Raw genomic sequence first — 132,124 nt, 5'->3', positions numbered from 1 at the left:
GCCTGCAAAGACTTTTTCCTGTCAGAATCATACAATTGTAGAGTTGGGGGGACAATAATCTAGTCCAGGCACCCCCAAACTCGACTTTCCAGATGTTTCGGGACTGCATTTCCCATCATCCCTGACCACTGGTCCTGTTAGGTAGGGATGATGGGAGTTGTAGTCCCAAAACATCTGGAGGGCCGGGTTTGGGGATGCCTGATCTAGTCCAACCACATGCAATGCAGGACCCTGCCCCCCAAAGTATGGGGCTCGAACCCAGGACTCTGAGATTAGGAGAGCTGCTGTCAGTGTGGGCAATGGTGAACTAGGCAGAGCAACGGGGTGACTTGGTATAATGTCCCTTCCTATGTTCCTAACCTTTTCAGCCCAATCCAGTGCTGGTTTATGCAGACTGTACTGTTAAATGGGCCTTATTCTGAAGTAAGTGTGTGTAGAATTGCATCCGAACAGCCTAATCCTAGGAGCTGAGCCGCTCCTAAACTCATTGAAATAAATGAGTTTAGGGAACCTTAGCTACTCTGGATGTTGTTTGATATTAATGCTGTTTGTCTTTATTTCAGCACCTGGTTTTTCACTGCCTTTTCCTGAAGCTTTGTTGTGCATTTGCTCAAACTTGCACCTTATTGGTGGTTTTCCTGGGGGGGACCTCTGCCCCTTTCCCTTAGTTGTTGCTAAAGGTGATCCTTGTATTAATTGATAGAGCAGTTAATTATTGGTCTATAACCCAGAGCCCTAAGGTCCACTAACCAATAAGTAAGAAGCACACCATAAAAAGTTCTGAGCAATGTATAAGCATATACATGAAAAATAACCAATATTTTTAAACAAACAAACAAACAAACAAACAGGCAGATAAACAAACCTGCTCTTCAGATAGATATCAGTGTGGTATGGGGTAGAAGCCCATCATGTTGCAGCTAATTTTCAGATTAACCCTTCAAAACTATTTTTAAACAAATCTCAGAGACCATGTGTTCTACACAGAAGAAGCATGGCCAGCTGAAATTATGCTGCAGATTTGTGCAGTTCCTTGAGAATGCAGGCCAGTGTGACAGCAACCCAGAACAGAGACCAGAATAAGCTCCTCTGTTACACAATTACCTTTTGTGCCAAGTGAAATGGATAAAGGAAGGAAAACAATGTAGCATGGATACAATAATTATTTATTTGTACGCCATGCAGATATATTTCCTACAAAACACACACCCTGTTCAGTGTAGCTACTTACAGGGGCAAACCTTTGAGTTTCCAAAGTCTGATAAATAGAACAGCATTTAGTTTGCAATTCTGAATTTTGACAGAGAGTGTCCACGATACCCAGAAGCCAATGTTTAGGGACAAAATTCACCTGGCGCCCATCATTAGTTCCTTCTAACCCTGTGCCCATTCGTAGCACAGATGGAAATTTCTGCTGGCTCAGAGCCACCATCTCTGTACTTAACAGGAACAGCGTTGGCATGGTTATCCAAACCATATTGTTCTTACTCAAGGCTTCTTCCTGCCTGCTTTTGCTCAAGCACTAGAGCACCAAAACAAAACCTTGGGAAAACAACCATACAGAAGCCTTCTTTGTTTTCAGATCATTGGGGCCTTCAGACCTTTATCAGCTCAATAGCTAATGGCAGCATCAAGGCAACTTGTTTTCACAATGTTTTAGGAGCTTGCCATTTGGGAATTGGTGACCTACAAATCAAAATGAGTTTAAGATTGTTCCCTTTTACACTGCACACAAAATCTCTTCCACCTGTTAAGAGGCTTGTCACTCTTAGATGCCTTAAAGACCAAGCAAGTTTAACTCTATAACATCCTTAGTCATTTGTCATGTTTGGCAAATTATCTACAAGATGAGCAATATTGCTGGCAGCCTTGGATGATTGTTGGTTAAGATGGCACTGGATGTAAAGCTGAGGTCTGATCTTTATCTGGAAGAAAGGGCGGAGGGACTCCAGGTGCTTGAAATAAGATTTTAGTTTTCTCTATTTTGGAACAAAATTAATCCTTCATTTTTAGCAGCATTTCTCAAATGCAAGTAATGTAGAACACAGCTGCCCAAAAATGTTCCCCCAAGTAAGGATTTATTCCTAAACATGTTTAGTCTGGAATAAATCTTATTTCAAGCACGTGGAGCCCTCCATGCCTCCTGCTGTTGGTGCTTTCCCGATTTTGTGGTTGGTTATCCCAAAGGCAGCCCTATTCAGGGAGGTTTTTAGTGTGCAATGTTGTATTGCGCTTTTACTATTTTTGTCTGGGAGACACTCAGAGTGTCTGGAGCAACCCAGTCAGATGGGCAGCATATAAATAATGAATTATTGTGATTATGATTGTCAAAATATCCATTTAGCCACACAGTCACCTTCCACTACTTTTCAGGGATAGGGTAGATCATCTTTGATGTGGCACACTCCTTTCAACATAGACAGAATGGATAAAGTAATTTTTGAGCCAGCCTGCCTGCCCCTGTAGGTGCAGCTTCCTATTAGAGTAGGGGCTGCAAAATGCACTTGTATGCTCAAAGAATCACCTCAAGGGAAGCGGTGCCTGTAAATATGGCCTGCCACATTTTGCAGGTGGAATTCAGGCAAGTTCTGGTTGCACAAATAAAGTGGATTTGGTGCACTTGCATAATAACAGTCCACCTCTGGATTTGTGTGTGTGTCCACCCGTGCATATGTGGCAAGAAAAGGGACAGGAAAACCCACAGGAAAGTGTGTGATAATGATTGCAAATAAATTATAGAGTATCATATCAACTAAACAAATAGTCTTGAGGAGTTCCAACTGCCGGATGAACTCAAAGTCACCCACTTTATAGGATTGTTAGAAGGATGCACAAAGTACAAACTGTAAGACACTTTGCATTTGAAAGTATTAGAAGTAGAATAGAAATAATACTGTGGTTGTGAGAGAACACAGGGTACTAGGCAAGGTCTGGAGCTGATGTGATACAACGTCAAGTTTAATTATTGTAAGCCTTGTAGTTCGTTACTTAGTCTACAAAAAGGTTCAGGGGCTAGGAGGAGCTTAGAATCTCCTGCCCCCCAAATTGTTCTGCTTCATAATTTAATGGGACATAGCTGTTGCATTTCATGTGATTTCAAGACTTCTGTTCTAGTGAATCTCTGTTTCAGTTAAACGCTAGCTCACTCAATGACTTGTGGGCAGATACCTCGAACTGAATTAACCTAAGCTTCTGCTAAAAAATCCATTACGGCTTTTCCATCAGACTGTTCCTCCTACCGGCAGAATGCAGTCTGTAAACATGTGTGGCTCTGTTAAAAAGTCAGCCTCTCATTGGTAGAACTACTCCAGGCCTCCACTAAGCTACACATCTGAGCTGTCAGTTACTTTTACAGTGTGCACTAGATTTTGGCGCCACAGCTGGAAGTGAGGTTTTTGTTCCATAACAAAAACATGAGCCTGAATGGCAGTGTGCAGAGGAGAGGAAGGCAGACGCTTGGAGAGAGCCTGAGTGCTGTCAGGGGAGCGTTTGGGTTTTCAGAGAGAGCATTCGGATTAATTTACCATAGTATGTTTTGTTTGTATTCTCAGTCATTAAATGTGTTAGGGTAAAAGGGCAAAATAATGAGGGTTAGTGATGCACAGTCTTATAACTAGTTCTGTAACCCCATGAGGAAACAGAAATCCATCATGTTGATTTCTAGCATATAGCACCTTAGGAAGGTGATGAAAACAAGATCTTGTTCATGATTAAAAATGCAGTCCTGTGCATGTGTGCTTAAATCCCACTGAGGTTGGTGAGACTTCCTCCCTAGTGTGTTTAGGGTTGCAACCTAAGGCTATGCACTTATGGTATTTGGGAGTCCTGTTGAAATCATTGAGAACTGTTTGTTAGTAAGCACCTGCACAGGTTTGAATTGTAGGTGCCAATTCACACGACTGTTCTTATTCATTCATTTATTTATCTGGGTGAAATCAATACAATTTGTCCTTTGTGTGTGTGTGTGTGAATTGGACTGGTTTTGTTCACTTTGATGCAATTGTGCAGAGCTGCAACATAATACATTCTGGTTCAGCTATTTTTACCAGTCTGTGTTAGGAATTGTTGCCACAGGGTTTAAAAAAATACATTCCAAGCAATAATGTGTACAGTACTTAAACCCTGACAATAATACTTTATTAGACCCCTTTTCTGTACCCCACTTTTAGTCCTGCTAGATTACACCTGCTTTTCTACCTTGCTGTGCATACACAACTCACAGAGAGAAGTGGAAGCAATTGTCAGAATTGGGATGTGTTGCCACAGTGTGATTGTGGGTGCTATTTCTCCCTATGAGCCTTACTCCAGTTTGCTAAATAGTAACTGAGGGTAGATGAAAACAAGACAGTTGTGTTGCTGCTGATTTGGCTACTTTTTGTTTCCTTTGGTCTCTTGTTTTTAACTAGTTGTCACCCACTGAATGAAAGGCTCCTAAACTGGAAGCTACAATTTCTAAACAAGCTTTTGAGCTATGGCAATTTGCTTGTTTATTATTTGTTTCATAAAATTTATATACCATTTGATTCTTTCTTGGTCTTGTTGTGGACACAATGGGAAATATTTTTATTCCACTAGGTATTTGGGAAGGGAATTTTTTTATAATTGTTTTATAAACATTTGTGGGAACATTTGTGTCGAAAGGCAATACTGAAATAAATAAACAGACCCATGCAGTTGTGAGCAGTGCATTCAATACTTGAAGAATACCTGAGCTGGTTTGGACATCATGATAACCATGATTCATCATGACATGTCATAAACCATGGTTGCTGTGGTGAGAAGTAGCCACAACAAGTGTCAAGCTTGTGTACTCCCTTAGCCTTTTCTTGCAGCATGGCTGCAAAGAGGAGAGCAGATAAATTGTAGCTGTATTTAGACTGTTCCAGACAATATGTGGTTAATTTTAACCCTGGTTTATTTGAAACAAGCCATCTTCAAAACATTCTTTATGAAGCCAGCTCATTTCAACAAACCATAGTTAAGATTAACAGTTTGGGGTCTGAATGACACACTAAACTGCAGCTGATATGAAGCAGAAACTTTGGATATCAGCCACAAATAGGAGAAGGGGAAAGGAAGTGTGCAAGTCTGATGTTTGTTCCTGTCACAATACACTATTGTTCCTTCCTATCACAGTAAACTGACCACAGGCCACAGTCAGCAGCTTTGCAGGTCTCAATGGGCCACTAGGTTCCTTATATAATCCCACATGTCACTTCATCACTTAATTAAATACTGTACAACCCCATCCTCTAACCTTTTAAAATGGCAATGCAGAGCTGCAGCAGAACTTTAGCCAGCAGTTTACAAGTTGCCTTTATAGCATAAGGAACAAATGTTCTGTCTTCAGAGTACCTGGTTTGAATCAAGCCTCCTTCAGCCTTCCAGAAACTTAGAATGGTATTCTGCTTTAAAATCATCGAATTTTTCCAACAAATAAGGCATGGGTCACTCTTACTTTAATATTAATTCTGCTGACAAACCTATGACAGATTCCATCTCACTTCTGTAAATGCATAGGGGCAGGGTTGTTAAACATCCCTGTTTGAATTTCTGTGAGATTTCCCAGGGAATGGCTTGTCTGTCCACCTTAAGGCCCATTTTGTGGGAGAGGATGGGTTCCTAATATATTCTTCCAATTTAAATGGGAGAGGGAGAGTATCATAAGTTCTAATTTAGGTCAGTTAGCACAAAACCCATCACTTTGATTGGTTTAAGAGATGCACTTTCTACAGGGATTCTGCTGTTTTATTCTACGGTGAAGACACTAGTTTTTCCAACTGGCATCTATTCACTCTGGAACACTGGGAGCTCACTGGCATGCATCCACGTAGCTGTAACTTTTTGAATACAGCAAATTCTTTATTGTGATTCATAGAGAGCAGCTCTCTGGATGCCTTTTAATCTCAGCCTGGTCATGGAGATTAGTTGATTTGAGCAGTGCCAACTTACTAAGTATAGCTGCTCCACTCAACTCAGAAGTTATTTGTGAAATCAATGCATCCAGCATTCTTTATTTGGCTCCCACTCCCTTAAAAAAAAAAAGAAGTACTGTTTTGGTCAGTGTTAGGATTTTAGTGGCTACGCCACTCTTAGTATTGTTACAGATCTGGGGTAACAGAATTTGCAGGTGAAAGGGAAGCCAATAGCTGCTAGAGCTAGTGAATGTTAAGGGGTTGAATTTAGCTGATTTTTGGAGTATTGAAGGGAAGATGCTAGGCCAGTGGAGAAATACAGGCTAAGCCAGGCATCCCCAAACTTCGGGCCTCCAGATGTTTTGAACTACAATTCCCATCATCCCTGACCACTGGTCCTCTTAGCTAGGGATCATGGGAGTTGTAGGCCAAAACATCTGGAGGGCCGCGGTTTGGGGATGCCTGGGCTAAGCTGCCTTTCCAGGAGAGGGTCTCATCTGGGATAGCATGACAAAAAGTGTTGACGGCCCATCACACAAGAATCCTGGGGTCTGTGCCAATGGAGGTTGCCAAGTTTACACTGACCAATGACGGTAGGTTACAGGAAAAATTATATTTATTATCATTTCGGTCAGACCAGTTCTAGCCCACGTACAATATAAAGGAAGTCACAAAACAAGATAGGGATACATTTGAATTTGCAATTAGGTATAACAGGGACAGTACAGATATAGCAACAGTTAAAAATATATATAAATTAAAATTTAAAATGATCATTTAAGGCCTTAATGACAGCACAGCTTGTTCCCTAAGTTTTATGGCAATCACACAGAATTTGGCTACCCTTAACGTGATCTCAGGATCCTTGTCCTTTACCAGGGATTTTAGACATTGAAGTTCGGATTCATTTGGAGATTTTTGCATAGCAGGGGTAATAAATACCGAGCGTATATCCCCGTAGAAACGGCAGCATAACAAGGCATGAGAGACAGTTTCTATCTCCATCAAGCCGCAGGGGCAGAATCATTCCGTGTATGGTTTACCCTCAAATCTGCCCTGCAATAAGGCAGATGTCAGCGCGTTGAATCTAGCAAGGGTAAATGACCGTTACAGGAAAATTGTCCCCTTTTAAAAACTAGGCTTGGAATAGTGGGGAGAAGGAGGGGTGAGGACAGAAGAGGAGGAGTTGCTTGGCAAGGGGGTTTCTGGGAAGCAGGAAGTGGGGAAAGCTGCATGCAGCGGGTGGAAGGGCAGACACCATGAGGGTTGGCTGGAGACAAACCAGGGCCGAGGCACTTAGAAAACCTCTGAATGCAATGCTGGGCTGCTGTGAAGGAGATGCGAATGCTGTGAACTTTGCACTCCCTCCATCTGCACCCAGGTTGTAAATACGTGTTCATAAACCATATTTCTTAAGGATATGCATCATATGGGGAAATGATTTTGCATAGTACAAACCATTGCATTATATTTCCTCACTGCAGCAATTTTGCTGTGTAGTTTCCATGCTTCCTCCCCGTCCCATAGTGAAACTGTTATAATCGGGGGGAAGTTCAAACATAGCTCAAACTCATACCTGCATGTACATAACTCAGTTTGAACTCAGTGGATTACAGTGAAGTTGATGATTGGCAGCTCAATGGATCAGCTGATTTCACTGAAGAGCACTGTTTTTTGAGGTGCTTGGAAACTTCTGCGAATGGGACTATTACTGTGGGTTGCTTAGAGGAAATTCCTGACCAGAGTCAAGGTCTTGACGCAGGAGCATTAATATCCTGGAATATTCTGGTCTGTCAGGTAGAACAATGTTGTGCAGATATCAAGCTTGTCGGACCTGCTTGCTTTTTTTAGTAGAACCCCAAGATTTACCAACCACTGTCTGATAGATACAGTGATCTGAGCACATGCTGAATCTAGGAATTTGTTTTTAGGACCAGAATTCAACTGAGCTCATGGTCCTTTCTCTCTCTCTCTCTCTCTCTCTCTCTCTCTCTCTCTCTCTCTCTCTCTCTCTCTCTCTCTCTGTGATGGCAAAATTCTTTTTGTTGCTGCAGTTGAAAGAACCAGGAGGCAGAAACCCTAGCTAATCTATTGCAAGCCACACAAAAAATGTACTTGTAGTGCCAAGAAACTTATCTGAACTTTGTGATGCACTTCTCCAACCAACCAGTGTTTACAAAAGTGCATATATTAGGGGAAAGTGTGCATAAAATGAATATATTATTGCACGTTTATCAAAACAGTTTAAAACCCCAGTTTATTAGGAGAAATCTGCATTAAATGCTGATAAATGTTCATGAGATGATTGTAAATTGCTGCAGAAATTTGGAGAGATAGATTTTAGATCAGGGGGGAAAGAAATGGAGAGAACACAGATTGACAGATCCTTCTATCTCTAGTTAGGAACAACATTCTCTATAGCTTGATCTGGCTCTGAATTAAAATACCAGATTTGGTCAAGGTACTTTGTTTATAAATGTGAACGTTCATAAAAGTTGTTGAAAGTTGCACAGAGGAAACCTCACTGCTTTGGTAATTTAGAGGCAGATGCACAGACATTACTGTTTTAGTAGGTTTCCATAATGGACCTGCTGGAAGTGTGACATGTGGAGGGGTTCTGAGATGACTTTAGTGGGGAAGCTTGTCTGATCAGATTTAAAACAACTGCTTAAACAGAAAGGCGTCTTAAAATGCTTGCTATTTTGGGAGAAAACATGCAACTAACTTCTTAAGATGTAGCATTCATATATATATATATATATATATATATATATATATATATATATATAATACAAACACAGGTTAGTTCACTTGTTATTTACAGAAATTAAATACAGTACCGGTAATGAAAATCTTCCATTTTAAAAGCCCCAGGGGAAACTAGGATATCTGCTTAATAATGCAGAAACATTTCTCAAGTGTTTGAAGCTAACGTTGGGCACACAGACATGCAAGTTATCTGTTGTTGTCTCCTCTGTCTAAAGTTTAATGTAGAGAAGAATTCAGAGTTCCATGGCTGGCAATGCAAATCAGAATTGACCATTTCCATTTTTGTTTTCCTTTCCAAGTAGAACTGAAGTAATATATTGATTTATTTGTCCTAGTGTTGTGACTTTGCTGAACTGTTGTACTTGATGTTCTAAATGTAGATGTCTTACACGGATGCCATGCTTACCTATACATATAATAAAGATACAAGATTGCCATCGCAGTGTAGTTTGTATGGCCACCAACAGATGGTACTAGTTATGCAAACTACAGCATGATGACCGTTAGGAGGAGGAGGTAGTGACAATAAAGCACCACTGAAGAAGAGGCTAGGAGGAGGAGGCCAAATGGCATGGCAGAAACGGCAACAGTGGATCCCTAAACTGGCCAGAGCAGCTTCTGGCTTCCTTCCTACTCCTCACACTCCTTCTGCTTGGCTGTGGCAGCAGCAGCAACACATGCAAGATGAAGAGTCAGTCTGAGTTAAGTGGCAGCGGCAGAAGCATAGCTGCCAAGTTATCCCTTTTTTAAGGGATTTTCCCTTATGCTGAATAGGCTTCCTCGCGAGAAAAGGGAAAACTTGGCAGCTATGGGCAGAAGTGGGAGAGGTTATATGCAAGGATGGCACGGGGTGTGTGGATAAAGGAGTTAAGGGAAGTTGTGGGAGGGGAAGAGGCATGCACCTGTATGTGTGAATGCTAGTTTTAGTCATCTGGTGAAGGGAAGCAAAGGGAGAGAAAGGGAAGGTCCCGTGTGTTTGTGTGATCACTGGGCTGGGAGCGCAGAAGGGTTGTGGGTTGTGGGGGCAAAGGAAGGATTGGGGTTGGTGAGTGGAACTTTATCCTGGATCTGTATAGAACCACTTCTTGCACTCACCATATAAGATAAAGCCGTTCCACTCCCCACCCCTTGTTCTAGCAGCAACAACATAGACATCTTTACCATAAATGAATAAAAAGGTAAAGGGACCCCTGACCATTAGGTTCAGTCGCGGATGACTCTGGGGTTGCACCGCTCATCTCACTTTACTGGCCAAGGGAGCTGGCGTACAGCTTCCGGGTCATGTAGCCAGCATGACTAAGCTGTTTCTGGCGAACCAGAGCAGCACATGGAAACGCCGTTTACCTTTCCGCTGTAGCGGTACCTATTTATCTACTTGCACTTTGACGTGCTTCCAAACTGCTAGGTTGGCAGGAACAGGGACTGAGCAACGGGAGCTCACCCCGTTGCGGTGATTCGAACCGCCGACCTTCTGAACAGCAAGCCCTAGGCTCTGTGGTTTAACCCACAGCACTACTTGCATCCATACATTTATTCACCATAAATGAATAGGGGGGCGGGATCCAAACAATCCATACCCATTTAGTACAGTGTATTTCTGAGGATCAAAAGTGACATATGAAGCAACCCTTAGGTGTCAAGGTTTTATTCAGAGGGAGATGTTCTCTTCAAAAATCTCCAGAACCTTCAAACACAAACACTCCCCATTCTGCTTAATGCAGAGGAAGAGGCTGGGCCCCTTGCCCAGCTCCTTTCACCGAGCAAGCTCAAAGAATTTGCTGCTGTTCCCTTTTTCACAAAGTGCCAAGTGAATTCGTAAAAAAGGGAATAAAAGTTTAAAGCTCTGCCTGTACAATAAAACTTTTATTTGGAAGAACCAAACAGATGGCAGGCACTTTGGCACAATATGAATGGACACAATACAGGGCTCTTGATGGCAGGGTTGTTGCTGGCTCAGACTCTGGAGAAAGCTCCTTGGAGGAGGATGGCCCAGGGCCCATGCAGAACCCTGCTTTCACTGGAGACATGGTGAAAAATGCATGAGCTTGGGGGCAGCCCGAAGAGCCCCAACTTGGGGATTTTTGCCTAAGCACTGCAATGACCCCACCCCAAGTCCTTTCTTGGTCCCCAATTCTCCCCACCCTCCCCCTTGGGTTTCAGGAGCCCAAAGCTGAAAGACACAGTCGGAACACCTCTTCGGTTCCCAGACAGCTCTATTGGTAGGGATCTACATGGGAGTGGAGTAATTCTCAGCTTTAGAACAGTTACCCAGGAGAAGACCAGGTATGGGCAGTGACTGTGTAAGCCCCCTGTCTCTTCTTTTGGAGTTGGACTTTATATAGAAAGGGAAACTGCTGGAATAAAGGAGATCATGGAGATGCATAACCAACTTCCTACAGCCCCAGCAAGCATGGCCAATGGTCAGATATGATGGGAGTATGTGTATATATAAAGACACAATACTGTGGAATGTTGTGTCCATTTTTAACGATGAATATTTCATTCATGATTGTATAAGAATGTGATTGTACAAGAATGCATCTGAGAAACAGTGCCTATAATCACAATATACTTGCTGTTTATGGGCACAGTTGTAATTCTATGTAATCAAGTCAAGCATGTATCATAGACATAATTGATAGACAACACTTGATTTTAGGATTTGGTAAAGTAGACAATGAAACTTTCATAATGTGCATTGGCTTTTGGGAGCAACTATTGTTGATTGGTGTTGGAAATCATTTTAAATCTACGTTATAGGGAAAGGGCTACGCTGACTTTAGTTTGCACCAATGTAATAAGAAATGGAGTCTTGTCTAAAATCCTACACAAAATTAACAAAATGGGAAGTCACTCTTAAAATGTATCCGTGCCATGACATCTGAAGGCAGCCCTGTTTAGGGAAACTTTTAACATTTGATGAATCATTGTATTTTAATATTCTGCTGGAAGCCACCCAGATGGGTGGGGTATAAATATATTATTATTATTATTATTATTATTATTATTATTATTATTATTACCCTGGCCATATCATCATCACCATCATTTATTACTGATGCCCACCATCAGACACATTTGGATTTTAGCCAGCAGAAGACCAAGCTGGTTTTACAGCCTGTGAAGTTTTATTTTGCTAGGCAGATTACTGGGCTGATCTTTAATGATCAAGCACCATCTTTATTTTAGTTCACTTTTTGTCACTTTCTGTTCTGAAATGACTTTCCTCTGGGTGTCTTGTGTGCCATTTAAGAGGGGGCAAATAGCTTTGCCGCATTAAGTCTGTAATCCTATGCTAGGGTTGCCCTATTTCAAAAAGTGACACAAAAGTTGCCAAAGTTGTTGAGAATTGCATGGGATTGCAGTGCATGTAATACAGTATGTGCTTCCTGGTAACTGGCTCCCCACTCCTATGAAATGATAAACTTGAGCAGCCACCCCAGGTAGCTCCTATCTTTCCCCTTATTATAAGAAGCAAGCTGAAAGTTCTTCCCTGCAAAAGAAGATCACGCTATCTTCTCTCTGCCATATACTGTAGGTACTGGCGTGGGGGTGGGGTGGGGAAAAGGCCCAATGGGATGCATTGTCCTCCTAAAATACATATGCTCAAGGCATTACAGTGCAGTTCAGCCCAGATATACTTGCATCAATCAGCTGAGCTTAGGAACATAAGAGCCGTGCTGAATTAGGCCAAAAGGCAATCTAGTCCAGCATCCTATTGTCACAGGATGCCTGTAGGAAGCAAGGAGGACCTGAGTGCAGTAATGAATCCCAGCAACTTGTGTTCAGAGGCACAATGGAGGGGCAACATCCATTGTGATTAGCAGTCACTGATAGTCTTTATTCTCCATGGATTTGGGGCCGTCACTATGGCTTATGGGAGTGAATTCCATAGTTTAACTATGCACTGTGTGAGGAAGTACTTTCTTTTTTTTTGGCTATCCTGAATTTTCCAACATTCAGTTTCATTGGATGGCCCAGAGTTCTAATACTACATTGAATTGCATTTTCCAGTTTACTCTCCATTCACCCAGTTCAGAGAGATCTTTTTGGAGCTCCTTACATTCCCGTTTTTTTGCTATACCTACCCTGAACAATTCAGCATCATCAGCAAACTTTGTTACCTCACTGCTTACCTTTTGTTTTCAAATTAAGAGCCTAACACTTCTTGCTTTTATTAGTGTAGATGAAATATTAAACCAGGCACCCCCAAACTTCGGCCCTCCAGATGTTTTGGACTACAATTCCCATCTACCCCCAACCACTGGTCCTGTTAACTAGGAATGATGGGAGTTGTAGGCCAAAACATCTGGAGGGCTGCAGTTCGGGGATGCCTGTATTAAACTTATAAATAAACATACTCATGAAAATGTATTTATGAATCCTCTTATTCATGTTATATAAAAAGGCGTCTAAAGAATTGTGAAAACTCCTAGCACACCAAGAAAAAGATGCATGCATCCCCTTAAGCATTTTTTATTGTACTTTATTCCACACTATTAAGTGGGTTTTAAATAGAGTTTCCATAGTGGGGTTTTGGATATGTGTTTCATCTCTGTACAAAACCTTTATGCCTTTAAACACTATTTACATAGATCTCTAACAATCCACAATCCTAGGGCTTTTTTTCAGCTGGAACTCAGTTCTGGCACCTCTCAGGTAGGCGCTATTGCCATTATAAGAGAACAAGACATTCACGGTGAGTTCCGGCGCCTCTTTTTCTGGAAAAATAGCACTGCATATGCCATGATCTGCCTTTTGAAATGGGAACACACAAAGACCTTTTACAAAGTAAGAAAACGAAGGGATTTATCCACTGATACAACAGGGCAAGGGTACTGCAGTACATAAATAAAGTCATATATCTCTCTCTCACTGAACTGTATTTCTTAAGCCACACTTTCTTGTATGTTCCAATGCAGTTATACAGAAGTTTGTCCATATTTACAGTCAATAAACATAATTTCCTACTGTGCTTTCAGCAGCCAAATGTTAAATTGGCTAGGAATACTAAATGAACAATATTAGGAAAACAGAATTGCTAAGTTACATCAGACTGTACATACAATTACAAGAAATATTTAAGGGAACTTCATTGCATTTATCCACTGGTATAACTGTACCTTAGTCATGATGATGAATTATTTTAAAAGTAGAACAAGACCTAGAATTATTCCAAGCTGCAATTTGTGGTGTATAATTTCTGAAAATGAAACTACTTTACTGCCTGCTTGCTCAGTGTATAAAACTCTATAGATTATAAAACCATAACCAGACAGGCTGTGAAAAAAGCCTCACCTATTGTATAAGAAATTGCTACAGCAGTAAAAATGATTAATGATTTCTATTCACAGCAGCTGAGATTTAGCACTTAGACCCCATTACAGTCAGTGATGCAAGTGGGCAATTGTTTGCAATCCCAAAAGCTCGGCTGTAAAAAACCACTTCTTGGACTGTAAACCATTGTCCACCATTCATTTGAATGGAAGAAGCTGATAGTGCATGCATTCCTTTGGACATGCATTTCTATCCCATCCATCATAATGAAGGGTAGACTGCTCATCCAGCAGCTCCTTGTGTATCAACATGCACAAAGAACTGTAGACAAGACTGAGTTCATTGACCAGTTCAGGAGATTGCTGGAAAATTATTATTAATAAAACTGGTTACGAACTCTAAAGAATCACCTGTGGATGTAGATGCATAACACAATTTAAAATACATACACAATTTTTAAAAACTGTACAGGATCTGTTCCGGAGCCCAGTACGCAACATGAGCAGTGCGCAACATGAAGCTCTGCTTCTGAACATGATGTCATTTGTTGCGTCTGTGCATGCATGAACCGCCAAACCCGGAAGTAACCCGTTCCGGTACTTCTGGGTTCGGCACGTACGTATCCCGTGTCGCACGCAACCTGCAGCATTCGTAACAAGAGGTATGAGTGTACCTTATGTGGCATAGCACCTTTCAAAAGCAAAGAGCAGACAATTATTTCCATGCTATCTCTCTGTAAGATATTATTAAATGGAAATGTGTGCGCACACAGAAGACTTCTTGATGACTGCTAACATGATGAGCTCCTTGAGTGATTAACTTAACATTAACTTTGTATGTAGCAACAAGTTAACCCTTCTGTATTTTTGCTAAGATATATGTGGTACTTCTTATGAGACTATAAATGTTAATTATACATATATATGCTAATTATGCCCTCCAAGTGTCCCTATTTTCCAGGGACAGTCCCAAGTTTACAGAAGCTGTCCCAGTTTCTGATTTGATCCTAGAATGTCTCAATTTTCCATAGGACATCCCTATTTTCATCAGATAAATAAAGAGGGTATGGTAGGATGTCCCTAATTTCAACGGAGAAATGTTGGAGAATATGGAGTTACGCAACCCTCAAGCCAAGGAGTAAGTAACTATACAATCTTTAGAAAACATCTGAAGGCAACCCTGTATAGTTTTATTATGTTTTTATCTATGTTGCAAGTCTCCCAGAGCAGTTGGGACAACCCAGTCAGATGGGTGGGGTATAAATAATAAAATTATTATTATGGAATAGGATGTCTCTATTATCATCAAATAAATGTTGGCGGGTATGAGAGTCAAACTGTTCATTCACCTAGCCTGGCACTCGCGGTGGCTCTCCCAGGTGTCAAGTCTTGCCCATTCATGCTGGAAGATACAACTTTAACTTTAAAAAGAGCTCTTTCAGAAATGTTTCTGTAGAGCAGGGGTGGCCACCTCCCAAGAGACTCTGATCTACTCACAGAGTTAAAAACTGGGAGTGATCTACCTCCTTTTGGGGGGTTCAGGTCAAAGCTGTTGAGTTTTTTTAAGGGAAGCCCTGTTTTGGGGGGTTTAGGTCAAACTTGCTGAGCTTCTTTTAGGAGGGAGGGAGGCCCATTTTTGTTTAGGGCTTCAGGTCATAGTTCAGTTTTTTCTAGGGAGGAAAATTTTGGGTGAGCTTTTTTTAGGGGTGCCAGTGATTTAGCAGTGATCTACCACAGACACCCAGTGATCTACCGGTAGATCACAATCTACCTGTTGGACGTGCCTGCTGTAGAGGATCAAATTCCTGATATGTTGCGGAAAATGCAGCAAGTACTACATATACTGCTAAAGCTGCCTTTTTTGCATGCAGCTGGCAAAGCTAAAATGGGCTCAATTCAGAGCATCGAATGGAACTGAGTAGATTTAAGTCCTTGCAAAAACTTTCACACAGATATAGCTTGTGTGTGTGTGTGTGCGCGCGCCTATGTGTGCCTATTCAAAGGTTAATTAGGTGGCTTGTTTTATCTTTCTCTTATACCAAAACATTACCCCACACAATTAATACAAACACAGAATGACACATTGGCAATATACCACTCAACATCAGGTGGAGAGAGATACAGTAGTCTGTTTTCAACACAAAACATCTGCCTCGATTGGTTCAAGTCAGTCATTCCAGCCTGTTGAGTCCGTCTTGAGCAGATGGGATTCCAAGCTTAAGCAAAGTAGAAATTTCTAGAGGAAACAAACTGTTCCTTCTAGAAACATTAGCTTCCAGCAATGAAGTAGTTTTTCAGAATATTTCATTAAGCACCTTAGAAAAATTAAAAAGAAAGCACCGCGTATACTTTTGATGAAGAGAAACTGTCCAGGAAACCAGAAGACTTCGTAGAAGGTGGATTTCTAAAGGCACAGTGTTTTATGTCCTGAGCAACACGATGGCTGAAACACACCTACTTGCCACCGGAGAAGAGCTAGCCTTAACAAAAGAGAAGTTTGAATCCTGGAACCTGGTATTACAATTCCCACAGCATACCAACAGTATGACAATCCCCACGGGACGGATCTTCTCCACTGTCAGCTTTTTTGCACATACCTTACTAGGGCTCCCAGGAAAATATTTTCCAATCATTCACAAACAAAGATTCCTATATTCTATATAGATAAACAGGCATATCTATCTGGAATGCCACAGTAATTGGTTGAGTGATGCTGCTAATACCAGGCATTGGTATTCAAATAAGTTTTACTCAGGGTGAACCCATAGAAATTAGGGGACCTAATTTAGGGCTTACCCACACTTACCTTCCTCTGCCCTTTCCCCTGCAATTTCCAGGCACAGTCCATGCTTTAAAGCTTCACATGAGTGCTCTGTTTCCCCCCACCCCAGGGCTTTCCCTAGGCAAACCTGCTCTCTAATGCTGAATCAGAGCAAATAGCAATCCACAGAAAACCCAAATTGCTGCTTGTGGCACTACAGCTTAAAAGAGCAGGTTTCAACAGGGAAAGCTCTGGAACGAATGCTCAGCCTGGATAGCGCAGTTGGTTAGAGCACAGTGCTGATAACGGCAGGGTTGCAGGTTTGAACCCTACATGGGACAGCTGCATATTCCTGCATTGCAGGGGGTTGGACTAGATGATCCTCAGGGTCCCTTCCAACTCTACAGGTCTATTATTATATGAAATGCAGAGCTTTAAAGTGTGCCTGGAAAGAGTAGGGCAAAAAGTAAGTGTGCATAAGTCATGTTGCTTAATTTCATTGGGTCTCCTCTGAGTAAAACTTCGCTGAATACCATCCTAAGAGCTTGTGTGCTTGTACTTCCAAGTTTTGTTTAAAGACTGGTACTGTATAAATATTATGATTGCCAGATGAAACAGCCTCCACATAAGAGGTAATTTAAACAATAGCAATGACATGTAGTGTTGGCTTGGACACAGATCACCACCAAAGCAGAGAAAGTCCACTTAATGGTATGCCACAGTAGCTGATACTGTATACCAGTATGAAAACTCTTTACTCCATGGGGACAATTACTGCTGCTGCATAAAGCATTTGAAATGGCCTCTACTTGAGTGGGTACCCATTTCATATGGCAACAACTTGTGATAGCAGGTTAATGCAGCTAAGCTATCACATGGCAATTGATGTTATCATTGTTGTTGTTTAGTCGTTTCGTCGTGTCCGACTCTTCATGACCCCATGGACCATAGCACGCCAAGCACGCCTGTCTTCCACTGCTTCCCGCAGTTTGGTCAAACTCATGTTCGTAGCTTCATCATTAGTGCTTACACAAAAACTTGAATGGGTACTAAGGATAAGGCTGCAAGTCAGCTACAAGGCATCTTCTGGAAATTTGAACCAGATGTCTAAAACAATCCAAATAATGGATATGCATTTTTCTTAAAAAAAAATCTTTCCAAGTGCCTGGAAACACTAATTACTTAGGGCTATTTCACCCACTTGCAGCTGTCTAAAGCAAGTCCACCACACGCTCCTGATAGTTTGGAGATGTGCGACACTCCTTCATGTTTTACAACATAGCACCACAAATACTATTCTAAATGCAACAATACATTTGCAGCTACTCCTTTTGCTAACTGAGTGAATCAAGTGAACAAAGCATTAGGGAGGATGCTGTATGTATACAAAAGTTAAGCGTAGTGGTAAGGTAATAGAGAGGGGATGGTAGAAAGAGGATCAGCAAGCGAGACATGCAACATTTGGGAAGTTGACCTCTATTTGTTTATACAAAGCACGTTTTCTCACCGATACGTCACACATTGTATTTTTCCAACATAGATCTTGTGGGGAAAAGCATCCAGCAGCATCAACACATGTGAAAAACAAATGACTCTCAACAGCCTGTGCAAAAGAAAATACTTGGTGCCATGTGCTCTGGTTACTACTTCAAAACTTTCCAGGCTTGCCTGAATATAAAGAAGTTGGCTTCTGCTTTAAATTGGTTTAGCGAGTGTTAATGTTGTCCAGAGTGATTCTGAGAATAATGGAAACTGTAAATTAGTGAGAGTAATCTTGAATCTGTAAGGATTATTATTTTTCCTTGTGTGCATTAACATTCATCTTAATTAAACAACTTAATGTTTACAGTTTGCTTCAAACTTTAGTACTGTACAGTATACTGAGTACTCTGAAGTCACCACTGAACCTGCTCACTAATTAACTCCATGTCTAATGTTTTGCTTACCCCCTTTCATTTGTTAAAAAATGATGTTTCTTAAGATTGCATCTAGTACCTTTCTATGTGGGATGCACACTTGATGCAAATGTTTCCACCTATTTGGGGAAGTAATGCAATACAGTACGTTTCAAAAGCAAAGTGATTGTGAGTGAAAGGTACCGGTAGGATGTGTATGTGTATTAAATCCTTAACTTTAAAGCATTATAGTTGTATCTTCATTAAGAAAATGTAGGTTCTAAATGCAAATAAACCATAGTTTACTTTTACAGGGGATGAGAAATGGATTCTACAAGTTTTATTCAATCACTGTGGGAATAGATCACTTGTGAATGACAGCACCATACTATACTATAGTCCAGGGACACTCCCCCCTGCCCAGCTAGCATGGAAAATGATTAGGGATGATGGGATTTTCCAGTCCATCACCAACTAAAGAGCCACATGCTGTCTGCTGTAGTCCACAACACAGCAAACAAAAGTGCAAACCACCTTCCAACAATATTTAACTGTAGTTCCTCAAAACGTGATGTGCAGATTTCCCAAATACCACCTCCTTGCCCTCCCCTAGCATTTTCCCACCTCTGCAGAGCAAGACAAAAGCTGAAGCATAAGATTAAGGTCAGGCTTCCTTGTTGACTTGCAGTGACAAAAGTCTCCATGGTTGCATTAAGCATGTTACTGCAAATTAGCTGTTTGGAAGCTGGCACGTATACACAGTGAAACAATACGATGCATGCCAAGCACCACAAATGGTGCACGTGTGAAAATATCCTAAGAGAATTTACAACTTGTCCTCTCCCCCCCCCCAAAAAAAAATAGATGACAAAATACTCTTTTAAAGAAAATTAAAACCTTGTGTGTGTTTGTGTGTGCATATAACACAGGCATGGACACACACACATATGGCAAGTGGTAAACATTAAACTCTTTTTACCAAATGCTAGCTCTCTCTATGGAAGCCTTTCCAATACCATCAGCTTTGATTATATCTATACTTTATGGTGGTGACCAGTACCTACAAGAGCAGTCAAGTGCTATCACATATCTTGGCAAAACATTCTAAGGGTTGTGTTTTTAGTTTAGTTTTTGTTTTTTAAAAAACTCTTTTCTTCCACCTCGCCTTTCTCTGTTCTTCAGAAGGAGCAATATCCCTTGCTTTTCCCCCCCATAGTGAGGTTACATCTAGAAGGTGATTTCCATGTGTAAAGCAGACAATAGCATATCAAACATTTCAGGCAGAGCTTTCATTTCACTTGACATGAAATACTTTTTTGTTTTCAATGGAGATAATTTTGTATGCTAAGCTGTCAATCAAGCTTGTAAGTGATAAAATGTTGACTGTGAATCCACCTTGGGTCTTCTGAAATACAGCCAGTCATCAGTTCCCAGAGTCTTGCGTCTTACATAGTTAAAGCCTAGTGATGTCCTTGGTCTGTTGCAAATCCCCAATACTCTCGTAGTCATTCTCTTGTAGGAGGATTGATTGGCTGTTGTTCAGTACCAAAACATTTCTATCTTCCTCACGGTTTATAGTCTGAATCGCTTCATAGTCTGGCTCTAATTCCCCATTTAGTCTGTCTGTTGACTGAGGCATGGTGGTAAGGTTTGGGGTATTTTCCAAGTCTTTCACACTGGCATAAAGACCACTGCAAATAGATGGTGACTTCTGAGGTACAATTTCAGGAATGCAGGTGTATGTAGACTCCAGTGCTCTGGTGGCCTGCCCTGGTTTATTCACAGAAGAGTACATTGCTGAAATCTAGAGGAGGGTGGGAAAGGGGAAGAATTAAATACATGAAAATAGCAAATCTATTGTTCATACTATGGCTTCATTATTCACTGAGAAATATGCTGCGGCATATAGGCTGAATCAGTCATAAACATTTATGGCACAATAAACCACGGTTTGCTGGATTGAGGATGAGCACCATCCTCCAAGTTTTGATACCATGGTTTGAAGTCAAGAGATTAAACCAGTTTCCTGGTAAAGTGGGTAGACTCTCTTTCGTTGGAGGTTTGTAAACAGAGGCTGGATGGCCATCTGTCAGGGGTGCTGTAGTTGTGATTCCTGCATTACCGGGGGGGGGGCTGGATTAGATGTCCCTTGGGGTCCTTTCCAACTTTACAATTCTATGATTCTGTATCAGGGCTGCCAGAGGCGAGCCCCTCTTATAGAGAATGCCTTGCTTCACTATAAAACACAGGAAAGGCTACAGCTTTCAGATTTCCATATGCGCCCAACAAAAATAATCCTTTGCACTGGAGGCGGGGGGGGGGCATCTTTTACTGCACAGATTTGTCCACCATTCTCAGACCTTCTTAATGGTGCAGCAGTTATGCAGAATTATTAGATTTCATGCAAAAAGAAACTCACCTCGTCATCTGTAAGGGATGGGTCTTCTTCTCGAGATTTGTAGGACAGTGAGCTAAGCCTCTGAAAGAGACAGAAAAATAAGCTTTATTAGCAGATAGCTGTGATAGGCACCCTGCCTCTAGGAATTAGTACATAGTAAATGGTCATTTTCATACTCATGCATTTCAACATTAGCTAAAACCCACACTGCAGTTTCAGAGATAAACAGCCTTAAGGTAAGTAGAGCTTTTAGATGCAGCAAAACGTTTGTTATGAGCTTGAGTGGCATAAGGAGGGGTGAATGAGCAGCAACATTATAGACTCCAGTTCTACTGGATTTTTAAAAAACTTTGACTGAAAAATGACTATGTCAGCAGAAGTCCATGTATGTACACAATTAAACTGAAGCTGATTGGCTGATCAGAAGATTTTCCTTTGGATTTTTCAATGCATCACACCTGCATTCCATAACTGGATAATTATTATTATTATTATTTTAAGTTTTAGAAAGATTGGTAGGTTCGGTTCAGTTACTGGGGCCTACAAGGCAACACATAAAAAACTCTGAAGAAATAATTAGTTGTTTACTGCAACAGCTAATTTATCTCACCATAATTTACCACAGTTTTCTTTAGGATTTTTACCTTGTGCAGCATAAAAATAAAACCAGCTGTTCAAAAAAGGCCTTAAAATATGTTGTCACTTAAAAGCTATTATAAATGTTCAGTTAAAACTTTGAGGATGGGACAACATAATTTAAATTTCAGTACTGTATGTCAGGCAACATACGATACTCAAAACTGGCAAATTTGGAAAAACAACAACCAAGGGCATTTTTACATAAAGAGAGTTATTACCTACCACATCTTATATCCCTCATGGGATATATATTCCAGGGATGGGGAAGAGCTGGTAGGTCAGAGCCCAAATTAATTCCCCCAACCCTGTGGATGAACTTTGACTGGGGTGTGTGAGCACTCATCTGGGAATCACCTGACAGCAGATTGTTGATAGCTGTCAAAGTTCAAAGAAAGTAATCTCATTTGAATGCACACCTTCACTGCCAATCAGCTGACAGGCACCCAGAATGTGCAGCTTCAAAAGTGCTGTGTAACTGCCATTCAGAGGTTACAGGAAGCCTCTTTGAAGTCAGTTTCAAGGAAGTGGTTTTTTGAACAACATCTGAAAGGAACACAGGCTGATAGACCTGAGAGAAGATTTGTAAGATGGAAAAATAAACAATCTATTTAATTTGAAATGGGGTCATAAAATGCAGCTGGGCTTTTCTGGGTGGAAGTGGAGAAAAACCTTTGGTTTTTCTCAAAATCAGAATGAAGTCAGGGCTTTCTTGGATCAGAGATTTGGAGGCCAGGATTGTTGTTGTGCTTTTATTCTACTTTTTGTGTTGATTTTGCTTTCAGACAAGATGATTTGGAACGTTTTATAACATGAGACAGATTCATTAACAATAGGTCGGCAGATAATGCATCGGATGTAGCAGATGCTGATGAAAAATAACCATTGACATTTTAGCAAAAACATTTAGGAATGGTTGTTTTCATACCAGCAAAATAACCACAAAATGCATACAGTCACCTACATTACAGCACTATTTCACTCTTGTGTACAGTACATGCATGAACATCCATGCATGCACACAAACACAATATTGAAGCAAAGTTACAGTAAATGCCAGACGTTTATTGAATGGTCCTGTTTGCTGGCAATTCTGATTAGAAGGTCAGCAGGAAACACCTTAAAAACTCCTATGACTCCTATGACTAATGAACATATTTCACCCTTATTTCCATTATTTATTAATATAGGACAGCATGTCCTATGACAAACACATAGACATCAGGAGCATAGCTGCCAAGTTATCCCTTTTTTAAAGGGATTTTCCCTTATGCTGAATAGGCTTCCTCGCGAGAAAAGGGAAAACTTGGCAGCTATGATCAGGAGCAGGTCTCAATGCAGTGGCATGCTCTTCTGCAAATGATTAAGCAACGTAAGGTATACCTTGTCAGGTTCACTAGGCCCTTCTACCACCTCTTCCTCCTCCTTGGCTCCTTTCTCCTGCTCATTCTCATTCTCATCAAGGAGTTTTGCTGGCACTGGAGGCGGAGCTTCATCTTCCAGGTCTGGAGTGTTGCTGAGAGGACTCTCCGAATTAACACTCTGGCGGCTTTTTTTATTCCTGTCCACGGAGGCATACTCAGCTGATTCAACTTTACGATCGGTAACATGATCGAGGTTCCCGTTAACCATTGCTGCAGCTTTGGGCTTGCTGTCGCAGCTCTTCTCTGTGGCAGCTGTTGCTGCCAGCTCCTTTATCTCCTTCACAGTCTCATACAAACAGTCCTCAACTATATTTTCTTGGGAGGAGCTGTCTTTCAACACTTCGTAGGGGCCCTCCATACCTAGACCCTGATCATTTTCTGTATTTCTTGTAGACAGAATAGTTTCCATGGCATTGTTAGGAGGAATTCTGGGTAGCTCCCTGCTTTGATGACATTTTAAGGATCTTCCCTGACTGTCCTGTTGATCCAGCAGGTCAGTAGCAGAGGTTTGCACTTCTTCATAAGGCTGGATGCAAGCAGTTGTGCTATCTTCTGAGAGAACTAAGTGTGTGTGGGGGGGGAGAAATATACATAATATGAGCAACATGAGCTTTTAATGTAAGTGCAGAATATAACATCCATTGTAGAAACCAGAAGGGGCACACCTGAAAAAAAGAATATCCTGTTCTAGGGAAAGATTTATCCATCAAGGTCCTCAGATACGGTACACTGGATTATGTGTGCTAAGAAGCAGTGTCTGGTGCTCACTGGGGCTGGTAGGGTGGAAGGGAAGGAGACTAACAGGACCTGGAATCAACTGATTCTAGTTGTTGTTTATTAGATTTATATACTGCCTTTCATGTAAAGATCTCAGGGCAGTTCACAAGATAAAAATACAAGATAAAAGCACAAATACATAGTTACAACAGAAACAACAAAACAATACCTCCCACAAACACATTTAAAAGGCTGTAGAATATTAATCAGCCCAAGGCCTGGTTAAAAAGGAATGTTTTTGTCTGGTGCCTAAAGGTGTATAATGAAGGCACCAGACGAACCTCCCTGGGGAGAGCATTCCACAAATGGGGAGCCCCTGCAGAAAAGGCCCCTTGTCGTGTTGCCACCCTCTAAACCAGGCATCCCCAAACTTTGGACTACAATTCCCATCATCCCTGACCACTGGTCCTCTTAGCTAGGGATCATGGGAGTTGTAGGCCAAAACATCTGGAGGGCCGCAGTTTGGGGATGCCTGCTCTAAACCTCTCGCAGAGGAGGCACATGAAGAAGGGCCTCAAATGATGATAGTAAGGTCTGGGTTGGTTCATATGGGGAGAGGTGGTCCTTGAGGTACTGTGGTCCTGAGCCATTTAAGGCTTTATAGGATAAAACCAGCACTTTGAATTGGGCTCAGAAACTAACTGGCAGCCAGTGCAAGTCAGGCCAGGATTGGTATAATATACTCAAACTGTCTTGCCCCAGTGAGCAACCTGGCTGCCAAATTCTGCACCAGCTGCACTCCATCTTGCTCCCTGCTGAGTTCCAGAAGTACAAAGCTAAGATCTGGCTATACATTAGAAGGGAGGCAGATGGGGACTGGCTGAGAGCAGACTAAAGTTGGTGGGGTAGTGCCCTATTTGCCCTAATGGGCCTGCCTCCACTGGTGCTTAACCTGTGATATCCTTCAGTCTAGTAAGTCAAGCAAAGATGAAATCAACAACTATATAGGATCCTCTCTTACTCCTACCTACAACAAAGTAAGCCCCTTTAATGGGGATTATGCACAGAAAGTTTGATCTCTTTGAAGCATGTATTAGATAATGTCTTGATTAACTAAAGGTGGTGATTTTCTCGTCAAAAAGAACCCTCAGGAAAGAGAGGAGGCAAGGCTGGAGAACACCCATTCCTAGACATCTTAATTGTCTTTAGACTTTGCAATTTAGATACAGCATCACTTGGCAAGAAATGTGCATAAAATTGTCAGAAGACAATGGTTTATTACTTAAATAAGGGAACCTTTTGTATTCAGATATTATAGAATTCAAAGTTATTGTGACTTCTATGCAACTACCATCACCTAGTTGGCCATGCTACTGCAATTAACAAGTGTACCACTTGTACATTTGGGAATTGTAGCTCTATGAGGGGAATAGGGGTCTCAACTTGCTTAACCAACTACAGTTCCCAGGATTATTTGAGAGAAGCCATGATTGTTTAAAGTGGTATGATACTACTTTAAATGTATAGTGCAAAAGTAACCTCAAATCAGTGGTGACTTTGTTTTCTCAAGGTGATTTTATTCTCTTAGGCATATATTTAATGTTTTAATTTCTGCTGTTACTTCTGTTTTTATTTGCTGTTTGGACTGAACTTTGTTGTTAATGTATTATTATTATTTAGTTGCCTTGTATTGTTTTGTGAACTGCCTTGGCGGGAAGGACGTGTATTTGAGAGCTGAGGAACGAGCCCTTGAAATGAATACAAATCACTGTGAAGAAATAGTCACACAATCACATCACTTGTTGCGTCACAAGCTGAAAGTAGCAATGAAGCTTCCTACCCCAATATCCTGAGAATATGCACCGAGAATAGTTATCTAAGCTGGGGATACCCACACATGTAGGCTTCCACAAAATCTGAAACTCTTGATTGTACAGATCTCATGGAAGCCTACATAGACATCCATTTCAACTTGTAGACATAAGGGGTTGTGTGCTGTGTGAGTTCAGTGGTGCGCTCGGTTGCTCAGCTCCACTGTCCCTTTCAATTTGTGGTGCTCATTCACATGATTAATTACTGGTGCAGAGGGAGAATCTCCTTCTACGAGATATCTTCAATGGCATAGAAGTGTTGAGTTTCCAGCAATGGTTGTGGAACCTGAGAAGACACCAAGTAACTAAAAAGAGTTACCAGTGTGCAGATCTTTCTGAAAAAGCAAACTCTTGGCAGGCCTTGTGCATGCCACTGTCTCACTGTCTGATACCTGTTCCTCCTTTCTTTCAAACTATTATGTATCTTTAAAATCTAACAGTTAGAGGGAGGTCGCTCCAATATACCAGGTTGTGAAAGACACACAGAATACGAATGTATTTATTTTGAGTTTCTAGTTTATAAAAGCTTACAGCATTATTTTTATAAAAAAAAGTTAGACTCATTTCAAATGTTTAGCCAAGCAGGAAGACTCACTCACTTTTCAATTACCTTCACAATGATTGAACTGAATCATTAAGGATTTTTATAGCTATCTAGTTTACCAAGAATATAAATGTGTTAATTTTACCTCAGGATAGCACTGCAATTATAATTTAGTAGTATCTTTCAGAGACTGAAATGTAAGAGCACTTGTGTAAGCTGGTGCATTTCTTATCTTAAAACATATGACCTAGAGGTACTAATTTTAAAAGCTTATGATAAATTACTACAATTCATAGCTGCCAAGTTCTCTCTTTTTTAAAGGGAAATTCCCTTATACTGAATAGGCTTCCTCGCGAGAAAAGGGAAAACTTGGCAGCTATGCTACAATTGCCAATGAAATGTATTCAGGTTATGCAAACAAATAGATGTCTCCCTGAATATTGTTTTCCCATACCCAATCACAACACAATAACCAACAAAATCCCTATCTTTTTAAGCATAGTTGATTCGCTTATTTATTTCAACTATCTGTTAATCTCTCTTGGCTAATTCACATATTCATGTTCCTTGCTTGGTAATGGAAGCACCAAGTGATAACCTAAATAACAGACTGAACAACACAGATAGAACTTTTATGTTACCTCCACATCATCTCACACTAAGCATGGTGCCCGTTTGCTGTTGTGAGTGCTGTGAAATCAAATAAATGATAAATCAGTTCTTACCATCACCATTACTGAGTCCTCCATTTTGTTCACTGCTGGCAAGTGGATCTGTAGCCAGACTTGTGACAGAGTGGCTAAATGCCTCCTTATCTGAAGGCTGCAAAGCAAAATGAATGGATTAGCATATCATTTGAACCAGCTATGGGAAGAATTATTGTTGAGCAATTACTGTTATGGATCACTGTTAAAACACTGTTTATGGAAGACAATCTTACTCGCCTTCAAATGATCGCCAAAGAAGAAGACTGTTATGGAATAAGTTCTAATTTTCAGGATTTGCCTATGCCTTCTATATTTTTTTAAACACCTTGCTTTCAGAAAGGCTACCCAGACATCTAATTTAGTTACCTACATTTCTTTGTAATGGTTGTGGTTTTAGGTATATTTGTTTTTAATTGGTTTGTGGATTTTAGCAGTGTTTTATTTACAATTTTATTTATACACTGCTTGGAGATTTCTTTGATCAAGAGGTTTATAAATCTTCTTTGGTAAGTACCGTATTGGCCCGAATATAAGCCACACCCGCAAATAAGATGCACCTTTAAAAATCAGGCTTATTTGCAGGTGCAGCCCGCCTCCTGGCACTATGGCATTCCCAGCACTACCTCCCCAAGCTGGCACCAGGGGAGGCTTGGGAGCAGAGGGCAGGCTGCATGCCGTTGCCCTGTGCTCCCGGGCTGCTTCCTGCGGGGGAGGAAGCTGTGTCGCTTTGCCACACTTCAACTTTTCATGGCCCGAATTTAGAAAAAAAGTGTGGCTTATATTCAGGCCAATACGGTGAATAAGGTTTATATATGCACAGGGCCGTCTTAAGCTGGTCGGGCGCCCTGGCGCGCAGATCGCTCCGGTGCCCCCGCCCCGCCCTGTTTCTTCCCACAGCTGGTGGGCGGGTGTAGTGTGGTTTCCGCGCGGCTCTGCCGAGTCAATGGGCAAGCCACCCCTGTATATGCAGTAACACTAAACTATTGTTTGTTCAAACAATGATCAGCAAATGAATGGATTATTAGTCTTAAGGTTCACTGTTATTTTAGCTAACAGTACCCTATGTTAGTCTTCCTCTTACTGTATATGTTATGAACTACAGAAAAAGCACTTTCAATAGTAAGTGACTGATTCATTTTTACCACATTCATCAGATTCTCATGGTCCCCATTCTGGTGTTTGGGTCTCTTCTCCCTTTAATGTAAACAAAGATTTAGGTACATAGTTAAAATAAAATAACAGTTCTCAACATCCATTTGTAAGTTTAAACATCAAACAATAACGTTGGTAATGACTACTTGCTGGCCCCAATCCAACTAACATCTTCCTGAAATCAACTGGACATGTATATAAATACCAAAGGAAGTTGCTGCAAACATACAGGGCACAAAACTTCCCTTCCATGAGAGTTTCAGACGCAAGATATTTACATTTCACCACCCTTCTGAACTCAGCAGCAAATCCCACATCAACTGTAGCTGCACTTCTAAAAATTTATTTCGCTGAAAGCAGACTAATTATGCCATTTAAAATCCACGATGCTGCCCATGCAATACACAATATGATTCATGTACACAGTAACTAATTTGCTCCCTGAAGCTTTACTGACAAAGCATCTGCTTTTAATGTCACCCATTATTATATCAATAGCATCAGTGTAACTTTTCTAGGAAGGAAGGGATTTAGTTTAATTGCACTTCTCAGCAAGTACCTGCTCCACAAATATCCTGACACCAAATCCAGCCTAACAACATGCTAAATTATTAAAGTATGATTGCCAGATAATGTCTGGCATTAGAATTTGCATAGCTTGTTAGAAATACCCAGCAGACCGATTCTTACAAAAAATGTCTTTAGTTTTCATCCTCTTGGAAGTGTCTTAGAGACTGCAGGGATTGAGCATGCAAATGAGGGCAGGAGTGTTATCAATCACAAACTTTGGTAAGCAATCTTCGGGGTTATTTTAGTCAGTTCCAATTCAACAGCAGCTTCAGAGTCTCTCCCCACTCTTGCTATTTTATGTAAACAACAAGGGTAAGGGCAAAGCTATTTATTTTAATGGATATTTCTAGTCGAACATAGCCTCTGTTGTTTGAATAATCAGCAATGCAAAGTGGGCGGCCATAATTAATATGCATGATGCACTATATGCTGGTCTCATTAACAGGCAAAATTGATTGATATTAATTCTGGTTCAAATTCAAACGTACAGCAAAACAGAACTTTGTCTCTTGGACTTGTTCATGAAAACATAATCATTCCTTGATTTTAAGACACTCATTTTAGACCCTCAGCACCCAATATTACACACAAGCACGTTTTATGAAATTATAATCGCAATCTTTATTTGGTGTGGTTGCTGCCTGATGCCACCTCAAGCTGGGGTTTCCATCCTTTTTGGGGGGGGAGGCACGTTTTGAATTCTGAGTGTGTGCTGAAACATCCAGTCACAAAACAGCTGCTATTGGGGGCAGAAGGAGGATGGCAGAACACAAAATAGCTGCCATGGGGTTTGTGGCGTAACACAAAATTAGACAGCCACCCCTGACAATCTTGCACTTACCACGGGAAGTTAGCTATGTTCCGCTGGTGCTGATTTTGTGGCAGTCACACACTATTGATTTTACACACACACACACACACACACACACACACACACACACACACACACACACACTGTCACTGTCTAAGGGGTCCAACAACACAGTTCCTGTTCATGCCTTTACTGTACCCTGACATTGTATCCAGAGCAAGACCTTACCTATCACAGCTAGAGCATAGGAAGAGCAGAAAACTGAAGACCAGGAGCATTGTCATGGCTGCCAGGCTTCCCCATATGATGATGTGAAGCAGCCCTGTACTTAAGAAGCTATCACCAGGCCCCATGATACAGAAGTGGGGGGTGCTTTTGGATGGAGGGCAGCTAGTCCTCACAAGATTTTGGCATTTGCGCTGGTAAGAGTTATTCTTTCTGTGGAGCAAAATGGGGGAGAGACAAAGTTCGGTTTAAAGGCTGGGCTGTGTTCAAACTGTATATTTAAAGCACGTTTATAGCACATTACTTTCCCCAAAGAATCATGTAAACCGTTGTTTATCCCTCACAGAGCTACAGTTCCCAGAATCATTATCAAATTACATTTCCTAGGGGGGAAATCATGTGTTTTACATATGTGGTGTGACCGGAGTTACAATTTTAATTCTGCTTTTTTATATTTTCAGAACTACTAACATTTCAGCTACGTTAACCGTCCTGAGGTAATCAGAGGCACCATTATGAAGCTAATGGAAAAATGGGAGAGTTTGTTTGAGGTTACACAGGTGTGGGATTGGACTGGCAGCTTTCTTGACCACAATTTCTCCTCACCAATGTGCCTGGAATGATGCTGTATCACAACATGGCACCTGATGAGTTCATGGCAGAGTCAATAAGCAAAACTAGTCACTTCCTGATTAGTAGCTATGTCTTTTAGCCCACTATACTACCCCAGCTCTCTAGCAAGGGAGAATGTCTGCATGCGAACAAGTTTAGAGAGGGAAATGATGGTATTTCATAGCAATGAATCCAGACTAAATTTGTTGCACTTAAGCTCCAGTGGGAACTAAGCCACCACACCAAGTTTTTCATGTGGATTTCAGTGGGACCCTAGTGCAGCTAACTGGACAGTGCAATCCTATGCATATCTACTAAAAAGTAAGCCCCAGTAATTTCAGTGGGACTTATTTGTGTGGCAATGTCCCTCCTTCCCGTGTAATAAAGACTCATGACACAGTGATTAAGATTTAATTGGGTGGTTAAGGCCACAACTTTATTGATTATGCATGTTGAGCGGAATTGGCTTAGGCGTTGGAACCTAACAGAATATATCCGACTCCAACCCGTGTGTTGGAGTCCGTGAGAAGTTAACCACCAGTAAGGAGCCCAGTGATGTACATGGCAACTCCAGGCTCAGGACCAAGCCTCACCCCCGGAATCCTTTAACGGAATTACTTCTCCAAATTTTGGGCAGTTGATGACGTAACCTGCCCCTCCTCCATCTAATTGTTATGCAAATTTCCAACGCCTAACCGCCTAACATAAGTTGTGACGACTTGCTACGAGGTAGGCGAAAAACCCATCATGGCTAGCCCAGTATGGGAAAAGTCCTACCAGGCCCCTGACTAACCAGGCAACCAACTCTCGTCCATAGCAGCGTTCCCTAACCTCTTTTTAAGGGGTGGGTGGGCGGGTGAATTGTTCGCTCCGGCGAACAGGGTAAAAAGAGGCAGAGTTCCCGCCTGTGGGGCGCTTTAAACTGTGTGGCCCCGCCCCGTCCGTCCTTATTGGACAGCCCGGGGGTGACGCAGGCGGGAACCCTCCATCGCGTAGGGGCTGAACTCGCAGCCCCTACGCGATGGTACAGTCGGGAAGCCCACAACCCCACCTCCATCGCAGGCGCGGAAGTGGCTTTCTAGGCATGTTGTAGAGGACTCATAGCTGCCAAGTTATCCCTTTTTTTAAGGGATTTTCCCTTATGCTGAATAGGCTTCCTCGCGAGAAAAGGGAAAACTTGGCAGCTATGAGAGGACTGCAACCACAGTCTGGATCCCCCCCCCCAATAGGGAAGAGGGAAACCAATAGGATTATGGGGCTTGAATCCAACAGTAGTTCTACTTATAGGAGGCCCATTGAAATTAATGGGTATGACCAACTTAGACCCATTAATTTCAGTGCATTTAATCTGGGGAGGACTTAGTTGGCTACAACCCTAGAACTGGAAATAAATACATTTTAACAACTGGATAAAAACAAGAAAGGGAAAAGTTGTAAGTATAACACCAATGAAGATGAATTGACACACCTATTTGTCTACTAATTTGCATTAATTGTCTATGCAACAGCCAATTTTTAAAAGTTCAGATGTCCCAGTTTGATAGTCAAACACAGAAATACTCATTTTAAAAAGTCAAATTGTACTGTATTTATCCAGCAAAGGAGCTTTAAAAGCAGATGTTCAGGCTGGGTGCTGAACCACACCATGGAAAAATGAGATATACCCATTTGAAATAGCTGCATGTTAGCCAGGGGCATCTGTGGTGATCCTGAAAAGCTTGGCAGCATTTTCATACAACCGGTAGTGAAACAAATGTTCTGTTCTGTTTTTTAAAAATACAATACCTGTTTCAGGTCAGTTAAAGTTCAAGAGTGCCGGCACAATATGATCTCACTCAAAGCTTTTAGGAATATGACAAAAGTAACTGAGACTACTACTCAAGTTTACAATACTACACAAGTGATTAGTTTGTCCGAAATCACTATATATTGCCTGGATTTGCCTTCATTTGCCACATGTGTGAAGGGATTCTCTAATGCACTTAAAGTAGCAGAAGGAATGTGTTGCTGTCTCCATCCCAAGGTCTTGTGGTTACCTGAGCCCCAACACCTGTGCATTGAGCAATAACATGGATGACTTCAAAAGAGACAAATTCAAGGAGGATAAAAGCTATCAGTGGCTACCAGCCACAATGGCTAAATTGTACCTTCACTGTCGGAAACAGCATGTCTCTGAATTTCAGGTGCTGTGAATCACAAGTTTGGTTGGCTACTCTAAGAACATGTTGCTGAACTGGAAAGGCCTTTTGCAGGCTCTTACATTCTTCATATGGCAGAGAGTAACCTTACGACCTACACCTCAATGAGCAGTTCTGCTCCTGTGGAAGCAGGCTCTCCCCTTGCAGATGTCCATTCCGAATGCATGCATACTGGGGGAGGGGGGGACGGACAAAGATGGCTCAGAAGTTCTGAATAACCAAGGGAACTGAAAATTCTCCGTTTTTGCTATTGAAAAAAACAAGCCTCGTGGAATAAATATTAATTTGCACCATGCTCTACCTATTTGAAATTAACTGATCTGAAATTCATGAAGAAACAGGGATAATAATAATAATAATAATTTTTTAATTTATACTTTCCAATTTGAAAACCGGGCTCAGGGCGGCAAACAGCAAATATGAAACATTAATTAAAAGCAACTTTAAAAACAGCTTAAAAACAGCATAAAATATAACATAAGTATAGCATCCATGTCAATAAAATTCAGGGTCTTTTTTTTGGGGGGGGGGAACCCAGTTTAGTAAACGTCAAGTAATCGCTAGGTCTAACTGGCCAAATTTGGTCCTGCTAGGGCCAGCAAGGAGACCAGGGAAGAGTTTAAATGTGGGGGGTCCCAAGAGGGTTTCTTCATAGAAAAAGGAAAGGGAAAAGGGAATTCAAAATGAAGGCCAGGCAGAATAGCTCTGTCTTACAGGCCCTGCGGAAGGGGATCAAGTCCTGCAGGGCCCTAGTCTTGTGGGACAGAGCATTCCACCAGGTCAGAGCCATCACTGAAAAAGCCCTGGCCCTGGTGGAGGATAATCTGGCTACTTTAAGGCCCGGGACCCTTAAGCTATTATTATTCATGGACCTTAGGGTCCTCTGCGGGACATACCAGGAGAGGCGGTCCCGTGTTTGATTTAGAGTGAGCTTCACTCCTAAGTAATTATTCTGAGCTCAAGCATACAGAATTTTCTACTCTCATAGGTAACAAAAGTTTTTAATAGTTCAGAAGCTTGTTAAATTTTAAAACTAGAACTGTGAGCTTAAAGAACAATTCTGTTGTGACATTGGAGCAGTTATGTGCTTGTTCAACTCCTGGGCACAAGGTGGCAGCATTAAACCACTGTTCCCTGGGAGTGCTCCAAAGCAATCACATTTTTGTAGACTCACATTGCAATGTAACACAAGCCACTTTTTGCACCTCTGATTAACATTTCACAGATATTTTAGTACTATTTAATTGTGGCCTTTTGCACAGAGTTCTGCATGTGATATTAACAAGCACATATTTGTGTCTCTAATGCAACTTGTGCACGCGTGAAAATGTGTGAAAATGCCAGAGGTTAGTAACGCTTAACCTAGTTGACTTACAGTGAGACTGAAAGAGTCCTAGTCCTGCACTTCTACACAGGAAGGGGTGTTTGGTATTGTCTTATAAAACCAATATTATCTACATTTTAGTGGATTATTGTCCATATCTGATGCTTTATCCCCACCCCCTGCATTTGTCATACCGTATAAGTGGATGGATTATGATAAGATGGTTAATTTGAAGATTCTGGACCTGCAGTTTTTTTTACACCCATGTTTACTTCTCTAAAACTTCATTTCACTACCAGTAACTACCCTACAGGAATGTATTGACAACTTTTAAAGCTATCCAGTCTGCTCACAAATGCATATTGTTGCATGCCACCCTAATCAACAAGCAGTGCAAGATTCCAGAGGTTCCAGGCACTTACCCAGGATTCCTTTTGGAATGAGGCATAGCAGAGACTGTGGTAACTTCATGATATATGGCTTATTTACACATACATACATCCTGAGCCTACAATGGAGGGCCTCACAGCATTAGCACCTAAAAAGGGTATTGTTTCTCTCATATCTACATTTTCTCTCATATCTACAGCCTTGGATTCAAACAGAAATTGCTCTCAAATGTTTTACAGTCGTACCTTGGCTCCTGAATGCCTTGGGAGCCAAATGTTCCGGCTCCTGAACGATCGAAAACTGGAAGTGAGTGTTCCGATTTCCGAAGGTTCTTTTGGAAGCCGAACGTCTGACAGCTTCTGATTGGCTGCAGGAGCTTCCTGAATCCAGTCAGAAGCTGCGTTTCAGAAGTCAAACGGACTTCCGGAATGGATTCTGTTCGACTTCTGAGGTACGATTGTACTTCTAAGTCGCATCAATTCCCCACTATCTGGCATTATCAGTTGAGGAAGAGGGGCTCCGTCTGGTACTGAGTTCTTTAATCCCCCATCACCTCACCAAGGCTATTTTTTGGAATTAGAAAGCTTGATTAGCTGTTAACACTTCCTGGATCCAGGGAATGGAGAAGGCTGGCACCCCCTCCTCAAACACATAAAAATATAGAGAGAGATTGCTTGCATATTAATTGCCACAGCAAAGTTTTAGAGCCATGATAAAAATCCTAAATATCACGAGAAGGCATTTAATACATTGAACACTATTTAGCTTGCACTTTTCACATGCAAGTAAATAAATAAATACACAAGCTTACAGAGAGATCTAGAACAGACATCCCCAAACTGCGGCCCTCCAGATGTTTTGGCCTACAAATCCCATGATCCCTAGCTAACAGGACCAGTGGTCGGGGAAGATGGGAACTGTAGTCCAACACATCTGGAGGGCCGAAGTTTGGGGGTGCCAAGGTGGATCTCAGTGTCCGGGCTGAACAATGGTGGCTGTGTGAGTCTTGGGTATCTGATTTTAACTCACTCCTGATACTCTACAAGGGAAAGGAAATGTCCTGTCCCCCCCGGCCAGAAGTAGTGTTTAGAACTTTAGAGCTTGTCAAAAGGTCATCTTGAGAATGTGAATTTATCTTAAGGAACGGAATTTTGCTGGCTGTTTTGCTTCTTATTATTTTGGACTAACTTAACAAAAATACTTGACTCCAGTGGAAGCTGCGAAGTCATAAGAATTCCACACTTGCATCTTTCAAAGCTAGTGTCATTCTTATTATCTGATCTTGAGAGAAGCTTGCTCTCACCACTGTTTCTGCCCTGTCAAAATATGAAAAAACTGTACTGAAAAAGGATAATGTTTTTTTTAATATGTGTCAGGAAAATCCATACAAAGGAAGGACTCCACCATAAAGCCACAGATAAGAACAAGAGATGTGCTAAAACAGGATCAGTCAGTCCAAAAGATTATTGCAAAAAGAGTGCATGAGATAATCAGAGATGCAGATGCGCTCAAGCTGTCAAAGCTCAGTTTTAACACCTTTTCTGTTTATTAGGGTGTTGCTGTTATTTCTAATCCAATTTACAATGTTCAGTGAACATGTGTGAACTGTAGCTACAAAGATGTTATAAATCCCATCTTTTTCATCACCCCCTTGCTTGATACCAAGGTAAATGAGGCGCGTATGCATAGCCAATTACATTGAATATGGGTATGTGAACACATATGCACACAGACATATACTTTTCAAAAGCAAACAGGCTGGTAGGTTACCATCCTTTCATTTTTACCTTTTTCAAGGAACACACAATCAGAGAGCTGCTTTTTATTTCTTTTTGAATATGTAATTGGGTCTCCAGGAAAAATAAAGATGATCATTAATAGTCATTTAAATATGAAGAAATGGTGCCCTTTTCTTATTTAGCCTCTTTAGTTATTTTATCATCCAACAATCTGTTTCAGACAAGGAATTTCCTCTTGTTACCTCAAATTCCTAAATTATCCCTTTGACCTCTGCAACCTGGTACATATTCTTGTCATTCCATTGGATTTGCTCTCCCCTCTTGAAGATTTCTGGCAGCTAAGCTCAGAGCTCTTTCCTGTGCCCATTTGTCACGGATGAACTTTGTTCCACCTTTGACAGTGTCCATCAGTCCCTTCTCATGCTTTTGGAGAATTGTTTGATTTCTTCCCCATTCTCCTCCCTTTCCTCTTGCTTCTCTAGGTGCTGTTTGGCAGAGCTTCTGGTCCTTGTTGCACCCCTAGAGCTTTCTTTTTAGGACTTCCCCTCCATATCCCTCTGCTTCTCCTTCAGGGCAGCTGCTTTCTTGTCTACACTGAAAATCCAGTCTCATGACTGCCAGGCATCCTCTTCTGCACTGGAAGTACAAAATGTCCTCATCAGATTCCAATAGTCCTGAGAGAGCACATCAAATGTCGCCCATTTTACCACCACCTCCTTATAGCTCAACTGAAAACGCCAACCTTTGCCCCTCAAATATCCTTCCACTGTTGCATTGCCTGACAGACCCACTGGGGATGGTGCAAGATTTGCTGCCACTGCTTTTTCTCCAAACCCTGCCTCTGTGTACTGACCTCACCCTCATTTGCTTTTGCCCCCGCCCCCCAATACAGAAGTGTCTCAAGTCCTGGGTCTCCAAACTGACAGTTCCCCATTCTGAGGAAAGACCCTGGGAAATGCAGGGTCTCTAAAGAGTGAGATGTTCTGGGAGAGATTTCAGCCACCCTACCCAGACAGAATATATATAAAGTTGCACAGATCGTAACCTGTGTTTTATTACATACATTGCTTAAAGAGAGTTTTCTGATGAAGTTGTCTACGGCTTTTTTGCCAAATAAAAAGAAACCTATTGTGACCATATTTCTTTTTTATAAAGCATTTTATTGAATTTTCCAAATAAACACATTTAAAACAATAAACAAAACAAACAAACATTCAAAAACAAATAACACACACAACTATCTTTTTAACAATTCTTCCCAAATTTCTCCTTCTCAATGCTCTGCCGAGCTTGATTTCCCTCCCTCCCCTCATTTGGTTTTCTATTCAGCTCTTATCTCGCAGTTCCTTTATTCCATCCATTTAAAATCAATTCGTAGGATTTATTTCAGTCCTGCAAGTGTCTTTAAACTTCTACAGTTCTTTTCCCTATAGTCCACAAATTTACTCCAGTCTTTTTGGCACCCTGTTTCCCCCTGGTTCCGGATCCTGCTAGTCATTCTCGCTAGTTCCGCACAGTCTATCATTTTTGTCTGCCACTCTTCAATCGTCGGTAAAATTGTGACCGTATTTCAACACAGAAAAGAAAGCCCAAGGGTCCATGCCAAGTCTCCTGTGCTCCGAAAACTAGACCTTATGTTTCACCCCGAGCTCATCATGACTTCAAAACTATTGACCTGCAAAGTTGTAGACAGAAAAATCCAAACTGCTTGCTGCCCCTGCTGAGGCTCTCTGAAGCAGCCGAGCTACCACCCCATTTGCAGCCCGCCCACCCACAAAGGTGGTTGCAGAAATTTGGAGGCAGGCAGAGTGGGCCCAATCCCTGGAACAGCTGCAGTTTAAATAAGGAAATAAATAATTGAGCCCCACTCAGGCCTGAGGATGGCTGTGAGAGCACCTCAGGACCCAGAGGATCATTGGCCAGCTCAGCCCCACCCTTGGAGCAACCTAATTTGGGAACTTTCATCAGGCTCTGCTGGCAGGTATGCCCCGTTTGGTGGGTGGAAGGGGGAGGTCTGCATCCCAGCAGAGGGGTGCAAGTGTTACTCTGACAGCAGCCAAGAGGAGGCTGCAAAGCGAGTGGAGGGATGTGCCCACACAATCCAACCCCCTCACGGCCTGGCATAAGGCGAGCTTGGATTGCAGCCTTGAGTTAACCACGCTTCAGATGGAAATTAAATGGAACAGTAGTTGAAATCGCACAGCACCTATCTTGCATGCCAAGGGAACCTAAAAATTGATAGCAGAGGCATCGTGGAAGTGTTCATGAATAGTAATAAGGTGATGCGTTGTTTCCTATGGGCTTCACTAACTACTTAATTAATGTCTATAGTGTGGTACTTAGGGAATGCAGCCTTCCTAATAAATGACCACAGCATACATTATTGCCTAATTATGGTATATCATTCTCTCTCTCTCTCTCTCTCTCTCTCTCTCTCTCTCTCTCACACACACACACACACACTGATGTAATTACAGTGCTTATGCATTAAGAGCTTACTGATGCAATCCCTGCCTCCCCTAGCTCCAAAATCTCAATGGTTTCCTGGATATAATATACAGCCATGATCACTTACACTTAAAGAATTCAATTGTTTAGACCTCCGCCAGGATTAGAAAAGGGTGATCCGAGCTTGGAATATGTGAGCTTTGGCATCTGCCTGTCAAGAGAGAGAGAGAGAGAGAGAAGATACACACACACACACACACACACACACACACACACACACACAATAATTTTAACATTGCATATGTCACGTACTTTGTCTGAATTTGCGTGCAATGACTTTTGACGTACTATATTTGTTGGTTTTTCAGTTTGATTTTAATGGAGTGGTGTAATTCCAAAATGTATCTGCAAGATGGAGGAGAAGGTTCTGGATTCGGAGGAAGAAAATGTACTGTGGGATTTGATTCTGGAAATTTTTTTGGAAATGAAAGAGGAGATGCTCAACCCTAATGGAAAAACATTAATTTTGGAGGAGAAGACTGCTGAACCAACAGAACTGAACTTCAAATCAGGAGATTTAATCTGTGAAAAATATAAGGAAGAAGAAGAAAAGGAGGAAGAAGAAGAAGAAGGGAAGAAAATCACTGTTCCACCGGTGGGAGGGGAGGAACAGTGAATGGACTTGATTTGAAAGCCCCCCCCCCAAAGGGAAAATCAGAAAGGTTGCCGTCCCAGTGAGAGGGGGAGGGAAGGATGTAGGTTGGGGACAGAAAGAAAAGGAGATTGAAGATAAAATGTTGGGAATGCAGCAGTGGGAGAAGTGGGCAGAGCAAGGGTTGTATTGGGACAGAGTAGGAGTGGGGTGAAGGTGGGATATTGATTTAATTTTTATTGAATGGGTAAAGACGGTCTGAACTTGGAAAGTTTTAAGGAGCTAGCTGAAATTTCTGGAGATACCGATTCCAAAGGAAGGGGGGATGAATTAGTTTAAAGACGGGATTATAGAAGAAGATATAGAAAAGGATGTATGGATATTTTTGGGTAGTGAATAATGGTTTTGAAATTGTATAAAAGTTAAGAGAATTATGATAATATAGGAGAGGAATTAAAAGGTTTTTTGTAAGGATAAATGTGTAAGAATTAAGAATCAAGGTTAAAATATGAGAAATGATGTTAAATTAAGATTTGGAAATTGCAAAATCTAGATAGCAAAATAGGAGCTCAAAAGGGTGATGCGAGGAAGTCCGTAGAGTTAAGATATAAGAATGGAGAATGTGTTTTTGTATTTTATTTTTTTCTTCGTTCTTTTTTTCTTTTTTTTTCTTTTCTTTTTGAAAAATCAATAAAAATTATATATATTTTTTAAAAATGTATCTGCACGTGGTATATGGTGAAATTTCAATTAAAATGGTTTCAAACAACAAGAAGAAAAGAAACAAGCTGAGGATTGATTGCCAAGCAAAAAGGTAAACTATATTCTGGAGTCCGGCAACCAAACCAGTCATAAAAACAGAAAGAATTTGGAAGCATTTCTTTTTACCCTTACATTTACTTATTTTTTTGACACATGGTGTAAGGCCAGTGCCACTTAGGCAGGGAAAATGCACCCTGATAGCTTTTTAGCTTGATGTATGTGTGGAGAAGCAATAAAAAGCCCAGAAATTAAAGCTCTCTTCATGAAATGCATTTTTCAGTTGTGACACCATAAATTGGTGACAGTTGACAGTTCCAGGAGAGGCAGAGCTAATTCAATTTTAAAAATGTTGTTTGCAGAAGCACTTTGACTGTACATAATTTTGCCTTGCTAATTAAAGCAGTTGAAAAGGCTTTTAATGTGTCAGTTCTCCAGCCCTTGCTGTCCTTAACAATCTTTTTCACTTCATCTATGACACCACCAGAAGATTCTTGACTACAGATGCCATCCATTCTCAAGATTGCATCTGTTTCTCTGACCAATTTCCCCATTCTCCCTTGGGACATCTCATGCTACTAGGCACAGCATAGTCTTGGGCAGTTTCCAGGCGTCTTAGAAGAATAACAGAATTGTAGAGTTGGAAGGGACCCTGAGGGTCATTTAGTCCAACCCCCTGCAATGCAGGAATCTCGGCTAAAGCATCCATGACAGATGGCCATGCAACCACTGCTTAAAAACCTCCAAGGAAGGAGAGCCCACAACCTCTAGATGGAGTCCTTTCCACTGTCGAACAGCTCTTACTGTTATAAAGTTCTTCCTGATGTTTAGTCGGAATCTCCTTTCTTGTACTCTCCTCCAGCTGAGGAGAAAACACGCTCATTCACTCTTCCATGTGACAGCCCTTGAGATATTTGAAGATGGATATCATATCTTCTTTCAGACTCCTCTTTTCTAGGCTAAACATACCCTGCTCCTTCAACTGCTCCTCATAAGGTTTGGTTTCCAGACCCTTTATCATCTTAGTTGCCCTCCTATGCACACATTCCATCTTGTCAACATGCTTCTTAAGTTGTTGTGCCAAGAATTGGACATAGTATTCCAGATGTGGTCTAGTCAAGGCAGAAGAGATTGGTACTATTACTATTACTGATCTGGACACTATACTTCTGTTGATGCAGCCTAGAATAGCATTGGCATTTTTTGCTGCTGCATCACACTGTTGACTCATGTTAAACTAAGACCCCTAGATCCTTTTCACATGTACTACTTGTAAATCAGGTGTCCTCCGTCTTATATCTGTGCATCTAGTTCTTCCTGCCTAAGTGTAGAACCTTACATTTGTCCCTATTTAAACTCATTTTGTTAGTTTGGGCAGAATTCTCCAATCTGTTAAGGTCCTCTTGAATCCCGATTCTGTCTTTAGTGCCATTAGCTACCCCTCCCACTTTGGTGTCTTCTGCAAATTTGATGAGCACCCCCTCAATTCCTTCATCAAAGTCATTTATAAAGATATTGAACAACAACATCTGAATTACAAACAGATGGAATTTAAAGAAACAAGAGACTCGGAAATTGCATTTAATCCCTCCATATGTTGCTGGACTACGGCTTCATTCATCCATGATAGTTGGCCAGAATGGCTGGGTGTGAGCATTCTAATATGTAGAAAAACAAACAACTAAAGATTTCAATTCTTATTAACTCAGCACAGCTGAAAGCAGCAGTTTACAATCACTTCAGGTATTATTCCAGATGCATTTTGAAACACATTGCTTTCCGCTAGGATATGCATGCCACGGGTACATTATGACTTGCTTTTCTTCTGGAACACCCATTTATAATGCCTGCCTTCCTATACTAGCCTGCCTTCCTCCTGCATAAGCAGAAATATAAAATCACACATTCTGCCCAAGGCATTGAAGCAATGAGAGCTATCCCATGGCCCCGGGAGAACCATTTTAAATTAGTAGGTTTCCTTTCCCTTTAATCTGGCAGGATAAATATAAGATCTAATAATCTGCTACTAATATTGGAAATTTTCACAGCTAAAGCATCACTCCTTCCAAACATAACTGGGTTACTTTTCTTAATAATTATGAAGAGGGGACATGGAGAGACTTTTCATAACATTTTACATGGCAAGTTAGTTTCCAAATCTGATAAACCCAAAATAGCAGCCACACACATATCCTGTCATACTTTCTTAGAAGCTGATCGAATCTTACATGGAACTGCACTTAAGACTTCTGTTTGGATAAGGTCTCCTGATAAGTATGCACATCACCAAGTAATATATCATTTGCTAGCTCACAGTCAGACTCAGATGGCCCAAGATTAGAAGGGTCTGGGATTTTGCAATCACAAAATTAGCCCCACAGAATTTGAGGGAGGAAAAGGGAATAAGCATGAACAAATGTTATAAACACTCAAGACACGACAGCCCCCTGACTTGGGTAGCTTCAGCCAGTTAATACTCCAGTTTCAAACTCATCATGGCTAAGGCCCTCAGTTCTTTTCTGCTCAGATTGGCTAAATTTCTACATATCCCAACTTTTCAAGTAAGCTAGCCAAAAATAAGCGCTGCATTTTTATATATATATAAAAACAAGGAAGGAAAACATAGAGCTAGAAAAATGGCAGGTGTTCCTTCAGAACAGGATGAGCAGGGTTCTGCAAGGCACTATTAGCAATCCTGTCCTCACCCATAGTTAGGTGCCCTGGAAGATGCTGGTTTACACAGAATGCATAAAGAACTACTTGGCACAGTGGCTGTTCTACCTCCACTATACCAGTTGCTGAATCATAGGTGGGCATAGTGCTGCTTAGCTCATGTCCTGCTTGCAGACTTCCCAAGTGTGTCTGATTGGCTACTGTGGAAACAGAATGCTGGATGAGATGAGCCATTGGCTTGATTCAGCAGGCTGTTCTTATCATGGTCTGACCTCCTCATGTTAACCTTTTCTCAGTATGGTTGAGAAGCTCTACCAAGCTTGGTCCTTTTAGACCATAGCTGCCAAGTTATCCCTTTTTTAAAGGGATTTTCCCTTATGCTGAATAGGCTTCCTCGCGAGAAAAGGGAAAACTTGGCAGCTATGCTTTAGACTAGCTCAGGGAGTGCACAGCTTGTATTATACAGATCTCTTTCGGTGTTGCCGAAATATCCAATATTTTGACAAAAGTTAGAGGACACCCTCCCAAGTGTACCGCAACTCGCATAACCTGCTAGCAGAAGATCCTGCCCAAAGTTTGAGATGCAACAGCAAACTTACAGAAATTTGGCTCATCTTTATTAAAAAATGTGCATGCAAGGCTTGGAATCCATACTGACACTATATAGCTGGAACACTACTTGTCATTTTGGAAGTGACACTTCCAACATCATCTTGACAGTTAAAATATCCTTCTGTCTGCTGTGATTAGTTTCAAAGCCATTTTACTTTATGGTACTTGCAAGGTACCTTTATGGTACATTTGCTTCTCTTGAAGCACCGTATTTTAATTGGATGGCAAGCTGGCTCCACTGTAGTGACTTTAGCTATCTAAAGCAGTCCAGCAACCTGAACTGTATGTCAAAGATGCTCAGGACTGAATCACTAGTTGCTTCTGCTGATGCCTGGAGACGTGACTTGTTCGCAGTGTTTTAATTATGGATGTTTCTGTTTTAATCTTCGTGTAACTGGCTTTTATATTTTGTTAACCCACTTAGAAGCCTCTTGTGCCATTAAGTGGCACACAAACCTACCCTGTAATAAAAGGCAGGCAGTAGTCATCCCCCCCCCATTTGCTCAAGCGCTAATGTGCTGCTTTCAGATATTTTCAGTACATCTCAGCACACTCGTCATGTGATAAGCAACAAGTATCACTATTTTGTGTGGGATAAATGGAAGTGCAGTTTGACCTTAGGGCTTAGTCGTATTATTAGAGCAAACAATCTGCTATGCTCTTGTACAGCAGCCTCTGTAAACAGACAGGCGGCAAACAAAGGGGGAGCTTTACAGAGTTTAAAATAGAAAATTGCCTTTGCATTAACAGGCTTATGGCAAGGTTACTTATGGCATATTTGCCTTTAGGACTCAGCAGGCGTGCAGTGCAGCATATTGTGTCAAGCCATCTGCTGAACAGGCAGAATCGATCTCAGAGTCTGTGTGTCCTGCTTCGCTTGCAGATTTACCCACTGTGACTAAACACACCCACAGAACTAAAGATTTTTTGGGGAGGGGGGGAAGAACTCCTCCAAACAGTTGGATTTGACCTTTCCGGGGCAGGGTGGAAGAACATTTTCTATTTTCAAGGGAGAAAAGAGATAAGCTCTGAACGCACAAGTCATTTCAAGGAAAATGCAGTTTGAAAGCTTTGCTCTTTTCCAAATCTGAGCTTCAAACAAATTTCACATGGTAATTATAATAATTGAAATGTCAAAAGCATTTTATATTTACACGGTGCTGTATAAATACTGACTAATTAAGGTTCACCGTGATTTTGCTGGGAGAATAAAATACTGCATCTTTTTTTGGATCTGAAGGTTGAAACAGAGACAACACTAGTTGCACACATGAAACTGGGATTAGAGGTTGGTCCTGAAGGGTTTTCTTTTCTATTTTTTAACACCTCAAGCAAAAAAACAAAACAAAAAAACACTACACTCCTCTGCTCTAGACTGGAATTCTTTTTACAAATTACACCCACATATGTCCCAAATAAAGAAAAAAAAGACACATATTGTTTAGAATTTGCCACCTGAGGTAGAGTGCTTCACATTACATCGTGGTGAGGTCAGCCCTGAATTTGTCACTCCTAGTCGGTTTCAGTCTGCTGAAGAAAGCTGGGAAGAACTTGGCAGCCACACAATGTTCCTGTTCCAAATACTGAGTGACAAGAAATCTGCTTTTTGAGAAGCCCTTTGCCAAACGTCTATTACTCAGGAAGAATCATGCTGACTCCTTGTCAGAGTCAGATCTGCCTCAGATGCTCATCATAGCTCTTGCTACATGGCTGCACCCATCTTTGGACTACTGTAATGTGTTCTACATAGGGCTACCTTTTAAGGTGACTCAGAAACTACAACTAATCTAGAATGCGGCTGCTAGACTGCTGGCTGGGAGTAAGCACAATTCAAAGTGTCAGTGCTGACGACCTTTAAAGCCCTAAACGGCCTCGACCCTGTATACCTGAAGAAGCGTATTCAACCCCATTGTTGAGCCTGGACACTGAGGTCCACCTCCAAGGGCCTTCTGGTGGCTCCCTGCGAGAAGTGAAGTTACAGGGAACCAGGCAGTGAGGGTCTTCTTGGTAGTGGAGCCTGCCCTGTGGAACACCCTCCAGTCAGATGTAAAACAGATATACTATAAGACACTTAGAAGACATCTGAAGGCAGCCCTGTATAGGAAAGTTTTAAATGTTGGATGTCTCATTGTGTTTTTATATTATGATGGAAGCCCCCCAGAGTGGCTGTGGAAACCCAGATATAAATAATAAATGATTGCTATTACTGTATTTGTAAGTGTACAGAATGTGGGAAACCCAGTCAGCAAGACTCTGCCAGGAATAATGCTAAGGCAGGATTTCCTACGGGGAAGGGATGTAGCTCAGTGGTAGAAAAGCTGCTTCGCAGGCAGAAGGTCCCAGGTTCAGTCCCAGGCATCTCTAGGTAGGGCTGGGAAAGAATCCCGTCTGAAACCCTGGAGTTCCATTACCAGTCAATGTAGACAATGCTAAGCTAGGTGAACCAATGGCTTGATTCAGTGTCAGGAAACATCCAGTGTTCTTAGTTTCCTGCAAAGTTTCTTGTGAGATATCTTCTGAAGAAGAAAAGGGTAAGGAGGAAACCCCGCACAAATCCAGAGTGGAGTCCCTAAGATAGCTGGTGCCAAACATATTGCTCCGTTTTCCTTTGGACCACTTCAGCAAGGCTGAGAGGAGGTCTTGTTGTCTGAGGCGGGCAAAACATACTGCCCAGGCTTGCACACCAGGAAGGTTACCCAGGGAAGTAGCCTTGGGTGATTTCCATGTTCTCTGAAGGGCTGGCTTGGGACATCATGGTTTCCATGGGGCTAACTCGAGTGGTTATTGGTCCACCACATTCAGCAAGCCATACCCAGGCTTTCATCTTTGTTCCAATAGCAGAGATGGGTGTTCTGATTTGAGGGGGGGGGGTGGATGGATGGAAGAGTTGTACAATCCAGTTTGCTTCCTTGGAGGTTTTTAAACAGAGGTCAGACGGTCCTCTGTCAGGGATTCTTTAGCTGAGATTCCTGCATTGCAGAGTGTTGGATTAGATGAGCCTTGGGATGCCTTGGAAACCCAGCCAGATGGGCAGGGTATAAATAATAAATTATTATTATTTCTTCAACTGTACAGTTCTTTGATCCAGTTCTATGACATACCAGTTTCTGGTGAGCTTTGAACTCGCAACAACAACTCACCTCTGCAGATGGTGGTGGGGAATTCAGGTAGTCCTGGAAACAAATGGAATCTGATGGATTCCTGAAAGCTCTAAGGGGTTTTCTAGTGGTTAGAATTGGTGATTCTGCTCAGGTTCTGCTCTCATTGTGCAATGATGAGACACAACAGGCCACTGCCAGCCCCATCAACTCGGACTGGTTATATTCCCTACTATATATGTTTCACCCCATTGCTTATGGTTTTACAAGTGCTGCAAAACTGGCCAAAGACTTCAGCACACACAAGTAACTTGCACTAAGATTAGAGCAACCTGGTTGCCAAGCAACCTTTTTTTGTTTAGCAGAACGTAATACACAACAGCAGCTTGTCAACTGGGGAAGTTGTAATCAGGTACAAGGACTGGCTTAATGGCTCGTGAACACTTAAGTCATCATGCAATTTGCTGTACGTACTTTTCTCCCCAGGAGTTCCCATGGGGAAGAAGCACTTGGTGGGGCTTCTTAGATGAAAAACTTGTAGATGGACCAAATCAGGCTTTTGGACTCTCACTCTCCACCACTTGACCCTTGAGAGTACCTTTCCCACCAAGAGCAGCAAAACCATTCCGAAGGCGAAAGTGAACACCCAAGCTTACAAACATGGATCCATTACAGTGGTGCCTCGCAAGACGAATTTAATTCGTTCCGCGAGTCAATTCGTTTTGTGAAAAAATCGTCTTGCAAATCACGGTTTCCCATAGGAATGCATTGAAATTTCTTTTTTTGCCCATAGGAATGAATTAATTGAATTTCAATGCATTCCTATGGGAAACCGCGATTCGCAAGACGAATTTTTCACAAAATGAATTTGTCTTGCGAGTCACCATCAGATCGCAAGACGCATTTGTCTTGCGAAAAATTCGTCTTGCAGGGCATTCGTCTTGCGAGGTACCACTATATATTGGAAAGGGTCACAGCTCAGCAGTAGAGAACATGCCTTGCAAGATCTCAAGTGTGACCCAAGAAAGTGATCTCAAGGAAGGGCTGGGAAAGACGCTTACCCAAAAAACCCTGGAGAGCCACTGCCAGTCAGTGTAGACAATTCTGAGCTAGATGGCCCAATGGTCTGACTTTAATGAAACTCCTGCATGCAAAGTGCTTTACTATCCACAGTCATATGAATAAATCAATTTGTGGAGTGGCTGAAAAGGGGAAGCGAACCTGCCTTGTAGTCATAGCTGCTATGGGGTTTGAATTTCATCGTTTGAGCTCTGAAACAAACACTCTCCACTGATCCACTTCCGTTAGCAAAAACATATGGTTAGTCTAAGGCCTTAATTCAGAGTGCAGGAACAGGGGCTTAGAACTAAGGCACTCCTCCTAAGGCACTAGGAGACCTGCAGTAAAGTTTCTGTCGGATAACATTCACCCTAAAAAACCTCAGCCCTGTGTACTTGCATGAGATAGCTAGCAGCCTTCCGAATGCTGCTTTTTCAGGATGAGCAAACCCAAAGCACTAACTTCAAAGCCTGAGGCACTGGCAGCTGCTTTAGCTAGAGGTTTCTGCGTATCCCTAAATAACCTCACAGATAACAACCATACTTCTATTGTTGTAAAACTCATCATTATTGTGATCTGTGTATTGAAGAATGCCTTTGAAGTATGGATATTTTAGAAAGAGAGATCTCTTCACTTATAACTATGCTGCCAGTTATTCAAAATATTGTTAAATCCCTGTCTAGACCTCCCATTACCATGTCTTGAGCCTCAGACATGCATAAAATGGATTATGAATTTAAATGAAGTCTAGCAGTACTCCTAACGGTGGACAAAATAAATATAAAATGCACACTTGATTCCTGCCTTTAAAATACTTCCGTGTGGTGAGTAATCCAAACAACACTGTCAAAGGCCTCTATAAAAATACCAACAGTGTTTTTAAGTCTTCCAGGAGCAAATATCTAGAGAGATTGCCATCCCATTTCTATTATTCCACTGTAACATATAATAAAAGCAACTCACAGGAATAAGAGGATTATCCTTTTAGGGTCTCACTTTGTGGCTTTATTTAGTCATTTATTTATTTATTTATTTATTTATTTATTTATTTATTTATTTATTTATTTATTTATAAAGCTCACCAACTGTTTTATTCCCTGACTTTGTAATTAACTATATCTGCACACACAAAAATAAATAATAAAGGATGTCTGCTTATTGTAAAGTAGCTTACAATGTGACTCATGTATTATACATCATTTAACTGTGTGCAAAATATGCAGGATGATGGCTTCACATCTGTTTGTGGTTATTTTGCCACTCCTACTACCCTCCTCCACCCTTCCTGCTTTCAGTTGCATTAAAAAAAAACCCAAAACCCTCTATCGTAATTCTGAACGGAATATCTTCCATTAATCTTCTTAAACACACAGCACAGTCCATCCAATACACTTAAGTCACAGTGATCATAATAGAGTTTAAACATGTGCAATTGTTTCTGGACCGCAACAAGAACAAGAAAGAGTAGTCAAAAGATTGTGGGGGGTGTCTTTTGTATCACTACTGAGCAGCATCTCTTTCTTGAACAGGAGATTGTAAAGTAATTTATTTACTGCAAAGTGAGAAGCCTTTCAAAATGAAAAGAAGACCCTATGAGTAAATTGGTAAGTTTCCTCAGTGGCGGAGGAAGGGGATTGCGGGGTATGTGGTGTCATCACTGGGGTGTGTGTGCGACAAAATGACAAAAATATGAGTTGGTTTTTTTATTAAAAAAATTGGGCTCACTGAACTTTTTAGTTCAGTCAACAAATGTAACAAAATGCGGCTGGCACTGGGTGCCACACCGTGGGGCCAGGACTTACAGCGTGCCCTGCAGCGTGCCCGAGCCACGCATCTCTCCTGGGAGTGACGTGGTGGCTTAGGCTCCTGCAGGCTCCGCACTACCTGAAAGGGCAGTGTGGGACTTGCGTCTGCCCTCCGCCTCTCCCTCAGATGCCCTACAGCTGAGGGGGAGGCTCCACGCAGTGCGCCCTGCCCACATGGGTGGCTCGCCCCACCCCGGGCTGCAGGACGTGTGCGCCACATCCGGCACCCACGCCGCTAGCTACGCCGCTATGTTTCCTTTAATTAAATCATAGAAACACGAGAACCTGTCTTATGCCGCCAGAAGATGAGTCCATCTAGCTGTGTAGTGTGTGCACTAGCTGGTAGTGATTTTCCAGGGTTTATGAAAAGAGTATTTTTCAGCCCTGTCTGGTGATGCCCAGGAGTTGAGCTTGGGACATTCTGCATGCAAAGCAGATGCTATGGCCCTCGCAAGTCAGCAGTGCGTCATGTTAGATTGCAAGTCACATTTGAAGCACAAGAGAGATTCCAAAGCAGCACGTTAGGGAGCAGCTGTTCCATGGGGTAAAAAAAAAAAAACCACAAGCAAATAAATGGTGCAAGTTCAGCTGAGTTCATGGACGTTCCTACATGTACCTGAATTTATTCTCTGGATCACTTATTTGCATCACAAAACTTACTGTCTTTCCAATTTGGCCAAATTCATCAGCTGAAATTTGTACTTGAATTACATTGGACAAAATGGGTTTTCATGAAGCTAATCATGTTTCTCAGAGGAAATGAAGGTTCACATTCGTTTTGCAGTGATATTTCCGGGCAACCTTTCTAACGATTAATATAATACCCCTGGGACCCATAACAAAGTGCTCATTGCTAAGTGTTCCTGTTCAAGTTCCAGCCAGCCAGCCATACCTTCTTCCAGAATACTTGAAAGTCATTCCCCCTCTAGATGTTTTTCTGTCCCCGCCCCCTGCCCCACAAAGTCATTCCACACCCACTGAGCATGCTTAGTACACATTGGGCTGGTTTGGGTATTGCTCCTCACCGTAGGGTTTTCCTACTCTAAAATTGCTTGTTACTCCTAATAACCTTGGGACTCCCCTCTAGCATGCCTGCTAATACATCTCTTGTGCCTGGATGGCACCATTTTGACTACACAAGCTGCCTTGCTCCGTCTATCCCAATATTTCTTATATGATGTACTACGGTAATAGAATTTCAAAGCCGCTAAATTTACAGATTGTGTCATCAATTGTGCAATTTTATGTTATTTTAGAATCAGATCTCTCTGAAACTTCCTTTAAAACTTTCCGTTGTGTAAAATAGAGGAAGGATTGTTTCAAAAGTTTCCCTTTTCCCCATCTTTGCTTTACATTACTATCCCCTGGGGTATATAAGACATCACAGTAACCCAGGGCACAGAATTATTATACATTAAGCAATCCCTTTAGTTCAGTGTAGTTCCACCCCCACCCCACCCCACCCCGTGATAGCAATCATATTCATTTAAAAGAAGGTCATGAGTCATGGGGACGGGGAGAATGTGCGCATGAATTCAACAGTGCTTAGTTTATTTTTTGGTTGCTATTTTGTTAATGTTGTTAATATAGTTTTATAAATTATGACTGCTGCAGTACTTTTAGCTTATTTGTGCTGTTTAGCTTATTTGTTTTGTTAATAGTGTTTTGTAGACTTTAATTGTTTTACTGATAATTTGTTAATTATTCCATATGATTTATGCTGTATTTGTGATGTTCTATTACTGTATGTTATTGTTATTTATTGTTTGTAATCCACTTTGCAATTTGTGTCAATGAAAAGAGGCATAGAAATATAATAAATGAAATCAATCAATCATTTTAAAACTGGCTGTAAATATGAAAAACCTGACATTTATCAAAGACAACTAATCTTTCTTTTGTCCCATGTTCACCAATTTTAACTCTTCCCTTCTCCTACAAGGAGAATGACAAAACCTGGTATTTCTTTTCCCTGGGAATTTCTTGTTTTATGATTAAGTGAATACAAACAACTACAGCTATGAAAACCCAGGCAGACGGCAGTGTCTCTCTTGGGTAATAAGAGCAAGATCTCCATTCTGATTTCCCTTAGTTATTTCAGCCAAGTTATATGTACTTGGCAATAAATCTGAGAAGCATAGAATAAATGAAATCACTCTATTTATATATTAACAGGGGGGAGGGAGGAATATATCCCGATGCTATTTTCTTTACTACCACTTATATATGGGGAAGATTTTCAATTAGGTTTTCATTTAAAGGTGGACCTGCCTATTCAATATTTTCCAAAACAATAGGTGGACGGAAACACACCCATCCTTTGAAATTTGTATCTCTCTGACTTTTGCAATACAGTTCTGCAGCCAAGCAATGGGTATAACATTGTGTATAAAAATGTATATTCCAGGGCAAAGTGTAAAAATGGCTTTGCAAAATTAGGCATATTAGGCAATAATAATAATAATAATAATAATAATAATAATAATAATAATAATAATAATTTATTATTTATACCCCGCCCATCTGGCTGGGTTTCCCCAGCCACTCTGGGCGGCTTCCAACAGAAAAATAAAACAAAATAATCTATTAAACATTAAAGGCCTCCCTAAACAAAACTACATTCAAGAGAATTAGGAGAAATTTCATAATGATGTTTTTAAAAATTACAAACTGCTGTGGACAATTGAACTTAAGAGTGGAAAACTGACAGGCTTGTCCATTTCTGCTCTTTTGTAATGAAATTCTAACCAGATGATAGAGATATTCCAGTAACCTCTGGATAAGTTTCAACAACTGAGGTGCAATTCCATTAAAGTATAATGGAATCACACAGCCAAACAAGAACACCCTAATACTGTAATAAAACTCTAAGCACATTTACTAGAGAGTATGCCTCACTGAACACAGTGGGACTTTCAAGTAAACATTCATAGGCTTTCTTTGTAAGTTTAATTTCTTTGGAACAAGTAGATTAATAGCAAACACCTTAAAGTTCTTGTTCTTAACATACATTTGGAATATGTATTTATTTAATTATTATCTTGAAAGTTGCTCAGAGTGGCATGTCTTTTATCTCTCATTTGATTATCCTCTGTGAACACTTCAAGCTACACTAATACGACACTGAAAACTAGGCAGAGCAAGCATGGTTTAAAATAAATGAAAGCTTTGCAACCCCTGTTTAAACAAATCACTGGAGTCTTGGGGGAGTGTATTTTAGCACTAACATTTTGTAAGTTAATTGCTTTAAAAGTGGTATAGGAGAATTGACTTAACAGCTCTTATGACTCGGAATGGAGTTAAGTAGGAAAGTTGGGAAAGGGAAAAATGCAGACATTCCACAGTATATTTAATGTTCTTTACAATCTGCCAAAGTGGGTGATCAGGTAACAGGGGACTTGGAGGAAAACTACACTATCTGAACCATGCTTCTTTCTGCAAATGAAGAGATTCTAGCATGCCAACTGGCTGGAGGACAGAGGGGAAAAGAATGATGAGTGCAGCTCAAAACATTATTTAATGCTGTTGCCTTGCAGTTTGCCTAGCGCCGAAATATACCAGCATTAGAGGACAATGTCAAAGGAACAGCAAAAGAGTATTTTCAGAAAGCTATTTGTTTTGAGTTCTCCTGCTTTCAAGACTGTAATAATAAGATGGAGCAACATATTTGGAAACGAAAGGACAGAAAACCTGGAGAATCAATTAACACTGCTGAGAATTTAAAGATCCATCAAAGTGGAAGAGAGAGAAGCAAGTGAGAAACTGTGCAATACAGATGGGATCCAAGCAACTGGGACATTTCCAAAATAGAACTCTTTGAAGGTTAGGGAACCTTCCCAAGCAGCAGCCAGAAGGAAAGATCAGCAGAGCCTATCAATGGACAAAAGAACATTAGTCCTATGCAAGGAGTCCTTTAAATGTAGCAATTGATGAAACACAAAAACATCACCTGTGATTTTTAGTTATTTTCTTTTTCTTTTTAATAGCAAAAAAATAGAGTGATGTCACAATAGCAACAGACAATGCTACTGTATGGAAATGTTTAGGGAAATATTGCATAGAAGTGGCATTCTATGCAAATGGCAGGTGCATAGGTCAATTGCTTTCAAAATGCAAAACTGCATCCAAATGTGCATATTATGAGAATTGTGTACAAAACAAATTTTCAAGAGGATGTGGCAAATGTGGAAAGTATGGGAAACTGAGAAACTGTAACCGACAGATTTGTCCTTCTCTATAAATCAAAATTACATTGTTTTTGCACACAGAGCCGCTTTGGATGTAGCCGTTCGCCTGGTACCCATAGGCAAAAAGGGACTGCATGCAGGTGAGTGCATGGAATTCCATATGAGTGAATGAGTAGGATTACAGAAGACAGATGGATATACCTGACCAGAAAACAAGCTGGTTTCCAGGGGAGATAAGAACCTTCCTCCACATCCAGAATAGAAATGCAGGGAGGAAAGAGCTCTTTGTCTTTCTACAGCAGGCATCCCCAAACTGCGGCCCTCCAGATGTTTTGGTCTACAACTCCCATGATCCCTAGCTAACAGGACCATTGGTCTGGGAAGATGGGAATTGTAGTCCAAAACATCTGGAGGGCCGAAGATTGGGGATGCCTGTTCTACAGCATGGTCGGCCCAAGACATTTTGCTGTCTGAGGTAAAGTACAAGATAGCTCCATGGACAAAAGTGTCTAGACTGCCACCTGAATCTTACCTCGACACAGGTAACGGAAGAGAGATTTCCATTGCACTTGAGGGTTAGCTTAGAGGGAGCAGGACCTGTTGCATTATAGCTCTCCTCACTCTACTTCATGGTATGGCCAGCTCTGCTCCACTGCTCAGGAGGCTAAGAAACACTTTTGCAGGTAATAATGTTCACAGACTTTTTACAAGGCTGACCCAGAGATCCCACTCCATTTATTTAGCTGAGTTTTTATCTACTCTTTTGTACAGTAAAGCTAAAGGAGTGGTCATCAGCGCATCTTGAGTGTAGAGTTTGCATTAGCTCAGGCATCCCCAATCTTCGGCCCTCCAGATGTTTTGGACTACAGTTCCCATCTTCCCCAACCACTGGTCCTGTTGTAGGCCAAAACATCTGGAGGGCCACAGTTTGGGGGTGCCTGCATTAGCTCATTAGGAAATATTGAATGGACAATACTAGTCGCAGTACAACATCATTTCATGTGAGCATGCAAGAAAAGTAACGGAACAGATATTATATACTTGTGCTGGGTGTTAACCAGAACATTGGTGGTTGGGGCAGGATTCCTGCATTGCAGAGGGTTGGACTACATGACCCTCAGGGTCCCTTCCAATTCTGTGATTCTATGATGTGGAACCTAAGGCCCGGGGGCCAGATGCGGCCCAATCGCTTTCTAAATCCGTGGACGGTCTGGGAATCAGCATGTTTTTACATGAGTAGAATGTGCCCTTTTATTTAAAATGCATTTCTGGGTTATTTGTGGGGCCTGCCTGGTGTTTTTACATGAGTAGAATGTGTGCTTTTATTTAAAATGCATCTCTGGGTTATTTGTGGGGCATAGGAATTCGTTCATATTTCCCCCCAAAAAATATAGTCCGGCCCACCACATAGTCTGAGGGACGGTGGACCGGCCCACGGCTGAAAAAGGTTGCTAACCCCTGCACTAGCTGATGTCATGCAGTTTCAGTGAGGAAGCAGCAAGATGCATGCATTTTTTTAAAGGGAACTTGGACGATGGGCAAATACCATGTGCTTCCTAGCCTAAAAAATGCCAGAGACATGCATTTTGCACCTGATACATCAGGGTAAACCACTAATTTCACAAGGAAATGCCCACTATTTTATAACCTCGGAAAGCATCATTCATCAAACTCTGCATTTAATGTAGCATATATGAATGTGGCAGATCCAGCAATTAGATTAAACATAACACATTTAAAAACAACTATGCCTTTTACCAAAAAGTAGTAAAGAAACGTATATATGCATTTGGTTGACCAAATTGAATCAATGTATTGGAACAATTTTATGAATGAAATAGGATCAAGAGGGTTTGACCCTTTCCACCTCAGTTGCACCTTAAATACAAAGATGATGTGGAAGCAGGGTAAAATTAAGCAGACCCTGTGATGAGAAAGGCATCCTGGTAACTTCAAAGCAGAAGATTAAGGTGTAGCTACATGTTACTTTGCAAATAGTAGTGTGGTATTTGGAAGTCACGGGTGGCGCTGTGGGTTAAACCACGGAGCCTAGGGCTTGCCGATCAGAAGGTTGGCGGTTCGAATCTCCGCAACGGGGTGAGCTCCCATTGCTCGGTCCCAGCTCCTGCCCACCTAGCAGTTCGAAAGCACGCCCAAGTGCAAGTAGATAAATAGTTACCGCTCCGACGGGAAGGTAAATGGTGTTTCCATGTGCTGCTCTGGTTTTGCCAGAAGCGGCTTAGTCATGCTGGCCACATGACCCGGAAAAACTGTCTGTGGACAAATGTTGACTCCCTTGGCCAGTAAAGCGAGATGAGCGCCACAACCCCATAGTCGTTCGCAACTGGACTTAACTGTCAGGGGTCCTTTACCTATTTGGAAGTCATCAGAGCGGAACAGTAGGTGGGAGGCAGCAAGCTTAACCTTGACCCAGGTTCCTGATAGCCTTTTTATGATATGTGTTTTATTGATATTTATATGTAACAAAACAAATACAACAAGGGAAATACGCATCCGAGGAAAGGTCTGTTTTTCAAGACTCTGTCTTTGACATGATGATACCAGTTCTGAAGAATATCTTATCTCAGTGCCCTGCCATAAAAATCCATGTGTGGAGGGAGATTGGTAATTGTGTTCCTTTGTGGCTCTCTATATACCATAAAACTATACCAAACATCATTAAAATTGTCTGTCTGAGCATTATATATTTGTACTGTTCTTTGTGCAGTCAACTGTCCCATTAGTGCCAAGAACCAATTTTTGGTACCAGTTTTCAAACACTTGGAAGTTGGGGTTTCCCAGAACTTGGCAACAGTCAATCTTACAGCTGTAAGTAGAAACAGAAGCAGATCCCTATGAGTTAATTCAAGTCCTTCTCCACTAAAAATGGAAAGTAATGCCATTTGAGAGTTCATAGGAATTTGTTGGGCTGTTGCTGCACTAGCTTCTTCAAACATATTTTTGGCCAAATGGTTTAAGAACTAAATTGTGGGCCCTTCGTGGCTGTCACCAGTGTTAGAAGTTAGTGTCTGGTGTCAAAATATTTATTAAATGATAGTGTTTCTTAATCCACGAGGGATCTGGGTCATATTCCACTCGATGTTAGGGGGGAGTTCAAATGTAGACATAAAAATGAGTGGTTGTGTGTCGGAGAATTATCTGGGTTAAGGGGCAAGATCAAATTAGGCATCCATCTTGGGTGATGACACCACTACCCCAATGGTCTTTTATCCCCTAAATGTCCTGCTGACCCCCCCCCCTGCAGTTGATTGCTCCCCCCACCACTTTAGTATTGAGTAGCAAACAGGGATTTTGGAATTCCGCCTCTGCTGCATATAATATATTTCTGCTTTTACATCGCAACTTGCACGCCCAATTCTTCCAATTATTTTGGATATCAGGACATGCGTAGTTCAACTGTTAACAGCTAAAATATATATTGTAGGTCATATGGCTTGCAATCCCTCCTACTGTTGCCCTTGAATCAATTACATTAAGTTCAGTTGGGCTTCTGTGGAAACAGCTGTATGCCGATTGCGGCCCATGTGTTTTAATAAATAAAGCAGCATATCTATGGGAATGTTTAATCAGGCATTCGGGGTATTTCCAGGACACCTCACCCTTAGGGCACAAGAGCTTACATGGAAAACACATAGCATCTTAACAACTCACATTTCTAAATCTTCTTAAGCACAGGGAAGTTACATTTCAAGTTAACATGGAGAGAAAGATACAAGAAGGAAGTGGTTTTGTAATCTCAGATAATCAGATGTGCGCTTAGTGAGTCTACTAGAAACTGACTAGCTGAACATGTATCTAGGGCATGTGTACAGCTACTCTCAACTTACATTAGTATATTTTGATCACTTCTCCCCATATGAATGCAAAGGCAATTAAGTCTTGGTGAGGTTCCTATTTCACCTTTACCAGCTCTCAAAAGGCAACAAGCTCTTGCTTTAATTCAAAATGCAGGTGCTGTATTAGACACAATTCAGATAGCTTAGAAACCATATGTTTCTGTGTATATGCCCCATAATACCCCTCCCCTATTTTGAGAGCTATTAGGGGACTGAAATTAATATAATTTAGAATTTGCTGCTCTGAAATTCACAGGTGGGAATGGAATAAAGCCAGTGCATTTAATACCTCTAACTCAGCCTTCTAAAGTGATGCATGCTGGAACAAAAATTCTTACTTTCACATATATATCCATGGGGGTATGAATTGTTGGTGACTGACCTGGAAAAAGACCTTGGGGTTGTACCAGATAGCTTGATGAAGATGTAGACCCAGCTGTGAAAAGGGAATGTTCCTAAAGATCAGTAGGAAAGGAATTGAAAATAAAACTGCCGGTATCAGAACACCATTATACAAATCTATGGTGTGACCACATTTGGAATACTTTGTATAGTTCTGGTCACATCAAACAAGTTGGAAAAGCTTCAGAAAAGGGCAACGAAAATAATCAAGGGAACAGATCAACTCTCCTATGAGGAAACATCACAGAATTTGGAACTCTTTAGTTTAGAGAAAAGGCAAGCTAAGAAGTGACATGATGAAATGGTGCAAAACGTTTTTCTCCCTCTTTTGTAACACTAGAACTAGTGTACATCCAACTGAAGCTGAATGTTGGCAGATTCAGGACAGATAATATAAGCTTGCTCCCAAAGACGGCAGTGATGGCCGCTAACTTGTTTGGCTTTTAAAGAAGATCAGACAAATTCATGGAGGGCAAGGCTATCAATGGCCATTAGCCACGATGGCTATGTCCTGCCTCCACTGTATTGCCTCTGAACACCAGTTGCTGGGGAAATACTGCTGCAACTCATCTCCAGCTTGCAGGCTTCCCCATGGCATCTGGTCGGCCACTGTGAGAACGGGAGGCTTTTGCATTTAGGTGAATTTAAAAAAACAACAACACAAATCTCATGTAATACTGCAAAGGTAACATGTAAATAGGCTTTAAATGTCTTCTGGCACAAAGTAATCTCTAAGCAGCCCATAACACAGATCTGAACCGATTGATTTAGGCCAGGAAACATCTTTACTTGTTCACCAAAAATGACAGTTGAAATGCAGCTGGTCAGCTTGCTGCTGCTCTTAATCAGATAGCAGTTTTTAAACGAGATAGGCAAGAGCTGCTGTTGTCATGCAGCATGTTTCCAGAGTCACATACACAACACAGGGTGTGTTTTGCTTCTTAGAGCAGTTGCTCCCTGGGGATTAAGACACCTCAGGAGTAAAAAGTAGCAAAAGCCCCACAAGATCAGAACTTGTGAGCAGATCCACAGAAAGCAAGAGCAGGGTTCTCTGGAATAAAAGCCTCGGTGCTCAACTGGGAGCTACTTTGATGCCATGGATCGCTCCAATTTCTGCCTCCCTTTAGGTAAATTGTGAGCATGGTTTCTAAAATGTTCCATTTTCAGCCTCCCACAAATCAAAACAAAACACCAAAACCTTGGGAGAAGTTAAACAAGCAAAGCCATCCAGCTCCCTCCTCAAAAGATTAGATATTTTTAGATTACTTCTCAGGGGGAAACCCCCCCTCTCATTTATAGTTCACTAATAATGGCTGTTGAACCCTGAATATTTTTCAGAGCACAGCAGCAATTAAAACAGCCAGAAGTCTGATAAGCACTCAAATGTGTGCCTGTTTCTGCATGTGTAAAACATTCGTGCTTTTCCTTTTTTAAAAAAGAAAGAAAGAAATGAGACAAAATAAAGGATAGATGTTATGAAGGAATAATCGCTGAGGTGACCAGGGCAAACACATGAATTACTACTTAAATGTCAGCTTTGACACAGTTTGCAATCCATTACTCAAAATGCTTTAATAAATATTGCTTAATAATATTTAGTAATGCATGCTTTTTCCATTTTGTTGTATGATGTGGAAATAAGATTAGCTTCACAATATTGTTCACAGCAGCTTTTGCTACAAGAAGTGACCAAGAGGCATGGAACTATATAAGCGTGCAAAGCTATTTAACCTCATCTAGTGGTTGACAGAAATGCATTCCTATTAGCAAGATCCCCAAACCACACTGCATATAAACATTAGCTGCTGGCTAGAATGCAACAGCTAAAGCAGCCTAAATGGCCTTTTCTTCTTCACACAAGTTCTCTCATTAAATGTTAATCCAGTCGACATAAGCACAGTGGGGAGGCACCAGCGCTGAACTTAAATGATCCTCAGAGTCAAAATAAGGCTGCAGATGTTCAATGTTTAAATTTCTGTGTTAAGGTGATGGCTTATTAGCAGATTTAATTAATCACTATAAAAGCAAAACAATTTTTAAAAATTACCTTTATTCTTACATGCTTCTTCATTCAGAACTGTACAGATTGCCATGCAAGGGCAATACCAAACAAGCTATATGTGCAGCATGCTATGAAGTCCTTCCCAGTGATCTGGTTCTTGGAATTTTCAGATTCTTGCCCGCTCTGCTACTTTCTGAATCTGTATGCGCAGCACAGATCCCTACCTTATTTGGCTGCCAAGCCTATTACAGTGAGCAAACAATGCCTTCTCTGTCAGAACACAGAATGAATAGTATCACAAAGACACTCCTCTCATGTACAGCTCTGGACTTTTGCCTCCTCCTCCTTTCAAAGCAATCTAACTAGGGGTGAGAACGGATGACAGGAAATCGCTAGTATATTTTAGTGCGTCCCCTTCCTCAGTACCAGTCATCATTATTAAATTGGCAGCAAAAGAATATGATTTTTTAAATTATTATTCAATAGCTTAGATTTAACAATGGAATGCATCAACTGGCTTTATACTTTCTAAGTGACTGGATGTGAAAGCAAACATCTGGAACATCCATTTTCTGGGTATGGAAAGTCTGCTTCAAGCCATCAAGAGCAAAACAAAAGAGCAAGAAGAAAATCTCACAGATTGTCAGCTGAGTGTGGATAAATCTTTCGGCTACTCTCTGTTTTAAAACAGATTTGGCCTTTGAACAGAGACTGGGCTTCGGGAATTGAGAACTTGTATTATGAATGACAGAGCAAGAGTTTGAAGTGGGATTTGTGTGATGATAGCGGATGAATAAATCTTTGGGTGACTGGGGGCTCACTTTGCTTCTTCAAAGCAAGGAGACTAATTTCAAGAAAATGCAAAATGATTCTGAGGATACGGAATGCCTGCTGTGCAGTGATCATATTGGTGCAATGATCTGCCGTGCATTAGAGCACCTAAATGATAAAAATATTAAAATGATATAAACATGTGGTTTAAAGGCTAATCAGTCCCTCTGCTATCAATAATATTTCACCAAAGAGCCATATAGTATACTATTAAATTAAATATCCTTCCAGATAGTGCTGGAAAGATACCTGTGTGTCTTCCAATGAAAGGAATGGTTTTTAAAAAACCAAACCTTTCTGTACATAGCCCATTCTGATTTTATGCTGTCTGGCAGCACTTGTATTTGATTAAACCCATGCAGTGGCGGCTACTTGACCATATCTGGACCATCCTACATTTTCCTTCAAAGACTGCCAGAGGCTGATGGAGAGCAACCAGATGCTACAGATAAATAGACGATGGCTATTCGCCATCATGCCCTACTTGAGTGTTTCCCAGGGGCATTTTGGCTAGCCACTTGTATAGACAGAATGTTGTATCAGGTGGACCATTGGCTGTATCCAGCAAGGGTCACAGGAAATCAGCCAAAGTTCTTCCAAGTGTAACTTCAGACAACTGAATGCACCCTTAATATGAAACAGATGAGTTGAGTGCCATATACATTAATTTTGCAGGATCCCCCCCAACTGCACAAGTCTGACACAACGACACAGTCAATACAATTCCCAGATGACGCATCCCAATGCAGTAATTATGTTTGCCACACTTATTAAATGGCAACTCACTCACAAACTCAGTGGAGGCCCTTTTGTTTTCCCCAAATGAGTTTCGAACAGATTGAGACTGACAATGTCCATGATAAAATTTTGTCATGTTCCTACTCATTATAACAACATATTAACTATATAAAAATGAAGAGCTATGGCCTAGAGGAAATGGCCTGTGCTGCCTGACTGATAGAAGATTGTGGGCCCTTTTACTCCTTTAAAATCCTGCTTCAATATTTATTCTAAAAATGAGTAAAACCAGGTAATTCTACAAGGCCAGCACTGTATGTACATTCAGTACATGTAATGCTACTTGTACGATCCAATAAATGGCAAAAGGGAAATAACACATAAATCTTATGAAGGTTTTTAAAAACATTTATTGCTTGAGGCAAAGCAGAGCTAGTTTTTCTCTTTTTTTTTAAGGTCAAACTGCATCAAGGTAGTGCAGCACTTTATTCTCAAATGTAGCTCGAGGTTTAATGTGCCAGAGCAGCTGACGTGATCTTGAAGACTGCAGAACATCAGCTGTTTTGGATCCATCTTATTGCAGTTAATAACATAAAAATGAAATATTACCTATCAAAAGCACATCTTACGTCACGTAGGTACAGTGAATTACTATGAATCCAGACCCAGAATAACCTTTAATTCAACTAAGCGTTATTGAATATATCCATATGGACATAGAAGTGGCCCAGATGAGGAACAATAAAGTGGAGCTGAATTCTCCTGAGGCAGACACACTGCTGACGAGTAGCTCCCAGTTCTGGGAACTGGAGATTTTGCCTGTATCTAGCAGGGGCCACCTCATGAGAAGAGAAGACTCCCTGGAAAAGATGTTGGGAAAGATTGAGGGCACAAGGAGAAGGGGACGACAGAGAATGAGATGGTTGGACAGTGTTCTCGAAGCTACGAACATGAGTTTGACCAAACTGCGGGAGGCAGTGCAAGACAGGAGTGCCTGGCATACTCTGGTCCATGGGGTCACGAAGAGTCGGACACGGCTAAACGACTAAACAACAACAGCAGCAGGGGCTACCAAGGGCGTACCCACCACGGGGCAAGTTAGGGCAGCTGCCCTACTCTAGAAGCAGGGCTGGTGGGCAGAGGCGGAGCACAGCCCGGCGGAGCGCGAGTTCGCCATTCTCGCCGCGCCGCACCCTCCCTCCAGCTCCCCGGCGTGCCCTCAGGCAAGGCCAAGCGCAGCGGGGAACCAGAGAGCGCGGCGCGGCGGGCGGGAACGCTGAACTCGCGCTCCGCTGGGCTGGGCTCCGCCTCCGCCCACCAGCCCTGCTTCTAGGGAGGGGCACAGCCCGGCGGAGCGCGAGTTCGCCGTTCCCGCCCGCCGTGCTGCGCCCTCCCTCCAGCTCCCCGTCGCGCCCTCTGGCAAGGCCAAGCGCAGCGGGGAACCAGAGAGCGCGGCGCGGCGGGCGGGAACGCTGAACTCGCGCTCCGCTGGGCTGGGCTCCGCCTCCGCCCACCAGCCCTGCTTCTAGGGAGGGGCACAGCCCGGCGGAGTGCGAGTTCACCATTCCCGCCCACTTTGTGGCCCCTCCCCTTCCGTGCCTTGGCCCCTCCCCTTGCCCCCCCCTAGTTTTGATCCTGGGTACGCCCATGGGGGCTACCTTGCCTCTCAAAGAAGTATGCTGTTTAGGAACAATTACAGTCATACATTGGAAATCGAACAGAATACGTTCTGGAAGTCTGTTCAACTTCCAAAACATTCGGAAACTAAGGCGTGGCTTCCGATGAACTGGAGGAAGCTCCTGCAGCCAAGCGGAACCCGCATCGGACTTCCGGGTTTGCGGCGTCCGAGAGCCAAAACGTTTTACTTGCAAGGCGTTTGACTTCTGAGGTACGACTGTACTGGAAAGTTCATGGAGCCCCAGGTAGCAATAAAAGTCTTGCCCAAGATGACTCTCAGCCTTTTCAGCCCAAATATTTTTTTTTCCAGATATTGATAGTAACAAACCAAGAGCAAACTCAGTGGATGGAGCAGATTCACACAACCACCCTGCTGTAGCTCTAAAGCCAATACCAGTGATGCCTTTTCCTGCAACATCAGGTGCAGAGGTGGTTGCATGAGGAAGTGTCATGCAAATTACAATTGTCTTCCCCCTAGCAGAGCTGAAACTTGAAAGCAATAAAACTCTCAATGGTTTTTCATACGTTCAGCTAATCTTGTAGACTCTTGAACACATGTCCTGATCACGCAAACTAGTATGGAGCCCTGAAATAGCCCAACTGTAGCCCTGAAATAGCTTTGATAATTTGGTTGAATATAGAGGTGTTGTGATGTGGACACAAGAATACATGGAGCTCAACTGAAAAAGTGTCAACCCAGAAACCAAATTAGAGTATAGTATCCTCAATCCTGATCAAACTGCGGGAGGCAGTGCAAGACAGGAGTGCCTGGCATGCTCTGGTCCATGGGCTCACAAAGAGTCGGACACGACTAAACAACAACAAATCCTCAATCCTAGGCCTTTATTTTATTCCTTGCTTTGATGTGCATGCCTCTTGTAATTTGCATGAAGCAATTTGTAGCTGATGTAAACCTCAACAGAATGATAGCCATTGTTAAGACTTGCAGCGATGATAGCCAGCAAAATATTGGAAAGCTTATAAGAATCTGATGTTTCATTGAAAAGCAAGGTCTGATTAACCTAATAGCAATATTGTATGTCCTCCACATTCATTTCAGTATTACCCCTCACAAGTTCCTCCAAGATGAATTGAGGGTTCCCACCTATTGCACCCACTGCCCACACGAAGCATGCATGAAATCCTATTGCTTTTGCTTATTCTGGATAGGCATTTGAAGGAAGGGTTCAAAACTGGAGCCTAGTAGGCCACTGATTAAAGATTCCAAGTGCATACTTATTGAAAATAGGCTTTTAAACATTTGTTTTCCTTTTTTATGAAAGGGACAAATAAATTGCTTATTGTTTATTAAATTTATTTTATGTCCTTCCTCCCATTGAAGCCAACGGTGGCAATGCAACAGAGCCTTAGATGCACCATTGATTACTGTCCCTCTAGCTGTATTCACCCACACCACTTGTTAATGACTACATATGGGGGGAAATGCAATGAATAGTAGAATAAATATGCACATTTCTAGTAAGTATTTCAGTTGTTGGACATCTTGAACTGCCTGTCATACCATGAATGTGCCTCATTTAAGAAGATGAAATAACTGACAGGCTTAGTGGTCTTTCACGCTGTTATTTTCATTTCTTAATTAGATTTCCAATCATGCCTCCCCCCTCCTCCATACTTGCAACTTTCACATGCATTTAAAGTAATATGGCTAGGAAAATGACAAAAACCAATCATTTTACCATGTTGTCATGACCGAGTAATAAGAAATCCCTAGATATAGTTTGAATTATGCAGAATATTTCATTTAGCTAAATGAAATTGCTAAGCTCTCAAAACACAAGGGAATCGTAATAAAAACACTTTTCTGACATGCCAAATCTGATTAAAAAGCATGTCAAATAATATGCCAAGTCACTAGATGTCAGCATAATGGAAGACTTTGGAAATTAAATATTCATGAAACTAAAATTATGCCCATCTACCAGAAAGGGAAACCATGCAATATGGCTGCACATTAACAGATAATTAATCGTAAGATTCCCCCTATAAAAATACAAAGAGGAAAGACTGACATCTTGTTGCCATTCCAGTGACAACACTAGGCAAAGTAATTAGGAAAAAGAGAAGCTTAAAAAAGAAATCACCAATCTCGCGTTCTTTTTGTGAAACAGCAGCAATGTTTTTTGTCCACCTATAGATCCCTTTTGAAAGTGGTCTGTGTTCCATTAATGTCTGGAAACTGCTGAATTTCAAAATATGCTTGCTGTAGAACTTCAAAGGTGTTGACATCTGTTTTGGAGGTGATTAATGAAATATTCAGCATTAGACTAGGGATGGGGAACCTATGGCCCTCTAGATGTTGTTGTACCACAACTCTCTCTATTCTTGACCAATGGTCATGCTGGCTGGGCTGATAGAAGTTGGGAGTTCAATAACATCTTGGAGGGCTACAGATTACTCATTCGTACATTAACTATGGATAGGGAGCTCCTTATACTGAATCAAACCAATTCTAGCTCAAAATTGACTGCACTGATTGGCAGCGGCTCTAAAGAATTTCCGATCAGAATCTCTTCCCAGCTATACCTGGAAATGATGAAGATTGAACCTGGAATTTTCTTAATGCAAAGCAGATGCTTTAGTACTGAGCTACTGCCCTTCCTCAAAAATCATGGTGTTAAAGTAGTTATATTTTTCCTTAACAACCAAGAACTGGAAACAGAACACACAACAAAAATGGCTGCTTCTGGATGGGGGTTATTGAGATATCACAAATGGGACAATGGCAACAGGTAATAAATTTTTAAATAATAATACCAGATTCCCCCTCCCACAAAAGGTACTTACAGATTCAGTTGGGTGGGGGGAATATGAACTGGCAAGTTATGTAGACTCGGGGGGGGGGGGAATGCATGCATGCGGAGCATTAATCCCCATTTGGATGAACCTGTTATCTATGGTATGTCCCACGGAGGACCTTAAGGTCCACAAATAACATTCTGGAGATTCCGAGCCATAAGGTGGTTAGATTGGCCTCGACTAGGGCCAGGGGCCTTTTCAGTACTGGCCCCAACTTGGTGGAACGCTCTTTCACAGGAGACCAGGGCCCTGCGGGATTTGCCATTTTTCTGCAGGGCCTGCAAGACAGAGCTGTTCCGCCTGGCCTTTGGGTTTGATTCAGTCTGACCCCCGTGTTTTCCTCCCTCATGGTTTTGATTTATGGGCTACTTAAAATGAGGCTGTATTTTAAATTTTAATGATGTATTTTAATCTGTATTTTAATTAATTCTTTTCTTTTCTTTTATGTCTTATTGTAATTTTATTGGTGTTAGCCGCCCTGAGCTTGGTTTTGACTGGGGAGGGCGGGTATAAATAAAAATATATATTTATTTATTTATCATTATTTATTATTATTATTATTATTATTATTATTATTATTATTATTATTATTTTAAGAAAGGGCTGAAGAGGGAAATCTCCAGGCTTACCTGAATTAACATCTTCATTCGTTAGCTATAATGAGCAGCTTTTTGATTTTAGGCTGTGAACTATTCTTGGTCCACTTCTACCAGCATTTCCAACTTCCTGGTATCTTGGATCAAGCTCCAGTTACATTTGCTCCGAGTGCTGGGATCCAACCCTCTTTCTTTGTCAGGACGGTAGTGGGAAAAGCACCTATGATACGCAAGAGAATTGAGCGGAAAACCTTTGGCCACCGAGGTTAGACAGGCTATTGCACTAGTAAAATAATGTAGCAACTGGGGTATGCAGCTAGTGACTAGCAGAGCTATAGGTATAAAATAAATGTATCTAAGGTTTAAAAAACAACAACTTGGTACGACTATGTTACGTATGTAAACAGTATGAGCAATGAGACAGGACCTGCTATGAAATATGGACAAATGAGGAATGCTTAATCTTACAATCGGATTGTCTACTGAAACAATGAGATTTTATTTATCATTTTGGACGCTCAACACAAATTGCCTCTGCTCTTTAATTAAAACTATGATTGAAGAGAAATATCACTTATTCAGGGAAGATCTAAATACTAATACGGTATTCATTTCTATGTATGGTGCAGTTTGATCATTTGTTGGAATATATTACTGTAATGAATGAAGTGAAAATTGCAGTGGCCGGGGGGGGGGGGGAGGGAAGGAGACCAATATTTTAATCAGTTGCCTGTAATGCTTTTCATCACTACAGCCATGCACAAAACACAGAGTTAACATTATTTCCTGAAGTTTCTTTCCTTTCTCGCATTGGATCCTTATGAGAGAAATTTACCGCAGCAGCTGCAGACAGCTGTGAACTTTCCCAAGGGGCATGCAGCTGCTTCTGCTTCTGATAAATCAATGATAGTTCTATGATGATGGTGAAAAGAACTTAGCTACCCCTGAAATAAGATCATTTGCTGGTATTGTGGGAACTCAGGCAGCAAAACTGCTATTACATGTATTCAATGCAAAGGGTGTAAATTAATATCGGGAAAGCAATTGACTAGAAACAAAGTGGGGGGAAGGAAATAAGATGAATTATGCAAAATATTTCTGGCTCTTGTAATGGAAAGTCTCAAAAGAATCTATGGGTCCTTCTACAACATAGTCATCTCATCTTCATCCTTTCTTCCTAGTCAAACAATTAAGCAGATGAATATAAAATATTGAATATTATGAAATGTTCCTAAATATATATCTAGTTCAATAATTATTTGTGGTGAAGGATTTGCTGTGACATCAAGCACTATGAAAAGGAATGCATTCAATTCTGCACTTACACCTAAAGTGATTTTTCAGTTTTCAGGAACAACAGAAACCTGGACATCTTCAGAACCTTTGCAGTATGATATGCAATGCTCTGGAGTCTACTTACTTCATTGCAAATATATTTTATTCATCAGCATTTTGGTGGGAATTTCTCCTAATAGACACATTTTTTGGTATGCAATTTTGCTTACTATACTCATTTTTGCATAGCAATTTCCTCTAATATAATGCATTTGTGTATGTTGTTTTCACTAATACATGCATTTGAATAAAATAATATAAAAATACTACTAGCTGCCATGGTAAACAACCCCTCACCTTTAAACTGTTAGAACATTTTCAGGCACCACATTTAAAAAGAAAACCACCACCACCCATTTTCCATGCCAATAGTGGTACTAAATTGGATTAGAACCTAAGTGATTAAAAATATAGAACTCCAAATATAGAATTCTGCTGGTTCTGTCAAGTTTCTTTTCAGCAAGACTCAGTCAACCTAAGGAGCTAAAAGGGCCACTTGTTTTTCTTTGGCACCCTTACCATTACAAGAGACCTGACTTTGCAAGCTGTTGGTTACAAGCAAGGCTGTGGGGGAGAAGAATAGACCTCTCATATACAGGACACTCATTCTTCGTCGTCCTCCTCCTCTTACAATGGCAAAAGGTAGAAGTTGGAGGAGAAAATGGAGAGAGAGTAAAAGGGCCAGGCTGAGCAAAATAAGTATTGGGGTAGACGGGGGAAAGCAGTGGCAGATGGGAAGCACCGGAGCCCATGCATGCCTCTTCTTAATTATTTTGTGTGCTTTTCAAGCCATTCTTATTCTGAAGCTGTGGAGAAGAAGCCAGGAAATAAAAGGCCTTTTTTAATGGGCTAAACTAAATCAATACAAGAGCTTCCAAATACCACCACTATATTAGGACCATCAAACAAACATACTCAGTAATAGCCCAAGACATAATTTATGACCTCGTAAATGCCTCCCATGAATGAGCACCCTTCACTGCTTGGGTCCCCCATCCATTTACAGCTCTGTATCCAACTTCCTCCTCCCTGATACCCTTCAGCCTCTTATTTATATACATATCCCAGCTGCGTCTCCAGCAGCATTTCCTCTCCAAGAGCTGATCCCGTTTTTTTCATTCAACGTTCCCAGTAACTGAAGTGTTAACATGACCCATGCGTATCAGCTGATGATATCTCCTCTGTTTGAAGCACCACTGAATTAAAATAGCATAAATCCCCCCCTGCAAACTATCAAAAAAGGGGAGAGAATGCATTAGCAGAAACACCTGGTTTTTGAAAAAATGGCTTTTAAACTGATTCAGCTGAGCCACAGTTTTGCCCTCCATTAGGGAAAGGCCAAAATGCTGATACTGCTTTTCTAAACCATTAGCAAAACTACACTTCTGTTGTCATAACTATACAGGGCCATATCTTACTAGTACTGTATAAATCTAAAAGCGTTTAAGTATCAGCACAAGAGTACTTACATTACAAATTTACATATAGTAAGTCAACTAACTTTTACTCAAAGTAGACCCTTTGAGTGGAATTCAAAGTTGTTCGATGCCAGATGAAATTCCTTTGTGTGCTGTTCCGGGGGTTCGCTCACTGAAATTAACAGACCTAAGTAACACTCAGTTGAATACAATCATAAAGCCCAGTGATTTCAATTATTATGAGTTAGTTGGCTACACAGAATATTTCATAGGATGTTTTAAGGTTTGGGGTGAGACTTCATTATATATTTTTATTTTAGTGCTTTCCATAATACTGCTTTGGTAGCTGCTATTGCCCAAGAGGCATTTCCACGACAGTATCAATAATGTATTCGTTTGTCATAGTTTGCTCTTTAACACAGTGTTACTGATGAGCAAGCAAACAAACAAATTAATAAACAAACAAACACAAAACCCAATGCCTGTATGGTTTGCCTTTTGTCACTGGCATTTCCCTCTCCATTTAAAACAAAATATTGCCATATTGCCATTATTAGGACTCAGATGTTAACAAAAGGCGCACACAGGCCTGGAAGTAAATTCACGAAAGAAAAACATTTCTAAGCAAAACACAGAGCCTAATAATGCTTTGATTCATCCCTCCCCCACGTTCCTTGGTGCCAGCTCATAAGAACACAAGAGCTGAAAGGCTTCAGGAACAGGAATTATATCCAAAGCTATCCGAGTTGAATATTATGCTCCCTCATAATGCAGTTTGATATAGAGCTGTAAGCAATGCTTCTCTTAACCCTTATTGCCTGAGGGGCTGAATCCACCAAATTGCTTCTGAATTGTGAAATCATCTAGCTGCCTTACACAGATTATCTATTGGCTTTATATACCTGCTCAAACCTTGAAATCGTGACTGAAGGACCTTCTCCAGGCTCTTCTGCCTTGAAAGGTGAGGTGGGTGCTGGGGGGGGGAGCACCCCCTTGCCCCCCTCCTATTTCTGAACTCATGTCATTAACATCTGCTACTTTTCTTTCTCACCAACCTAGAAATATATTTTGCTCTTTCTGTGCCCTCCCCAATTCCCACCCCTTGGTATTGCCACCGAGTGTGTGGTTATTAAAAAGAAGGGTAGAATGCCCTCTCCAGTGAGACATTCCAGAACTTTTCCATACCTGGTGAAGACTTTGCAAAGTCTTAGACCTTTTAGAATGTTTGCCCTTGGAATACATTTTTTTATGCTGTGGTTTCAATGCTCCTTGTTCTGGTCTTTAGGCAGGAAATGGATTGATTAATGTAAATGTTCCAATTAAGTATTTTAATGTTTTAATTGTTTGAACTGTGTGAACTGCGCAGAGGACTTTTATTGATTGGCCAGTGAACATATGGTCTAAATAAATTAATTACAGAGATAAAAAGCCACTTTATAATGGTTTGGACCACTGGTCTATCTGCCCAAAACTATCTACTCTGGCAGCAGCTCTCCAGGGTTTCAGCAAAGGTCCTTTCCTGTTGCTGAAGGTATTCCCTAGCATTTTCAGTTAAAACTAAATCTGAAAAACTCTTTATGTATTCCAGGACCAAGAGACATTAAAAAAGCAGAATGGTAGTTTAATGTGTGTGTGGTTTTTTAAGAGCTAACTAACCAATGTAAGACTTTCCAGTAGCACCTTAGAGACCAACTAAGTTTGTCATTGGTATGAGCTTTCGTGTACATGCATACTTCTTCAGATACCTGAAGAAGTATCTGAAGAAGTGTGCATGCACACGAAAGCTCATACCAATGACAAACTTAGTTGGTCTCTAAGGTGCTACTGGAAGGAATTTTATTTTTATTTTTTGTTTTGACTACGTCAGACCAACACGGCTACCTACCTGTAAACAATGTAAGACTGTTGGAGATCAACTGTTAGATGATCAGTTCTGGGGACCAAGGGCTATAGGAACCACATTTGACATTTATGGTATTTTCAGCCAGGTTGCTTTGATTGACAGGTTAACTGGCAAAGTTGTAGGCAGGAGACATTTGTTAACACCATTTGAGAGCAAAAAGATGGGGCAATCAATGTGTTTGCAAAGCAGACTCTCTGGTCTTTCCTGTCAAGGCGGCATAATTCAAAAGGAGGTCTCAAAGATTCAGAAGTGGCAAGTGTTACGTGACCTGGCTGCTTTGGCAGAATGGTGGACTTGAGAAAGTGTGTATCTAAAGGAACTCTATGATTGCAGGGTAGGTCTTGTCACATTATATACACTATAGTTTACTAGCTTTTAGGGGACACATCATGTGTGGCTAGAATCTCTTCTTAGGAAGACGCTAAGTGGTTTGCTGAGGTCAGAACATGCAGCATTCTAAATTAATGAATGATAATCCAGTGGTGACTGTCTGCTGATGGAAAGGAATCCATCAGTAGAACGGAGAGCACTGCAACGTTTGATGACTCTCTTCTGCACCCTCTGCACAGCACCTCCCATATTTGAATCAGCTCTTGGGGTGGTCTCCCCTAACCCTTTGGATCAGATACAAAATAGGATAACTGAAAACTGTCCTCCTCCCTATTTCCTTCCATCAGAATTCCCTTCCATCAGTGGAAAGTCACTATAATGGCTAGGTGGGATATGTTTAAGTACACGAAATAATTTTGAAATATTTCTATAAAAAGATATATGTTTTATGGCTTCTGGTTACATATTATATTTCCCCCCTCAAACTAAAAAAAAGGTAAAGGTAAAGGACCCCTGACAGTTAAGTCCAGTCACGAACAACTCGGGTTGCGGCACTCATCTCGCTTTACTGGCCGAGGGAGCCGACGTTTGTCCGCAGACAGTTTTTCTGGGTCATGTGGTCAGCATGACTAAGCCGCTTCTGGCGAAACCAGAGCAGTGCACGGAAATGCCGTTTACCTTCCTGTCAGAGCGGTACCTATTTATCTACTTGCACTTTGACGTGCTTTCAAACTGCTAGGTTGGCAGGAGCTGGGACCGAGCAACAGGAGCTCAGCCCGTCATGGGGATTCGAACCGCCGACCTTCTGATCGGCAAGCCCTAGGCTCAGTGGTTTAGACCACAGCACCACCCACGTCCCTTCCCCCTCAAACTACTGACCTCTAAAAAACAGCCTTGGCTAGGATTATATGACGTTGTTTTCCTAATGAGTCTCTGTATAAAACATTGATGTAGAAGTTGCTTGAAGTTGTGAAAGAACAGACTTTTATCTTACAAACCTTATTCTCTTAGATTATTCTGAAATCAATATATTAGACAGCTTACACAGGCCTTTAGCGATATGAAAGTAAGTATTCAAGTCTCCTTTGAAGGCCATTAAGAGTTTGAAATTACTGTGGCCTGAAGCAACTGTTATAAACGCAAACTCATTAAAAAGAAGAAAATGTATTAGTATCTCATGCCCTAATCATAAAGAATGGTCTCTGTGTCACAATCCAAGAGCATCTTTCAACTTCTGATGTGAAAGGGCATAAATTCCATTATTTTCTGCAATAAAAAAGAAGCATTTATTTAACAATCCATTAAAAAGTTGCCAAAAAATGAGAACTGAGCTTTTTATTTAGCTGCTTCTTTAGGAGTATGAGTTCAATTTAACAGGATAAGCATCACTCTCCATCAGACATTAGTATGTCTGAAAAATGTTTTCCTGGCCTTTATGAATAAAGGAGAGGAACTTTATCGTTTCCTTTTTGATGTTCTGAATAAACGTGGCTAAATTAGTGGAAAGTGATATCTAAGCAAGTTCTTAAGACTTTCTTCTCATTTTTGGCAAAGGAAATTCACAGCAAGTTGCGTAATTCAAAACAAATGTTTGCTGATTATGTTATGCACAGAAGTTATCCTCAAAATGCTTTGGCGTAGCTGCTGCTGCTGCATTTTGAATTACAAAATGGTTAAAGGAATATATTTCAGTGGACTAACTTTTATTGATGTAAGGTTCATAGCTGCCAAGTTATCCCTTTTTTACAGGGATTTTCCCTTATGCCGAATAAGCTTCCTCGCGAGAAAAGGGAAAACTTGGCAGCTATGGTAAGGTTAGGCAAACTGTTCACTTAGTTCCCTCTATAGTTAAGGAAGAACTAGTGGGAACTTTAAGGTGGTATCCAACTAAATAGTTACATAGCAATGACTTTTAGCTGTGCAATATAGCTTCCCCATTCTCTCTTCTCCCACTTTGCCCCCAAAATCTGCTCTGTAGATAACTCTTCAGCCTTGTATTCAAAGTCTCACTGCCATAAAACTCACTGGATGGCCCTGGACCCAATCACTATCTTCTAGCATAACCGACCTCACAGCTAGGGATGGACAAATCAGTTTTGGTTCCCCTCAGTTTCTCATTCTTCCAGACTTAAAATCAGTTTGTCACATTTCTCCATTTGTTTATTTTTTTAAAATAGTGCACACACATGCTTGCAAGCAAACGTGCCTAATATGCACATCTTAGGAAGCAATTTTTCCTAACAAATTGCAGCTGAATGTTATTTTCATATGCATTTTAATGCACACATTTATCTAATACATGACAGTAAGAGCTGTTCGGCAGTGGAATTTGCTGCCAAGGAGTGTGGTGGAGTCTCCTTCTTTGGAGGTCTTTAAGCAGAGGCTTGACAGCCATCTGTCAGGAATGCTTTGATGGTGTTTCCTGCTTGGCAGGGGGTTGGACTGGATGGCCCTTGTGGTCTCTTCCAACTCTATGATTCTATGATTCTATGTGTTCTGTTACACATCTTTTGGTTGTGAAACTACCTTCTGCCTTTGCAGAAGGCTAAAGCAGTAGTTCCCAATTAGGTAAGTACTGCGGAACCCCCCATTTTTCAAAAGCCAAGCCATGGACTCCCTACTTTTGAAAATTTTGATATATCTATGGTAGTTTTTGTTAACCCTGGGTGGGTTATGTGGACCCCCTAAGGTCCACGGACCACCAGTTGGGAACCACTGGGCTAAAGTATTATTTTTAACCAAGTTGACTCCTCATGGCTCTGCAAGTTCTCCTTAGCACCCCATAATGTTGCATTACAGAGAACACAAACAAATTAGACCTAACTCTTCTAGTGCAACATTGATCCTGTAGGGGAGTAACGAGTGGACAGAAAACACACTCAAATCGCTGTAGAATTCAGCACAACCAACTGCATATTATATTCAGAAGCACAGAAACACATCCCAATACAGTGGTACCTCGGTTTATGAACACAATTGGTTCCGGAAGTCTGTTCATAAACTGAAGCGTTCATAAACTGAAGCGAACTTTCCCATTGAAAGTAATGGAAAGTGGATTAATCCGTTCCAGACGGTCCGTGGAGTACTTAAACTGAAGCGTTCATAAACTGAAGCAAACTTTCCCATTGAAAGTAATGGAAAGTGGATTAATCCGTTCCAGATGGGTCCGCGGAGTACTTAAACTGAAATGTTCATAAACTGAAGCATGGGTGTAATTGGTTCTGGAAGTCTGTTCATAAACTGAAGCGTTCATAAACTGAAGCGAACTTTCCCATTGAAAGTAATGGAAAATGAATTAATCCGTTCCAGATGGGTCTGCAGCGTTCATAAACCGAAAATTCATAAACCGAGGTGTTCATAAACCGAGGTTCCACTGTACTTGGCTATTTTTAAAGCAACCAGGAGGGGGGTTATTTTGAATGTTTTTCTTATCAAAATATCCCTCGGTCCCCCACCATACAGGATTCAAAATGCAAATTTTGAACCTTCCATGGGGAGAAGCTGCTTGTGGCAATGTTTTAAAGACGGAGAAGAGTTATTCCCTTTCCCTCCAGAAGTTGCTTTTCTATTTTTTCTTTTTCTAAAAAAAGAGACATCAGGGGTCCATTAAAGACATCCTCATGTAAATACAATTTGCCTCCCACCCCCCAGTATCAAGAAATATGTCACACCTCATTAGAAATACAAACATTGCTATGGATTAAGTATCTATTACTCTTTGGTGCCTGTGTTTACATTTCAGTGACTGTGGAGTGGACTTTCAATGAGCTATACATGTGTAAAGCCTTCAGCTTCACAATTATCCTTTGGTTCTCTACGGAGGTAATCCACTTTCACAGACGGTTTCTTTCTTGAATTTCTTTAAGAACAAAAAACATTCAGGGCCAACCAAAATGTCACAAAATAGTGTTTCAAGTTATCAAGACCTCTGTATCATCTGAGTTGTTCTGTAAAGCAGGTTGGGGTGGATGGGGAGGGGGGAAACAGGCTGGATCTCCAAACCTTGAGGTCTGCATTTGGACCTATTTTGATGAAGGAGATTGCGAACTGATTTAGGGTGCTACCAGGTGGGGGCTTTATGCTGCTTATTATCCCCCCCCTCCCCTGCCTCATGTGGACAATTGGCACACAACTGTCCACACAAACCTTTTCATCTTAATTTTTCATAGGGCATTCTTCACTTTCCCATCCATGCCAGAGGGCAGTTCTTGACAGAATGCAGGCATGTCCAACAGATAGATCATGATCTACCAGTAGATCGCTGGGTGTCTGTGGTAGATCACCGGTAGATCAGTGGCTCCCCCCAAAGAAGCTAAAAAACTTTGGCTCCCTGAAAAAAGCTTAACATCTTTGCCCTGCACCCTGAAAAAACAGGGCTTCCTGAAAAAAAGCTCAACAATTTTGACCTGAACCACCAAAAACAGGTTTTTCCTTCCTAAAAAAAGCTCAGCATCGCTTTCCTCCTCCCTAAAGAAGCTCAACAACTTGAACCTGAACCCCCAAAAAGGGGATAGATCACTGCCAGTTTATAACTCTGTGAGTAGATCGCAGTCTCTTGGAAGTTGGCCACCCCTGGAATATAGTATTTGTGCTACATTGTTTTATTCTTCCCCTCAACCACTCTATTCAATTACTCTGCTCCCCCTTTCCACTCCAGGAGAGTTTCTTTTCCTTCCAAGTGTGCAAGAGCAAATATGAGTGATCCCTAGTTATGCTGATATTTAGAAGTACTGAAATTCTAATAAATTGGTCTTGGGAAGATTTTTCTGTTCTATTTTTAAAATACTGATTTATGTGTGGCAATTACAGGTATTGCCCCCAAGTGAGCAGATCTTGAGTGAACAGTTTCTCTAAACTTGGTTGCTGAATTGTACCTTCAAGCACGCGACAATCAATGCAATTCCTAAATATGGTATTGGAAACCACCAAATTTCACCTTCACAAAAGGATCTGAAGACAGTACAGGCCCAGACCCCTCAAATATATTGGGCAAAGACCTCATTTTAGCCATTTATGGATTGTGGTTGCTGGACTGTTTCTTTTTCCTTTTCTGAAATTAAGAACGTCTAGTTACAGGTAGGTAGCCGTGTTGGTCTGGGTCGAAGTAAAATAAAAAAATTCCTTCAGTAGCACCTTAAAGACCAACTAAGTTTTTATTTTGGTATGAGCTTTCGTGTGCATGCACACTTCTACTTCTACTTCTTACTTCTTACTACTTCTTACGTCTAGTAATTCATAAGTTCACAGGAACCAGTCACTGAATGATGTTTTTGAATAATTCAATTTAGATCCCATCTTCTCCTGGGGCTAGATTTTGGACAGTGTTAACTGGAGACCATAAACTGCAGAAATAAGATCAGTTTTTCTTTACTAACCTAGTTATTTGGGAGATTAACAGTGACAGTCTTCCCACGTATTTGTTAATACATGTTTTGAACAGATTCGTGTTCACCACACATCTACTATTAATTAATCTCCAAAATGTTATAGGGCAAATATCCAAACAAGTAATATTCTTATTACATTTTTTATTCAGAGTAGTCCTATTAAAATCAATGGAGTTCACCTATAAAATCTCTTATCTTGGCATTTCCAGTTTAAGTCCAAACAGATTTCTGATTAGAGTATTTCTTCCAACCATTAGCATTTTATACTTATTTTTCATTAAGGCTTCAATAACTTTCCACAAACCACAGTTTCTAATTGCCTTTCAGCTCGCTTAATTGCTCTGTGGCAATGCTACATTCCATGTCAAACCATATTGCACTTTCCCCAAGAGCATAAAGGATCTAAAAATAGGCATCAAGAGTGGTTTAACAAGATTAATAATTTGGAAGAATGCACAACTTCTGTTGGAATTGCTATTAGCTGCTTTAAAAAAGAAAAGAAAAGAAAGCTCACTAATGAGCTCATTTTGATTATTGAAGTTTATCTGCACTAGCACAACAACCTTTCATTCCTAGCAGTTTTGTGGCTACCAGTCATGCTATACAATCTATCTGGAGTTAGATAATGGAACCATAAAACTAGCCTTAATGGGCTTAGTGGTCACTACTACCAAATGAAATCACCTCTTTAAAACAAACAGATGAAAAAAACAATTAAGTGGAAGAAATGCATATGTATCACACTTACTTGAACAGAAATAAAAGTCAAATTACCCTTATAAGCAAACAGAAATTACCTTATGAAGTCTGAGAAGATGCAGATAGCAAATATTCCAAAATGCAAGTCTGCAGACTTATCTGAACCAAACAATTTTTTTAAAGAGCCTTGACTTTTTCATATTAAAAACCCATGATAGGCACAAAAAGGAACTAGATTCGTATCAGAATATGAATTATTCATATAATTTGCTTTCATGTTTCTACCATGTTCCCAGGTTTGCCTATTCCCTCCAGGTGGCAGGTGGAGGGCTTGAATCTCCAGGTAGGAAAGAGCACCTTTACACGTTTATATTTTTTTATTAAGATTGTGCAACTTGCAAGCTTCAGCTTAACAGGAGCCAGGTGCAAATTATTGCATAGACACTCAGGCAGGGCCTGCCCTTCTCCAATCCCTTCATCTATCTACCAATTAACCTCCATCACTGCAAATTATTGTATAGATTTTCCATATAATTTGCCCTCTTCTCCTCTCCCCATTAACCTCTGTCTCCAAGGCTGAGTGGTGGGAGGGAACGCAGAGTAAGGAAAAGAACTGGGCTGGGCTCAAAAGGAGGAGGATGGGACTATGACAGGGTTGCCATACACCCAGCGTCTGGGGACAATTTCGGAAAGTCGGCAGAATGTCCTGGAAGAAAGCTCAACAAGTTCTGCACCCTGAATTTTACTTCTAGAAATATGGCAACCCAAGGAGTGTGCATGCACCCCTGGCACAAGGTGTAGGTCTGCAGAACAAGCAGAACATGTGAAGGAGGAGCCAAGTTATGCTGTCTTCATGGCCTGCAGCAAGTCCTGGATGGCCTTTTGATCTTCTTGAGGAGATGAGGATGAAGACGGACTGAAGGAGACTGGAGTGGTGAGAGACAGGAATGGAGACTGCAGTCTAAAGGAGGTGCTTATTATTTTCATTTGAAGTGGGGTGGGGGGAGTGGGGCAGGGCCGCTTCTGAGACAGAAGAAAATAAATGCTGGATTGAGATGTTCCCAATCCCATTTAAAGTGTGTTATTTCCTTCTACTTCTAGAGTAGTCCCCCCCTCTGCTTTCCCCTAAAAGTGTGGGAACCAACTGGGAATCCTTGGAATGGGCATAAGAAATCACTCTGGATATGGAAAGGAATGGTGTGATAAATCTTCCAAACTAAAACCTGAATTAGAGACAAGAGCTATATTGATTCACAACAGGGGCTTCTGCTAGCCCAGTAGTATTTTTTGCTTCCCCTCTCCCTGCCCCGTGAATTAACACAGAGCTTGGGGCATAAGTGTTATGTTTGAGTGTAATAAAGAAGTTTGAAAAGGCCTGTTCTTGGTGTGAAAAGAGGATCCTTGGTGGACTAGAAATCCCATCACATCCAGTGTCTTAAACACAGAACTTGGGGAATAAAGGTGTGTGTGTGTGTGTGTGTGTGTGTGTGTCTGTGTGTGTCTGTGTGTGTTTAAAACAAAGGCTGGGAAAGTGAATCTGCTCTGTGCTAGTGGCCCTATTCCTGCCAGATTGCTCCCCACTTCTGCCAAAATGCCTTATATGCCAGACAGGTAGACCTATATGGTTGATGCTGTGTGTCATATGTTTCTATGAACTACAGTGGTACCTCGGTTTACAAACACAATTGGTTCCGGAAGTCTGTACTTAACCTGAAGCGAACTTTCCCATTGAAAGTAATGGAAAGTGGATTAATCTGTTTCAGACGGGACCGCGGAGCACTCAACCTGAAGCATACTTAACCCGAGGTATGAGTGTAATTGGTTCCAGAAGTCCATACTTAACCTGAAGCGTACCGTACTTAACCTGAAACGAACTTTCCCATTGAAAGTAATGGCAAGTGGATTAATCCGTTCCAGACAGGTCCGCGGAGTGCTTAAACTGAAAATACTAAAACCGAGGCGTACTTAAACTGAGTTATGACTGTATTAGATATGGGTATGTGGGCGTGTCCTGAACAAGGAATGTATTGTGGCACCTTAAAGAGTAACAAGGAATGTATTGTGGCACCTTAAAGAGTAACACATTGTATAATAGCATATGTGTTGGAGAGGGGAGTGTAGATAATGAGGTCAGAAGGAAATTAAATGTATATAGTACTGACTGGTGATTGCATCATTAACACTGGCTGTTCACAAGAGCAGTTCACAATGAGCATACTGTAGTGACAAACCCTTTAGCTAAGGTGTCCTCCTTAATTTACAACCAGTACCATATTCGCTCATATGTTGTCCTTGTTTGTTATTTGAATGGCATGCCCTCAGTGACTGCGGTTAGTGCTTGGTGTGCTTTGCTTAAAGACATCTCAGGAGCCTGCCCCTAGGTCTCAGGTTTCAGCCCTGAAATCAAGATCTGAGAAATTTATGACCTGGCAACTCTATCACCAATAGACTCAACATTGTGAACAGTGTTTTGTTTTTTTGACCTGGAATTTAAATAAATATACCCCAAAGCTTTTCAGTGTTTAAAGTTGTAGCCATCAATATACTTTCTTTAACAGACGATAGAAATTTAAGATGCACACTAATAAAATAGTACTACAGAGAAATGATGAAAAATGATTTTACTGATGGAATTGGAAGAGGTCTGGAGAAAGAGTTGTGTGTTTTGAAATTATTATGAATTATAACAGCAGCTGTTTCTCCTGGCACTCATGATGTAATTGATGTTAAGATTTTTAGCCTCTCTCATCTTGAGAACTTCTGGATGGCTGATGAATAACAACGTTTAAAACAAACAACCAAAAGCCCCAATGGGATAAAATAAAGGGCATTCAAAAAGTAAAATTACCATATCGGTTTTAACAAGAGCAGCTAAAAGCTGATCTAAATGGCAACATTTTACAGAAAGCTTTAGAAAAACGTTCAAGCTTGGAAGTTTGTACATCTGCAAGAGAAGAGGGCCTCCCCGTTGTGAAGCAGCCAACATATGTTTTAATAATTTAAAAATAGTTTTGCAAGCCTAAATCCATCACCCTGTCAAATAAATTCTTCCCCTATAGTGCAATTTATTCAGTGTCCCTGAAATCTTCCTGCTTAATATATGCTGGGTATATAGATACAGCACAAAGACAGAAAACAAACTTGTAGTTCCAAGATACATCTTTATTAACTCATTCTCGTGGTTGGATATCTCCTGAAGGGTTAGCAGAATGTCAGTGCGTGCCCTATACTACAACCTCCTCAGCACATTTAATTGCATAGCTCCCACAGATAAAGCACATTCTGGCTCAAAGATCACAAGAGTTCACAACGGCAAAACTTCCCCGTTAAATGTACAGCACAGCTGAGAATTTCAGGATAAACACACAAATAGTTTTCTAAACCAGCTATATTAAAACCACAAATTGTTGGCAAATGGCTACATTTTTAAGGTTTAGTTATTTTGAAACAATCCAGTCTGCTATTTCTAAGGAGTAAATGGACCCCATTCTGCACAGCCTGTTTGAATGTATCCCCGTGTATTTAGTTTCCTTTGTAGATCAAAAGATGTCACTCATAGCTGCCCTGTTCTCTGGTTCATTTTCTCCACTTCAACCACCCTTCCATGGAGTTGAGACCAAGGCTGAGAGGATAGATGAAACAGGAGGAAGCAGGAAGACAAACACACAAAAGGGTGCCATGCATGAAGGCTGGCTAGGTGGATATTTGAGATATTGATGAGGTGGGCAGAAGCTCTGCTCTGTTCTCTGATTCCTTGCCCACATTTTATATAAGGAACAACAGCTGCCTCCCCCCAAAATGTAGTTATTCATAAAAAGGAATAAAAACAGCTAACTCAAATGGGGGTACTAAATGTAAAAAAGTAAATACCAAATTCTATACTGTTCTGTTTCATTTGGGACAGTTTAGTTGTTTGATACTTTATCTTTTCTTTTTTCTTTTTTTACAATTGTATGTTATATTGTTGCAACCCATCCTGAGACCTTATGGTGGAAGGGCAGGTAAGAAATCTTATAAATAAACTCGTTTCTGTATCTTATCTCCCTATCTATCTCTATCTCTATCTATCTCAACAATGACTTTATAATGTTGTGGACATGGGTGTTGAGAGTGGACTTTGAATCTACAAAATTAGAAAAAGAATTAGAGAAAAAGCAAGCTTATGTTACTTGACTACTTGTTTAAAACATTTATATCTGCTTCATCCTACACTCATACCACCTCACAACTATAATGAAAATTGCAACAAGGCTAACACTTACTTCAATAACAAAAAACAACAACATCCCAAACCAGCAGCATCAATAGGACTTTGGGCATTTGGGAACTGATGAAATTAAGTCTTGCAGGCAGTGCTCAAGGACATCCGCAAAAGTGAGCATCCTTCATAAAGCCATTTAACAATTCTAGGCTGGTTACCAAAGAGGCCATGATCCTTGCTGAGACTGTCTTGACCTCCCTGACTGATGTAACTTGAAGCAGGTCATCTGAAGCATATCTTAATTGGGGAGATGAGAGCCAGTCTCATGGGAATGTGGCCCTCAGGCCTTGACAGACTTTTTGTTGTGGCTGCTGAATGAGAAAATGTTGTCCATCTAGCTTAGCTGTTACTCTTCACCAGATGCCTCAAGGAGGTTTTTAAATCAGACCACAATGTGGTAATACATTAAAGTGGTTTTCAAAAACCTTCCACTTTTCAGGGAATGTTTTCTACATCAGCATCTTTGCTTTTAGGCCGCACAATTATGCTTCAGGAATTGTGCACAGAGACAACTTCAGGGATGTGGAACTTATGGCCCTCCAGATGATGTTGGTCTACAACTCCCATCATCCCTGACCATTATTCACATTGGATGGAGCTGGTGAGAACAGGGAGTCCAGCAAAATCTGGAGGGCCACAAGCTTTCGATCCCTGCACTTGATCATCAGGCACCTACAGTTTCAATTGTTTGCATGCCAAGGGGAAATATTCATGTTCTCCCTCACTTACACAGCACTTTGGAGGTTAGAAATAGTGAAAATAGTGTCACCATTATCTGTCTCAGTTCCCCAGACTCCTTTCCAGCAAAAGTTAGTTCAGGCACTAGGATCTGCCTGATATCATTTGCTGTGAAGACAGATGCAAGGAATTTCTTCAGCTTCTCTGTAATCTCTTTTTCCTCCTTTAGCACACCTTTGGGTCCCTTGTCATCCAATCACTTCCCTGGACTATTGCCACCACCCAGAGTCCACTGCGCATCAGAAGACATGGGATAGGAGAGTGGCTAGTATGCTAAGCTGATATTTGCAGATCTCTAAATAACACCCAGGTGGTGCTGTGGTTAAACCAGAGTCTAGGGCTTGCTGATCAGAAGGTCGGCGGTTCGAATCCCTGCAATGGGGTGAGCTCCCGTTGCTCGGTCCCAGCTCCTGCCCACCTAGCAGTTCGAAAGCACATCAAAGTGCAAGTAGATAAATAGGGACCGCTCCAGCGGGGACGGTAAACGGCGTTTCCGTGTGCTGCTCTGGTTCGCCAGAAGCAGCTTTTTCATGCTGGCCACATGACCCGGAAGCTGTCTGTGGACAAACGCCGGCTCCCTCGGCCTATAGAGTGAGATGAGCGCCACAACCCCAGAGTCAGACACGACTGGACTGGATGGTCAGGGGCCCCCTTTACCTAAATAACACACATTTGAGGCTGAGCATTATAAAGCAAGGGACCTTTCCTGTCATTACTGATTTTCTTATTAAAGAAGAAACCCTGGATAAGCTTGGGTAGTACCAACAACATTTTACTCACAACAGACCCACTGAAATTAATGAATCTAACGTAATCATGTTCATTAATTTCAATGGGTCTGCTCTCAATAAAACTTTGTAGAATACCACCCAGTGACTCAGATTCAACTAATCTGGTACTTGCAGAAGCCACCTCAAGGGATCCTGTTAGCACAACAGGGTTTTCGCCCGTCTCCTCCCTACATACCTCCCCCAAACCTGCTCCGGAGGGTCAGGAGAAACCTTGAAACTGTACACAGGGGGGAGGAAAGGGAGTGGGACTGTTCCATCTAGCAAGGGGAATGCTTCTGCTGATGGAACAATCAGAAGAATATGCCACTGAAATCTTCCCGCTGTTTCCAAAAATGGGAATTGCAGTCTTGGCCTTCACTAATGGGCATTGAAAAGACTCTTTGACATAATTGTACATACTAACCAGAGATAGTCAATACCAGAAGTATCTATTAGCTTTATGTTGAATAGAATCAACATCCTTGCTACCTTTCTTTCTTATTCTGTAATGGTGTTAGGAATAAGAATGTGCCTTAAAAGATAAAAATAAGAATTTACAAAGCACACAACAATTACTTGCTCACACCACTTCCACACTGAGAAAATATTGAGAAAATAAGCAATGAAGCTTCAGAACTGAAGCTGTCAGTAAGATGCTGCATATGCAGAAAATTATTACCATCTTACACAAATGGATTTAAAACACTGAAATGTTATTCTTTAGAATTATAAACAATTATGACCGCAGGAGTGTTTCAAATTAATTTCTAATCTAATCTTGTTTTAGCACCACTGTCAAGGTACAGTTGCGGGCACAGAGGTTATTATGTAACAGGAATGGAATTCCAGTTGCTAGTGACAACGGAAGAGCATTAAAAATGATTTTTAAAAAAACCCAGCAGCTACAATGTAGAAAAATATAGACAGCATCTGCAACAATCAATCATTAACATATCTAGAAATCAGAGGTCATTTTCGGCAAAGTGTAGCAAATTAGGAATATGAATGCAATACACTTGGATAATGTTGAAGTGCTTTTTTCTTTATTTCTATGGCAATTTTCTAGGCTTACACTTCATTTTCATTGCACTTCCATTAAGCATTTTCATCTTTGTGTGATTTATGTGCATTTTCTTAGGTAAGTGAGGAAGAGTAACATTGAATCACAAGTGCTTTAAAACCAGGAGACCACCCATCAACTGCATTTCATTATTTGATCAAAAATGCTATTGTGCCAGCTGCCACAAGGTTAACTAATTGTCCAGGTCCTACTAGAGGTAGTCCACAGAGACACAGAAATGGGGCATGAAAAATAGAACAATTAAATAAAATGCCTTTTACACATTAAGGGTGATGTATAGGATTAAGGTGGAAATTTAATTAGCGCATATACTTCCAATTATATTTGAAGGGACAGAAGTGGGTATGCTTTTATTGCCTTCTCTTTATTTTGCATGGGTTTGTGTTGTATTTTCAGATATTTCTTTTCCTGATGCCAGGGTCAGCTGAAAAAGAATCACTCCAGCACCCACCTACAATCAAAAGGTAAACTGAGCAAGCTCTCTATTTTTATGAGTGAAAACTACAGGAAGTCCCTTTGGAATGGAGTCCAGTGGGACTGTAAATATACTGAATTCCAAGATAGCCAAAACTTGTACAGTCATAGCTTGGTTTTTGAACAGCTTAGTTCTCAAACTTTTTGGCTCCCGAATGCTGCATCTATGCTGAATCTTTTGTTTAGTTGAAAATACTGTAAGAAATCAGTCAGATATGTCCTTATTTCTTCAAAAAATTTCCCGGATTATGTTATTGTTTCTTTTCCCCAGAACCATTCCATAAGTTGCCCACTCCCCTTTCATGTTCTTTTTTAAAACTGCTATTGCTTCTAAAGGAGAGGTCCACCAGGGGTTTGGGGGTTCCAGAAGGTCTTTATATTTATTCCAAATTTTGTATAAGGATTTCCTTACTAGGTGGTTTAAGAACCCCCTGTGGACCCTTACCTTTTCATAAACTAGGTAAGTGTGCCACCCAACAATTGTCATGGCCTTCTAAATCCAAGAGCTCGGTGTCTCTTAAGTTTATCCAATCCTTGATCCAAGTTAGTCCAGCTGCCTTGTCAGTTGCTGCCATTGCTAACTCGCCTCTCTCCAAATGAACTGCTCCAAGCTCTGCAAACATCACCTGACACCTGTCTTTGTTTTTCCCCGTCCACAAGAGCTCCAGAGGTTTGCAACATGAGAAGAGGCCTTTTCTGTGGTGGCTCCCCATTTCTGGAATGCTTTCCCCAGGGAGGCGCACCTAATGCCTTCATTACGTATCCTTAGTTGTAGGGGGGTTGTTCTTTCATTTGTTGTTATGGCATGTATTTTTGTGTTTTTATATTGTAAATTGCCTTGTGATCCTCAGATTCAGCTGTTTTAAGAGCAAATTTAGAACGGTAGGGGGTTAGGATGTACAAATAGATCCCCTTGTGGAATGTTTGATCCAGCATTGTAAAGCCCCAACTACCCTCAAATACATGAAAATACTCTGCACCAATCTTTTAGAATATTAATTCTATTTTCTACTGGTTACCACTTACTTAAGGAGATGTGGCATCTTCAAGTCTTAAGTCTAATAATGTTATCGGAATGCTGGATAATTTGAAGAGCTGGAGCTCCCTGCTCATTCAAATGAATAATGTGATGCTAATGTCATCACCCATGCATTCTGTCAGGAGTAACTGTGCAACAAGCACGCTGCGCTAAAATCCTACTGCATAACACGAGTTTTCACTCATTTTATGCATGCACACATGAAACATTTACATCCACAAGATATCTTAATGATCCTCTCCTCCTCCTCTTCTCTGTATTGTCCAAAGGAAGAGATCTATTTAATGAAATGCATGAAGGCATCTTTCTGTGTTTAATTTCAAATCCCAGGGCACTGTTATCTCGGTAGTTCATTTTCATGAACTAATTATTCTTTAATAACTCTTCAAGCATGTATTTACAATAAATTAAGCTTGAAATAAAAAAGACTAATATAGATAAAGTCGTTATCAACCATGCTGGAATACAAGTTTTGTTTCTTCTCTGTATCCTGCCCTGAAGCCTAACATTCTTCCATGTATATCCAAAGCCATATATTAGATTTCTGTGTGTCAATGCAAGACAAATAAAATGTGGCATACTGGCATTTGATGCATGCCACATGGAGGAAGTAAACTTTCAGATTGTCCTGTACCCTGGTTGTCGAACGCCTTGGTACTCGTACGTTTTGGCTCCCGAAAGCCGCAAACCCAGAAGTGAGTGTTCCAGTTTGCGAATGTTTTTTGGAAGCCAAACATTCAAAGCAGCTTCCGATTGAGTGCAGGAAGCTCCTGCAGCAAATTGGAAGCCGTGCCTTGGTTTTCGAACCATTCTGGAAGTCTAATGGAATGGATTAAGTTTGACAACCAAGGTACCACTGTAGCTTGCATACTGTATTTCAGAAGAGTTTTGAGGAAGGAGGGACATGGTTGAGGCCACCCCAGTTCCAGCGATCTTGCGTTCAGGGAGATGTAGCCATGGGAAGGGAATAAGTTAAAATGGAAGGTGAGAACAATGCTATTTACACCTTTTTCCTAACTCACCCCTAGCATTCCTGTTTGAAAGTAAAGAAGAGATACAGGGTCAAAGGCTAATTTCCCACCCCCAGGGCAAAAAGATATACCCTATCTTTGCATCCATGTGTGAGAAAGCATATTGGGAAGTGGACGAAAAGTCAGGAGGGTCTAAGTAGCACCTCCTACCATATTGTGGGGAGGGGGGATATGGAATTGTTCCCAGTTGCAAAAATCAAGTGCTATCCTCTCAGCTTACCCAGGCTCAGTTCAGTAATTAGTAATATAATAAGATAAACATAATGAATGTGTGTCTGGGATAGAGACAACACAGGTAAACTATGATGTGTGGGTCTGCTGCCAAACAACCTGATTTATTCATAGGATAGAGGCAGCCCCTTCTTTTGCAAATTGCAAATGTACCTATCAGTGGGGGCAGTGGAGATGTCAACGCAAGATGTATTCTTGTTACCAAGCACTATAGAGGAAATAAGGCTGTCACTATCTTGCTACAGTCAAGAAAGCAGTATTCAAATTTCTAAGTGGGGATAGAGCAGAGAAAATTACTGTAATCAAGAAGAGAGGAGATAATGGTTAGAATATAAGTTTTAAGTAGGCAAATGTCTGAACTAAACTTGGATTAAGGCAATTTTTCAAGTGCTAATGGAAAGAGATTTCCACATTCTCCACATGAAAGATTCTATTTGTAAGGAAAAACTGCTGCTGAAAGAGCTGCATTTGTATACTTTATAGCAGTCACAGGGTGATCAGTGAGAATACATTTGAGGAAGGATGCAGAAATCATCAGTTTCCATCAATTAGTAGATCAGAGTATTAAATGAATAAATGAATGTCACAGATAAGTACAGCTTAGCAGTTCAGAAAATACACGTGTTAATAAGAATTATACTTAATTCTCAGCAAGCAAATACACTTAATGCTGTAACTGGCTATAAATTAAATGATCTCTAAATATATTCCTTTTGCTATTGCTAATTTTTATTTTACCACATATTTTCTACCGAACTGCTGCTTCCACCGCATAACACATGACAAACTGAAAGTACATTTTGTGAGCAGAAACATGTTTCATTGACTGAAAAATTAAGGTCCTGGTTTTTATCAAGGGCTTAGCTATACAGATCAACCAGCCTCAGTGGAGACTGTGAAGGTATGTCTGGGGCAGCCTATCTGGACTCCGTTAACTCCCATGCCACTGCGATAACATTCAAAGGAGACCTCAGACATGTACTAATCAGACCACAGATACTAGTACATCTAATTGCACATGGATGGGTAATAGGGTGATGACTTTTTCATATTTTTTCTCAAAAATTATTTCCTGTAGCACAAATGGATGAACTTTTGCCTATTAATGACTAAAATGATGTATATTCCATTGAAATATTAAAAAAAGGTTACGCACAAACCGTTTTTTTTTTGTATGCTGTTTTACCATTTCATAAAATTGTATTAACAATTCTATATATATTTCATATCAAATTTGGACACAACACCACATTCCACAATGGGGAGTATTCTTAGCAACATAGGGTATACAAATGTCACACCTGCGCAAGGTAAAAGCCCCTTTTGGGGACCTCAAAACTCAGCCAGCATGCTGGGAAAAGAACCTACAGGGGAGGTAGCATCCTCTAGCGGCGTCTATACTGTTACTGCAGCTAAAAAAAGCTTCCTTGTGTGTTTTATGACCCTATATAATGTTGTATATATGTGACTCTAAAGCTTGGGTTCAATTTTATATCTCCTTCAGTGACTTCAAAAATGGTCAAAAAACTGATAAATAAAATTTTTAAAATCATTTTGTGCATGAGGGGTTTTTTTTAATCGAATCTCTTTGAAAGTAAGATTTTATCTAATCTTTAATGAAAGCTCATCAAATTATGATACAGGGAAATGAAGTTGTAAAAAAGTCATCACCCTAAGGGGTAACAATCATGCAAACCTATACATGGGTATGTCGTAGAAACAAGCACCATGCACTCTGAAGAAACTACTCGAGATGGTTAACAATATATTCTGCGTACGTGGATGCATCCTGCAGAAACACCCAGTGAATGACCAAGCCCTCAAAAACACTTCTGCTTACATGATGCACAGTCCACTGTGCTAATAGTGTGGATATATGCACAGACATTAGCGTGAAATGAAATATTCTTATGGTCAAGGGAAGTACACAGCATGCATACTGAAAATGTGTTTAGGCTGACTGAACGACGACGGAGAAAGTTTAAAAATTTGATTTGCAGAAAACAATTCCCCCCCCCCACTCAAGGGGGTCATGAACACGATTATCCTATTAGAAATAAAAGAGGAGCTGTCTCAGAAACTGAGAGGAGGATGGAAAATGCTTGCTTCACCTGAATACCAATAAGAAAAACGAGCTAAAAATGTTACACTTCAAGCTTTAATAATAGCTGGTTCTTTCTCCAAATGAATGAATGATTGCAGAAAGGAGTGTATGTTTAGAGTAAAGCAGGCAGGGAGGTTTTCCTCACAGGTTTCTTGGGGTTCTGGAATAAGCCTTCTACAATGTTATCTGGATTACAGATTTACACCTCTGTAAAAGCCTCTCAGGCATCTTTTCTTTCTTATGAATAAATAATATGGTGCCCTGGAAAGCATTGATCTAATGGTGGAAATCAATGTGTGTCTGGCATGTGATAGACTTTCATTCAGCTGAAGTCTGTCTAAAATTTATAGACCAATTTTAATGACAAAACAAGAAAGGAAGAAAAAAAAAACCCAACACTTTAAAAGGGATGCTTTAAAAGCCTGCTGCTGGGGCTGCACTATCTGCAAGAATAATAATTATTTTCAAAGTGAATAGGTACACTGATTGCAGAGTAGTCTGTGAATAATTGGTGGATAGATTTCTAATACTTAGCACAAAGTAAGTGATAGTAAATGGATAGTAAATTCTCTTGATGCTTGGATTTGTTTCAGCGAACATCAATGTAATAAGCTGACTGTCACTGCATATGGCTCAGCTGAAAACTAAATCTGCCAGCTAATGCTAAAATGGTGTAATTTTTCAGTGAAAAGTCTGTCCCTTCAATAAGATAAAACAAGTCCACCTGAGCTGGCAGAATGTGAAGGGTGTCAGATTCATACACACACACACACACACACACACACACACACACACACACACACACACACACACTTACATGTACGTTACTTCAGCATTTCTGAAATTCTTCACCAGTAGCAAATACTGCCTCTTTCAAGATGGCTCTCTGGATGCCACTATATAATGCGTGCAAGCATCATCTTAGGAAATGAATTACCCAATTATCTTTCTCCCTTCCTTCCACATGCTGCATATACAGGTGTTGGCACAGCCTTCCAGATGCATCTCTTGTTGCCAATCTCTACGACTATTTTAACAGCACACGCACTGACTCTGGCAGAGAGGGATAAAGAGATGGGCCTTAACTAGGCAGCACACATGTGTGCAACTAAAACTGGAGCAAGATTGTAAATGAATATGGTAGAGGTAATGGATAATGGGGAGGGAGGGAGATGGGTTTGTGAGAACATGTGGCAGAACTTCTCCTTCTAATGCATGCACCACAGCAACTCTTTAGAGCAAGAGTGGAGAACCTGTGGCTCTCCGGATATTGGACTAGAATTCCCATCATCCATGACTGTTAGCAATGCTGGCTGGGGCTAATGAACGATACATAACATGATCACTAGGAGATGAAAGTGCAATCTTTCCAAAGAACAAATAAAACGCAAAGCACATAAACGGTCCTATGATTACAACTAGAACATGTCACAGTACTCCCATCCCAAAATATATGTACTGCCATAAAGCTCCCTGACAAGCGTCTCTAACATAAAGCCTTACGCCCTGGAAAAAGAAGTGTTCTCAAGAAGCAGGCAGAAAACAGCAGCTGACATGCTACAGCAGCTCAAGCAAACAGACAGTAAGAGATTGGGGAGATTTTTTCCATTACTGAAGCAGTTCTGCTGATTGCTTAGATCACGGGTGTCAAACACAAGGCCCGGGGGCCAAATCCGGCCCACCAGACCTCGTCTTGTGGCCCGCCGAGCGCCCCAGCCAGCGGGACCCAGCAGCGGGACCTTGCTGCTGAAGCGCTGCGCCGACAAAGCGCCGACAAACACCTGGGGCCGGGGGGGGGGGGAGTAGAAAGGCGGCTGGAGCAGCGCCGCACGGAGATTCCCGAGCCTCTGCGACGCAGCAGTGCTCTGTAGCACTTTGAATCCTCCTCCTCCTGCCACGGCTCGGCGCCTGGAAACGGCTGCTGCTGCTGCTGCTGCACAGACAAATCACCCATCAGTGCCGCGTGGAGGAGGAGGAGGATTCAAAGTGCTACAGAGCACTGCTGCGTCCCAGAGGCTCGGGACTCTCCGCACGGTGCTGCCGGGCACCGACCCGGCAAGCCGCCTCCTCCTCCTCCTCTTGCCTCACCTCCTCCTCCTCCTGCTGCGGCTCAGCCTCACGAACGTGCAACTCTGAGGCTTTACACACTTCTCCTAAAATGGACACCCGCTGCCTCACGCTGCACGGGAAATGCTTTTTGCCCCTGGGTCCCTTCGCACTCTTTTCTGGCGCTGAATCAAGGCGGCGACCCCCCCTTCCCTTTCTTTCTTCCTCTCTCTCGTTCTTATTCTTTCTTTCCCTCTACTTCCTTCCTTCTTTATCTCTGTCTTCTCTCCCTCTTTCTTTTTCTTTCCTTCTTTATTCCTTCTTTCCTACTCTTCTTTCTCTCCCCTCTTTTCTTCCTTCCTCTCTCCCTCCTACTCCCTCTTTTCTTCCTCCCTCCCTCCCTCCCTCCTTCCCCTCCCCTCCCCTCCTTCTCCCTCTCCTCAGAAACATAGGATGCTGCTTTATACTTCTGGCCCTTAAACCCTGGAACCAGGAGAGCAGCTCCAGTGAGTCAACCTCAGCCAGTCCCTTTGGTGAAGGGTGGTGGCTCACTGGCAGAACATCTGTCCTGCATGCAGAAGGACCCCAGCATCTCCAGGTACTAGTAGCTCTGCAAAGGTCCTGCATGAAACCCTAGCGAGCCTCCACCACCCAGTGCAGTTACCAAAAATCATTTTTCAATAAATTGTACAATAATTGTACATTTGAATATCTACTTGCCATTATTCTAACTATGTTTCTGCTTTCAGAGCTAGTTATTACTTACATTATTACAAAAAACAGTAATAATTGAATGCAGTGACAATAATTTATGATAATAAAGAGTGGACACATAGTCCTACAGATACAACCGGCCCTTTGAGGGTGACCAAACTGCTGATGCGGCCCCCGATGAATTTGAGTTTGACACCCCTGGCTTAGATCTACTTGGCAAGATCAGGCAAATGATACAATAGCATGTGAGACTTGTTTCTAAACAGGACAAACTTTTCCATTGTGTCCAGAACTTAGATGTTGACGTTATTAGCCAGAGCCTGCCCCCAGACCGACTAACAACTGGGGCTGGCTGGACCCTATTTCCAGGGGATGGATCCTGATCTGGCTAGACCTAGTCCAGGAGGTACTGCCTCCAAAGTGGCAGCACCAAAGGGGAGCCACTTCAGGAAGCTGACTCAAAGGCCACCCTTCCAACATTTTTGCTAGGATTGGATGTTTGAGGTTTGCTTGGATTTTTTTATTGGAATATCTGGAGACAGGCTTTGGTAGGTTATGTCCTGCTCTGAGTGAGTATATGGCAGGCATCCCCAACCTGCGGCCCTCCAGATGTTTTGGCCTACAACTCCCATGATCCCTAGCTAACAGGACCAGTGGCCAGGGATGATGGGAATTGCAGTCCAAAACATCTGGAGGGCCGAAGGTTGGTGGTGCCTGGTATATGGGATCAAATGGGGGAAGCTGGTGGGTCTGAATTAGTGTCTCATGAATAGGGGAGTATTGATAGAAAGTAGTCCAGGAAAGGGATACTGGCTTAGACGGTTAACGTCTATATGCCATGTTTCAAAGTTTCTCTCAGGTTTGGTGGCTACCCTATCAGTCTCTGGGTGCCACTTTTGACTTCCAGGTTAATCCAGAATAACATATCTCTTACTGATTATTTAACTGGGGATGTGGAAGCTAACCTGGCATGTATAATCAAGATGTGGGTGGAGAAGACAGCAGCTGCCTATGTCCCTAATCCAACCTGCCTCCAATGCCCTATCATTCCTCACCTATGTGGCATCCCGACATCTTAGGGACAGGCACAGAACAATCCCTGTTGTCTTCTCTCAACAAACTTCAGAACCTCTTTATTAATTCCCAGCCACCACCTTAAAGGCAAAACCTGTAAAAATAAAATCAATGCACATTGACCTTTCGTGTGTGGAGGGGAAGCTGTCATGCTGTGCTCACTGTATTTAAGAGAAACAAGTCCCAACAACTTTGATTTTCAGCCATTTCATATATCTTGAATAAAATCTGGTCATTTCTTATTTTCACCACTTCCAGACAGCTGCTATTGCAGCTGTGCCCCATAACAACTTCCTTCCTGCCTTGCTATATATTCCTCCTTCACGTTTATTGAAAGATGTGAAGTACAAGGCAATTTCTCTGCAGCTATGTGTCATTTTGATAAAGGTGGCTGGTTTCAACCAGCTCCAAAATCAGAACCCAATATCTATATCACAAAAGGAAATGATCTTTGCCATTCTTACACTCAGCACATTTCACTGAAATCCTGCCCAAAATCTCAATAGAAAATAAGAGCCATTCATTTCTTCTTAGTTGTAATGCGATTTCTGCTAAGCTCCTTGTGGGAGACAAAAAAGCTCCTTTCATCAACGATGCTTTTTAGTTTCTGATAACAAAACCATGCGCTAATTTCATTTTTTTTTCAATTAGCAAACCAAGAGCTTTATTTGAGCCTGGGATCAAAACCCAGAGAAAAGCTTAGGTCGTGGGTCTCCTCCATGGGTAAATGATGTACCAATGTAGAGGTCAACACCCTTCTATATTTCTCCCCAGAGGAGGGGGGGGGGACATGATTAAAATGCAGAATATTGATACCCCTAGGACTAATGTTTGCTAGATAAACACGTTAATTGTTTAAATGTGATACAAATAGTGAAAGTACTGAGAAATACTGAGTGGTAAGGAAATGACCTCATCCACATATCCTTACCCTGTTCATCTCTAACTCTTATACAAAGGGTGGCTAATCTGACACCGTCCAGGACATTGGGAGGAGAGGAGTGTCAGAGCAAATGTACAAGAAATTATAGTCTGAAATCCCCTTGGACCCATGTTAATACTTGTGTGATTCTTTCAATTTAAGCTTTTATGTGGAAATGTGTTCAATATTTGTGAAGATCAAGACAACTATGGAACAACTTTGCATGGCAGTAGAGCTACTCCACCAAAACGTTTTGCTCAGTAACATACTGCACTGCATACTGTTTTTGATTATAACTGGTCAGAGTTTTTGACCTGATTTATGGTGTGTGTGTTATGTCCAATTGCTTGCAAGCACATATATCATTTTCACTGCACTACTGCCAAAATATTTAGGATTGAAGTGTTTGTGAAAAGGCTTGGTGGTGGTGTTCAAAAGCCGATGTTAAGCTTTAGTGGTGTTTTCTCTTTCTTTCTTTCTTTCTTTCTCTTTCTTTCTTTCTTTTTAGTGTAAGTTAACACAGTACATGAAGGAATATTAAATCATAAGAAAGGTTCGATAAAAGCCACATGTAATTTTGTTGCTGCATTTAATTGCTCAGAATAGGAGCCTCCATAAATTGTAAATGTCCATATAACAGACCCCTAGGTTGACCTCCAGAGAAAGTAAAAAGCAATTATATAAATAATCACAGAGCAATGTCTGTAAGTTGTTCTGATGTTGAAAGTGATCTATAATATTGAAAAATGTTTCTTCCTGGCGAGAGAGTGGGAAATTCTTACAAACCTTGGCATGTGAATTAGTAGAAATGGGGAAAGTGGGAGTGGGAAAGAAGAAGGGGAGAAACAGCAAGTCATTATTTTCAAAATCCAAATTAAGGCAATACCTTTATTAGGCCAACCAAGATATCACACAATTGTGGGTAAGTGTTCAAGTTCTCCAGGAGCCAAGGAGTCTGCATCTGATCAAGATGGAATGTAGAAGAGCCACAGCACTTAATGGAGTCTCATTTGAATGTAAGTTGTATTACCCCACATTCCATCTTGAGACTCCATCAGTGAAGTTTTTTTTTCTCTCACAAGGTTTTTTTTTTTTAAAAAAATCATCCAAAAGCTAAGCACCTTTAAAGTCCTAGTGATTTCAATAGAAAATATTTAAGGGCAAGTTAGCCTTCCTTTAGAAATCAATGGGATTTTATAGTGCCCTCCATATTTTTAGAAAACAAAATCTCCCTAGCTTGCATTAGCATAAGTTCATAAACTTTGCAATTAATGCACCTTCTGTATTGATGAAATATAGCACTCTAGACAGATTGGAGTGTTATCTTCAGTCCCATATTGAATTTACATTTCTCTTCCACAGACATTTGCTATGCACTGCAATAAAACATGAACAACTCTGCAAAATTAAATCAAATTTTAAAATAAACCCTCTTGAAATGGTTCCAAATAGTATAGATGGAACATGCTCAGTCTTCCTTGTGAAAAGGGCTACAAATAGAACCTGGAGGTTCTAGTACTTAGCTCAGCGTCTGGGCTGAGGGATCAGTCCTGCTTTCAACTCTGGCCCAGGTTAAAGCTGATTGTAATATTTCATCGGAATCAGCATAGTCCCATACTGTCACATTAATGCATTCTGGACTTTTCCAGAGAGCTTCCATATTTTTGGTTACACAGTATTGCATGTCGAGGTCCCATGACCATCACGTTCCTTGAGGAGGATTAAATAACTAGACAGTACACAGTATGTTAGGTTTATGGGATCAAATAAGGACACAACTTTATTGGTTACAGATATGTAGGCTTTGGCCATAGGCATTTCATTCCAGCACGTCTACTGGCAGTGTCTCCAAGGGTAAAGCCAACTGACTGGGAACGTCCTATGACATTCAAATCACGGCATCCCCCAAGTGGTTCCTGTCAGAAAGGTGGAATGGCCCTAGCCAACGGACAGGAGCCACTCTTCATGGATCCTTTTAACAGGATACCCTTACCTATGGAGGGTCCTGTGGAAGCTACAACCATTCCAGATCTTAGCTTACCCATTGCCTATGTGCCAATCGAGCTGTCACCAGCTTGCCACCCATTGGGCAGTTGATCCTGCACCCAGGGAAATACCCATAAGGCCCTGCCACCATACCTGCCAAGTTCCTGCCGGAAAAATAAGGGATCGCTAGACCGGAAGTAGCGCTGCCGCCATTTTGGAACTGGGTAGAGCAGCACCGGAAGTTGCTTCTGAGCATGCTCCGCCCAGTTCCAAAATGGCCACCGCGCCAGAAATCACTTCTGCGCATGTCCAGAGACTCCAGACATGCGCAGAAGGAGCCTCCCCCAGCCGGTAAGTAAACCAGGAAAAAACAAAAAAATCCATTTTTCCAGCTGGGAACGGCTGGAAAAACGGGGGTTTCCCGGGGAATACAGGAGACTTGGCAGCTGTGCCTGCCACCATTGGTCAATTTGGGCAACAGGAAACAATCTGCCCTAAAATACGCAAGAGCGGCTCAGGCCTGCCCACAAAGCCGCCTGCCCAGGAAGGGCAAATGGACCCGCCCTTTGACTCACCAAAACTCTTTATGGCTCAGAACCCCAATATCTTCTGAACACCACTCCCAGTGTAAGAACTAAGGGTCAAGGTAGTTTCATACCAGGAATGGTGTTCAGAAGATATTGGGGTTCTGATACCATAAAGAGTTTTGGTGAGTCTAAGGCCCTTCTCCAGGTCCCTTCTTTGAGGGAAGCTTGGAGGGGGACTCTTTAGTTGTGGCTCCTCATCTGTGGAATGTTTTTGCACTGAAGTCCTCTGGAACCTTTACTGACATCTTTTTGGCACCAGGTAAAAGCCTATTTCTCCCCCTCTCCCCTGGCAAGCTTTTGATGGACTGAGACAATTATTTTTGCGGATAGTATGGTGCCAAAGCTCCCTAAGGCTGTCATTGGGGGCAGGTTGATTTACAGTGTATACTTTTATGAATTTTCTGTATTACAATGTTAATATTACAAGGTATTTGTGTTTCCTTTTCAGTTTTTAAGTACAGTGGAACCTCGGTTTATGAACACCTCGGTTTATGAATTTTCAGTTTATGAACACCGCGGACCCATCTGGAACGGATTAATTCACTTTCCATTACTTTTAATGGGAAAGTTCGCTTCAGTTTATGAACGCTTCAGTTTATGAACAGACTTCCGGAACCAATTACACAACATGTTTCAGTTTATGAACGCTTCAGTTTAAGTACTTCGCGGACCCGTCTGGAACGGATTAATCCACTTTCCATTACTTTCAATGGAAAAGTTCGCTTCAGTTTATGAACGGTTACTCCGCGGACCGTCTGGAACGGATTAATCCACTTTCCATTACTTTCAATGGGAAAGTTCGCTTCAGTTTATGAACGCTTCAGTTTATGAACAGACTTCCGGAACCAATTGTGTTCATAAACCGAGGTACCACTGTATGTTGTAAGTTGCTTGGAGACCTCTGCATGATCAAGCGACTAGCAAGTCTAATAAATAATAATAATAACCTCGACTTGATTTATGTCAGGGGTGGCCAACTCCCAAGAGACTGCGATCTACTCACAGAGTTAAAAACTGGCAGTGATCTACCCCCTTTTTGGGGGTTCAGGTCAAAGTTGCTGAGCTTTTTATAGGGGAGCAAAAGTTGTTGAGCTGCTTTGGGGGGAGCCAGTGATCTACCAGTGATCTACCACAGGTGTCCAGAAATCTACCAGTAGATCACAATCTACCTGTTGGACGTGCCTGATCTATGTAATAGGAAACTTTTCAAGTACTGCTTCAATTCTGCAATGTGTCAGAATAAACAGGGCGAAAGAGATTGTGTGTGTGTGTGTGTGTGTTTAGATCTTTAATGGCATCTATTCTGATCACATGCTAGGAGACAGATGAGGCTTCGGAAGTACAGGTTCTGCTCTTTCAGTGAGCTTTGAAAGCACAGCAGCTCTTCAGCTAGACTCATCTTACGTGTGCATATTGTATTTTAACAATTCTCTCTTTCATACTGAGGTTACCACTGGTTTAAAGAGCCATGTTTTTATATCACTCACTGAGATGCTTTTCCTATCAACATTTCCTTCAGGATCTCCCCCCCCCCCCGTTATTTTAAATAACTTAAGTACAGAAGCAGTACATCCTTCTAAACAATAGCATCTCAACAGGACATGCACCAATCCTTTACTCCAACATCTAGTTTCTATGGTCTAGGAATTGCATTATAAAAGAAAGCAATACTGCCAAAACCGCAATTGATTACCTTAGATTTCCTTACCATGCAACATGTATATACAGATCAGTTCTCCATTTACAGCTGAAAAAGCAATACCCAGTAACAATTATTCACGTGGAGTGAGACCACATAAGTGCATATATGCTATGCTATTTTATTAAGGAAGCACAGATTGCTTTTGCCCCTTTGTATCATCATATTGGGGGCAGGGGAAGGTGGATCACATCTAAACAGCAAAGAAAACCTGGCATGTGTGTTTTGATTAGAGCTGGGGAAGTCAGCTGTTTCACACATATCAACATCATCATCACCTGCCATTCCGAAAGGAATAGGTGTTTGAGCAATAGCTCACTGTAATTATTTCAGGCCTTTTACATTCAGAGGCGTTTCATAACTCCTAGTGTGACTCTCCATCTGTTGCAAAACAGATCACACAGAACTAATATAAAAACTCCTAAGCCAGATGGGAGCACCCTGAACATTCCCCTTCTACTGTTTGTTGCTTAGATGTAGTTGAAACACGTATCTTAGATGTGTATTAAACTGCCATTTTGTGCTTTTTCCTCCAGCAAATATAAAAGGCAAGACGTTGGAGACAAGTCATTCCAGTACATTTCAAAGAGCTAAAAAAATAACTGCAAATTTCTAACTTAACAAGCCCTCGGTACTGGACCTCAGTGTCCAGGCAGAACGATGGGGTGGAGACGCTCCTTTAGGTATACTGGACCAAGGCCATTTAGGGCTTTAAAGGTGAGCACCAACACTTTGAATTGTGCTCGGAAACGTACTGGGAGCCAATGTAGATCTTTCAAGACCGGTGTTATGTGGTCTCAGTGGCCGCTCCCAGTCACCAGTCTAGCTGCCACATTCTGGATTAGTTGTAGTTTCTGGGTCACCTTCAAAGGTAGCCCCACGTAGAGCGCATTGCAGTAGTCCAAGCAAGAGATAACCAGAGCATGCACCACTCTGGCGAGACAGTCCGCAGGCAGGTAGGGTCTCAACCTGCGTACCAGAAAGAGCTGATAGACAGCTGCCCTGGACACAGAACTGACCTGCGCCTCCATGGACAGCTGTGAGTCCAAAATGACTCCCAGGCTGCATACCTGGTCCTTCAAGGGCACAGTTACCTCATTCAGGACCAGGGAGTCCTCCACATCTGCCCGCCTCCTGTCCCCCACAAACAGTACTTCTGTCTTGTCAGGATTCAACCTCATTCTGTTAGTTGCCATCCATCCTCCAACTGCCTCCAGGCACTCACACAGGACCTTCACCGGTTCTGATTTGAAAGAGAGGTAGAGCTGGGTATCATCCGCATACTGATGAACACCCAGCCCAAACCCCCTGATGATCTCTCCCAGCAGCTGCATGTAGATGTTAAAAAGCATGGCGGAGAGGACAGAACCCTGAGGCACCCCACAAGTGAGAGCCCAGGGGTCTGAACACTCATCCCCCACCACCACTTTCTGAACACGACCCAGGAGGAAGGAGCGGAACCACTGTATGACAGTGCCCCCAGCTCCCAACCCCTCTAGACGATGCAGAAGGATGTTATGGTCAATGGTGTCAAAAGCCGCTGAGAGATCCAGCAGAACTAGGAAACAGCTCTCACCTTTGTCCCTAGCCCGCCGGAGATCAACCAGTGCGACCAAGGCAGTTTCAGTCCCATGATGACTGGATTAATTGCAGTTTCCATACACCAGATTACAGACAAATTAAGAACAATACATCATTAAATATTTTCACAGTAGTAAAAGTTAACAGTATCCCACATCCTTTGGGCAGCTACAAGGTAACTACACCCTAGAACTTTGACTGTCACATCAGTAGAAGTGCCATTAGGTAAAGGGACCCCTGACAGTTATGTCCAGTCACAAACAACTCAGGGGTTGTGGCACTCATCTGGCTTTACAGGCCGAGGGAGCCGGCGTTTGTCCACTTCCGCAGACAGTATTTCTGGGTCATGTGGCCGGCATAACTAAGCTGCTTCCGGCGAAGCTAGAGCAGTGCATGGAAACGCTGTTTACCTTTCCGCTGGAGTGGTACCTATTTATCTACTTGCACTGCATGCTTTCGAACTGCTAGGTTGGCAGGAACTGGGACCGAACAATGGGAGCTCACCCTGTCGCGGGGCCTCGAACCGCCGACCTTCTGATCGGCAAGTCCAAGTGGCACAGTGGTTTAAACCACTGCACCACCTGGGTCCCTTAGAAGTGCCATTACTTCATTATATCATACATAGCTGCCAAGTTATCCCTTTTTTACAGGGATTTTCCCTTATGCTGAATAGGCTTCCTCGCGAGAAAAGGGAAAACTTGGCAGCTATGTATCATAGCTGCCAAGTTATCCCTTTTTTAAGGGAAATTCCATTATGCTGAATAGGCTTCCTCGCGAGAAAAGGGAAAACTTGGCAGCTATGCATTATATACTGTATCAGCCTTCACCATAGTAGGGCCTTCCAAATGTTTTCTGATTTGCCCTTCCTCCACTACTAATCACAGCTACAAAAGCCACTTTCTGCTAAAATAACATGCTAGGGGGTCAGCTACATGTAACTCTGATCCCTAAACACCTGCACTACAAATGAGCACAATGGAAGAATGATTCCCCTCATATTTATCAACTGAATGAACTCAAGGAGACACAAATTTTAGGAGATATTGCAACCCTCAGGCTGGTAGTTGTTATTACTTTTTAATCCTCCTGACAGAGTCCCGATTCCTCCCCCATACCTTCTTAAACTAATGGATGAGGGAAAGCCGTTTGGCATTGTGAAACAGAATCCGCATTAAAGTTCTCTGAAAATGAAATGTGGCAACACACAATATTCCCATTAGACCAGTTTTGGATTTAACAGATAAGCTACCCCATGTAATCAGCAGGGATGGACGCAATATACCATTGCTCTAGTTTCTCATGGTATAGAAATAATAAAAACAGTTGTTAGAATGTTAAAAAAGGAAAGGGGGGAAAAAACACCACAATGCAGCAGATTAATACATCATCAACCAGAAAGAGTAGCAAAACAAAGTTGCTTTAGAAAAATCAAGTTGCTTAGCTCACAGGCAATTTCTTTAAGGCATCACAAGAATAAAATGAACTATATCCCCATCTACATAAAGCTTAGCAAAAGCAAATGGACATATATGGCAAAAGAATGCAGCGACAGCAAAAGGAATGAAGTTGGACAGTAAGTGAATATTTACATTTCATCCAGGAATGATACATGGAGCACCGCAACTACCATGTGTCAGGGAACATAAAATACACCATCTATTATTGATAACATTTCATTCCTAAGCTATCTATAGCTGTCTCAGCTGTGCTGAGGTAAAGCTAGCTTGAATTATTATCTGTTACAAAGGAACAGCGATAGCTTTATAAATGTTTCTCAATGCAGCTTATCTGACTTGCATCACTAGAACAGACTCTTACAGAGACAAAGCTACTCTATAATTTCTGTCTTTCTGAGACTTAGAAAGTAGTCATTAAAATAGCTGACTTAGCAATTGTTGAGGAGGGGGGAAATCCAGGAATGTTTGCATTTTATCACCAGTATAAGATGTGTCTCATCAAAATACTGTCACCATCACATAGAACACATAAGGATTCCAGGACATAGTGGAATTTTTTGGCATGTACTGAGAGCAGCCATTTTGCCAATGAATGTTGTTTCGATGCACAAACTTGTATTGCTCTTATGTTTGCTGTAAATATACTATCACCATGAAAGGCCAAAAAAGTTAGTAAGCATTGACAATTATAATTAGGATTTCACCTAACAAAGGTAGGGTTAAAGAGAGGGAGGAAATTATGCTTAAATGTGAAAGTGTTTAAGCTACATATGTGTACACAGAGAGAGGAGGAGAGAGGGAGGGAGGGAGGCAGAGAGAGAGAGAGAAGAAGCCCTCACTTGAGTACAGTACTTACAGAACTATGTAAATTTTACAAAAACTGCACTTGAAAACACTGTGCTGAATGCTAAGATAAAGTTTCTGTGATACCTATTTAAATAACAGAATTAAAAATCACTGAAACCTTTCCAGCACTTTGCACATGTTTGGGAGCAAATACAAAAGTTCCAACTATCCTAGGAGCTATGGATATATTTTGTTCATAGATTAGATTGTCAGCATGATATTTCATTCCTAGGACAGATTTCTGCCGTTCTTTAAAATTTTCATTTAGAGAAAAGAAAGAATCCAATCTACAAACACATGGGATTTCATCACAGTAATTTTCCTTGGGTATCATCATCTTGAAGAAGAGGGCTAGTGGAAAATAGCCTTTTCTAATCAACATCTGCTGCTTTGCTCTCAACATGATTATTTATAATACAGATAGTGGGTGAACAGTGTGTACCCTAAAGTCAAGATTTCTGAAGCTTTCGTTTTAGTGGCAGTTTTAAAGAACAGAATGGGTTTAAAAGGGTGAAAATACCCACAGCTGTTCATTCCAGAGAGGTAGTTATATTAGTCTCTTGCAACAGGAAAACAAAGACAAACAAAAACAATTATTTTGCAGCATCTCCAAGATCAACAGATAGGTATTTCTACACATACTTTTGTCCACTTGAACTCTGATCTACACAAGTTTATGTTACAATAAATCTGTTGATCTTGAAGGCTTATGTAGATGATAGGAGATTTATTCATTATCTCAAGTAGGTACTGTATAAGAAGACGGCTTTCCAAATTTGGAACCGATTACAAGCAGAAAACTGTCCTACTCTTGAAGATGCCACAAAACTGTGCCATAATCAATAGTGTGACAGAAAGCCTGCTCTGGAACATTTCCAGAAGATATAATATTTATTTCTCCCAGCTCGAACATATGCGTCTGCAAAAATAAGTCTCTGCAAACAATCACATTTATCAGCAAGGTCCAAACCAAAGGATAGAAATGGGAATTTGCACAGCGACTCACGAGACAACTCATATGGGTAATTTAAGGTAACTCACGCTCTTCAGTTCCACAAGATAGGGAAGGAAGGAAACATGCCTCAAATCAAAAGTCATGAATATTTCATAAATACCATCATGAAATATCCAGAAGAGCAATTCCCATTTTTTCCACCACTCTCTATCACTCAAGTCAGACTGCAGCAACCACCAGACTGCTGTCTGCAACCACGACATATGACAGATCATATTATGCCAGTTTTGTGCAAGCTTCAATAGGTTTTCTGGGATCAGTTCTGGGCAGGTTTTAGCCTTTAAAGCACTAAATGGTATGGGATGCGGGTTTCTTAAGGAACTTCACTTCTGGGATCCCTCACAAGATTTCACCAATTCAGCTGAATTTCCCCACTTCTGTGCTGATGCAGTAACTGGAGTTCTCAGGAGGGTTGGTGAGAATAAGATAGATGCCAAAGTGGTTTACAATGATTTTACAGCATTAAAATCAGTGAAAACAGGTCAAAAGTATAAAGTTGGTCCCAAATTATAGCTATATATATCATCGATATCAAAGGTCAAGGTAAAGAAGTGTGCCTTCAGCATACAAGGAAGACTACATGATGAAGATGCTAGGTGCATCTTCTCTCTCTCTGTGGGGAGAGATGTTCATAGTTCAGGGCTGCCACAAAGAATGTTCGGTCCTGGGCTGTTAGCTCTCAAGTTTCTAGAAGCAGTGAAACTATCAAGAAGGCCTCCTCTGTCCCAGAGGGTCCATAAAGAAGGAGACAGTCTTTCGGATATTTGTGGTCTAGGTTATCTAAAGCTTTAAATGCTAACATGAGCACCTTGAACTGGGCACAGAAGCAAACTAGCAACCAGTGCCGCAGTTATAACACAGGGGTTATGCGTGTCCTAAATGGATCACCTAGTAGATATGGCTCAGAAGAGAAAGAGGCAGATCCACATTCATATGTGTACAGTAGCATTTCTTGCTAAATGTATGAACTGTGGAATATATAGTGGATGCAAGCATGTGAGAATCTGTCCAAGTACTAAATTTCTCTTGTATCAAAGAATGGGAATGCTTTGTTGTTTTGCAAAAAGTTTTATTTGAAAGGTTATATACCCCATACTTTACATCCTATATGGATGCTAGATTACAGCAGCTACCAATAAGATTCTAAAACAATAAAAACCAGCAAACCATAAAACAAATCAGCAGGACAGCAGTATAGTAGTAAATACAAGCAGCCAAGTTAACAGACATTAAACCTATAGATAACTCAATTCAGAAAGCTCTTAAAAAAAAGCTTTTCTAAACAAGGTCTTCTTTGATGTTTTAAATGTGTTTAGAGAAGTAGTCTGTGAGACCTCATGGGACAGAGAATTCTGTAGTCCACGCAGCACCAATGAAAGGGCCTGGCCATGTGTCTCTATGCTCCTCACTTCACACAGCGCAGGCACATGGAGCAGGACCATCCCCAAGGACCATAATGAGAGGGTACAGGCTCATGTGATGGGAGGTGGTTCTGGAGGTATCCAAACTGCAAATCTTTTAGAGCTTTAAAAGGTGAGAATCAGAACTGGTTCCAGAAACAAACTGGGAGCCAATGGAATTGGTGTCATATAAATGTAACGAGAAACAGTCTATGGTGTTGTCTCTATTTTCTTCTGTGTTCCCAAAGATTTCTCTGAAATGCACGTTCTACTTTAGAGGCTATTCCAGTTACCAAAGTGGCTTAGAGTTCTTTTCAAATGCTGCTGCATTAACTCACACCCCCTTTTCACACACACACACACGGTTTCCTCCTCCCCAGTTCCAGCCTTTTGCATACATACACACATGCACCACAATCCACTTGCTAGGGGACCATAGGTTCTGCAACCACTGCCATACTGCGATGGTCCAACTATAAGCCTTGACTGACTGTGAAGTGTGACATGTTCCCATTACCATTATAGTGCCATCATCATCTACGAGCATTTATGCCCAAATAGTCCCAATGAAATTAATGGTACCCAAGGTGCTTACAAGTCAGCACTTAAACCAAATGGATGGCAGGCTGTGGTCTATGCATTTTGTTACAAATATCTGTGTTTCCTTTGTCACAAACAAATGGGTTTTTAAATCATGTTTGTATCTTTATTCCAGGAAGTCAGATTATATGTAAAGCTATCATTGGCTGACACTGAGGATGGAGATTTGAAAGCTTATCTACACAAAAGGGAAACATGAAAGGCTGAAGGATCACCATACACAAGTGCCATTTTATATACAGTCTCAGGCTGTCAGGGAAGCCTATATAGGATTTGACAATGCCACTGACACTAAAAATTCTTATCTGTATCACAACGTTATCGGGATCCAAGTCTTTTCTAGCCCTTATCTGACAAGGCAAAGCACCCAAGGCAACCTGAGTTTTTCCTTGGGGGAAAAATAATAGACCATACATAATTTAGAAGCTCACATTCTGAATAGAGCTGTAAGTGCTTTCTCCATTTCTAAACTGGCTAATGTGTGCATAATTGGAATTACTGATACATACAGACTTTTAACAAGCTTTCGTAAGAAGCTTCCTTGGTTAATACTCAGGATAGTTGATCAGAAGAGATAATCATCTGCTGCTAGTTATTTTGTAATAAAACAAATTTGGAATTGAGAATAAAAGGTTTTTATGATTTTTTTGGCAAAACTTTTATGCATGAAATTCTTCTAATTTTAAAAAATTAAGAAGTAAATAAAATTAATTTGTTATATCTCATCCATCAAAAAGGTGCCCAGATTGGCATACAGCAAGATCAATAAAAATGCAGGTACAGCAGCCAGCTTCTAAAAACAAAGAACATAATACAACCAACACACACACACCCTTCTAGCAGTAAGGGTAAGAAAAAAACTAGTAAGAATAAAAGTTCTTACTAGTGAAAGACACACAAAGAGGCAAACTGGCAAATTTCATTTGGGAAACCATTCCAGTGTCACACCGCTGCCAGAAATAAAGGGCTTGTCCTTCCCATTTATATAGGAGAAAGAGGTCTCAAAAGTAACCCAGTCCTAAACTGTTTAGGGCTTTAAATCAGCATTTTGAACTGGGCCTAGAAGCAAATAGTGGAGCTGATGTATGACTGGATATAAGATTGGAGTTATATTCTCTGACCTGCAAGCACCAGACAAAAGTATAACAACTATCTTTTGCACCATCTTCCATGCTATCTTCAAAAGCAGACCCACATAGAGTGCATTATAGTAATCAAGCATGGATATACAGTAACTAAAGCATGGATGCTTTGCTCAAGCGAAGTCTGTCTTCTCCAAAGGCTGCAGCTGGCCATAGCTGCCAAGTCTCCCGTTGAAAAATGTGGGATCAGCAGCGGCGCAGCACCGGAAGTTGCTTCTACGCATGTATGGACATGCGTAGAAGCAACTTCCGGTCCCGGCGCTGCCTGATTTCTGGTGCCCAGATATGGGCAGAGCAGCACCTGAAATGGAGCCTGCCTGGCAGGTAGGAAATCCAGGGGATTTCTGGGATTTTTTTCTATTCAGGATAACAGTGGGAAACAGATTAAAATCTGGGGGTTTCCCGCGGAAAACGGGAGACTTGGCAGCTATGCAGCTGGCATATCAGCCAAAGTTGATAAAATGCACTCCTAACCACAGCAGCTATCTAAGTATTCGGGGAACATGATGAACCAATGAGTATTATTCTGCTCTTTTGGAGAAGTACTACCTCACCTAGATCAACAACATTCTTGTATGGACCTCCATCTTGTCTGGATTAAGTATCAGCTTGGAACCCCCATTCACTCCTGATCTGAGGCACCAATTCCTAGAGTTAAGAACAGAAAGAGTGGTTTGTAAAATATCTATATTTGGAACAAGGAGTTTGCACAAACTGCCTTGTAGTACAGATCACCAGGCCTCCAAACTTCAGTCAGTTTAATTAATTGACAGAAGTTTTAATCACAGATTAAAATTTGCATCCCAATTAATCAGTGGAGCTGACTACAAGTAAAGTCTGAGACTTGAGACTCTTGAAGAACACACAGGCCCTGCAATACACAGAATGAAGAAGTGGAGAAAGCTTAAAATAAAACAAACAGATTTTCTTCCAGTATATACATATAGCCTGAAAGGCAAACAATGTGCTTTCCTGCATCCTTCTGTTACAACAATATAAATCCCGGGCAACTTTTAAAGCAGCATCTTCTGCACAGTTGGTGAGAGGGAGGGAAGCTCTTACAATAAAGCAATTTACACTGAACCTCTATTCTTCATGGATTTTCACCTGAAGTTACTCAAGTGGCCACCAGTCTGGTCAATCACCAACCCCACCTCTGATAGCTTTAATCAGCCAAGAAGGGCAAGGGTTCAGAGGGCATGCGGTCAGACACATTCTGGCCCAGCTTGCCACCAGTCTGCATCACCTATAAGTGGGATTTGCACTCAAAACATCAAGGTCTGCAGAGAGATGAATTATTTTATCTTCAAAGCACTTCCCAAGTGCCAAGCACAGGGCTAGCAAAGCCTCTTGCACAATACTTCCCAAGCACCCACAACTAGCTTTGACAGGTGTCAATCACCTGACATCATCATAAAATCAGATGATTGACCAGTCTGTACCCCTGCCTACCCATCAAAGCACGTCTGCAGAGTTGAGGGGAGATGAAGGTCTGGGTTGCTGAGTGAGAAATATTCCCTAGCCCTGCTGCATATTCACAGACTTCTGAGGGTGGTAAGTATAGGAAGTCATACTGAGAAACCTCTGGACTGTGAAAGTAACATTTGCTTATGCTTAAAATGTAAGTTTCCCCCAGGCATCTGGTTGGCCTCTATGAGAACAGGATGCTAGACTAAATGGGTCATTGGCCTGATCCAGCAGTCTCTTTTTATTTGTGCCTTTTTTCAGATCCTCAGGAAACAAAGCTTGACTGAGAATTTGCATTGTGTGCACTTATTTTACTAATTTATCATCTAAAAGCTACTCAACAGACCAAAAACATTTCCAACTCCTATATGTCAGTGAAGGAATTTCAATTCTAAACAATGTATTTAAAAAGAAACACTTGTGGCAATGACTTTCAGTTAAAGTAAGCTTACGAGGATAAAAGTGACCAAGAATTATCTCAGTTTAATATAGTGTTCATAAATGCCAAGTACCCCATTTTCCCTGGGAAACCCCTGTATTTTCTTTCAGTTTCCCGCAGGTGTCCCAAATGGCAAAATACCCTGTATTCCCCCAGATTACGGAGCTCCTGCCAGCAGCCATGTTCTTCTGGTGCCTCACTGGCACCAGAAGTTGCTTCTACGCACTTCCAGACATGCGTAGAAGCGATGTCCGATGCTGCTGTGCCCATTTCCAAAATGTCTGCAGCGCCAGAAGTCACTTCTACGCATGTCCGGAAGTGTGTAGAACCGACTTCTGGCACTGTGGACATTTTGGAAATGGGCACAGCAGCATCGGACATCGCTTCTTCGCATGTCCGGGAATGCGTAGAAGTGACTTCCGGTGCCACGGTGCTACTGATCCCGGATTTTTCAATCCAGAACTTGGCACCTATAATCGTGTTGTCCTGAAGTACATGGACTCGTAAACAAACAAACAAAAAGATTTCTGTGGCTTCACATGGAAAATATTTTCCTCTCTTTTCTCCAAACTTTTATTTTATTATTGACTAAAATAAAGCATATGCCAAATATCATAAACATGTTGCCAAGTAAAAAGAACACTCAGAAAAAAAAAGCCTGCAATGATAGCTATGCGGACTTCAAGGAAACTTGACTACTGATCATGAGCTGAGGTCCTAAATTCACCTGTTTTGAACCAACTTCCCCTAAAATGAGCAAAATGATGCACCGGCTTCTTTTAAGTGCAGCCTAAAGAAACTGTTGTCTGCCACTTCTAATTGAAAAAATCAAGAAAGAAAATTTCCTATTGCAATTTTCCAATCGTTTTAGTGTCCAGGTTTACTTAACATTCTGGTGTGTGGATGGTGTGATCTCCTGGGAACAAACAGCACCTGAATACCACCCACAGCCAATAAAGAGATTTCAGTGGAAGCCTCTTTTTGGAGCAAAACAAAATCACAACTCTCTTAATATTTTTCCTTACATTATGAATTGTTTTCCCCTTAAAAGGCAGACTCCAGATGGTGCCGTCTACCAAATTAAAATCATTTTAATGGCTGGTTAAATGTGGAGCTTAGGTTACTTAATGGAGTCCTTGGGAAACTGATGCAGGAACTAACCCAGCCCCTGCCCCCACATTGTCATTAAAACGCCTTGCAATTAGATTTATGCAGAGCACTGGGTTTTGAGATGCATTAAGAACTAGGCTGCAGATTAATTTTTCATTATATGATTTTTATTTTTTTACAAAAGGAATTAGAGAAAACCATTTATGTGCATTTTTAGGATTAAAAAGATCTTTCTAGCTTTTTAGTCATGCAAGCAGTTCTTGTGACTTACTTTGGCTCACATTCTTTGCAAGATCTATTGACAGCTGGTTGCACAGCAATGCTGTGATGGGAACATTTAGGACTCAGGTGTTTAAATTCTAGAACTTCAGGTGTAGCCAATTCTGCTTACAGGGCTGAAAGTAACCAAGACTTATATCCGTTTAATATTGTGTTTTCCTGAAGTGTGTGGACTTGTAAACCATAGGAATAATTGGCTTCACATTGGAAATGTTTTCTTTCCTCCATTTTTTAGTTCTATTTTATTACTGACTAGAACAAGGTATGTATGGTTATAGACCGCTAGAAAAAAAATCTTCTGGGACCACTTTTTTCAATATACATATTAATCGTAATGACAAACATTAAATAAATAAATAAAATGTAGAGTTTTTAAAGACATTGGACATTCTCCAAAATACATTCCTGCTTAGGCAAGAGAAGCTTTAAAAGGTATTGCTAAAACACTATGGCAACAACAAAACTGCAGCAGAATTTGATGCAGCATGTCTTCGGCTGAGTACAGTAATACCTCTGGTTACGAACCGTTCTCCTTACGAATGCTTACGAGCTCTGCTAACCCGGAAGTAGATGCTCCTGGTTGCGAACTTTGCCCTGGGATGCGAGCAGAAATCTGGTGCCAAAGGCGCACACACAGCAGGAGGCCCCATTAGCACCTCAGGTTAAGAACGGTTTCCAGTTGAGAACGTACCTCCGGAACTAATTAAGTTTGTACCCAGAGGTACCACTGTACAGTAAAGGGGAACACTGTCCTGATCCTAAGAAGAGTTGCTTGCAATGCTATGGAAACCAATATTTCAAGTGTGATGTTTTGAATTGCTTGACCACATAAGTCGCTGCAAAAGACTAGGCTGCAGGAGGTACACGTGAAAAGAACCCTCGTGCATCCTTAGAGGTGCAGTTTCGTGATAGTATTCTACCACTACTTCACCACTATGTTTGATTGGTCCCAGGGCTGTTATCCTGAGAACACTTTGCATTGGCAGAATCCCAATGTGATACAAGGTTATTAAAGTGTACTCATAAGACTTTCACCATTAACAAGTGGAAATAGCAAATAATATTCCATAAGATGAAAAAACAAACAAACCCACACACACAGAGAGAAACCCCAAGCAGATCAAAATGATGCTGTGGCATGAACTACAAAATGTATTTTTTAAATTAAAAATATATATAACAAGAAGCAAGTGTTTTCCTGCTTTTGTTGTTCAGTTGCTCAGTGTTACATATTTAATCAGTTCAAGTATTCAGCATCACTGATGATCTATTACTGTGCTTAAAGCCAGATCCCTGGGTGACAGATCAGAATGAAAGGTCAAAGAACTCTACTATTCAAAGCATTACAGTTCAACCACTTATAAATCACTGGCTGTGTGTATAGATAATTAGGTCTATTAGTGTGGTGCAGCTGAAAAGCTTTTCCGTTGCATGAGTTTCTAAGTCCCTCAAATAACAGTGGGATTATTTACCATGGAGGCCTCCACATGCACACATATGCCTCCACATCGGAAGGGAAAGTGGCTCTACAACTGTAGTCTGCACACAGAGAGGAGCAACATCCTTCCAGTGGCAATCCCCTGCTGCGCCTGATGGAACTTAACCTTGGAAAGAAACATGTGAGGGAATGCAGCTGAGAGAGAAAGTGGAAATGCTTCCTAGCAGCAACTACATGTGCTGGTTAGATACAAACAGATGATGGTCAATACATGGCAAATGTATCTTTCCATCAGCTCACTGGCTCAGTGCATACAACACACACAACCACGGTTAGAAGTGCAAGCCATGATGCGATGCTTTAATCTGTGTCAAGTTCCAAGTGTGCACACTAATTTGGATTGAGTAGGAAATGGAAATCCTAATTAGGGATGGACAAAACAGGTCGATTTCTGTTTCTCTCAGATTCTCGTTTTTCCAGTCTTAAGTCCAGTTCTCCAGATTTCCTCATCAGCTTCATTTTTTTTAAAGAAAAAAACCCACCCAACTTCTAATGAAAATTTCTCAGCATTTTTGCAATAATTTTTTTTCACTATATATTTGTACAGTATATGCATTTTCCCTAACATAATGCATTAAAAATTCATTAATATATTGCTGCATGCTGCTCCAATCTCCAAGTGGTGTAGGATTCCAGGGGTTCCAGCTTACCTAGGCTTTGGTTTCCTCAGAATGAGGGACAACAGAGACTTCACCCACAGTCACAACCTTGGATTCAAACAGAAATCAGGAATGGCTCTGCTTCTCAGCTGCCCAGCCTGCAGCTTCTAGTTCACACACACACAACTCAACTCTCTCATTCTAACTAACAGACGTTTGAGGGATTGGAGTCCCCCCCCCCATTTGTCCTTTGGCACAGAGCCACTTCCTTTGTTACCTTAATGAACCATACTTGGGGCATTACCAATAAACTTGCTTAGCAATTTGAGTCTCTGCTGGATCCAGAAATTGGACAGACATACAGCCTATCCCCATCCCTTAAACTCACAATGCTGTGCATTTATTTGCACACCGCGGTATACGCATTTTTGTGCATATGGCTGGAAAGATGCATTGCAAAATTTAAAGAAGTACAAATTGTCCTTGCTGAAGAATGAAGGCTCAAAGGAGGATTCTGTGTGATGTTCAGACTGCTGCAGTAAATATTCAAATCACTAGCTTATGGCACTTCAGGCAATACACACAACTGATTTCAACAACAAATATATAACTCCCCAAGTTTCAGATGTTGATCCAGCACTGAAACACACCCTTGCTATCCCATATAGAGGAATGGGGCAGGCTCAACCTAGTGCAGCAAGTGTTTTTACAATCTCTCCCTATGCCTAGTAGGTGGAACCATCTGTTCTCTCCTTCTCTGGTATCTCTTGGTGTCTCTGCCCCCTGAGAAATGGGTGAGCATCTGACAGCACCAGGGTAGGTGGCACAACAGGCACCAAAACGCTGACAGCTGTGAAGAGGAAGATGGGGACGGAGGAGAAGGCGGCTCTCATCATGGAGTCAGGTAAGGTGAGAGACCAAGTTGAAGGGACTCCCCCCCCCCAAAAAAAAACCTCACTACCGGTATCAAGTTGTCCCAATTCTAGGAGATCTCTGGTCCCTCCTGGAGCCCTCCCCTGGGTCCTCAGCAAACTCCCCACCCTAACTCTGCATCATCCGATCTCGGCCACCCCACAACACAAATGATACAAATTTGGAAGGATTGTGGTGTTTCAGTTTGCATATTGTTTTAGAAATTGGGCAAATTTGCTTTTGAATGCAAACTGAATCAAATTTCTCCACCATCCCAAAATCCCGAGCACACTTTTGCTTGGGATTAGTTAACAAAAATGTAAAATGGAAGAGACTGGTATAGAAAACACCCGAACAAAGAGAGCTCCTTTGCAACTGGTTATTCAGACTTGGCAGCAATCCATTAGGTGCCACATGATCTATGATCAGATAATCTGGAAGTGAATAATCCCACAGTGCTAGAATAAATTGCACAGGCTGGCTATGTACACTTATTCTCATCACACGCTCCCTTTCTCCCGTCAGTAAGGGTTTTCCTCCTTACTAATGAAGTCTCCACCCCATCACAACTTCCCAGTTTAAATGTCACTATAGATCCCAGCTGCTTTTATCGCAACCGACAAACTACTCAGAGATAGTTCCATTGAAGCTGATTGCATTGCATGAGATCACAGACAAAATCTGCTCTCAAACAGCTGAAACCCCAATGCATAACTACCACTGCTGGACCTCTCTTGTTCGCTACTTCCAAATAAGAATGCGAACTTGGAAAGCTTAAAGGATGCAATCTGATTTTAGAATTTGGATGCTTATTTTTGGCACCTAAACAAAAACAGAGACTATGAGACCAAGTGATCTGAGGTTGGCCACCGTCAGCTAGTTTCTGTAGATATTGTGCCATGCATGCCTCTCATCCAGTGGAATCCTATACATGCCTACTCAAAAGTAAGCCTCCCTGAGTTGAATTCCTGGTAAATGGAAATAGCTTTGCAGCCTGTTTCTCTCCCCTAGACTCCAGCTGCCCCTCTCACTGCAATATTATTATTCCACATTCCAGAGTGCCTCTCAGCCACAAGCATGTTTACAATTCTTATCTCATTTATCCCTTCCTTCGCTTTAATTTAAACTGAGATTTGCCCCAGACCACCCAGCGAGCTGAGAAGGAACATAAAACCACTACACATCGTCACACACAGCCTGCTGCTACCACAAACGCAAGCTGATGTCGATTACCCAGCAGCAGCACAATCCTAAAACACTTCTAACTTGCAAGCTGTCGCAGTTATTTCCATGGAACTTTCTTCAACCCAAGTACTGTAATGCCGCTGCAGCCCTAGGCAGGCTGACTTGGGACCGCAAATGCTGCTTAATATCGTGGGAGAAAGTGTAACTAGGATAAGGCTGCACCTGCTCTTTGAATCACAGCCTAAAAGCAGCAGTCCCCGAATCACTGGTTTATAAACATTCTCACGCAGCAGAAATGGCAAATCCGTGAGATCCTTTAGGAATGAAGTAGATTATGGATCTTTTATCAGTCTGTTATTCCCAGGCTATTTGTGCCCCCTCTCCCGTCTCTCTTTCAGATTACTGCTCTTTATCCACCGCCACGGACAAACCGCTTCCGGGCATGTGTGCGCCCGCTGCCCCTTCCACCCTCTATTTAGGAGCTCAGCCTACCCCTGAAAGTTGACATTCTCTCCCATTCCCACCTTGCACCTGTTTTATTTAATTTCAGCAGATCCAATTCTGGGTCCCTATATTCACGGACAGAGTCACGTCTGCCAAACCATCGTCGGGCATAAAAGCCGTGCCTCTGAGCATCTGCAGAGTGCACACTGCTGGATATCCGCAGCCAGGCACCACCAACACCACCTCCTCCTCTCCCCACTACACTTTCGGCTTTCCGGGAAGAGTTCAGCGTTGCAGTTTCTCCCGCATCACACAATCAAGGCTGCGACCCTTTTTTCTCTCCACTTACCAGAGAGGCAGGTCCCCCGGACAGTGGCAGCAGAGTCGTCCCTCTTTCGAGCTTTTTCGGATCCTTCCAGGTGGCGCGCCCCCGCTGGCGGCTTCGCGCACTGCAGCGCGAAAGCTGAGGAGGACCCCACGCTCCGAAAGGCAGCCGGCTGAGGCGCCGAGTCCAAACGAGCTGGTCCTGGCAGCGGCGTCGAGCCCACAGCGCCCCACTTTCCCTCTCCTCAGCTTGGCTTAGAAGAGAAGAATGGGGAGCACCGGCCGGCGGGCAGGGAGGTGGTGCGCGTGGGAAAGCGCAATGGGGGGGGGGAAGAACCAATACGTCGCAAAGAACAAACACAAAAAAAGGCTTCCTGGTGGCAAGGGAGGCGCAGAGAGAGAGAAAGAGGCAGCCCCAGAGCGAGCAGCTTCTAGTTCAGGGAGTCCCTCACACAGGCGAGGAGGAGAGAGAGAGAGAAACAGCAGCAGCAGCGAGAGGAGGAGCAGAAGTGGCGCCGGAGAGGGCAGCGCGCGAGCATCGCCGGCAATGCGCATGAGCCCAGCTCGGCGAGGCTCAACACCACAGGCGCTGCTGGCGGCGGCCAAATGGCGAGGGAGGAGGCATTCCGGGCTCTCGGCGGGGAAGAAAGCCAGCCGAGGCTGCAGGCACCTTTCTCGCCCCCCTGAGAGGATTCCCCGGCCCGCAGCTTAGCCAGCCCCTCCTGCTTGCTCTCTCGCCGCTGTCCTGCCTGCTTTCTTCTCCCTCTCCACTCACCGGGCCCCCTCACGCTGCACCGTGTCGCCTTCGATAACGGGAGTCGCCGCGTTCAGACGTGCGCTAAGGAGGAGGAGGAGGAGCGCTGACCCTCTGCTCAACTTTCAGTCGGGTCAACGTTCACAATGCCCGACGCCTTCCAGAGACGGCTGCTGTTGCTGTGGGAGGGCGCTGGGCAAATGGAGCTCGTCTGACGAGAGCGAGGCAGGTACACGCACGCACACACACACCGAAGAGATTGCCAGGTCCTCAGCCTGGCAGGCGAGAGCGGCGGAGGCGGCATTTAGTGGGTCAGTGGGGCGAGACGTCGGGGGCGTCGTGGTGACCTGGGGATAATCCAGGGTCACGTGCTTTTAGGCATTATTCTCTCTATACTGTACATTTAGGTGATTAAATAGAGCGGGGGCGATCCCAACCGGGCAGTGCTGCGTCCCCGTGTGACGTGAAGTCAATGGAGAGCTAGATTGCACCGTGCCTCGAGAGAACATATGGATTACTGCAGTCTACCTACCGGTAAATGGAAAAGGCACTGCCTGCCATTCCTCAAGCGGTGGAGAGGCCCTGTTCCCCAACTGGGAGATGGTTTAACTCGCTGTGAAAAGAAAAAGTTCAAACTCTGCCCCAGCAAGCTTTCTGGTAGTGATTCGTATTGTCATCATAAAGCACCTACCATTTTGAAAGTGTTGCACATATGTTAAAAGCGAGTAGGGAGAGTAGAAAGCAAGCATTACAGCAGTTGTTCCATCCATAGCCTATAGCTTGGGGCCACGTTGCTCTCTATCCCCTTGCCATGATGGTTTTCCTGGAAAGCAGCAGGTGCATCCTTCCAGAGTAATTACTACAGAGTAATTTATTTATTTATTTATTTTAAAAATGGTATGGGTTTCAGTACTAGCTGTGGGAGGAACATGGTGGTGTCCCTGTTGATCCTTGATAGGTGAGGCTGGAAAATAAGGAAATCATCAGCTCAGAGTGGCAGAGTTCAGAAGACGGGTGTGCAAAAAAAATGTGCCTCTGCCACTAGAGGATTTCCCTTTCTTCTAGTACTTTTTTCTTCTCGGTTTCCAGTTTAGTACCATGGGACTACGCCAGCCGTGTTACACTGCATATTTGCCACTTGATCTTGCAGGCATCAAATGGCAGGTGTGGATTTAAGAACTTGCCATGAGCCTTCCTCAAAAGTGAATTCACAAGGGTGTGAGATCAGACTTCTATACAGATACAATCTGTATGCAGATGTGGGAGTGATTCTCAGACCTGCAAAATGAATCATATAAATAATGTGTAATTAATAGCCTTTAACGAGTAACATTTTGATAAAGCTGGATGGACAGTTGGATCAGCAGCCATACAACTCAGAGAGGCTTAATTCTGAGTAATCATGTTTAGGATTGCTGTGCTAAGCCTCTTTTGGCTCCAATTCAGAAGAAAAGCCAGGTGGCAAAATGAAAGAGACCTGTTATTTTCTAGCTTAACTGAAGCTATGATTTGAAAATGCTACTGGGCTGCTTTTTGTTGGCAAGGTATTCCAAGGTGTGCGGCTAAAAATAGAACTGGATATTTTCTTTCCCTTAGGCACTTCTGTGCATGGCAGAGAGCACCACCAGGGAGAAAATGAGCCCCCAACACTGAATGCAAAACTGCCCTGTTTCACGAGCCAACTGTCAAATGTTTGGAATTCTGCCTCAATAAAAATAATGAGTTATCTAAAGTACATGCACTTTGGGAGAATTTGTTTCAAGTTCATTACATTCCAATTTTTTAAATACATTTCCAATGAAATGCAAGTAACTATACGGAATTCAAAGAAGCCATCCATCCATCCTGCACGCTAAAAATAATCCTGCATGCACATATACACAATTAAAATGGTTATTGAATTTCCACATGTGTTTTCTTAAAGCAACTGCATCACTATGCTCTCCAACACTGCAAGTCTATACATTGCAAGCATCAGAAGTAAGCCTGGTTTAGTTCAATGTGGCTCACTTCCCCCCTGGTAAGTAGGCATAGGGTTGCAGATCTAATGACTTTTTTGCCTGACACTGCAACTACACCAGCAGCCGCACTGGGACTCACTTAAATGCACAAAGCTTTTCTCCAACTAGCTTTAGCTCAGCCTGCAATTTGTCACTCCCAGTGGTGTAACGGTAAATGTTGAAGTACAGGACTCATCGTGACAGCTCCCACAGTCATACCCCCAAAGAGAATCCAAAAATGCAGACATCTGTGTTGATCCATTATTATATCATCAACAGCAGCAGCATGTGGCATAATGCCCAACTTATTAAGATCATCATGACTCCAGTCTTATGCATATTGTTTCCTGGAAGCAAGCAAGCAAAATAAATTCACCTTTGAAGTGACTGCATAGGTTCAACTTGCAAAACACACTGAGATTTAACAAAATATATTCAGCCAGATGAAATGCAATTTCAGTTTTTTAATTAGAAATGCTTGGCAGGGGGTTGGACTGGATGGCCCTTGTGGTCTCTTCCAACTCTATGATTCTATGATTCTATGAAATGCAAACAAAACGAATGCAAGTGTTATCATTTAAACAGTGTAAAGTAGGAACCCCTTAAAAGAAAAGACATATGCAGTCTCTGCTTGTTTTTCTTACTTATTCTCCAGTTTCCTCTGTGCTCAGGCAGATTTTGCTAAACTACAACACCCATTATCCCAGGCCAGCAACACCTGGAGGGCCAAAGGTTCCCCACTCCTGCTCTCTGCTTCATTTTCACCTCCCTCATCTGCCAGATCAAGGAGGGTTGATCAATCATCACCCCAATGCTTCAGCAGCTGGCACCATCACGCCTGAAAAACATCCCAGAGCAGCACTTTCCTGTGCCCTGCCTTCCACTACACTGGTCATTCCGCTCCCTTGGGGTTTTCCCCATTGCTCCTAGATGAAAGCCTGAGAAGAAACTACACAATACTGAGGCAGCTTGTACATGAGAGAGGCTATGACAGGTTGTAGGCTCAGCTCTCTGGGTTAATCTTCAGCCTTCAGACCCCCTGGCCCTTTAACTTAGAACTAAAGACAGAGAGTTGATTGTGCTGCCTGAGATAGTGTCAGTGTGTGCTGTCATTTCCCTTGGACGTCTGGGAATCAGCCCCACACATTCCTCACTGCTGCTTCCCGAGTAAGCAAAGAGCCCTGCATGTCCAGGGAGAGCAAAGGCAGTGAATCCCAGGAACATAGGAAACTGCCTTATCCCAAGTGAGATATTGGCCTATCTAGCTTAGTACTGTCTAAACCAAGCTTCCTCAACCTCAGCCCTCCAAATGTTTTGAGGCTATAATCCCCATCATCCCTGACCACTGGTCCTGCTAGCTAGGGATCATGGGAGTTGTAGGCCAAAAACATCTGGAGGGCTGAGGTTGAGAAAGCCTGGTCTATACTAAATGGCAGCAGCGGCTCTATAGGGTTTCAGGCAGGATTCTCTCCCAGGCCTACCTGGAGATGCCAGGGATTGAACCTGGCACCTTCTGCATGCAAAGCAGATGCTCTACCAGTGAGCCACGACCCACCCCCAATGGAAATTATGATGGCTACCCATCACAATCCATTCTTTGCCTTCCACCTTAAGACCAAAGGATATCAGATTCATAAGATACCAGTGCTATGGCGAGAGGTGGGATGGATGGGGTGGGCAACAAGAGCAGGGTTTTTTGTATCTTATCTGTTGGGGGTACACTTTCCCCCTCCAGATTAATGCATTATTATATAACAAAGAATAAAAAGTTTTGGTAGCAACCTGACCTTGTAAACAGGCACACGCACACTTCACTATACTGCCAATTCAATCTGACTGTTCCTGGCAATAAAGTTTAAAGAGCTTTGTTTCAGGATCGGTGCCTTAATTAGCCCTAGGGCTTTTATAACGCAAAGAAAAGCAGGAGAGAAACAGCCATTACAAGTTTTTATCAGCGTGATGAATGATACCGACTAATAGAAAAGAAATAAGGAAACAAAGATGTACCCTATCAGGCTTATATGATGCTGAAAAGTTAATGTGGCAAATCTGAAATGAGCAATCATTGAAATACCCTAAAGGAGAAGATAGGTCCTGTTTTAAATGCACATTTCAAACAATGTTGTAAGTTAGGAAAATCTTTATCACTTCTAGTGTAATTATGTTGCTTCTTATTGGCCTCTCAGTGCTTTCTTTCTTTCTTTTTTATGCACGGGATTTTGGTGATGCCCCACATGCCACTTCCTTGTCACATCTGAACAGGCAAGAAAATGCATAATGCATGTATTTATTTATTTTTAAGTTTCTAGATGTCAATGGCCCAGGGCACTAAGAAGCAAGCAAAATATATCTTCTCTGCAGGCATGGAGAAAAGTTAGACATAGCTGCTAATGCCCTGCATTTTGGATCGACACAACTACCAAATGCCAGCACAAATAAAAAGCTCTTGAGGTTCTTTGAAATAAATAATGGCAGATCTATTGGTTGAATCATGGGAGGAGAAGCTGTGGAATGCAATTCATTGGCAATGGAGTAGTCTGGATGCTCCAGTGAACAAAGGATAGCAATGTTAGACTAAACTGCAAATATGGGATCAGCCTGTCCTCTCTGCTTACCCTGACTCACTTCATACCATTGAATTATATCATTATTGCTTCTAAGCAGTCTCCCTGCAGCGTGGCCTAGTGGTTGGACTAGGACTTGGGAGACCAGGGTTCAAATCCCCGCTCAGCCATGAAGTTCACTGGATGACCATGGGTTAGTCACTGCCTCTCAGCATAACCTACCTCACAGGGTTGTTTGTGCGGCTAAATTGAGGAGGGAGAGAACCATGTACCCCACCCTGAACTTGGAGGAAAAAAGTAATATATGGATGCAATAAATAAATATTATAATATCCATACAGTGGATAAAATGAATTAATTTTGAATGCGGGAGTGTTCCATTGGGCATGTGCTTCTTGCACTCATCAGATGCACTGACTCGCTTTTCAAGGCTCTCTGTGACAATCAGTGCACCAGAAACATGCCTGAAGTGGCAAAGTTCCCCAGTATGGCATTAGCTCACATACCAGGCACCCCCAAACTGCAGCCCTCCAGATGTTTTGGCCTACAACTCCCATGATCCCTAGCTAACAGGGCCAGTGGTCGGGAAAGATGGGACTTGTAGTCCAAAACATCTGGAGGGCCGAAGTTTGGGGGTGCCTGTCACATACTACGGTATTGTGTTATGTAAGGCTTTGCAAGTACTTGGCCAGCACCCCACCCCTGCCAAAATAAACAAAAAACAAAAAGCCTCCCTATGAGGGAAGGAGAAATCGTTGCTTCCCAGTTCTGAGCTCCGTCGACAACTTAGGGCTAAATTAAACACTACTTGGAGGGTTTTTTTTACATCATCCATCAAGGGTCACCACCATTGTGTCTCTCAGATGTTGCTCATAGCTGCCAAGTTTTCCCTTTTCTCGCGAGGAAGCCTATTCAGCATAAGGGAAAATCCCTTAAAAAAGGGATAACTTGGCAGCTATGGATGTTGCTGGATGAGACAGCTACCATCTCCAACATTCTCTAATGGGTATTAGACTCCACCGACATCTGGAAGATAGCACATTGGCAAAGGTGGTAGTCAACTAAGTTCTATTCAGAGTAGACACAATGAAATGAATGGATCTTAGTCATACTCATTAAATTCAGTGGGTCTACCCTTAGCTGACTCCCACCTAAGGCTACCAAATGACACAGTGCAGGCACAGATTTGTGCAGTTCTCTGAGGTTCTTTTGCTGGAAAGCGACCAGCAACACGTGCTTGCTTATGAGGTTGGAAGTGTGTGTTTATATCTGTGGAAGGTGCAGAAGCCTACCATATGGCCCATCTTGCATAAAAGCTGTTCAATGTTCTTATGAATATTCTAGCAGCCCAGCTACTCTCAATTTGTGGTTAATTCCCAAACGACTTTCTCGCACAACAGTGAAGTAGCACGTGTGCTTCTGTCTATGCTGCAGAGGCTTATTCCAGAGCAGTGTTCTGTTTTAGCTGTTCTTCTGTGGTTGTTGTGAAACATATCAAGGACTGGGACATCAGATTAAGGATTCTTTTCAGAGTTGTGGCCTGGTTTGCACATCACACTAAGCCAATCCATGGCTTTGCATCAACATGCAGGCTCCTGGAGAGGAAGTTGCAGCCACTTCCCCCCCCTCCCTCCCTAGTTGTTCTGCTGTTGAGCTGAGCTAAGCCATAGTTCGGTTTAGCCTGTCATTTATACCTGGTTTTGTGGTTTAGCTCTCTCCAGGATAGCCATGGGCTGTAGCCAAGATCTGTCCTGTGGTTTACAGCTAATGGTAAATCAATTCTGTGAGGAACCAAAATTGAAAGATTTTCACATCCCTTTGCATGAAGGGCTCTAATCTGGGGAGCAAGGGTGCACATTTTGATCACATTTTGGTTTACACAAGGAGATGTCCCATGTTCCTCTGAAGAAGAAGTGTTAATTATAGAGCTGGAAACTGGTATGTGGTGAAGGGTTATGAAATTTTCTATCAAAGTATGGGTCTAGCAGAGCAATAGCATTCTAGCTGTCAAAAGATCACCATTAAGGAGTTTACCGAAAGACCAAACCATGAGTGTTTTTTCAGCTTATGGCTTAAATGTCTTATGGTCTTATTTAAGTGTGTTCATAGGCTTAAAGGTTTTTAAACCTTTGTGGCTTAGTGAAGTGATACAGGATGGAATGGTCTCCTATATATTTTTTAAAAATAAAAAAGAGGTAAAGGAATAGGCGATCTGGGGCTTAGGACAAAAGACCAAGGGTTTATGGTCCCTAACAAAAACCCTGACAGGAAGCATTGGGGAGGAGACATCCATTTTCTGCAGCTTGCTAAGAACAGAGTTGTATAAGCGTACTTAGAACAAGGCACTCAGTGCATGTACAGAATGGAACTCAGTTTATAAAATACAGGGCACCCACCTACACACACATGCCCTCAAAATCTGCTCCGGAGGCTTGAGGGACCCCCCCAAGGAGATTTTGGGGGTGCATTTTGGCGGGGGGGGGGAGGAAGGTGAAGCCCTGTTACGCAAGCAAAAGTCAACTTGCACAATGTTAGATTCCTTCCAGAATAAAAGACCTTCCATTCAACATCAAGTCTGCAACTGCTTTATCTTACTGAGGTTTATACACTGTGACTAAAGGTGGCTGCATGATGGGTAATTGATTATGAATAATATCCATGATGACATTGTTGTTGCATCTGGATGCAATTTTCCATCATCACCAAAGCCACAGAGTTCTATTATTTTTAAAAACTCTTTAAAGCAGGTGTGGGAATCCTTTGGCATTTTGGATGTTGCTGAACTATAAATCCCATCATCTCTGGCCATGGGCCATGCTTGCTAGAGCTGATGGAGTTGTAGTTCTGCAACACCTGGAAGGTCAAAGGTTCTCCCACATCTGCTTTAAAGATTGGTCTTTAACACATAAGTGCTCAGATACTCATTTAAAAGTGACCAGCACGAACATCTTGCTACTGTATTTCCAAAATCAACAAATATTTTCCAAAGTCAACGACCTTTGCTTTCTCTAGCAAGGTTCCCACCAAATCTATTATGTCTGGACAGATGATGCCATAATGCTTCTGCTGCAAGATTAGAGCTAGAGAAATAGGGGGAAACTCTTGGCCATTTTTATTAAAGTTCATCCATACAAGTGATTGGTGAACTCAATGGGCCTTGGCAAAAACGTGCAAGTTGTTAGGAGGGACCTCCTTCATTGTACCGGAATGAAATTGCCACTAGCAAATATATCTTATATAGCTCTCTTGCAGCCTTAAAAAAAAAAACTTCAGAAAACCTGGATAGCTTCATGCAGGGCAATTCATTTCTCAAATCAATGACAAAGTGCATTATGGCTGATATGTGCAAAATAAATTCTGCCAGACAAGACTGGCAATCTAAATGAACCAATCACTGTTGGCTCTTTGTCTTCTTTAATGCCAAGTGCTTATGGATTGCTAAATTTAGTATTTCCATTTGAAAACTGGCCTGCCTTGAGGCCAAGCCCTTCAACTGTCAAGATTTATCTCAAGAGCTTCTAGCATCAAAGTTAAGTTTCAGAGAAGCCTCACCATTGAATGGAATACCCTAAGCAGCTTGGGACTGAGTTACCTGAAGTTATGAGAGCCCATCTTTTCATTAAACATCAGCTGTTGGGACAGCTATTTTTTTACTGGTAGTAGGGAAGTAGCCCTACTACAAAAATTAACGTATAAATTGAGATCTTCTGGAAGTCGAAAGAGTAAAGACAATTTCTGTCAGTCTAGGACAACTTTATTGCTTATGAATATGATAATGATTGCCTCCCACAGCCTTTTTAATGTTGTGGTTAATAGAATAAGGAGAAACTCATGGAGCTCTATAAGCGTCTGTCTGTTGACTGAACAGCTCACTTCCCCTGCAAAATAAATAAAGGGTATTTTGTTAGCGGTGTCTTTTAATTCTTTACATGTTTGATGTGACTCCTTTTTATGCTAACTATAAAGAATGTACTGTCTGTGCTTATTTACTAATGTTATTTTATTTTAAATTATTGCCTGTATTATTCTTTACTGTTCCTGATTATAAAAATGAATAACAATCACAAACACACACAGACAGACAGACAGACAGACAGACACACACCTTTTGCACCCCTCTTGTATGCACCTTCTGAGATAAGGTTTGGTGACAATGGGCAAGAGGGTCCTCTCAGTGGTGGCACCCCATATCCCTTCCCCAAGAGATTAGATGATCTTCCTCTTTATTTGCATATTGCCAGCAATTCCATACATAATTGAATGTAGGTGCTACTATTTGTGTTTTGCTGCTGTATTTAGTCCAGTAACTTATGCTTGAATGGTTAGATTATTTCTATTTGTAAGCCACTTTTACCAACTCCTATGTTGGAGGGGAAAAGCAGGGTATACATTTTGAAAATAAATAATAAACAATCCAGATCCGTTAAGCTGAAAGCAGTCTACCAACTATCCCTGCGATCTACCAGCTTCCAGGTAACACCTTGTTTTTAAAACTCTCAGAAGGGAAGCAAAAACATTAGTTGAATTAAAGTCTGATGGACCACCACACTTGGCTTGTGGTGACATGTGGCATGCAAGCTGTAAAAGTCTGTCCTAACCTGCAGGCTGAATTATCTGAAGGCTTGTCCAGACAGTAGTTTATTGTGTGATTGTATCTGTTTGCCTTCCTATTTAACTTGCATGGTCCACATGACATCACTCTCAGACAACACCAGTTTCACTTCTCCCCCACTGTAAATTTGGGTTAAACCAATACAGAGATAAACCAGAAAATTGGGGGAATTGGGTTCCAAACTACTCCCCAGGGTCAGTGTTTTTGAGTAAGTGGATCAATCTTTAGCAGTACATTGAGAACATACATAAATTTTATAAAACTACCAGTACTCAGAAAAACCTAGAAACTTGAATAAGGATTTAAGTGAAAGATACAATTCTATACCCACTTACTTAGGAATAGGTCCACTCAACTTGGTGCAGCTTCCTTTTGCGTAGACCCACACAAGATCATGCTGCAAAGATACAATCCTATAACAAACTCAGCAGAATAGAAATCTTACTAATATCAGCGTTGTTTAGTCGTTTAGTCGTGTCCGACTCTTCGTGACCCCATGGACCATAGCACGCCAGGCACTCCTGTCTTCCACTGCCTCCCGCAGTTTGGTCAAACTCATGTTCGTAGCTTCGAGAACACTGTCCAACCATCTTATCCTCTATCGTCCCCTTCTCCTTGTGCCTTCAATCTTTCCCAACATCTTTTCCAGGGAGTCTTCTCTTCTCATGAGGTGGCCAAAGTATTAGAGCCTCAGCTACAGGATCTGTCCTTCCGATGAGCACTCAGGGCTGATTTCTTTAAGAATTGGATAGGTTTGATCTTCTTGCAGTCCATGAGACTCTCAAGAGTCTCCTCCAGCACCATAATTCAAAAGCATCAATTCATCGGTGATCAGCCTTCTTTATGGTCCAGCTCTCACTTCCATACATCACTACTGGGAAAACCATAGCTTTAACTATATGGAACTTTGTCGGCAAGGTGATGTCTCTGCTTTTTAAGATGCTGTCTAGGTTTGTCATTGCTTTTCTCCCAAGAAGCAGGAGTCTTTTAATTTCGTGACTGCTATCACCATCTGCAGTGACCAAGGAGCCCAAGAAAGTAAAATCTCTCATTGCCTCCATTTCTTCCCCTTCTATTTGCCAGGAGGTGATGGGACCAGTGACCATGATCTTGGTTTTTTTGATGTTGAGCTTCAGACCATTTCTAAGGAAATATTTTTAGGATATGAATATTATTGTGATGTATTAAGATAATATTTGAGAAGCTTTAAAATAAGAGATTCTGAGAGGATGAGCTCTAGGTTTCCTTTCCCATTTGCCTTCCATTCCCTCAATACTTTTCTATTGAGCCATCCCTGGCATCCCACTTTGTCTGAAGGATTTCATTTGTTCCTTTCCTTTATCCCTCTAAATGTTTCCTTCTTTTGACAATACACTTTTTTCAGAGTTGTTGCATGGGCTAATAAACTAAGCCTATCTATAGTTATACATTTTCTGCTGTCATTTAAGGCAAATTAAAAATAAACCACAGAATTACCTTGTGTAGATAAATGCTGAATTGCTGACAAGTTGTGTGCCTGTGTGTGTGTGTGTGGTTTTGTGTTTGTTTGTGATGTGCCTTTGAACAGAGGAAAATGGCTGTGATGCGAGTCCATTATAGCAGTCTAGCCAAAATACTTGGAAACACATCAAAGTCTGCCTGAGGGGCAGATTAAAAATAGATCTTCAGAATTCCTATTTCATATTTCAATTAATGGCCCACCTGCCAAGTGAAATGAACCCAAACTGATTGTGGCCATTAATGTTCAGATGTAGCTTTCTGCTGGGAGAGACAAGAAAGAAAGCATTAAAAAGGGGAGAAAGCAGTAATGCTGCCATCTACCCCACTCCTGGGTCTCTCATTTGCTGAGCCTAAAGAGCTGGTTCTCGTCAAGCAATGGATAGAAACAACCCTGCTTACAGACAGGGTAAGAGTGGGCTTTTATTATTATTATTATGAGAGAATGATAAATAGTAATCCATTAAAACCAGACAGCCTGCTCACAAACATCTGATCTGTCGAGCAGTAAAATAATGCTGGCACAAACTTACCGGCTCTCCTAGTCACCTGCTGTGTTATCTAGTCACAGACTAGGTAGATTTCTACAGGGATTTTCATCCAACTATTTCAAATAGCTTTACCCAACCTGGTGCCCTCCAGATATTGTGGACTAGCTCCCTTTCGCTCCAGCCAGCATGGTCAATAGTCAGGGATGATGGAAGCTGTAGCACAATTGCATCTGGAAGGCATCAAGATGGGGTGGCTGTTTTAGACCCAACAGGTGGGAAAAGGCATTGCAACCTATTCTTTCCTACAGGTTAAATTGGAGGCTCCATCCCCTCATGGAACAAAATGCCTTTTGTCTAAGTGCTTGACAAGACAAAAGAGGGAGATGTAGCCGAATTACCTTGCCCTCTCTGTTCCTGTCTCCAAAACGACCCAGTTCAGTGGATTGCATGTTACTGGTCTGTATGTCTACATATTTTCACAGCTCAGTTTACATGTACACACTCGGCTTCAAAGTTCACAATGACATAATGACCTTCTCTCATAAAATAAAGTTTTTTAATGTATCTAAGGGGCAGGGACACTAAATATGGTGATTGGATTTAGTGGCTTTTATTGTTTTGTGGGTTTTATTGTTTTAATGCCATTACTGGTGAATTTTAAAGGTTAGGTCCAGTCTTAGTCATGCTTAGTTAATCCACTGGAATTCACTGGGTTTACTCAGCCCGGTTGTATAACCTCAGCAATGACCAGCAGAGGAATGACCACCTGGAGAAGCTCAGAAAGAAGAAATGCCATGGTACATTTGCATCAGCACAACCATACTCCTTCACCTGTCCCAGCTTTTTCAGTCTCTACAACCACAGCAGGTGCTGTAACTCCCCAGTGGCTTGATTTCACCCCGGAAGACGCACTCTTTATCTCCTGAGACAGACGGATTCCAACAACAATTCTAATCATGACTTACGGTACTCTCAAGCCAACCCCCAAAGCTGTCTGATTTTTACTTTCATTAGTCATCTTGAATGTTTTTCCTTTTTTGGAAACACGGGAATGAATTAAAATAAGACTTTTAAAGGGGAAAAAAATAGTGTCAAGGCTTTCTGCTGGAATCCCAAGCAAAGAAGATATTGGTAGTCTTTTAAAATTGAGAGTGTCTATATGGATTTGCAAAGCTCTATGAAAACAAATTATGAAAATGCATTTTTTAAATAAAAAAGTAAATAAATAAATACACCCAATATTAACATCTAGCCAAGTTTTCCCCTCAAATAAATAAAAACTAGTTTTGCCTATCACTTTGGGGAGGGAGAGAAAGAAAAGCTCAACAACTTTTGTGTCCGGATCTTCAGTTTTTGAAGTGAAGTGATCTTGCCGGAAAGATCTCGCAAGATCTTGTTGCATTTTCACAAGGCATCACTGGAAGCTGCCACCACCACTGCATCTGAAGAAGAAGAAGAAGAAGAAGAAGAAGAAGAAGAAGAAGAAGAAGAAGGAGGAGGAGGAGGAGGAGGAGGAGGAGGAGGAGGAGGAGGAGGAGGAGGAGGAGGAGGAGGAGGAGGAGACGGTGCGCCTGCAGGAGAGCTTCCCGTGGGATTCTGCCACCCGAGGCAGCTGCATCAATTTGCCTCATGGGCAGGCTTGATGATAAGGTTTGTGGCTTCAGCACGTCTGTCAAATCCTCACTCTACTTAGGATACATTCTTCTTTAGTGACTAGACAGAAATTCCATGTTGCCCCAGCATGTTATCTGACCATGTCCTAAAAGGGGTAGTAGTCACACACTTCTAACCAGGACAAATGTCACCCAGCGGAACAAAGCATTGCCCGTGATGTTCAGCAGGCCTGGGTTCAAATATTATGTAGACTCTAACCTTAGGGCAGCTCCACAGCAATATGTTCGGATGGCAACTGCGTGGTTCCAGGCATGTGACACCACACCCTTGTGAAGGTTCTGGGTCTGTTCAGTGCCTTGAGGGTGGCAAGCTGGCCACTCCATGTAGTCCCCCTTTAGTTTTGTCAAAGAAAAACAGGGTTCGAAATAAACAAACATGCCCCTAGTTCCATGCACACGAGTGCTTAATAATACTTATGCATATGTCCTTTGTCACACTTTATGTGTTTGCTGCAAGAAACACTTCTCCACTGTTAGGAGGACACCAGATGTGTTTGTTGCATAATTTGTGGCCGTTGCTCTCCTCGGCCTGGCTTGCGCATAAAGATAAATCAGAGTCAGAAATAAACAGTCACTTCCCACGATTGGTGCACATTGATCCGCTGCCCTGCCCTGCCTCCAGGAGAAACGAACGACGCGTGTTACCTGTCAGCTAGTGCTCATACTTTGTTCCTCTCTTAAACAAACCACAAGAGCAAGCCAGCAAGGTTTGTTCTTGGCTTTAACTGTTTGTGGTTGTCGGGGAGGAACAAGCCACCAAGACTGCTTTGCACGTGATGCTAAGTCTAGCACTGTGGCCGACAGGACAGACAGCATGTCTTCACACAGTGCACCTACTGCCACAAGAGGCAGTGATGGCCGCCATCTTGGATGGCTTTAACAGAGGTTTAGACAAATTTATGGATAAGGTGATCAGTGGCTGCTGTGTTTGGCGGCCACATGCTGGCAGAGGCTGTATGCTTCTTAATACCAGCTGATGGAAAACATAGGAAGGGAGAAGGCTATTGTGCTCAGATCCTGATTGTAGGCTTCCCATAGGCCTCTTGTTGTCTACTGAGACAGCAGAGTGCTGGACTAAATGGGCCACCGACCTGGTCCAGCAGGTTCTTCTTATGTTTCTTCAGGAGACATTTTGGGTCTGTAGTGCAGTCACTTCACTTTGCCTAATGGTAGGGCTGGTCCTAGCAGAGAAGGAGCAATTGAGCAGCATACACACTGTCATGGTTTATTTCTGAGCACGGCTTACTGCTATGTGCAAATGAGGCCACTGTGTGATCTTCAGCAAGTCATGCACTCTCAATCTTCCCCTCCGTATTTGCAGCATGGGAATAATATAAGTGATCTGTCACATGGGTTTGCCGTGAAGGCTGTAGCACTAAAAAGACTGAAAAGCACATTGCATGTCTTAATATGCTTATTTCAAAATGTATATCCTTTCTCATCTCATCATGCCTAAGCAGCTTACAAAACATTAAAACAGAAAATGCTATAGAGAAATAATTAGTACTAATTAGCCACCTGCCAGTGAATAAGCCTGTGAAAGAAAAAAAATTCTTGGCAAGCTGTATATTTTTTGGGAAGAATATTCTATTTTTGGTGTGCATGGCAAATAAAATACTTTAAAGGACCCAGTTTGCATACATAATTGTGTGGTAGCAAGGCTCTAAACTTGCAAGGAGAAATTTGAAGACTTTTTAATACAGCAAGCATTGTTGTGCACTATCAGAGCCCATGAAATACAAGCCATTAAATGTCATTGACCATCAGCCTGAATAATGAGCCTAGCCTTACATTAGAGCATCTCCCAAATGCCTAGGCTATGATTACTCTTACATTTATCAATATTTTTTTTCTAATCTAATATATTGATAATCTCCAAACTGGCAAAGAAAAGTTCTCAGCAAGGATTAGGATGCAATGTTTTAAGGAACACTGATGGTCACAGTGATTAGAGGCTAAGGACGATAGAATTATGATGAACTTTTGTTAGCCTACTAGAGGAAATACATTATATTGCTGGCTAGCAACCTCTACATCTTCAGGAAACGCTTCTGCACCGAACCCCTGCATAGCTATAGTGTAGCTCTTGCACGTCGCAGGAAAATTCTGGTGCATGTTCCAGGGAGTTCATTTGACATGCTGATGAGGTGCACTGGACCTTATTTTTGCCATGCATTAACTAAAGGTTGAACTTTAGAATACGCACAACCAGAAATGGCTTGCCAGATGGGGCAGAGTATAGTAATACAGTAGTACCTCGGGTTACGAACACGATCCATTCCGGGTCGCAGTTCGTAACCCGAAAAGTTCGTAACCCGAACCGCCATTTTGCGCATGCGCAAAGCGCTATTTTCGCGCTTTGTGCATGCGCAAACCGCGCATGGGGCCGAAAATACTTCCGGGTTTGCGCAGTTCGTAACCCGAGTTGTTTGTAACCCGAGGTGTTCGTAACCCGAAGTACGACTGTATAGGAAGCTGACATACTGAGACCCTTGGGCTATCTAGCTTAGTATTGTTGACACTGACAGATAGTGGCTCCCCAGGGTTTCAGACCTGGAGTCTTTTTCTGTCATAGCTGGAGATGCCAAGGATTGACTTTGGGACCTTCTACATGCAAGGCTGATGCTCTGCTCCTGAGCTATGGCTCCCTTCCCAACAGGTGGATTGCTGTTTCATACCAGGAGAGGGAAGCAGTGAGGAGGTTGGCACAGTGCAAACACACCGGCAGAGCCAATCTTGCACCTAGATTGGGGACGGAGGGACCTTTTCAGCTTGGTAGGCCAAGTTCCTTATCTCCACAAGCTCCGTTGACTAAGCTGGACATTTGCAAGATGGGACTTCCTCTGCTTGCAGGGAGTCCATTCTGTGCAGAAAAAAACAGCATACAAGTTGTACAAGAACGCAGCTATATTTTTTGGGCAGGGTTCATTGAATTAAGATGCAAATGCAACCTGTAGATCATGCTGTGTTAGGCATATAGGATAGTGTGTCTAGAAGAAAACCACTGATTATCCAGGTTTACCACCAACGTCCCATTCACATAAATTGAATTTCAAGAAGTACAGAGCAAATATTCTGAAGTTTCAAACAATCAAACACTAGACTAGGAAATGGCAGAGGCTCCACAATTCAAACGCAATGTTCAGTATCTCGGAGCATTTGAGTTCATTAAGTAGTCTCTCCCTTTATTTGGGAGCCATTGTGAAGATCAATCTCATTGTCAGTTAATTGCAACACTGTTTGGTGCCTGTACTCACACCATATGGGAAGCCCCATTTAAATATGCAAGGAAATGCTATAAATAAGTCAAATCTGTTGTTAAATGGGGTCTCAAGCTGCAGCCAAGGCAGCATAAAGAAAGGGTGGGGAAAGGAAGCAATTTCTTTCAAGATCAGATGCTTTAAATACCCAGTTTCTCTTCTGCAAATAGAAGAGCACTAAGCACTCAGAACGGAAACATTTTTGACTGGTGATTAGTAATAATGAAACCCTAAAAGTTGCCTTTCCATAGCAATCAGCATTATAAGTGACACTGCAGCAGGAAGCATCAATGCTCTTGTACAGCGCTGTCTTAAGCTCATCGGGCGCCCTGGTGCAGGGATCCCTTGGGTGCCCCCCCACCCCCACCCACCTCTTTTTAAAAAAAAGAAAAAAGGAAAGCTCTTACCTTCCCTGGAGGCGCTCGCGCCGGAAGACCTCGGGGCTTCCCGGAGCCCTCCTGCCGGCAGCGGAGGCCAGATGGGTGCGCCATGGAGCCAGCGGGGAGAGCCTCCCTGGCACAGCGTTAGGGCCTGGCATGCTGGGCGGCGGGGGGAGCCTCACAGTGGCCCCCACACCACACAGCGGGGCCACACTGTGCCGGAGGTCGCCCGGCGGCTTTTCATGGCCCTGTCTGTCTCCTGTGGGGCCGGAGATGCCGGATTGAGTGGGGGAGGGGCACCACTGCTCCACACGGCCTTCCTCCCTTCTCCCAGCAGGCCGGGGTGCTGGCCGTCTCCCGCAACTCCGCCGCTTGCTGGGTCCACGCGGCCTCCCCCCTTCTGTGGGTGGGCCGCAGGGCCCGTGTGGGTCTGGGCAGTGCCAGGAGGCCTCCCGACCATTTCCTTGCGCCAACAGGCCGCTGCGTTCCTTCCAGCCAACAGGGCCCTGCATTTCATTGCTGCCATGTGGCGTCGCCTCTACCAATGAAATGCAGCGTGGGGTGAGGGATAACCCTGGCGCTGCGAAGCGGAACAGGGTCCTAGTGCCCCTGTTCC

The 132,124-nt window shown here is 41.9% G+C and overlaps 1 protein-coding gene, 2 long non-coding RNA genes and 1 other non-coding gene across 9 annotated transcripts; 2 read left to right on the top strand and 2 right to left on the bottom strand.

Annotated features, from left to right (window-relative positions):
- Positions 1-18,174: 18,174 nt before the first annotated feature.
- PAG1 (phosphoprotein membrane anchor with glycosphingolipid microdomains 1) lies at positions 18,175-114,837 on the bottom strand. 6 transcript variants are annotated; one of them, XM_060277731.1, is made up of 9 exons: positions 114,303-114,837; positions 57,467-57,539; positions 38,510-38,593; positions 29,675-29,884; positions 28,056-28,107; positions 26,932-27,028; positions 23,034-23,635; positions 21,036-21,095; positions 18,175-20,420 (listed from the first exon to the last, which is right to left on the bottom strand). In XM_060277731.1, the coding sequence occupies exons 4-9, from the start codon at positions 29,797-29,799 to the stop codon at positions 20,070-20,072; spliced, it is 1,287 nt and encodes a 428-aa protein (XP_060133714.1). In that variant the 5' UTR covers positions 29,800-29,884; positions 38,510-38,593; positions 57,467-57,539; positions 114,303-114,837; the 3' UTR covers positions 18,175-20,069. The 6 variants fall into 6 exon arrangements, with proteins under 6 accessions (XP_060133714.1, XP_034981925.2, XP_060133713.1 ...); XM_035126034.2 differs by lacking the exon at positions 38,510-38,593; XM_060277730.1 differs by lacking the exon at positions 57,467-57,539.
- LOC132592541 (uncharacterized) lies at positions 51,904-78,176 on the top strand. The gene is made up of 3 exons (XR_009558003.1): positions 51,904-53,367; positions 77,519-77,565; positions 77,975-78,176. It is a non-coding gene; the product is annotated as an uncharacterized LOC132592541 (long non-coding RNA).
- On the top strand, positions 114,833-116,929 carry LOC132592540 (uncharacterized). Its single transcript, XR_009558002.1, has 3 exons — positions 114,833-115,260; positions 115,439-115,565; positions 116,628-116,929. It is a non-coding gene; the product is annotated as an uncharacterized LOC132592540 (long non-coding RNA).
- Positions 116,930-118,513: 1,584 nt separating this feature from the next.
- On the bottom strand, positions 118,514-118,590 carry TRNAA-UGC (transfer RNA alanine (anticodon UGC)). The gene has a single exon. It is a non-coding gene; the product is annotated as a tRNA-Ala (tRNA).
- Positions 118,591-132,124: the final 13,534 nt, after the last annotated feature.

The sequence above is a fragment of the Zootoca vivipara genome, chromosome 8 (genome assembly GCF_963506605.1).
Source record: "Zootoca vivipara chromosome 8, rZooViv1.1, whole genome shotgun sequence".
Lineage (NCBI taxonomy): Eukaryota > Metazoa > Chordata > Lepidosauria > Squamata > Lacertidae > Zootoca > Zootoca vivipara.
Note: the sequence above shows the minus strand (reverse complement) of the source record. Positions and strands in the feature narration are given on the sequence as shown.

Bases quoted from the DNA above. Each gene is read 5' to 3' on its own strand.
- PAG1 (XM_035126036.2), bottom strand. From the start codon at position 59,579: ATGGCAATCTGTACAGTTCTGAATGAAGAAGCATGTAAGAATAAAG. The intron at 27,029-28,055 runs GTAAAAATGAAT...TTTGCTTTGCAG, and splicing joins ATGAGAATCTGATGAATGTG to CCTTCAGATAAGGAGGCATT. The intron at 21,096-23,033 runs GTATACCTTACG...TGTCTCTTTCAG, and splicing joins GGCCTAGTGAACCTGACAAG to AGGCTTAGCTCACTGTCCTA.